Below are 132,570 nucleotides of genomic sequence, written 5' to 3' on the forward strand. Positions count from 1 at the left end.
ACAGCCCCTAATGAGGCTTCCCAAATAAATTAAAGGTGTCCTCTCAAAGGCGCTCCTCTCGTTCGCTACTTAAAGATAATTAATTATTGGTATCAAATCAATGATTCTATCGCTCAGTGCCTCTTGGTTAAGGCGGTGCAGACAGGCGTTAATCCCAAATGGCAGGCTATTTACTTCGTGCACTACTTTTAACGAGGCCCAACAGAGGAGTGCACTATGTATAGGTAACAGGGTGCCATTTGGGACACACAGGGAGACAGTGGCATTTAGATCTGATTAATGAAGTGAACTTCCCTACAGCCTCCGCTGTGTCACCGAAAATCTATCCCATTTCAAAGTGACCTCGGGGTTCGAGGGAACAGTTTATGCACTCAGCATCCAAATGCACGAAACATTAGCCTCAATAGCGGGTAGCTATGATTGTTGTCTTGCTGCAGAAGCAAATGATTTGTAACTTGTTTTCATTAATCAGTTTTTGTTGTGTTTGTAAAGTACGTTGGATTTAAATGTTAAAAAATCTGACATGCCAGATGGAAACAGCTAACGTCATTCAAGTTTCCAAATGTCAACAAAACACGCTAGACAAGATGGGATCGTCTAAAATGAATTATGCGAGAAAAGGCAGTGGAAATTACTTGATGCCTAAATATTTATTAAATAACCATCCTATCAAAGTCAATTTGGAGTCGAGGTGATATGTTGTGTGGTCCTCCCACTACGACTCGGGAAAGAATGCAGTTTATTAGGTTACAGATTAAATAAATGAAACTTCACAGGGTGGTGAAAGTGCAAGGTGATGAGCTTGATGCTCATATTCTGGTGACATATGCTTGGCTGACGTTTTACCAATAATCACTCTGTTGTCTGTAATTATGTAGGCTAACCTACCTGCAGAGTGGGCACATTCACTATATAACACCATTGAGACAAAACCATCAGTGTAGTTGAGCATGTGATGGAAACCCATTTAAGTCGTATTTTCTATTCGGTACTTAGGAATTTAACCGCAAAAGTTATTTGGTTATCTTATCTGCAGTAAGTCAATTTGATGGAAAATGTGCGTATTGTTTTATACCGATTTTAGAATATTTGCATGTAAAAGCTGCTCGCCAATTGGAGTGGAAACCTAGCTCAGGACATAATACGAGGCAAGCTATAATGACACTTATACCAACTCAAATGACTTATCGGTCTATGAAGGGATGATGTTTAAAGTTGATACATATAAAGGCTATTTGTAGGTCTTCTAAGAAGACTTTAGTTAAATAGTACTTAACATGCATTCAACAGGGCCCTGTAGAACAATTTGACCATTTCCACGTCTCATATCGGTATAATATGCACTGGGCATGAATGGTTGAGTACCATCTAGAAAAAATGACTCCCCCATCTTGCACATGTATATTTTTTTCAATTTAAAGTTTTATTAAGTTTTCTTGTTTTTCAATCAACCAACAAAACACATTCCACATTCACAGATGTGACAGGCTTTAAAAAAAGAAAAGGTCAAAAAATAATAATACATTTGAAAAAATAAGAATACAATTAAAATGAATGATAAAGTCAAATAAAAGCATTTATTTTTCTTAATCTATTTGTTTTCCTTGGTGCATATATATATATACCTACATACATACATACATACACACATATATACACACACACACACGCACACGTACTCAAAAACTAAATTAAAATAAAAACCCACAAAAACATATAACACTTGCAGCAGCACTATCAAGGTTCTTATCAGCTATTTCAAGCATTCGCTGAGACGACGGGCCAATAATTAGTTTTTAGGTTTTACAGTACCTTACGCAACATGTATCTGCGCATTTCCCTAGTCACCCCGTTCACTCTGTCCAGTTTGAAATATAGTTGAATAGTGGAGACCAGAGTCTATCAAACTTGGGCTGTCTCTTGTGGAGGTCGTAAGTGAGCTTTTCAAGAGGAAGAAAGTCAACAATCTGGTCAATCCACATTTTAAATGTAGGAGGGGTATTAGAAGCCCACAATAGTATAATACATTTCTTAGCAAAGTATGTAATAGTCATAAGCAAATTTTCTCTGTCAGGATCAAGAACAAAGTCCTCCTGGGCATTAAGAAGATAGATACACGGGGTCATATCAAACTGTACCTCTAGTATTTTCTGTGCAGCAGTATGTACAGATTGCCAGAATCTGGCAATCTCTCTACAGCTCCAAAATACATGCATATAGGTTCCACTTTCAGAGGTACATCTTTTACAGTTAGGAGACATATCTGTTTTCATTCTATGGAGTCTCAAAGGAGTATAATAACATTTGTACAAAAATGTGTAATTAGATTCTTTCATTTTTACACTGGTAGAGGAGCAGTATACCCTGTCGCAAACCTCCGCCCATAACTCATCACTGATAGTCAGACCAAGGTCCTTTTCCCAGATTATTTTCAAAGGAGTAAAGGAGGAGCTTCCTTTCTCAGAAAGGAGTCTATAGATGTAAGATATTTTGCCTTTAATGGATTGTACTGTGACAAGAAGGGTTTCAACTTCATTCAACTGAGTTCTAAACCTCCTCTTGGAGGTAAATGAGGAAATTACATGTCTAATTTGAAGATATTTTAAAAAATGGGATCTTGGCACATCGAATTCACTGCAGAGCTCTTGAAAGGATTTCAGTGTAGTGGTTTTCTGATGAAATAGGTCTGAAAAGGTCCTGATTCCTAGAGTATGCCAAAGATTAAAGTTGGCATCCCTCAGGGCTTTTGGCAAGTCTGGGTTGCCTACTATAGGCGAGTGAGAACATATTTGGGAGGAAATGCCCAGGTATTTCTTACAGTCCCTCCACGCTAGTAGGGTGCTGTAAATCACAAAGGTTTTGGCTATGTTGCCCACTTCACTAAAGTTATTAATGAATATAATTGAGCTTAAGGGCAATGAACCACAGGATTGGGCTTCTATCTGAATCCACGTTGACTCTTGTCTGTTTGTGATCCATGTTAGCATGTTGCGGATTTGGGCAGACCAGTAGTACAATTGAAGGGAGGGAAGGGTAAGACCACCCTTAGATTCAGGTTTCGATAGAGTGGAAAACTTGATCCTAGGTTTTTTATTGCCCCATATAAATTTGGTGATGCTTTGGTTAGTTGTTTTGAAGAAGGAAACTGGGAGATAGCATGGGAGCATCTGAAATAAGTAGTTCAGTCTAGGGAGGACGTTCATACGGATTACATTAATTCTTCCTACTAAGCTAATTGGGAGGGAGATCCAGGTTTGGAGATCGTTCTTGATTCGATCCAGGAGTGGAAGATAATTTTCCTTAAAAAGGCTATTCAGATCTGGTGTTATGACGATCCCGAGGTATTGAAACCCCTGTGTTTTCCATTGGAAAGGACAAAGTGTCTTCATAGAGCTGGTGAGTGTAATATTGAGAGGGCAGACAGTGGATTTGTTCAAATTGATCTTATAACCTGAAAACTTGCCATACTGAGCACTTGTGTCTAAAATGAGAGGGAGGGATTTCTCAGGGTTGGATATGTAGAGCAAGACATCATCCGCGCAAAGCGAAATCTTGTGCTGCAGGCCGCCTGCAGAAACACCCATAATACTTGGATTGCTCCTTATCAGCTCTGCCAGAGGCTCCGCCCCCAACAAGTAGAGCAGCGGGGACAGCGAGCACCCCTGTCTTGTGCCCCGTTCCAGAGGGAATCTGTCAGAGTTCAGTCCATTAGTAGTCACCATGGCATTTGGATGGGAGTATAGTGATTTGATCCATTTAATAAAATTTTGGCCCATATTGAACTTTTCTAAGACGGAAAACAGAAAGCTCCACTCCATCCTGTCAAACGCCTTCTCAGCATCCAGTGAAGCCAGCAGGACAGGGGTCTTCTGTGCGTTTACTTGATCAATAATATCAAAAAGACGGCGAATGTTATCAGAAGAGTATCTGTCTCTAATAAATCCAGTTTGGTCTGCTTTTATTATTTTGGGAAGAAGAGTGTTTAGTCTTTTGGCTAGCAATTTGGTAATTATTTTATAGTCGAAATCCAACAAGCTTATGGGCCGGAAGGACGAGCAGGATAGGGGGTCCTTGTCCTTTTTTAGCAACACTGTAATGCGAGCTGTGTGCATTGAGTCTGGGAGAACTCCGTTTTTGCAAAAATCCTCCAGCATTGGCATGAAGATAGGGCTGAGCTGGGGCCAAAAAGCTTTGTAGAACTCTCTGGGGAATCCATCTGGGCCTGGGGACTTATTAGGTGGCATGGAGGTAATTGCCTCCAGGATCTCCTCAGGAGTGAAGGGGGAGTTGAGATCTTCTTGTGGTTATCTTGTTGTTGATGTCAGGCAAAGCGTTTTCCAGGATTGTCACCTTGCCCCCTATCGCACTGAGCTGAGAGTTAATGGCATCTAATTTAGTGTTTAGTTCTGTACGTTGGGATCTCAACTCAGAAAGGATGTCTTCGACAGAGTGCGAGGTTGGCATTCGTTGTGCCTCGTGGGGGAGCAGGTTCTCTTGCTCCTGGCTAATGGCGCTAGTTTTTTCTGAGGCTAGCTTCTTCTTGGAGGCTTTTTCCGTCGCTAATACTCGAGTCCGGGTAAAAATGTCACCTGTAGTGTCGCCTTTTGTAGCCGCCATGACTTTTTCTTACTAAAGCTAAATGAGTTTGAACTTGGAGTGGAGGTAAGATTAGGAATTGGAAACTACTTGTGCGGAGCTCTTAGTTCATGCGTTGATCTCGTTCAAGGGTCACGTGATCCCCTGTCTTGCACATATTTAATTCATTTTAATCGATAAATATTTGGTTATAGAGGGATAACAAAACACACGTTGTACGAACACAAACTTTAAGGTCACTCACAATTCCACTAAGAACCGGTGTCAGAGATAAGAAAACACTGGTTCTTATGTGGCCCAGTGCAATTTCAGGAAGGATGAACGACACAGGAAAGTTTAGCAATACTTTATTTGTAAAATGTAGGAAGTAGCTCTTAAAAATGGTGGTACAAAAATGTGCAATGTCTCTTAAAATATATATATATTTAAATCAAAAATAGCATTTCCTCCCAAAAAAATGAACTACTGCGTAAAATCCCCAAATAAATATTCAATTTCCAACCGTCAATACTCATCCACATGTCGCCTCTGTCGACTGTTCCTCCACTTTTGGTGAGGCCCTTTCTCCTTTGAATCTCTTTCTCAACTCACATTCGTACTCTGGAAGAAGGCAGTGTAACGTTGGGTTTTCACCAACAAAGAATTCAGCAGGAGAAGTTCCACCCCATTAGTTTTCAATGAGGGCACGCAGAGAAATGTGTTGGGGATTGTGGTGAAACCTTCTAGCGGAGCAGTAGAAAAAGTTGAGCTCTGCTCTATTTTATGCGAAGCGTTGTCAAGAGGCCTCGCCTCTGGTCTAAACCCACTGTAAGTATCCGAGTCAGATAGGTAGCACAGTTTCCCCATATGAATTCCCATTCACTTCTATATCTTTCAGCTCAGTGTTAGCATATATCCGGCATAATCGGCGACACCAACACTATCAACACACGAGTTATCACCCACTCTTCGTTACACTAGTCTGTTGCCCAGATCTTTGCCTACCTGGCCAGCCAATAGCATGGCTCACTCTTGAGGAGGCCCTACTGTTCTGCTTTACTCAGCCTTGCAGCCATGTACTTAACTTAGCTGGTCCATCGTTTGTCTTATTTGCTCATTCATGTTGGTCGTGGAGTAGTGCATGAGAGATTTTAGCATACCACTGTTTTTTTTTTTGGGGGGGGGGCTATATGCCCACTAATAAATCAATACATTCTAATTGGTTGTGTGGTCTGAAATGTGTTCCTGTGTATGGTCTCCTGTTTGTTTGTTTGTGTGTGATCGTGTGTGTGTGTTGGCGAGCATGTGTCACAGTGTGTTAGCATCCAAGGGAGAAAACGTGTTACTTCCGCTTGTCATCCTCCCTTGTCCGCTGTCAGGCGTGAGCAGACAGTGATGCAATGCGTCCCGCTCCCTGTCTCAGAAGCCCTGTCACCTGAAGGAAGTGGCATTAACCACCCTGGACAGCCAGCCACCACTGGTAGTTCTACTACTCACATTAGACTCGACTCTTGTTCTCCCTTCCTCTCTCTCTCTCACCCTCCCTTGCTTTTTCACTATTGCCCCCCCTCCCTCCCCCATCTATCTTTCTCTCCCCATCTATCCCGTTGCTCTCCCTTCTGTCCCACTCCACCCTCCTTCCCCTCTCCATCCCCCTCTCTGGTCCTGTCCAATGGCCCAAAACACACAAGTTTTGAATGGCATAGAGAGAGAGCAAACTGACATAATTTATCATAGTTAACATTAGATTTGCTAATGATGAATAATCTTTATCCAACATAATAAATATGATATGCAACAATAGTGCGTCAGCACATTAAACACATGTAGCACATCTTGCTCCAAATCAAAGGTTACAACACCACATATCCATCAAGATGTGTGCCTCAAGAAAATAAAAAATAAACAGATCCCTGCAATAACATGTGAACAGCAGGCAGCACCCAGTCAAGATAATCCACTGATATGCCATTCACTCCCATGAATGACAAATAGTAGTTTTATTATCTCACATTTACATTCCAGATGTGCCTTGCTTTATTACACACTTTCTCTTCTTCTCCTGCTATCAAAGTGTTGCATCATTAAGCGGGATAATGCCATTTTTACAAAGCTGACAGACTCTTTTGTTTTTGTTTTACAATTCATTTTATGAGCACCAGGGCTGCTGTTGTGGAATCGTGATGAAACCATATGGAGACTGGGCGGCGTAAATGACTTCTTAGGAGTGCAGCGAGATGTGAAGGACGGACTGACAGGAGACGGGAGCGCGGCGAGCACACTAATGAGCTACATGCTTCACACCGAGACACGGGGGAGAGAGAGAACGAGAGGGAGAGAGAGAGGTGGAGGGAGGAGGGAAAGGGGTAGTGAGAGGAGGACAGAAAAAAAGATGGCGAGAAAGGGAGAGAGAAGAGAGGGGGATGAGGATGAGAGTGAGTGGTGGAGAGAAGGGGTGAGAAAGAAAGGGGGAGAGAAGAAGAGAGAGATGGGATGGAACAGTAAAGTTTGTTAGTTGTGTGGGCCTGCCATTTCGCAACATAAGCATCCAACAAAATACCTTTGAGACTTTAAGTGCATTATGTTTTGTCTCTGTAAAGTGTTAATGCTATCTGTATAGTTGGGAACGGGTTGTTAAAAGAGAAGTTATACTATATAGCCATCTCGTGCTAAATATAGGTGAGTGATGAGTAGTCACAGAATCTGGCCGAAAGACTAGTGTAATGAAGAGTGGGTGGTAATGGGTGTGTTGATTGTGTTTGCTCTTAGTGGAATAGTGAGTGACCATAACGTGTGTGTGTGTGGCGTGTGTGTTTGTTATCCATCTGTCACCAAATATTAATCTTTAAAAAATGAATTAGATATGTGCCATACAGGCGGAGTCATTTTTTGATCAATAATACCATTTCTGTTTGAAGCCATCTCCTCTGAGCTGATGAATGTAGCCATTTAAATCTCTCTCTCTCTTCCTGTTTTGCTGGCGATAAGAGTTCATTACTACAAGGACTCTCTTATTCACTCATTAATGTAGAAGTTCTCCATTTCAAGCCAGAGAGCTTGGCTAAGTCGCAAATTGCTTGTCCCCGTAATGCTTTATTAGGATCTGTAAGTGGGCACTCTCTCTTTTAAACTCACTTTCAGTATAACTCAGTCAATCAATCACATTCTCTGTCTCTCGCTCGCTTGTGCCCACGCACGGACACGCATACACACACACGTGCACGCACACACAGACACATGCACGCACAGACACATGCACGCACCTCTTAATCGGTGACTGCTGTAGACCAGGAAAACCACATGGTGCTATCCTTTCCCTCTTTCCTCTGCACATTGTGATATCATCAGAGAGAGAGAAAGCAAGAGAGAGGAAGAGAGGGAAATGCCAAGGGCTTCAGCTAGATTTTGATAGAGTATGGGGGGATTCTAATGTAGTTGGGATTAAATGGCATATTTCTGTCAACAACTTGAGGCATGCTGCTGTAAGTGATGAAACACAAAGCTAAGACAATGGAATAGATTAAGATCAGGGGCCTTTATGTGCACCACCTTGCAATGATCATGACTCACTGGAAATTGAGTCAAGAGTGATGGACATGGATGATGACGAACTGAAAAGGTAGCACTTTTGGAAAACTTTTTTTTGGTTCCAGCTAGAACCTGTTCACCCAATGCAGAACCCTTTCAGAACCCTTTGATGAAACAATCAACACGCGTGATAGTCATCAGAAAAGTTTGTCCGCATGGGTGACAGCGGATGTTCAATTGAAGCGGAAGCTATACCGTTTTATGAGTTGTCACCGCCATGTCAAAATTCCAAATCTTCTATCTCTTCTAGCTCTATGGCAATGATCTGACCCTGTCGGTGTCTAGATTCAACTGGGGAGAGGGTGAGCTGACAAAAGAGAGTGCCAGGTACTGCACACGCTTTGATCCCATAGTGTAGGAGGATGGTGGGATCTCCTCGGACACAAAATGGACTCCCTGCGGTCTCAACTACCCAGCAACCCATTGATATTATGGCTGCCTCTCCTCTCCACCGTGCTACAGCAACACCAGGACTGCTCAGGCTCACTCATTGACTCCGCCACTATACCACAGAGATCAAACACACTCAGTATTTCATGATAGTGGATCTCCTGAAGGAATTGGTGATGACTAATACTGCTGCTCATCATCGTCTCACTGCTCAGCCCAGATAACTTCGACTGACCCGAGGTGCATCAGAAGCAACAACTGATCACAATTATCCAGAACCTGGAAGGAAGATACAATCAAAGTAATGTTTTGATGTTTTTTTGACAGAACATACACGACCAACAACCAAAACATATCAGGGTTTTTAATAGCTTTGGACAACACTGGGGTTTAGATAACTCAACTGACTTGTGTAACAGGGTAGATTCTGTCCATTCCTCACTGGGCTCGAACCAGAAATCTCCTGTTCCTAACAATAACTCAGCACTCTAATCAACGTTACTTGTCATACAGCAAAAGACTTGGCCTTCGCGGAGCAAGGGAAACAACTACTTCTTAGTCTCAGAGCTGGTGATGTCTCCTATTGGACGCTACCACTGCACACACAGCTAACTTACAAGCCATGACACGTTATCTGCTACACTTGAATTTCTCATGATCTCTTTATGCTGCTTAGTGGTTATTTTCTACTCCAACTCCATGTGATATAAAATAATTGCAGATATGGACTTTCAAAGGAGTACTTACACTGAGAACACTTGAAGGTCAAGTGAGAGTGTGGGGAAGCCATTTTAAGTCCTTATTGAAAATAATTTATACAACTTTGGTCTGTGAGGCTTTTCAGAGATAAAATTGTCATGCTAATTCATTTTGATTGCTACATTGGAGTGGCTAAACAAAATGAATCACTGGGCCAGATGCGACCACTGAGGCGTAAAGGGGATATTTCATAGTGAATTAGCCTGATCGACTTGTGGCATGGATCTTTGTGCATTTCTGATCAAATATTCACACATGAGAAATTGCGAACCATATTTTTTTTGTAGCATTAATTTGGATGTTGAATAATTGTCCCATGAGAACTCCGAGAAGGCTGTAATGTTGAATTAACTTTCTCAGTGAAAAGAATATGAAATGATGCTGTAACAAGTATGGATACTCTACAAGTTGGAAGTTTACATACACTTAGGTTGGAGTCATAAAAACTCGTTTTACAACTACTCCACAAATTTCTTGTTAACAAACTATAGTTTTGGCAAGTCAGTTAGGACATCTAATTTGTGCATGACACAAGTCATTTTTCCAACAATTGTTTACAGACAGATTATTTCACTTATAATTCACTGTATCACAATTCCAGTGGGTCAGAAGTGTACATACACTAAGTTGACTGTGCCTTTAAACAGCTTGGAAAATTCCAGAAAACTATGTCATGGCTTTAGAAGCTTCTGATAGGCTAATTGACATCATTTGAGTCAATTGGAGGTGTACCCATGGAAGTATTTCAAGGCCTACCTTCAAACTCAGTGCCTCTTTGCTTGACATCATAGGAAAATCCAAATAAATTAGCCAAGACCTCAGAAAAATAATTGTAGACCTCCAAAAGTCGGGTTCATTCTTGGGAGCAATTTCCAAACGCCTGAAGGTACCATGTTCATCTGTACAAACAATAGTACGCAAGTATAAACACCACGGGACCGCACAGCCGTCATACCGCTCAGGAAGAAGACGCATTCTGTCTCCTAGAGAAGAACGTACTTTGGTGCAAAAAGTGCAAATCAATCCCAGAACAACAGCAAAGGACCTTGTGAAGATGCTGGAGGAAACAGGTACAAAACGATCTATATTCACAGTAAAATGAGTCCTATATCAACATCATCAAGGCTGAAGCCACTGCTCAAAAACCGCCATAAAAAAGCCAGACTATGGTTTGCAACTGCACATGGGGACAAAGATCATACCTTATGAGGAGAAATGTCCTCTGGTCTGATGAAACAAAAATGGAACTGTTTGGCCATAATGACCATCGTTATGTGGCTCACTGGAGAGACGCTATCCGAGGCGGTGCAGCCAACGGGTTTCTCCACGCATCGCGCCTACAGAAACAAACACCTTTCTGGTAAGAAGAGGGGCGGGGGCGTATGCCTTATGGCTAACGAGACATGGTGTGATGAAAGAAAAATACAGGAACTCAAATCCTTCTGTTCAACTGATTTAGAATTCCTCACATTCAAATGTAGACCGCATTATCTACCAAGAGAATTCTCTTCGATTATAATCACAGCCGTATATATCCCCCCCCCATGCAGACACATCGATGGCTCTGAACAAACTTTATTTAACTCTTTGCAAACTGGAAACCATTTATCCGGAGGCTGCATTCATTGTAGCTGGGGATTTTAACAAGGCTAATCTAAAAACAAGACTCCCTAAATTTTATCAGCATATCGATTGCGCAACCAGGGGTGGAAAAACCTTGGATCATTGTTACTCTAACTTCCGCGACGCATATAAGGCCCTGCCCCGCCCCCCTTTCGGAAAAGCTGACCACGACTCCATTTTGTTGATCCCTGCCTACAGACAGAAACTAAAACAAGAGGCTCCCACGCTGAGGTCTGTCCAACGCTGGTCCGACCAAGCTGACTCCACACTCCAAGACTGCTTCCATCACGTGGACTGGGATATGTTTCGTATTGCGTCAGATAACAACATTGACGAATACGCTGATTCGGTGTGCGAGTTCATTAGAACGTGCGTTGAAGATGTCGTTCCCATAGCAACGATTAAAACATTCCCTAACCAGAAACCGTGGATTGATGGCAGCATTCGCGTGAAACTGAAAGCGCGAACCACTGCTTTTAATCAGGGCAAGGTGTCTGGTAACATGACCGAATACAAACAGTGCAGCTATTCCCTCCGCAAGGCTATCAAACAAGCTAAGCGTCAGTACAGAGACAAAGTAGAATCTCAATTCAACGGCTCAGACACAAGAGGCATGTGGCAGGGTCTACAGTCAATCACGGACTACAGGAAGAAATCCAGCCCAGTCACGGACCAGGATGTCTTGCTCCCAGGCAGACTAAATTACTTTTTGCCCGCTTTGAGGACAATACAGTGCCACTGACACGGCCTGCAACGAAAACATGCGGTCTCTCCTTCACTGCAGCCGAGGTGAGTAAGACATTTAAACGTGTTAACCCTCGCAAGGCTGCAGGCCCAGACGGCATCCCCAGCCGCGCCCTCAGAGCATGCGCAGACCAGCTGGCCGGTGTGTTTACGGACATATTCAATCAATCCCTATACCAGTCTGCTGTTCCCACATGCTTCAAGAGGGCCACCATTGTTCCTGTTCCCAAGAAAGCTAAGGTAACTGAGCTAAACGACTACCGCCCCGTAGCACTCACTTCCGTCATCATGAAGTGCTTTGAGAGACTAGTCAAGGACCATATCACCTCCACCCTACCTGACACCCTAGACCCACTCCAATTTGCTTACCGCCCAAATAGGTCCACAGACGATGCAATCTCAACCACTGCACACTGCCCTAACCCATCTGGACAAGAGGAATACCTATGTGAGAATGCTGATCATCGACTACAGCTCGGCATTCAACACCATAGTACCCTCCAAGCTCGTCATCAAGCTCGAGATCCTGGGTCTCGACCCCGCCCTGTGCAACTGGGTACTGGACTTCCTGACGGGCCGCCCCCAGGTGGTGAGGGTAGGCAACAACATCTCCTCCCCGCTGATCCTCAACACTGGGGCCCCACAAGGGTGCGTTCTGAGCCCTCTCCTGTACTCCCTGTTCACCCACGACTGCGTGGCAAACTACCTGCTCTCCAGGACACCTACACCACCCGATGTTACAGGAAGGCCATAAAGATCATCAAGGACATCAACCACCCGAGCCACTGCCTGTTCACCCCACTATCATCCAGAAGGCGAGGTCAGTACAGGTGCATCAAAGCTGGGACCGAGAGACTGAAAAACAGCTTCTATCTCAAGGCCATCAGACTGGTAAACAGCCACCACTAACATTGAGTGGCTGCTGCCAACACACTGACACTGACTCAACTCCAGCCACTTTAATAATGGGAATTGATGGGAAATGATGTAAATATATCACTAGCCACTTTAAACAATGCTACCTTATATAATGTTACTTACCCTACATAATTCATCTCATATGCATACGTATATACTGTACTCTATATCATCGACTGCATCCTTATGTAATACATGTATCACTAGCCACTTTAACTATGCCACTTTGTTTACATACTCATCTCATATGTATATACTGTACTCGATACCATCTACTGTATCTTGCCTATGCTGCTCTGTACCATCACTCATTCATATATCCTTATGTACATATTCTTTATCCCCTTACACTGTGTATAAGACAGTAGTTTAGGAATTGTTAGTTAGATTACTTGTTGGTTATTACTGCATTGTCGGAACTAGAAGCACAAGCATTACGCTACACTCGCATTAACATCTGCTAACCATGTGTATGTGACAAATAAAATTTGATTTGATTTGATATGTTTGGAGGAGAAAGGGGGAGGCTTGCAAGCCGAAAAACACCATCCCAACCGTGAAGCGTGGGGGTGGCAGCATCATGTTGTGGGGGTGCTTTGCTGCAGGAGGGACTGGTGCACTTCACAAAATAGATGGCATCATGATGTGGATATATTGAAGCAACATCTCAAGACATCAGTCAGGAAGTTAAAGCTTGGTCGCAAATGGGTCTTCCAAATGGACAATGACCCCAAGCATACTTCCAAAGTTGTGGCAAAATGGCTTAAGGACAACAAAGTCAAGGTATTGGAGTGGCCATCACAAAGCCCTGACCTCAATCCTATAGAAAATGTGTGGGCAGAACTGAAAAAGCGTGTGCAAGCAAGGAGGCCTACAAACCTGACTCAGTTACACCAGCTCTGTCAGGAGGAATGGGCCAAAATTCACACAACTTATTGTGGGAAGCTTGTGGAAGGCTACCTGAAACGTTTGACACAAGTTAAACAATTTAAAGGCAATGCTACCAAATACTGATTGAGTGTATGTAAACTTCTGACCCATTGGGAATGTGATGAAAGAAAGAAAAGCTGAACTAAATCATTCTCTCTGCTATTATTCTGACATTACACATTCTTAAAATAAAGTGCTGATCCTAACTGACCTAAGACAGGGACTTTTTACTTGGATTAAATGTCAGGAATTGTGAAAAACTGAGTTGAAATGTATTTGGCTAAGGTGTATGTAAACTTCCGACTTCAACTGTGTATTTCTCTCTGACCTCTAGGCCTTCCTCAGGGAGGAAATATTCCAAGGAAAAATACACTGCTCAAAAAAGGGAACACTTAAACAACACAATGTAACTCCAAGTCAATCACACTTCTGTGAAATCAAACTGTCCACTTAGGAAGCAACACTGATTGACAATACATTTCACATGCTGTTGTGCAAATGGAATAGACAACAGGTGGAAATTATAGGCAATTAGCAAGACACCCCCAATAAAGGAGTGGTTCTGCAGGTGGGGACCACAGACCACTTCTCAGTTCCTATGCTTCCTGGCTGATGTTTTGGTCACTTTTGAATGCTGGTGGTGCTTTCACCTTAGTGGTAGCATGAGTCTACAACCCACACAAGTGGCTCGGGTAGTGCAGCTCATCCAAGATGGAACATCAATGCGAGCTGTGGAAAGAAGGTTTGCTGTGTCTGTCAGCGTAGTGTCCAGAGCATGGAGGCGCTACCAGGAGACAGGCCAGTACATCAGGAGACGTGGAGGAGGCCGTATGAGGGCAACAACCCAGCAGCAGGACCGCTATCTCCGCCTTTGTGCAAGGAGGAGCACTGCCAGAGCCCTGCAAAATGACCTCCAGCAGGCCACAAATGTGCATGTGTCTGCTCAAACGGTCAGAAACAGACTCAATGAGGGTGGTATGAGAGCCCGATGTCCACAGGTGGGGGTTGTGCTTACAGCCCAACACCGTGCAGGACGTTTGGCATTTGCCAGAGAACACCAAGATTTGCAAATTCGCCACTGGCGCCCTGTGCTCTTCACAGATGAAAGCGTTGTAGGGAGGTCATACAGGCACGTGGAGGCCACACACACTACTGAGCCTCATTTTGACTTGTTTTAAGGACATTACATCAAAGTTGGATCAGCCTGTAGTGTGGTTTTCCACTTTAATTTTGAGTGTGACTCCAAATCCAGACCTCCATGGGTTGATAAATTTGATTTCCATTGATAATTTTTGTGTGATTTTGTTGACAGCACATTCAACTATGTAAAGAAAAAATGTTTAATAAGAATATTTCATTCATTCAGATCTAGGATGTGTTATTTTAGTGTTCCCTTTATTTTTTGAGCAGTGTATAATCCGGAACTAAAAAGTTTAGCTCTGATTCCTTCAACTAGTCATTTTGCACCTGCTATTTTTTATTTCTTGACAATGTATTGATCTGAATAGTTTTCTCTCTATAAGGTGACAAAAATATATTATTACGAGTTGGAGACATAACATAAATTCATTCAATAGCACAGCCCTTTGTTGCATTATAAAAAATAAATCAAAGTTGAGAAGAAAAAGCATGTTTTTGTCTTGCCAATATAATCATTCTACCACAAGTAGGGGAAAACCCCATTCCAAACCATATTGTCCTGGCCATCTAACACACAACCACCATTAGAACCACTTAGAGACCAACGACTGTGTCATACATCTCCAGACCAATTAGCAGACAGCTCTGTCAAAGTCCTCAATGGTGCATAGGGAGCAGTGTTCTGTTGGATGAGACAAGAACAGCTTTCCAGTGAGCCATCTGGACAGAGCCCACCCTGGGGACAGAGGGCAACGCATTTTGGATATCTCCTTCTACTTCTTTGTCTCTCTCCGTCCGTCCGTCCGTCCCCCCACCGCTCTCTCGCTCTCTCTCTCTTTCTCTGTCCCTCTCTTGCTCTCTTTCTCTGTCCCTCTCTCTGGTAGGCTGCATCACATAACACTTACCATGCGAGACAGAAAAAGCCTAACTGGGAAGCATCTCCCACTCACTGGCAACAAGTCGTTGACAGTATCTGTTTGATGTTACATCCCCCATGTCTATCTTTCTCTATCACTCTCCATCTTTCTGTCACTCTCTCTCCCTCCCGGTCAGTTGTGGGGCTGTTGGGACCCTTAGGGTATTGATATGAGCAGTGGGAGACTTGTGATTCGCAGACAGGCTCCCGCCTCAGTATTCAGTGAGCCTCAACCCCCCCCCCTCCCCTCCACACACTTTCGGCACTCCTGACACCCTCAATCTGTCACAGTTGAGAACCAAGGGACCTGCGCATCAAAATGGGACGGCTTGGACAATGCACGGAGCTGAGAGTTGAGCTAATCGAGATTGGCATGACAAATCTCCTGGAATGCCGACTTTGTTTACTTTTCAGACATTTTACAGTGGAGAATATCTATTTTGTTTGGTTTTGAAGCACTGAAAGAAGGTTTGTCCCACAGGGAAGCATGTGATGTGTTCAATCACCCATATGATGTTAGTGAACAGAAAGAGATAAAGGGAGATGGAAAGGAGAGACAGTGTTTTGGCTCTCCTGGTATTTGTGTTGCATACTACTTACAGCTATCACATAAGCTTACACCAGAAATGAGCTCATATGGACAAGTGAACATCGCAGACTATGTTTAGCCAAAAAGAACAAGAGATCAACCTCAATTACATTCATATTCTTTGCAATTTACTCTCTGAACCTAAGTGTCAACACAGTTAGAGGGTACTTCCTGTCACCTGGTTTTAAGCAGCAGCCTATCACAATAGTTCAGTCGATCTGTGAGAGCGAGATTGACAGATTTCAGATGGATAGACACACAGGGGAACAACCATCATTAACTGACCCAAGAGTTAAATGGTGCCACTCAACCTTTAAAATCCAATACAAAAGTCAATAGTCACACAGTGATTTAGACATCATCACTTCCATACTCCATAACCAGGCCAAATGTCACTGCGGTCCTATGGGCCACAGGGCCAGTATAGGAATGTCCAGCCCAGCCTCACATCCAATTCGCGCATATATGTACAAAATGTATTTCAGCAGATTTCGTGCGTTTTTGTGTGGTTCAATTCGTGCGAAAAGACACAAATTTAACCAGTAGACACACAAGCCTTTGCAACAACCATATACGCGACTATACCTTACCCTAACCTTAACCCTAACCTTAACCATTCTACTAACTATACTTTGGCCGGCCGCGCCCGGACCCCTCCGGCCTACACGCATATGTGTGGAGTGCACCCCCTCCCTTCCCCCCTCCAGTTTCCAGTGTCAGAGATAGAAGTGGATCAACCGACTCAAAACTAGAAACCAAACTCCTAGGTTGCACTATGCTTTCCACATCCGTTGACAAGCGGACCTAGACATCAAGACCACACCACTCGATATGGACACATGGCAACCAACCGAGGACCAAACCTGCATAAGGTGCGCAACTCAAGGGATTTTGCCTGATCCTACATCGAGTTTAAGAGCAAAAATTAAATACATGGAAACCAACCGAGGACCAAACCTGCATAAGGTGCGCAACTCAAGGGATTTTGCCTGATCCTACATCGAGTTTAAGAACAAAAATTAAATATAAACTTTCACTTGTGTAGCCTACTGGTTAAATTTGTGTATTTTCGAACGAATTAAGAAGCACATAAATGTGTCTTTTCTCACGAATTAAGCCAGAAAAACGCACAAAAACGCACAAAATTTGCTGAAATGCATTTTGTACATATATGCACGAATTGATTGTGAGACTGTGTTGGAATGTCTAGTCCTTGACCAAAAAAACCAATTGCAATACAGATTTTCCATTGGGCTTGCTTTTTAGCACCCCTTCGAAGAGGTGGCATTGGAGAGTACTACAGAATGTGTGCATTAAATGTAACGTCTTCTAGATCATTGTTGTTGTTTCGCTTATAATACATTTAATTTCTTATATAATATCTTTATTTTTAACAAGTGTCCTTTTCTTTAGCATAGGTCTATTAGCCGGGTCTCTTTGAAAATCAGGCCGCTTTCAGATAGGAACTTTGTGGTATTACACGAAAGACTCTTCTGTACCTCGCAAGCGTGCAACTTTCACTGGGGATGAGGGGGGTCATTGTCACGTGTGCTCCCTCTCTGGCTTTTAGGTCACCAGGCTGCTTGTTATGGCGCACACCTGTCACCATCGTTACACGCAACAGCGCATTATGACACTCACCTGGACTCCATCACCCTCTTGATTACCTGCCCTTTATGTCACTCCCTTCGGTTTCTTCCCCAGTAGTCACTGTTTCTGTTTCATGTCTGTGCGTTGTTCGTGTTTCTCGTTTTGTATTATGTTTTCATTTATTTATTCAATTATTCAATTTCCCTGAACTTGCTTCCCGACTCCCACCGCACACATTACAGAATGACGCCTCACCAAAGGGAAGCATCATGGAGTGTTTTTTGTTGTTTTTGTTTTGGAGGGTTCCTGTGCAAAACTACCTGGGAGGCCTCAGCCGGTTTGTCGGATTCCCATGCCTCGGTGTGTTCGATGGGTTCCCCTGCCTTAGCTGGCTTGATGGGTTTCCATACCTCAGCGGGATCGATAGGCTCCCATGCCTCAGCTGGCTCAACAGGCTGCCATACCTCAGTGGGTTTGATAGGCTCCCATGCCTCAGCTGACTCGGTAGGCTCCCATGCCTCAGCAGGGTGAACAGGTTCCTGTGCCTTGACCGAGGCATCTGGGGAGGTCTCAGCCGGCTCATCAGGCTCTCACGCCTCAGCCGGTCCGTCATGTTTCTGCGCCTCAGCGGAGGCGACCGGTCTGCTCCGGATCCCCGGGATCTTCCCCGTGGTTGGCGTCCTACAGCCGGACCCGAACGCGCTGGGGAGGGGGTACTGTCACGTATGCTCTCTCTCTCCGGCGCTCTAGGTCACCATGCTCCCACTCCTCAGCTGGATCGACAGGTTTCCCGCTTCCCAGTAGAGGTGACCGCTCCGCTCCTGATCCCCGGGATCGTCATTTTGGCCGATGTCCTGCGGCTGGACTCATGTGTGCTCCCTCTCCGTCCTCTAGGTCACCAGGCTGCTTGTTGAACAGAGGCAGCTGCTGTCAGCGTGTTGCGCTATTTCTTTGAGTTATAAAAGCAAGCAGAAACTGGCTACTCTTCAGTTGACTGATGTAGCTGGCAAGGTAACTGCTGTTTAACTTAAGAAAAAAAACTAAACTACTGTACTGTTTATTCCCAGTGCTGAGCAATAGCAACTGACGTTCGAGGGCGTTCGAGGGCGCCAGGCTGCCCATCATCACCTGTCACCGTCATTACGCGCATTATTGGACTCACCTGGATTCCTTCACTTTGTTGATTGCCCACTCTATATCTGTCTGTTCCTCAGTTTGATCCCTGTGTCAGCATTATTGTCGTTATGTTTCCCTATCCAGATGCTGTCCTTGTTTGATTCATGTAGGTTATTTATTAAATGTTCCCTCCCTGTACTTGTTTCTTGTTTCCAAGCATCTGTCCTTATAGTTAGAGAGAGAGCTGGCCAAAAGTTGGCTAATGTTAGCTTTTATTTTTGCCTCAATCACACTAGACCTGAATCAAATGATGAATCCAGTGGCAAAAGGATGAAGAACAACAATCTGATGTTTTTTTAGTGCAATGTGAGCTTTTATTAGTCTGTATAGCAATGTAGCGTTATTGATCTGTCAATTTCCCTAGCTAATTTCCTACTTTTCACACAAACACAGTAATAAACAGCTAAACAGGCTTCACTGTCATTGTAGAAAAGGCCCATGGAGTTTAATTCATGGCCACTTGCTCAGCTGGGCCAGGGAGGCTTTAATTAGGTCAGGTGGAAATGTCAGACAGATCTCAACTCCATAAAAGGAGGAAATCGCCATCGTCCTATTTCGCTGCTTTCTCTTCCTTAACTCTGTCTATTCCAGAAGTTCTGTGTTTCCATGAATCCACCACAGACTACTCAGTAAATATACCACTTTATGGTTAAAGGAATTCCTGACTCAGTCTCATGCATTCCTCTGTCACCTGACCTGTGACCACCTGTTCACCTTCACTGTCAGTCATCCTACCTGTCCAGCTACCCACACAGATTCCACTAATCTTTCAATGGTCATTCGAGACGGATGATGACTGAACCAAAGAACGGTGAAGAGGAAATGGAGGAGAAGGAAGAATTGTCTCCACTGGAACGAAGAAGAGAGGAGGAGAGAGCAGCTGAGGGAAAGGTCTTGGAACAAAGAAAAGATCCAGGAGCTAAGCCTAAAGCAACAAAGAAGGTTTCATTCTCAACCACCAGCAGCACCAGAAGAACCAGGCAAGCACCTGGTTATCTTAAGGATTATGTGGTCAAGATTCTCACATCAAAGTGCAAGCCCACCAGATCTCAAAGTGGTGATGGATCAACTGTACGTTTCAGCCATCAACCATCCCCTCTGAGCCAAGGACCGGAAACTGCTTTGGGACGGGAAAGAAGTTGACAGGAAGAACCCATGGAGGAGCTTCCTGAGGCAGGCTCCGCTCACCCATTAACAAATGGGTAATCTTCGAGGCACTCTAGACAGAGTGAGAGTTCGACCAGTGGATACCCCTTTGGAAGTGGCTATGGCAGCCACCATTCACTAGCCCTCAGCGATTCCCAGACCGCTGTCCTACGAGAGAGGATGAAACTACTAGCATTGGAGGAAATTGAGCATCAGATTGAGGAAGAACGTCAAGGTGACGAATGATGTCACTTATTGGATGTGCAGACCCGTAGAGCTCTACAGGAACGGGAATTCATTGCCAAGGACCTGGCAGAGCAGCGACGGCACCGTCAAGCAAGAAGGGAATTGGAGGAGGCACAGATGGTCTCATCCTTCCTGGAGAGGAACCAACAGGGAGTTGACCTGACCACCCCTCCACATGGACCTGACCTGTCTGCCTTTCTTTCCCAATCTGCCCCTCTAGTACAGCATGGCACACAGTCCCCGGAGGCTCCGAGGTCAACAGCAAACATGGAGCACGGGTGATAGGCCGCTCCGCCAACACTCTCTATGCCAGTGACACAAGTTAGCATTCCTCCTTCATCAAGACAAAGCATCACTCCTTTGCCTTTCCGCCAATTACCAACCACGGCAAATCATTCTTCTCGTCCAGGGCCTGGGCCAGACCAGTCATCAAACATCAGGTGGGAGGGCTCTCACCCAATTCCGGCTGCCACCAATAGAGGGTCTGGGACAGTAGGGGACAGGCCCAATGAGGCCACAGTGCGCTCATCAGCAGTCCCGGGTTTATCCTTTGCACAACCAGAAGAGGGAGACAACATTATGAAACTGCTAGTAGCCTCAGCCTATGGTATTCCCAGACCCAAACTGCCATACTTTGAGAGTGAGAAGGAGAGTGAATTTGTCCTTTTGGAGATGGCATTAGAGAGCCTACTGGGTATTCACAGTCATCTGTCAGAACGCTACAAGTACCAAGTACCAAGTACTGATGGATCAATTGCTGTTTCCCAGTGTATACAAGCTGGCTCAATCCTTTATGCACTCCGCAACACCATACACTGCAACTCTCCAGGCCCTGAAAGCGAGATATGGTGAGCCACGCCAGCTAGTCCAGAATGAACTAAACAACATCCTGAACACGTCTCCAATTAAAATGGGAGATCATGCTGCCTTCCAAGAGTTCTCCCTGCCTGTCCAATCCATCACCTCGATGCTCCAATCCGTTGAAGGAGAAGACGGGAACGAGCTGAAATGTGGCTCCCACGTGGACAGGCTTCTTAGCAAGCTTCCAGCGTACCTCAGAGACAGTTTCATTGAACATTGTTTGAACAAGAGCATCATGAAAGAGGGCTCGAGAAGCACCTATGCTCTCAGAGACCTAGCCGCATGGTTGCAGGTGAAGGCGAGGGCGAAGAGCATCGTTCACCAGGCCACAATCTCAGCCATAGCTTCCGGGGGAAGGAAGGAGTTTGAATGCCAGGAGGGACAGAAAAAGACAAGAGCCCACTCTAGGACCGAGATGGAGCTGCATAACGGATACCCTGGGGTACAAGCACCGCTCAGCCCTGAGTACTGAAACCCCCACTCTGCGCACCATCTATCGGACCCTGGCCAGTCAATACGATCCCCTTGGGTATATCCTGCCATACACAACCCGGGCCAAAGTCTTAGTCCAGGGCCTGTGGCAGACCAAGAGGGACTGGGATGAACTGATCCAACCGGCTGACCTAGTGAAACGATGGATCTGTTGGGAAACAGAGTTATCGGAGCTCTCTGAAGTCCAAATGCCAAGATATTATGTACCACCCTGTGCTGATCAACTGGTATCATACCTGGAACTGCATGTGTTCTGTGACGCTTCGGAGCGAGCTTATAGGGCGGTTTCCTATCTAAGAGTGGAGGATAAGGCAGGCCACACCCATGTCTCCTTTGTCATGGCCAGGTCCAGGGTCGCACCCAAGAAGCAGTTGTCAATGCCTAGGCTGGAACTCAGTGCTGCCCTTTCCGGAGCCCAGTTGGCCTCTACCTTGCGAGCCGAGCTCACCTTGTCAATTCAAAGGGTCATCTACTGGAGTGATTCGACCACTGTATTGACCTGGCTCAAGTCGGAGTCCTGCAGGTATAAGGTGTTCGTCGGAACTCGCATTGCGCAAATCCAAGACCTAACAGAAGTCCAGGACTGGAGGTATGTTGACAGCGTAAACAATCCTGCTGATGACATTACTCGTGGGAAAACCCTTAAGGAACTGGCTCAACCCCAACGCTGAGGCTTGGGACCACCATTCTTGTCCCAACCAGAGAACGAGTGGCCGACAGCCCCCGGGCGTGCGGCCCCTCCGCAACCAACTGATGCTCATGAGTTAAGGAAGTCTGCCCAATGCTACAGCATCTCAACGGAACCAACAACAGCTCTCCCTGACCTAGCACAATCCCAAACACTGCCGAATCTGATTGCCTCCACAAACCAGACCTCAGATGTGGTGGCTTCCATACCCAAATCCCTCGCGGCAGAGACACTACTCCTCCAGCATGCACAAGCAGTTAGCTTCCCAGAGGAGATAAACGCTCTGAAAGCTGGTAGGGAAGTGGCTAAGGACAGCCGTCTTCTCTCTCTTGCCCCAGAATATGACCAAATCCTCAGTGATCAGAGTCGGAGGGAGGCTGCGCCAAGCAGAAGTCTTGGATCCTGATGCTATCCACCCAATTATCCTTGCCTCCAGACACCCTATTACCAGCTTCCTCATCAAGAGTTATGATGAGAGGCTTCTCCCCCCAGGGCCAGAGAGAGTCTATGGGGAGATGAGGTGGAAGTACTGGATACTTGGAGGACGAGGAGCCATTCGTAAGCACCAATACACCGGCGTGGAATGTCAGAGATGGCAGGCCGGAGCCACTGTGCCCAAAATATGCAGATTTCCCCCCTGCTCATTTGCGCCTCCTCAAACCACCCTTCTGGTCAACAGGAGTAGATTGCTTTGGCCCCTTGACGATCAAACTAGGTCATCGAGTGGAAAAGCTCTGGGGCATTCTATTCAAGTGTTTGACAACTAGATGTGTCCACCTGGACCTACTGGAGAGTTTGGATACTGAAGCCTTCCTCATGGCCATGCAGCGGTTTATCTCCCAATGGGGGAAACCCTACGAGATCCTGGCTGACAGGGGCACAAACTTCAAGGCAGGAGAAGCCAGGTTGGAGGAAGCCTTCCAAGCCATGGAACCCTGCCTCCAGGATCAGCTGATGGGCCAAAATCTCATTCAAATTTAACCCTCCAGGAGCTCCTCATTTTGGAGGAACATGGGAGCGAGAAATCAAATCTGTAAAGACGGCCTTACGAGTCGTCCTGGGGGACCAAACTGTCATTTAAACTGTCTTGCGGACTGTCCTGATAGAGGTGGAAGGGATACTGAACTCCAAACCCTTGGGATATCTCTCTGCAGACATCGCTGACCCCAATCCGGTTACACCGAATATGCTCTTGATGGGACGCAGAGATGCGTCACTTCTTAAAGTCATGTATGCTGATACCGACCTCATTGGCAGACGTCTGTGGCGACACAGCCAGATCTTGGCTGACCATTTCTGGGCCCGATTCATTCGAGATTACTTAATAGCCTACAGCACAGAGGGAAATGGTGGAGAGAAATGGTCAGCCTGGAAACTGGCCAAGTCGTAATGATGGTGGACCCTCAGCTGCCTCGAGCCTCCTGGCCGGTGGGCCGTATCACTAAGACCATGCCTGGAACCGATGGTCGTGTTAGATCAGTGGAGATCCAGGTCAAGAACCGAACATATATCCGGCCAGTCGCCAGACTAATTCCTCTCCCTGAGGTGACAGAGGACGAGGAGCAATGAGCCTTTTTGAGGAGTGTGGAATTTAACACATTTCTGGGGTGGCTGTAGAAAAGGCCCATGGAGTTGGTGGAAGAATCCTTTAATTCATGGCCACTTGCTCAGCTGGGCCAGGGAAGCTTTAATTAGGTCAGGTGGAAATGTCAGACAGATCTCAACTCCATAAAAGGAGGAAATCGCCATCGTCCGATCTCGCTGCTTTCTCTTCCTTAACTCCGTCTAATCCAGAAGTTCTGTGTTTCCATGAATCCACCACAGACTACTCAGTAAATATACTACTTTATGGTTAAAGGAATTCCTGACTCAGTCTCATGCATTCCTCTGTCACCTGACCTGTGACCACCTGTTCACCTTCACTGTCAATCATCCTACCTGTCCAGCTACCCACACAGATTACACTAATCTTTCAGTCATGGTGCACAGTCGGTACACAACACTATGCTCATCATGCCTTAGCAGGATCAGATGGTGACAGGTGTCCCAGCATGGTCAGAGGGAAGACCAGTCTACGGAGCTCAGGTGAATCTTGCGATATATTAGCAATATCAGTGAATGACACAAAGTTCCATCTTGAGTTGATGGGTAGACCTACAGTAGTTTAAGGACAGCAGTTTAAGTTTAAAGCTACAGTCTGGGATCTGGGAATAATGGTCATTTCAATGGTTGAACCATTGATTCTATTCTTGGATAATATAACGTATATCTGTACACCAATGTATTTCTTTGTCATGCCTCATCTTCAAAGGATCAGATGATGACAGGGGTGTCAGAAGGGTCAGGCAGCCAGGGAAGACCAGTCTGTGACGGAGCTGAGGTGAATGTTTGCAGATACAATACTTTATTATCTCTGTGCAGCAAACAATGGACAAGCCAGATGCTTCAAGTATTGAAAACATTTTAAGGCAGTCTGACAGACTTCTAAAGTTGATTTCCAAACTGTATCAATGGTTGAGAGGTTTTTGCCGATGACACAATACATGTCAAACAAAAATGTGAGGAAGACCTGGTAGAAGCTATTGATGATGATTATGATGAGTGGATACAGATGTGTTTGAATGCCCAGTCATGTTCATATAATCTCATACATAAATTACTACAGTTTAAGATCATCCAGAGAACGTAGTATACGCCAGAGAAACTGAATTACATGCACTCAGAAATGTAATTCCCCTGCTGGAGGTATAAAACACAAAAGGGGACATATTTGCATTTGTTATGGTCTTGTGAAGGCTGGCTGAATTATGGCAAAGAGTGTGTTCTTTTATCCCAGCATGTCTACAGATTCTCTCTTCTCCCTATTTTTGTTCGCTTGGAAATGTAGATACTGGAGACTGTTATCAGAAGAAACTGTGTAACCAAGCATTTATAGTGGCTTACAAATGCATTGCCATTAATTGGAAGGTTGGTTATCTTCCTACAATGTCACAATTGATGGCAGAAATGTCAAGTTATGTATCACTAGATTTGATTTATTACACGATTAAAGGTTTACTGTGCAACTTTCATAAGTTCTGGATGCCTTTTATGGAATACAGTATGACAAAAGGAGTCTGTATTTAAAACATTCCCACATCAGGGGAGATACCTATTTAGGTAGTCCCTAGCTGCTGGGCTGCTCAGTCCTGGCTCTGGTGGTCTGCTGTCCTGTGGGTTGACACTCTGGCCTTGGCCTAACACACCTGAAACCAATAATACATGTTTCACTAAGATCCTAAAGCTGAGTGGGGTGTGTCTGGTTGGGGTGCTGCAGGGCCGTGGACCCCTAGGGGCAGGACTGGGTGACCCAGCTAGATTGTGTACAAGTAAAAAGAGCTCTGCAGTACTATTAGGCCTATGATATGAATTATACTGACCAAAAATATAAATGCAACATGCAACAATTTCAAAGATTCTACTGAGTTACAGTTCATAAAAGGAAACAAGTCAATGGAAATCAATTTATTAGGCCCTAATCTATGGATTTCACATGAATAGGCATCCATGGGTCTGGGAGGGCATAGGCCCACTCATTTGGAAGCCAGGCCCAGCCAATCAGAATATGTTTTTCCCCACAAAAGGGCTTTATTACAGACAGAAATACTTCTCAGCACCCCACCCTATGCTGTTTAATCAGCTTCTTGATATGCCACACCTGTCAGGTGGATGGATTATCTTGACAAAGGATAAAATGCGGTGCACAACATTTGAGAGAAATAAGATTTTTGTGCGTGTGGAACATTTCTGGAATCTTTTATTTCAGCTCATGAAACATGGGTCCAACACTTTACATGTTGCATTTATATATTTTTTCGGTGTTTATGGAGGATTTGCTGTTTCTGTGTGTTAATGTATATTTGAGATATATGTGATTTTTTGTGATTTTTTAAAACTTTTGTTTCCAAACCTTTCCCTTGGGAAGGTGTGAAGGAAATTGTGTTTGGAGAGAGTTGAGTTATGTACTAGACTGGTGGGGGTCGGTGTGATTTCCGGCTGAAGTTTTGTATAGAGGATGTCTTAAGACAATGAAAAGTGTTAGTATTTTCTTTAAAGAGTTGTTAATTTGTTAGGCTATTGGTTCAAGGTGCAACAAAATATTGATTATTAATTATTTTTGGTTCTAGTTTAGTCTTATCAGTCACTTAAACATGTTGAATAATTATCTCTTACCTAGCTTGATGACTGTGGGCATTTTTGCTTACTTTATAACATATTGGATTGTGCGGGAAATGAACTTTAGATTGCCAAAAAAAAATCCTCCCCCAGACCCCTCGCCAGTACCCCCCACTTTCTAAAACCCGGAATGTCCCATTACAGGGACAATCCGGGATTCTGAGAAATAAACAACAAAGCCACTTGTTTTGGTCCAAAACGGGATGTACCAATCCAGGATTGCCCCTTTCAGGCCCCCAAACGCAATGAGAATCAGCCAATGGGTTGAATGAGCACATCATGGCACACTGTCAACATCCAAATATTACAGCTTGAATCCCCACTGGGGTGGGGATCCTTATGGCATGAGACCAATTAGGAGACACTTTATGAGGAACTGTGATTGCAGTGGCATGCATACCAACAGAACTGGGATGGCAGAAGCATGCATACCAACAGAACTGGGATGGCAGAAGCATGCATACCAACAGAACTGGGATGGCAGAAGCATGCATACCAACAGAACTGGGATGGCAGAAGCATGCATACCAACAGAACTGGGATGGCAGAAGCATGCATACCGACAGAACTGGGATGGCAGAAGCATGCATACCGACAGAACTGGGATGGCAGAAGCATGCATACCGACAGATCTGGGATGGCAGAAGCATGCATACCGACAGAACTGGGATGGCAGAAGCATGCATACCTACAGAACTGGGATGGCAGAAGCATGCATACCGACAGAACTGGGATGGCAGAAGCATGCATACCGACAGAACTGGGATGGCAGAAGCATGCATACCAACAGAACTGGGATGGCAGAAGCATGCATACCAACAGAACAGGGATGGCAGAAGCATGCACTGGGATGGCAGAAGCATGCATACCAACAGAACTGGGATGGCAGAAGCATGGAACTGGGATGGCAGAAGCATGCATACCAACAGAACTGGGATGGCAGAAGCATGGAACTGGGATGGCAGAAGCATGCATACCAACAGAACTGGGATGGCAGATGCATACCAACAGAACTGGGATGGCATGCATACCAACAGAACTGGGATGGCAGAAGCATGCATACAGAAGCATAACAGAACTGGGATGGCAGAAGCATGCATACCAACAGAACTGGGATGGCAGAAGCATGCATACCAACAGAACTGGGATGGCAGAAGCATGCATACCAGACAGAACTGGGATGGGATGGCAGAAGCATGCATACCAACAGAACTGGGGGATGGCAGAAGCATGCATACCAACAGAACTGGGATGGCAGAAGCATGCATACCAACAGAACTGGGATGGCAGAAGCATGCATACCAACAGAACTGGGATGGCAGAAGCATGCATACCAACAGAACTGGGATGGCAGAAGCATGCATACCAACAGAACTGGGATGGCAGAAGCATGCATACCAACAGAACTGGGAGAAGCATGCATACCGCAGAATGCATGCATACCAACAGAACTGGGATGGCAGAAGCATGCATACTAACAGAACTGGGATGGCAGAAGCATGCATACCAACAGAACTGGGATGGCAGAAGCATGCATACCAACAGAACTGGGATGGCAGAAGCATGCATACCAACAGAACTGGGATGGCAGAAGCATGCATACCAACAGAACTGGGATGGCAGAAGCATGCATACCAACAGAACTGGGATGGCAGAAGCATGCATACCAACAGAACTGGGATGGCAGAAGCATGCATACCAACAGAACTGGGATGGCAGAAGCATGCATACCAGACAGGCAGACTGGGGGATGGCAGAAGCATGCATACCAACAGAACTGGGATGGCAGAAGCATGCATACCAACAGAACTGGGATGGCAGAAGCATGCATACCAACAGAACTGGGATGGCATGGCAGAATGGCAGAAGCATGCATACCAACAGAACTGGGATGGCAGAAGCATGCATACCAACAGAACTGGGATGGCAGAAGCATGCATACCATGCACAGAACTGGGATGGCAGAAGCATGCATACCAACAGAACTGGGATGGCAGAAGCATGCATACCGACAGAACTGGGATGGCAGAAGCATGCATACCAACAGAACTGGGATGGCAGAAGCATGCATACCAACAGAACTGGGATGGCAGAAGCATGCATACTAACAGAACTGGGATGGCAGAAGCATGCATACCAACAGAACTGGGATGGCAGAAGCATGCATACCAACAGAACTGGGATGGCAGAAGCATGCATACCGACAGATCTGGGATGGCAGAAGCATGCATACCTACAGAACTGGGATGGCAGAAGCATGCATACCAACAGAACTGGGATGGCAGAAGCATGCATACCAACAGAACTGGGATGGCAGAAGCATGCATACCAACATACCAACAGAACTGGGATGGCAGAAGCATGCATACCAACAGAACTGGGATGGCAGAAGCATGCATACCAACAGAACTGGGATGGCAGAAGCATGCATACCAACAGAACTGGGATGGCAGAAGCATGCATACCAACAGAACTGGGATGAACATACCAACAGAACTGGGATGGCAGAAGCATGCATACCAACAGAACTGGGATGGCAGAAGCATGCATACCGGATGGGATGGCAGAAGCATGCATACCAACAGAACTGGGATGGCAGAAGCATGCATACTAACAGAACTGGGATGGCAGAAGCATGCATACCAACAGAACTGGGATGGCAGAAGCATGCATACCAACAGAACTGGGATGGCAGAAGCATGCATACCGACAGATCTGGGATGGCAGAAGCATGCATACCAACAGAACTGGGATGGCAGAAGCATGCATACCAACAGAACTGGGATGGCAGAAGCATGCATACCAACAGAACTGGGATGGCAGAAGCATGCATACCAACAGAACTGGGATGGCAGAAGCATGCATACCAACAGAACTGGGATGGCAGAAGCATGCATACCAACAGAACTGGGATGGCAGAAGCATGCATACCAACAGAACTGGGATGGCATGGTGAGTAACTTACAAACAGAAACAGCTCATATGGTTTTAAACTGATGGTGTGAGATTTTAGACTAGTGCTTTTGGTTGAGAACATTTTTGAATACCATTCTTATATCATTAAATTGTGTGTGGTCATGTTTTTGAATCCACACCTAAATACTTTGTGTGTGTCATGCTCAAAAGGACAGCGATGCAGCAGTACACAGGCTAAATCCAGCCCAGCCTCTCCTTGACTCACTAAGTGAGGGGAGTGGAGGATGTTGTGCTCTGCATAAACGCTTGCAGCTAAACAGACTTTATAGAAACCCATAAAAAAATACCATTAAAATTCACAACCCAGGGAGCGTCGCCTGACCCCTTGAGAATGATAAATTAGCCGTGTTGCTTGTGCAAAACGACCATTTTACATCGCTATCTTCTTTCTATTCTTCCCAGTCTCACTGCACACTGAAAAGGCCCCTATACACACTATACTCCAGCATTTTGGATTTGAGGCAATGGCACAGAATGTCACCTTTAATTTGAGGGTATTTTCTATATACCTGTTTCACTGTTTAGAAATTAAAGTACTTTATGTGTATAGCCCCCCCATTTGATTTTTCTTTTCATAAGTAGTTGGACAAATTCACTTATAGTGTATTTTAGTAGACAAAATTAATATATTTGGTCACATATTCCTAGCACACAATGACCACATCAAGCTTCTGACTCTACAAACTTGTTGGATGCATTTGCATTTGTTTTGTGTTTTCGATGATGTTTTGCCCAACAGGAATTGAATGGTGAACAATGTATTGTGCCATTTTGGAGTCACTTTTATTGTAGATAAGAGTAGAAGATGTTTCTGAACATTATGTATAATCATGAATGAACCGTGAGAATGTTAGAGGAATAAATCAAGGCTAACCTCCCCTCTTACTGGTAACGGTGAGAAGTTTGATATCAGACCATTTCTTACCTGAATATGTTACTTCACTTTGATTTGTCTTGCCTTCCAGGTTACCCACTTGGTCATTTTGTAAACATATGTTATGTTCTGGAACCATGACATGCACCCACCTCATTGTTATGTAATTATTAGAGATATACAAATGTGTTTTTTTGCACCCATCATGCGTCATGTCCGCGATGGTCATGTGAAGTGAAATGTGTATATTTGGGGAAGTGAGCACTCAAGTTTGTTTGTTTGACCTGACGAAGATCCGTTTCGGATGGAAACGTCAATAAAGCGGTGAATTGGGAGTTTTAACAGTGTCCGGGTCTTCTTGCTGTATAATGGTCAGACGTTGGCATTTCTTTGGGGGGTATAATCTTTGTTCAGATATGTATGAAAATACCCTCAAATAAAAGGTTACATTGTGTACTGGGCGCCTTACGAGGAAACAATTGATCTTAAATCCCAAATGCTAAAGTATGGAGCCAAATGTTCAAATTGTAGCTTTACTGTCCAAATACACGGAGTGTACAAAACATGACAGACTGACCAGGTAAATCCAGGTGAAAGCTATGATCCCTTATTGATGTCACCCATTAAATCCTCTTCAATCAGTGTAGTTGAAGGGAAGGAGACAGGTTTAAAGAAGGATTTTTAAGCCTTGAGACAATTGAGACATGGATTGTGTATGTGTGCCATTCAGAGGGTGAATGGGCAAGACAAAAGATTTGAATGCCTTTGAACAGGGTACGGTAGTAGGTGCCAGGCGCATCGGTTTGAGTATGTCAAGAACTGCAGCGCCGCTGGGTTTTTCACGCTCAACAGTTTCCCGCGTGTAACACGAATGGGTCAACACCCAAAGGACATCCAGCCAACTTGCAACAACTGTGGGAAGCATTGGAGTCACTTTCGACAGCATGAAGTCCATGCACAGGCCAATTGAGGCCGTTCTGAAGGGAAAGGGGGGTGCAACTCAATATTATGGAGGTGTTCCTAATGTTTTGTACACTCAAGTGTAAATATAGAGCGGATGTATCTATAATCAGGCTGGTTGTATGTTTTGAAGCGAGATTTTCAACTGAAAGGCTCGCTGCTTTCTTCTCATTTCTTCCCAAGTAGAACAGGTTGGTGGTGGACCACATATAAAGTAGCAAACAATTGTAATAAATGCAACGGGTGGACAATAGATGAAAATACTCCAAACTTTTAGAATTCTTATAATCCATCAGATATTGACTGAATCATTGCACATAAAACATTTCACTGGCATGGATAAATAATTAAGCTCAGAGATTTTGGTGGGAAATCAGGTATTACATTTACTTAAAATGCGCTCATACATTTTCTTATTGTATCAGGTATTTTTTTATGTTTTGTGTTAAAATAAAGAAATATATATGTGCCTCATTTGAATAAATACAGTAGGTGTATTTGCATAGGCTATATGAATATATTTACATAAAGGAGGGGAACAGGGCTGCAACCACAAAGACTTCCTCTGGCTACCCTACCTGAACTCACCTGCTCTGTCTACCCTACCTGAACTCACCTGCTCCGTCTACCCTACCTGAACTCACCTGCTCTGTCTACCCTACCTGAACTCACCTGCTCCGTCTACCGTACCTGAACTCACCTGCTCTGTCTACCCTACCTGAACTCACCTGCTCCGTCTACCCAACCTGAACTCACCTGCTCTGTCTACCCTACCTGAACTCACCTGCTCCGTCTACCCTACCTGAACTCACCTGCTCTGTCTACCCTACCTGCACTCACCTGCTCCGTCTACCCTACCTGCACTCACCTGCTCTGTCTACCCTACCTGCACTCACCTGCTCCGTCTACCCTACCTGCACTCACCTGCTCTGTCTACCCTACCTGCACTCACCTGCTCTGTCTAGACCTACCTGAACTCACCTGCTCTGTCTAGACCTACCTGAACTCACCTGCTCTGTCTAGACCTACCTGAACTCACCTGCTCGGTCTAGACCTACCTGAATTTACCTGCTCTGTCTACCCTACCTGAACTCACCTGCTCGGTCTAGACCTACCTGAACTTACCTGCTCTGTCTACCCTACCTGAACTCACCTGCGCTGTCTAGACTTCCTCAATAATTACTGTTATTGTCATGTTCTGTTGCATAATTCAACAAGTGTGTCAATAGCAGGATACCGTTGGGTTAAAAAATCAACACGCTTGGCTATAGATTACACCTATCCAAACATACTTCACATTGTTTGCAAGATCAAACATGATCACTATAATCCGAGTGTTCATTTTAGAAAATTGCTTTCATTTCAGTGCTTCTAATTTGTAAACATTTCAACTGTAGCAAATTCGAACTTTTTTAAATTCCACCAAAAAATGAACAACCGCAAAAAGAAAGTTATTTCTTCTCTTTCTTGCGATGTAAGTGTAGAGACGGTTAATTAAATGCCCGACGAAGCTTTAATGTTCAACGGAAAGACAATTCCATTTAGCCCATTTCAGCTATTACCAGAGTGTGTTTGACAGGTCATTACAAATGTTTCCGCGGTCGTTATGTTCACGGGAAAAAAACAACAGGGACACATGAAGAGTCACGGGAATGAAATCAAAGCAATCAATCCAGCGAGACTGAAGTGACGTGGATGTTGCATCCCTCATAGGAAAAGGAGACACCTCAGAGAAAGTGAAACAAAATACTTTGTTCTCTAACTTTGAATGCTACCATATCTTCTCTTCAAGACTACATAGAATAGGGATCATTAACGAGATTCAGCAGAGGGCCAACTTGTTCTTGAGCAATGGTCAGGGGGCGGGAACATAATTACAAATAATTTGTAGACTGCAAATTGACCGCAAGAAGTCTAAACAGATAGTATTTGACTAAAACAAATTAAATTCAAACCTTGCTTATATTTGTATATGATCCCATACATCTCTCTGTAACGCTCATTAAAATTTTGGGGCCAAATAAAATCACCCGCAGGCCAAATTCAGCCCGTGGGCAAGCCAGTTGGGGAACCCGGTGAAAGAACTTTCATTGTGTCATGCATCTGATGTGGATTCAGAGATTCATCCATGGAATCAGATCAAATCAAGGGGACATTTTATTTGTGATGGTTAAAAAAAAACTAAGACAAAATAGTGAAAGAAAAGGACATGGGTACAGCTGGGAGTAATTAAAGTTAAGTGTAATTAGATGAGAATTGTGGTGCTCTCTTCACACATCAATCAAGCACACACAAATGGACACAGTGAACATGTGCACGCACACCCACACCTGCACTCATAGACATGCACACCCACATACACGCAAGCACACACACACTCATGCACACACATATGCACGCACACCACACACACACTTAAAGGCAATTACATTAGCCCCAGGGATGGAAGGCTCTTTTCATCCCCGTGTCTCTCAAAGGAGCATACAGTATATTAACATACAGTAAGTATATTAACATACAGTAAGTATATTAACATACAGTAAGTATATCTTTCTGGTGAAAAAGAAGAACTCCATTTCAGTGATATACAGTGTCCTTTATGGTCTCATTCTCTCTGTGACACTCACTCTCTCTCGTAATCCCGTAACATAAATGACGTTAGAAATACCCATGGGACATTATACAGTGAATGTATACATTACACCCAACATAAACAGCAGCACTTTGCAAGTAGCATACCTCCATACATCTATTTCCTATAAAAAAAGGCCATTTAAAACATAACTTTGAAATAATCAATCGGTACTACACATTGACTATCATTACTGCTTTTAACTTATGTGACATAGATCTGTCAATATTAATACACTTTTGTATTAAAAACATGTGATTCCTCTGTATGACGCTTTAAAGCTGAAATCCGCACAAGGTGAAACAGCGCCATCTCGACCCGGAGCTTTTCCTATCGTTTTTTTTGGTTTTGTTGGTGAAACGGAGGAGATGAGCATCTAGCATTGTGGTAAAAGAAAATTGCAGCAAATACTCTGCTGTTCTATCGGGCGTGCAGTGATGTCCGAGGGAAAGAACAGTGCTCATTGTTTTGAAGTAACTGTCTCTTTAATATCGCAGACCGACATGGCAGCTCCAACAAGTACGGATTCCAGCTGTAAATCAACGAGCATCCCCTAAAACATGATCATACCAGCTTCAGGAACAGTTCTGTCCAGAAGTACAGTACTGAATGTGTTAAACTTAAAGAACAAGATTGTGTCAACTATTTCCCATTTCACAGTGTATATCAGGAGGCACAGACACCCAGACGCACGCACACACACAACAAAAATAATTAGAACACAGGATAAAGAGCCAGGCAGGTGTAGTCTGTCAGTAAGTGTCTCATAAAGATCTCCTATAGCAGAGTGATGTCACGTGGGCGGTTTCTCCACAGACACTATTAGGGAATCCTTACTTGCAACGGTCCCATCAGTCGTAGGCACCAGATAAACAAAGCTTTGTCAATGTCAAGTTAGATAGTCACTGACAATCCATCCAAAAGTTTCTCCTCCAGAACTGTAAATGTATATCATATATTTGATCCTTCTTTCACTGTAGAGATTGACGACAAGAGAAGAGCATGATACTCACATGGGATTTCCTCCTTTTCTCTCTATATATTTCATCCCAGAACCTCTTGGAACCCCATCCCTCAGATACCCAAGACAGGTGGTGGTGTTTCTTAGAGGATGGAGAAATATGGCTAAAGACGGGCACCCATTGGCATCATATCCTGGTTTCACTAACCTCCCGTGTCCACCAAACCTATCATGGCTCTTCAACAGGACAAAACCGACACCCTTAACCAAACAGACTATTTACGTGAGTGAAAAGACCCTGTGAATGGTTCTCGTATCAATACACATAAAATAACTGTAGACTAGTTTAAACCAAGTTACCAAAAATGCCTTCACATTGTGTTCCATAGGGGTAGGTGGCGAAATGGTTTCCTTACACACGTTTAGACTTCCAGTTCTCTCCTGCTTGCCGTGCTGAAACAACACAGGTTATATACAGTATACAGTAGGATTTGTCATTCAGTTTGTGATATGGTTCCAATAACGATGCTGTGGCGAGTTGCTTTCATGGGCAGGTACGGACTTTTGGACCAATGAGGGAGCAGAGGAGAGTCACTGTCACATAGTAGGGCTCCTCTGATAGATGGTGGGGGAGGGGGTAGTAGTGGTTTGAGCACAAAATTGGCGAATGGACACAAACTGTGCTTGCCTGGTCATTGGCCTCTGTTCCCCTTCTGCCATGACTGGCAATAAACCTGGGATGGGGGTAAGGGGGTTAGAGAGAGAGAGAGAAAGGGGGGTAAAAATGGAGTTGAGTAAACAAGGCACTCACGGTTGTTCACTGTCATTTCAGGATTACTTTGAATCTTGAACGCACTATGGACTTCAGAATAAGAATAATGAAAGCAACTTCACAAGTAAGATGAACATACAAACACTCATATTAATACAAGTGGTGTATAATGAAGGCTAGCACAGTTTATGTAGAACAACTTTGAACAGGTCTCTCTATTAAAATAGACATCACCTCAACGAGAATAACCTGTATAAATATTGGTTAAATCAAATATCTTGTTTTAGTCATCCGTATCTATTTTTGTATGCTAAAATAATTACATAGAGTTCAAACCATATACAGTTGAAGTCGGAAGTTTACATACACTTATGTTGGAGTCATTAAAACTCGTTTTTCAACCACTCCACAAATTTCTTGTAAACAAACTATAGTTTTGGCAAGTCGGTCAGGACATCTACTTTGTGCATGACAAGTAACTTTTCCAACAATTGTTTAAGGACAGATTATTTCACTTACAATTCACTGTATCACAATTCCAGTGGGTCAGAAGTTTACATAGAGTAAGTTGCCTTTAAACAGCTTGGAAAATTCCAGAAAAGGATGTCATGGCTTTAGAATCCATGAAGCCAAAATGGTAGACCTCCACAAGTCTGGTTCATCCTTTGGAGCAATTTCCAAATGCCTGAAGGTACCACGTTCATCTGTACAAACAATAGTACGCAAGTATAAACACCACGGCACCATTTCTTTTGGAGAAATGTCCTCTGGTCTGATGAAACAAAAATAGAACTGTTTGGCCATAATGACCATTGTTATGTTTGGAGGAAAAAGGGGGAGGCTTGCAAGCCAAAGAACACCATCCCAACCATGAAGCACGGGGGTGACAGCATTATGTTGGGGGGGGGGGGGGGGTGCTTTTCTGCAGGAGGGACTGGTGCACTTCACAAAATAGATGACATCATGAGGCAGGAAAATTATGTGGATGTATTGAAGCAACATCTCAAGACATCAGTCAGGAAGTTAAAGCTTGGTCGCAAATTGGTCTTCCAAATGGACAATGAGACCAAGCATACTTCCAAAGTTGTGGCAAAATGGCTTAAGGACCACAAAGTCAAGGCAGAACTGAAAAAGCTTGTGCGAGCAAGGTCTACAAACCTGACCCCTTTACACCAGCTCTGTCAGGAGGAATGGGCCAATTGTGGGAAGCTTGTACAAGGCTACCCAAAACATTTGACCCAAGTTAACCAATTTAAAGGCAATGCTATCAAATACTAATTGAGTGTATGTAAACTTCTGACCCACTGGGAATGTGATTAAAGAAATACAAGCTGAAATAAATCATTCTCTCTATTATTATTCTGACATTTCACATTCTTAAAATAAAGTGGTGATCCTAACTGACCTAAGACAGGGAATTTTTACTAGGATTAAATGTCAGGAATTTAAATATATTTGGCTAAGGTGTATATAAACTTCAGACTTCAATTGTAAATATGCCATAAATGTAAATGTATAATTCCACGTAATAAATGATCTGTCGTGTCTGCACACTCATATGTCTGTCTGTCTGTTTGGATTGTATTTCTGGTATATCTGTCTGTCGTGTCTGCACACTCTGTCTGTCTGTCTGTTTGGATTGTATTTCTGGTATATCTGTATGGTCTGTCTCTCTGTCTGTCGTGTCTGTCTGAGTGCCAATTCACCGTAGCAATGGTAAACTTTTACACCCTAGATTGTCCATATGAATCTTTAATATGAGTCTGCAAAGAATTTCATGAATTTAAAGCCACCCGGAAAATTAATATTTATGATGCCCCCAATCCTCATTCTCTCCCTGTCTCTGGTAATTGTCTGTGATTCATTTTGTTTTCTCTGTGGAGGAAGGTAAATCCATCTTAGAATATAGACTGTGACACATAGGCGTGGAGATTCGGCAATATCACCCACTTTTACGACCATTGTCTTTTTCTAGGCTTGGTATTCACACAACCCTGCACTATGGACAAACAACGTTGTTATTGTTACACATAAGAGGTATTTTCATGGAATAAATTAACAAAATAAGCAATCGGATAAATTGCAGTAGCCAATGTTTACCGTGAAACAAAACAAAGGTTCAGATACATTATGTTTCCCCAGTTCAGGTTTTCTGTGGTGGGGTGCTTGTTTCGGGGTGCTTGTTTGACTTAATACGGCTCTTTAGTTTTCTTTCCTTCTCAGTCCAAAAATAACTAAATCTCTCAACTCCACCTTGTATTTCCCTAGTCCTCTTAAACAACGCAGCCATTTGAAGTAACATCATCCTTTGAAGTAGCCTCTTTGGGCTTTGTTAATTTGTAACCCTCTGCATTAGGTGACTTTGTACCACTATAGCTCCCTTTGATCTTTCTTTTGGTCTTTTTTTTTGTTGCAAGCATCAAAGCCATTTTCTCACAGGAAAATGCAGCCACCAATTGTGTATTTCTATGTAAAAGAGAAAAATGTAAACCATGAGTAGGTGAGAGTTGTCCTTTACTATAAGCACCATGGGAGTTTGACCTTTTGAACTCCGGTGATTAGTTCGTATAGGGAGACGGTAAGTCTCAGATGTGCAATTCTGCTTGTCCCACAGAATAGACAGCTGGAAGTGCATAAAATAAACAACATACACTTTGAGAGGATGGATGGAGCCAGACTCACCTACCCACTTAGTTCTTAACTCCTTACGATGGCTCCTTAGGCAAGGGCTAGAATGAAGATAAAAAGAAAAGAAGAGGTTGAAAGGCAAAGAAACATCAGGACAGACAGCTCTCCTTTATCAAAGTATAAACTATCATGCTTTTCTTTCCAGTAAAATGGCCAGGAGCATACAACATGTCCACTTTGAAGCAAAGACGGCAATACTAAATTATATCTGAGGCTAGATGACAGAAACTTAAGGACTTATCAAATGTTGTACTTTTTCTGACCTTTAAACTATACACTACCAGGAAGTACTAGCAGGTAAGATAGGTCCATATGGGTCTCTGAGCCACGGGTTCCTGAGGAACTTCCTTCCAGTGTCATAATAGAACAATTACAATATACTATGTCCAGTGAAAATCTATACTATAAGTCTATATTATAAATCTGTAGCAAAACAAAAATATTCAAATATATATATATATAAAAATACAATCATACAACTACGAAAAACAATCTATATCTACAAAATGATATCTTTTACTATTAAACAACCTGCAGTAAGCATAACTTTTTCTTTCCATTTTACTCTAGTATTTTTTGTGTGTCTCGTTCATTCCCCAGAGCTATAAAGCACTTGCTGTTGTTTCCTTCCCATTTTCGAAGAAACTCATGACGGCATCTAAACTGGTAGAGGGGGCCTGGGGGGGGTGAGATACTTCTGAGGAGCTAATGGCTAAGCTGAGCATAATCAGGAAGCTAATGGGCTGTGCAGCCAGTCGAAGCCGTGGTGCAGTGGGCAGTGGTAACTGCCCCCTCCCGCAAGGTCCGAGCAAGGTCACCCCCCCATGTCTCTGTGGGGCACCCTGCGGGGTGTGTGCTACGCCAGTTGCCATGGCATTCCCCGGAGCCTCTCTGCTCTGCTGTTCTGAGCTCCTGCAGCAACAACGGGTACAGCTGGTATTCCACTGCCCACCCATCTGTCGGCTGGTTGGTCGGCCATGTCTCTCTGTCTGTCAATGTTCTCCGTCGTGTCTGCCCACCTGCATGTCTGTCTTGTCGGTCTGTTCTGTCCGTCCGTCCATCTGGCGTGTCGGTCGTCTGTTGTGTCTGTCCGGGTGCCCTACCTATGTTATCAGAGAAACACTCCTCAGAGTGGTGCTGATCCATCGCACCTCTCTGGCAATGTCATCTAAATGCTAAATACTTCTACTGCATCTTTGAATCAAAACAAAAAAAGGGGCGAGAGGGGAAAAAAGCTTATAGTATCTATATTGAGCACAAGGTTTCTTGATTTTATTTATTTTTCTTCAGTTGAAGGCTGAATGCCTAGAACATTCTTTACTGGTGGTGTGTGAGAAGAATTCCAAGACCTTGCTATCTATTATAAAAGTACAAGAATCGAGGAGAAAGCAAAGTATTGATATACCTGACTTTGGCACTTTTCCATAATTTGCTGTGAAAGAAGCAACCCCTCCCCCCCCCCTCCCCACCCACCCAAAAGGCGAATCATGATTGCCCTGGTACTTCAACAATAGAGTGGCCTTCTCTTGCTACCGCTCTTAGAAATCGATTGTGGGGATACTAACTCAGGCTAAAGTGCTGAAGTGGCAGTGGTGCTAGCTTGGCACTATTAACTGCTCACCCTAATTAAAAGGCTAGTTGGGCCCAGAAGAGGAGAAGGTGTGGGAGAGACAGTGGACGGCACTACCGCTAGCCAAACAAACAGCTTAGCAATGGCTACTGTTCACAGGACAAGAAACCCATGGACATCACAGACAAAGTCCTCTCCTTAGGCTACAAAGAGATACAAAGAAAGATTGGGAGGGATAGACAAAGATAGAGATACAACAAATGTACTAATGAGTTTTTTTCACTAATTAGCTATGATTTTGTTTTACTTAACCCTGTCCCTGAGCTCCAGGGGCTGTATGTGTCAAGCGTTCAAGAAAGGGCTGATCCATGCAATCTTATTCATTATGATCTAAAAAAGAAAAACGGATCCTAGATCTGTACTCATACACGGAGACACTTTGTGAATATAGGCCATTAGCTGTTCCATGGCTCAGCTGTTGTTGAAAAAGTATACTGATGCTAGCACTCTCTGAGGAGTTGGATCACAGAAATACATTTTTTTTTTTTTTAAATCAGAACCTTAAAAAAACGGCTTCACTGTGCTGCTAACAGCTGTGATTCTTCAACTGTCCCCTACCAGGCTCGACCCAACGATCCTCTGATCACTAACACACGTGACCACCCACTTGACAACTTACAAAATAGTCTGATTCAGCACCATTTGTGACATTTCTAGCTCTGGGGTGATTTTACCTGGTTCAATCTCACTCAGGTACATCTACAAATACTGCTACATAAAATCCAGGATTACTATCCATTTACTCAAGTTAGAATGCTGTTCATCAACTACAGCTCAGCCTTCAACACCATAGTGCCCTCCAAGCTCATCATTAAGCTCTGGCCCTGGGTCTGAACCACTCCCTGTGCAACTGGGTCCTGGACTTCCTGACAGGCCGACCCCAAGTGGTGAAGGTAGTGAACAACACCTCCGCCACGCTGAACCTCAACACGGGGTCCCCACAGGGGTGCGTCCTCAGCGCCCTCCTGTATTCCTCGTTCACCCATGACTGCGCACATCTCCAACTCGACACAATACTGGAAGGCCTGATTACCTAAAACGACGAGACAGCCGACAGCGCCTCAATGTTAACCAAATAAAGGAGCTGATTGAGGACTACAGGAGACAGCAGAGAAAGCACAACCCCATCCACATCAATGGGGCTGTAGTGGAGAGGGTCAAAAGTTTGTGATTAAACAGCTTCACCACTAGCTGTCTCCACCCAGTACTCTGACTTGAACCTCAAAACCTGTTACTTGACGGCTACCACCCAGTACTCTACCCTGCACCTTAGAGACTGCTGCCCAATGTACATTGAGTCATTCAGCACTGGTCACTTTAATAATGTTTACATACTGTTTTACCAACTTTATATGTACACTGAACAAAAATATAAATACAACATCTTAAGTGTTGGTCTCATATTTCATGAGGTGAAATAAAATATCCCAGACATTTTTCATATGCACGAAAAGCTTATTTCTCTCAAATGTTGTGCACAAATTAGTTTACATCCCTGTTAGTGAGCATTTCTCCTTTGCCAAGATAATCCATACACCTGACAGGTGTGGCTGTCATATCAAGAAGATGATTAAACAGCATGATCATTACACAGGCGCATCTTGTGCTGGGGACAATGAAAAGCCACTCTAAAATGGGCAGTTTTGTCACACAAGGTTTGAGGGAGCCTGTAATTGGCATCCTGACTGCAGGAATGTCCACTAGAGCTGTTGCCAGAGAATCAAATGTTAATTTCTCTACCATAAACTGGCCTCCAAAGTCATTTTAGAGTATTTGGCAGTACGTCCAACCGGCCTCACAACCGCAGACCACGTGTATGGCGTCGTGTGGGCGAGCAGTTTGCTGATGTCAACGGCACAGAGTGCCCCATGGTGGCGGTGGGGTTATGGTATGGGCAGGCATAAGCTACGAACAACAAACAATTGCATTTTATCGATGGCAATTTGAATGCACAGAGATCCTCACACTCATTGTCGTACCATTCCTCCGCAGCCATCACCTCCTGTTTCAGCATAATTCACAGCCCCATGTCGCAAGGAACTGTACACAATATCTGCAATCTGAAAATGTCCCACTGGCATGCATATTCACCAGACATGTCACCCATTGAGCATGTTTGGGATGCTCTGGATCGATGTGTACAAAAGCTTGTTTCAGTTCCCACCATTATCCAGCAACTTTACACAGCCATTGAAGAGGAGTGGGACAACATTCCACAATCAACAGCCTGATGCGAAGGATATGTGTCACGCTGCATGAGGCAAATGGTGGTCACACCCGATATTGACTGGTTTTCTGCTCGACACCCCTACCTTAAAAAAAAGTCTGACCAACAGATGCATGCATGTATTGCCAGTCATGTGAAATCCATAGATTTGGGCCTAATTCATTTATTTCAATTGACTGATTTCCTTATATGAACTGTAACTCAGTAAAATCGTAGAAATTGTTGCGTTCATATTTTTGTTCACTATACACTATTCTAGTCATGGCTCATCCTATATAACTAGTGCTATACACACCTTTTCTATTCACATACTGTCCATACACATCATTCACATATATTCAGTGCATTCGGAAAGTATTCAGACCAACATTTTATTACATTACAGCCCTACTCTAAAATTGATAAAATTGTCCCCCCTCCAATCAATCTACACACAATATACACAATAAAGACCAGACGGGGAATCAGTAGTTAAGGATAGACATAATACTTTACTGAGAAACGGTAGTCGTAGGATCACAGTGCACTTGAAAAAAACAAACACTATGTCTCGAAAACTCACTCAGGAAACAACAGCACACGGTAAACAATTCAAGCTTCTACAAAAGGAAAACACCCCTCTTTTAACAGCTAAATCATAATGAGTAAATTGGACACACCGGAGTGTCGTTAATGTCTCTAGGACGGTCTCTGCTGCCCTCTGGTGACAGGTGGAACCATGACAGCTACGAGCTTGGCACACCTGTATTTGGGGAGTTTCTCCCATTCTTCTCTGCAGATCTTCTCAAGCTCTGTCAGGTTGGATGGGGAGCGTCACTGCACAGCTATTTTCAGGTCTCTCCAGAGATGTTCAATTGGGCTCAAGTCCAGGCTCTGGCTGGGCCACTCAAGGACATTCAGAGACTTGTCCCGAAGCCACTCCTGTGTTGTCTTAGCTGTGTAAGTAGGGTTGTTGTCCTGTTGGAAGGTGAATCTTCACCCCAGTCTGAGTGCTCTGGAGCAGGTTTTCATCATCGACCTCTGTACCATGCTCCGTTCATCTTTCCCTCTTTCCTGACTAGTCTCCCAGTCCCTGCTGCTGAAAACATCCCCACAGCTGGTGACAGGTTTCCTCCAGATATGACGCTTGGCATTCAGGCCAAAGAGTTCAATCTTGGTTTCATCAGACCAGAGAATCTTGTTTTTCATGGTCTGAGAGTCTTTAGGTGCCTTTTGGCAAACTCCAAGCGGGCTGTCATGTGCATTTTACTGAGGAGTGACTTCCATCTAGCCACTCTACCAATAAGTCCTGATTCATGGAGTGCTGCAGAGATGTTTGTCCTTCTGGAAGGTTCTCCCATCTCCACAGAGGAACTCCAGAGCTCTGTCAGAGTGACCATCGGGTTCTTGGTAACCTCCCTGACCAAGGTCCTTCTCCCCCGATTGCTCAGTTTGGTTGGGCGGCCAGCTCTAGGAAGAGTCTTGGTGGTTCCAAACTTCTTCCATTTAAGAATGGAGGCCATGGTGTTCTTGGGGACCTTCAATGCTGCAGAATTGTTTTTGTACCCTTCCCCAGATCTGTGCCTCGACCCAATCATGTCTCGGAGCTCTACAGACAAATCCTTCGACCTCATGGCTTGGTTTTTGCACTGTTATGTAGTGTCAACTGTGGGACCTTATAGACAGGTGTGTACCTTTCCAAATCCTGTCCAATCAATTGAATTTGCTACAGGTGGACTCCAATCAAGTTGTAGAAATATCTCAAGGATGATCAATGGAAACAGGATGCACCTGAGCTCAATTTTGAGTCTTATGGCAAAAGGTCTGAATAGTTATGTAAATAAGGTATTTTATACATTTTATTTACACTGTTCATTTATGTAAATACTGGATTCTTGACATAGCTGACTCTAATACAGTGGGGCAAAAAAGTATTTAGTCAGCCACCAATTGTGCAAGTTCTCCCACTTAAAAAGATGAGAGAGGCCTGTAATTTTCATCATAGGTACACTTAAACTATGACAGACAAAATGAGAAAACAAATCCAGAAAATCTCATTGTAGGATTTTTAATGAATTTATTTGCAAATTATGGTGGAAAATAAGTATTTGGTCAATAACAAAAGTTTATCTCAATACTTTGTTATATACCATTTGTTGGCAATGACAGAGGTCAAACATTTTCTGTAAGTCTTCACAAGGTTTCACACTGTTGCTGGTATTTTGGCCCATTCCTCCATGCAGATCTTCTCTAGAGCAGTGATGTTTTGGGGCTGTTGCTGGGCAACACGGACTTTCAACTCCCTCCAAAGATTTTCTATGGGGTTGAGATCTGGAGACTGGCTAGGCCACTCCAGGACCTTGAAATGCTTCTTACGAAGTCACTCCTTCGTTGCCCGGGCGGTGTGTTTGGGATCATTGTCATGCTGAAAGACACAGCCACGTTTCATCTTCAATGCCCTTGCTGATGGAAGGAGGTTTTCACTCAAAATCTTACGATACATGGCCCCATTCATTCTTTCCTTTACACGGATCAGTCGTCCTGGTCCCTTTGCAGAAAAACAGCCCCAAAGCATGATGTTTCCACCCTCATGCTTCACAGTAGGTATGGTGTTCTTTGGATGCAACTCAGCATTCTTTGTCCTCCAAACACAATGAGTTGAGTTTTTACCAAAAAAGTTATATTTTGGTTTCATCTGACCATATGGCATTCTCCCAATCTTCTTCTGGATCATCCAAATGCTCTCTAGCAAACTTCAGATGGGCCTGGACATGTAATGGCTTAAGCAGGAGGACACGTCTGGCACTGCAGGATTTGAGTCCCTGGCGGCGCAGTGTGTTACTGATGGTAGGCTTTGTTACTTTGGTTCCAGCTTTCTGCAGGTGATTCACTAGGTCCCCCCGTGTGGTTCTGGGATTTTTGCTCACCGTTCTTGTGATCATTTTGACCCCACGGGGTGAGATCTTGCGTGGAGCCCCAGATCGAGGGAGATTATCAGTGGTCTTGTATGTCTTCCATTTCCTAATAATTGCTCCCACAGTTGATTTCTTCAAACCAAGCTGCTTACCTATTGCAGATTCAGTCTTCCCAGCTTGGTGCAGGTCTACAATTTTGTTTCTGGTGTCCTTCGACAGCTCTTTGGTCTTGGCCATAGTGGAGTTTGGAGTGTGACTGTTTGAGGTTGTGGACAGGTGTCTTTTATACTGATAACAAGTTCAAACAGGTGCCATTAATACAGGTAACGAGTGGAGGACAGAGGAGCCTCTTAAAGAAGAAGTTACAGGTCTGTGAGAGCCAGAAATCTTGCTTGTTTGTAGGTGACCAAATACTTTTTTCCCACCATAATTTGCAAATAAATTAATTAAAAATCCTACAATGAGATTTTCTGGGTTTTCATCCCTCATTCTGTCTGTCATAGTTGAAGTGTACCTATGATGAAAATTACAGGCCTCTCTCATCTTTTTAAGTGGGAGAACTTGCACAATTGGTGGCTGACTAAATACTTTTTTGCCCCACTGTATATCTACTGCTGAACATATCATTCTTAGTATATCTACTGCTGAACATATCATTCTTAGTATATCTGCTGCTGGACATATCATTCTTAGTATATCTACTGCTGAACATATCATTCTTAGTATATCTACTGCTGAACATATCATTCTTAGTATATCTGCTGCTGAACATATCAGTCTTAGTATATCTGCTGATGAACATATTCTTAGTATATCTACTGCTGAACATATCATTCTTAGTATATCTACTGCTGAACATATCATTCTTAGTATATCTGCTGCTGGACATATCATTCTTAGTATATCTACTGCTGAACATATCATTCTTAATATATCTACTGCTGAACATATCATTCTTAGTATATCTGCTGCTGGACATATCATTCTTAGTATATCTACTGCTGAACATATAATTCTTAGTATACAGTGCCTTGCGAAAGTATTTGGCCCCCTTGAACTTTGCGACCTTTTGCCACATTTCAGGCTTCAAACATAAAGATATAAAACTGTATTTTTTTGTGAAGAATCAACAACAAGTGGGACACAATCATGAAGTGGAACGACATTTATTGCATATTTCAAACTTTTTTAACAAATCAAAAACTGAAAAACTGGGCGTGCAAAATTATTCAGCCCCTTTACTTTCAGTGCAGCAAACTCTCTCCAGAAGTTCAGTGAGGATCTCTGAATGATCCAATGTTGACCTAAATTACTAATGATGATAAATACAATCCACCTGTGTGTAATCAAGTCTCCGTATAAATGCACCTGCACTGTGATAGTCTCAGAGGTCCGTTAAAAGCGCAGAGAGCATCATGAAGAACAAGGAACACACCAGACAGGTCCGAGATACTGTTGTGAAGAAGTTTAAAGCCGGATTTGGATACAAAAAGATTTCCCAAGCTTTAAACATCCCAAGGAGCACTGTGCAAGCGATAATATTGAAATGGAAGGAGTATCAGACCACTGCAAATCTACCAAGACCTGGCCGTCCCTCTAAACTTTCAGCTCATACAAGGAGAAGACTAATCAGAGATGCAGCCAAGAGGCCCATGATCACTCTGGATGAACTGCAGAGATCTACAGCTGAGGTGGGAGACTCTGTCCATAGGACAACAATCAGTCGTATATTGCACAAATCTGGCCTTTATGGAAGAGTGGCAAGAAGAAAGCCATTTCTTAAAGATATCCATAAAAAGTGTCATTTAAAGTTTGCCACAAGCCACCTGGGAGACACACCAAACATGTGGAAGAAGGTGCTCTGGTCAGATGAAACCAAAATTGAACTTTTTGGCAACAATGCAAAACGTTATGTTTGGCGTAAAAGCAACACAGCTCATCACCCTGAATTTACCATCCCCACTGTCAAACATGGTGGTGGCACCATCATGGTTTGGGCCTGCTTTTCTTCAGCAGGGACAGGGAAGATGGTTAAAATTGATGGGAAGATGGATGGAGCCAAATACAGGACCATTCTGGAAGAAAACCTGATGGAGTCTGCAAAAGACCTGAGACTGGGACGGAGATTTGTCTTCCAACAAGACAATGATCCAAAACATAAAGCAAAATCTACAATGGAATGGTTCAAAAATAAACATATCCAGGTGTTAGAATGGCCAAGTCAAAGTCCAGACCTGAATCCAATCGAGAATCTGTGGAAAGAACTGAAAACTGCTGTTCACAAATGCTCTCCATCCAACCTCACTGAGCTCGAGCTGTTTTGCAAGGAGGAATGGGAAAAAATGTCAGTCTCTCGATGTGCAAAACTGATAGAGACATACCCCAAGCGACTTATAGCTGTAATCGCAGCAAAAGGTGGCGCTACAAAGTATTAACTTAAAGGGGCTGAATAATTTTGCACGCCCAATTTTTCAGTTTTTGATTTGTTAAAAAAGTTTGAAATATCCAATAAATGTCGTTCCACTTCATGATTGTGTCCCACTTGTTGTTGATTCTTCACAAAAAAATACAGTTTTATATCTTTATGTTTGAAGCCTGAAATGTGGCAAAAGGTCACAAAGTTCAAGGGGGCCGAATACTTTCGCAAGGCACTGTATCTACTGCTGAACATATCATTCTTAATATATCTGTTGCTGAACATATCATTCTTAGTATATCTGCTGCTGAACATATCATTCTTAGTATATCTACTGCTGAACATATCATTCTTAGTATATCTACTGCTGAACATATCATTCTTAGTATATCTGCTGCTGAACATATCATTCTTAGTATATCTACTGCTGAACATATCATTCTTAGTATATCTGCTGCTGAACATATCATTCTTAGTATATCTGCTGCTGAACACATCATTCTTAATATATCTACTGCTGAACATATCATTCTTAATATATCTGCTGCTTAACATATCATTCTTAGTATATCTACTGCTGAACATATCATTCTTAGTATATCTACTGCTGAACATATCATTCTTAGTATATCTACTGCTGAACATATCATTCTTAGTATATCTACTGCTGGACATATCATTCTTAGTATATCTGCTCTAAATTAATCCGTTGTATATACATATAGATTGCATATGGATTACTGTTGCTATTTGGGTTGTTAATTGGATTCGTTTTGACATTTCTTACTTTCTTTCTTTTAACTTTTTGTATTATGTGTGTATTGTTTTGTATTTCTAGATATTACTACACTGTTGGAGCTAGAAACACAAGCATTTCACTGCCCTGGAGATAACGTCAGCAAATCTGTGTATGTGACCAATACACTTTGATTTGAAGTACCTCTGACAGCATGGTTGCATACTGCGTAGGGGTATACTGCACCAGAGTTGGGGCAGCACTATATTAACACCCGTGGCGACCTGTCATTCAGGGCAGAGCCACAGCTGTTTTGGGCCCCACCTGTTTAGTTCTGAGATAATAAAGCCGCATACAAACATGATCTCTTTCTTGAGTAAGGCAGCTTCAAAATGCAGGTGTTTCAGCCAAGCTCAGTGCTTTCTGTGGTGGAGGGGCAGCCAGCAAAAGCACAGAGCGTAGGCGTTGGTAAACTTTTCTAGTTGTGGTTCGGTCTTCTGCTACTCATGGGGACTTTACGTCACCGCAGAATCTACAGGGAGCGCTAGGCAGTTCAAGCCCCCTTGGGTGCTGCCATAAATGTACAGTATAAGTGCTGGTCCAAGAAGACTCAAGGTCATTGGCCACAGATAAAATGATGTCAAATCACGGTATATCTAGCTTTGATTGGACATCACACTTTCAAAACCGTAGCTAGCAAGCTAGCTAGACAAGCAGTCGACATCATGAATCACGTCGACAATCTACTGGCAAATTTTCAACAATGATTGGTGTGGAAGGAATCAGTGGCTAACTGCATGCATTACAAAGCAATCACTAGTTTGCTTCCCCCTGCCTGCTATTCAGTGGTGTGTGGTCCAAGTCTGGGTTTAAGGGTTTAAAACATCTGTCAGAAAGGGTCTCTTTTCCAAGCTTAAAATGACAAACATTCACACGCAACACCATGGGCCAGAAAAGGTTGAATACAATGGCCATGCTATCAATCTAGCATGACTTCATCCAGAGAATGCCAGACTTTGAAGACACAAGAAGGACCTTCCTGTTCAAGTAAGCACAGCACAACAACGGTGAGTCCCAAAAGGGATATACTCTATGTATACTGTAGCTAAGAAAGTAATACTAAGTGTATATTGTATAGTAAGCTGTTAGTAGCCCATGGGTCTCACCTTAAGATTTTGGTCCCTCTCCCCCTCAGAACATAGCCTACTGTTCTGACTTGGTGGTGCACATGTAGCCTATAGCCTGTTTTTAGGGAGCTTTCATTGTCTGCTTATATGCCCCCGTTATAGAAAACTGTAAGAACATCCCATGTTCTGATTTCTGTCGCTGTCCATTTCAAAAGTCCTGAACAGATAGGCATATCGACTACCTCGCTCAAATGTCTTAATAGAAATTACAGCACGCCTCTTATACGCTCATCGTTCCCTTATGCCATAGTTTGTACATCTCAATTGTTATGTGTATATATAACTCATATAGGTATATATCTCATTAGTATCATTTTAGGCAATGTTGGAATGATGCACTTAATTGGTTTTGCTTACTTTGTGTATTATAAATTAGCTTGTGCTTTTCCACACGAGGAAGGGATACTTGTTGGGTCTGTAACCATGAGGAAGGGATACTATATAATGTTGTTGGGTCTGTAACCATGAGGAAGGGATACTATATAATGTTGTTGGGTCTTTAACCATGAGGAGGGGATACTATATAATGTTGTTGGGTCTGTAACCATGAGGGAGGGATACTATATAATGTTGTTGGGTCTGTAACCATGAGGAAGGGATACTATATAATGTTGTTGGGTCTATAACCATGAGGAAGGGATACTATATAATGTTGTTGGGTCTTTAACCATGAGGAGGGATACTATATAATGTTGTTGGGTCTGTAACCATGAGGAGGGGATACTATATAATGTTGTTGGGTCTTTAACCATGAGGAGGGATACTATATAATGTTGTTGGGTCTATAACCATGAGGAGGGGATACTATATAATGTTGTTGGGTCTATAACCATGAGGAGGGGATACTATATAATGTTGTTGGGTCTGTAACCATGAAGAGGGGATACTATATAATGTTGTTGGGTCTGTGACCATGAGGAGGGGATACTATATAATGTTGTTGGGTCTGTAACCATGAGGGATACTATATAATGTTGTTGGGTCTGTAACACAAGGAAGGGATACTATATAATGTTGTTGGGTCTATAACCATGAGGAAGGGATACTATATAATGTTTTTGGGTCTGTAAGACGAGGAAGGGATACTATATAATGTTATTGAGTCTGTAACCATGAGGAGGGGATACTATATAATGTTGTTGGGTCTGTAACCATGAGGAGGGGATACTATATAATGTTGTTGGGTCTGTAACCATGAGGAGGGATACTATATAATGTTGTTGGGTCTGTAACCATGAGGAAGGGATACTATATAATGTTGTTGGGTCTGTAACCATGAGGAAGGGATACTATATAATGTTGTTGGGTCTGTAACCATGAGGAAGGGATACTATATAATGTTGTTGGGTCTGTAACCATGAGGAGGGGATACTATATAATGTTGTTGGGTCTGTAACCATGAGGGAGGGATACTATATAATGTTGTTGGGTCTGTAACCATGAGGAAGGGATACTATATAATGTTGTTGGGTCTGTAACCATGAGGAAGGGATACTATATAATGTTGTTGGGTCTGTAACCATGAGGAGGGGATACTATATAATGTTGTTGGGTCTGTAACCATGAGGAAGGGATACTATATAATGTTGTTGGGTCTGTAACCATGAGGGAGGGATACTATATAATGTTGTTGGGTCTGTAACCATGAGGAGGGGATACTATATAATGTTGTTGGGTCTGTAACCATGAGGGAGGGATACTATATAATGTTGTTGGGTCTGTAACCATGAGGAAGGGATACTATATAATGTTGTTGGGTCTATAACCATGAGGAGGGGATACTATATAATGTTGTTGGGTCTGTAACCATGAGGAGGGGATACTATATAATGTTGTTTGGTCTGTGACCATGAGGAGGGATACTATATAATGTTGTTGGGTCTGTAACCATGAGGAGGGGATACTATATAATGTTGTTGGGTCTGTAACCATGAGGAGGGGATACTATATAATGTTGTTGGGTCTGTAACCATGAGGAGGGGATACTATGTAATGTTGTTGGGTCTGTAACCATGAGGAGGGATACTATATAATGTTGTTGGGTCTTTAACCACGAGGAGGGATACTATATAATGTGGTTGGGTCTTTAACCACGAGGAGGGATACTATATAATGTGGTTGGGTCAATAACCATGAGGAGGGGATACTATATAATGTTGTTGGGTCTGTAACCATGAGGAGGGGATACTATATAATGTTGTTGGGTCTGTAACCATGAGGAGGGGATACTATATAATGTTGTTGGGTCTGTAACCATGAGGAGGGGATACTATATAATGTTGTTGGGTCTGTAACCATGAGGAGGGGATACTATATAATGTTGTTGGGTCTGTAACCATGAAGAGGGGATACTATATAATGTTGTTGGGTCTGTAACCATGAAGAGGGGATACTATATAATGTTGGGTCTATAACCATGAGGAGGGGATACTATATAATGTTGGGAGGACGGATACTGTAACCATGAAGAGGGGATACTATATAATGTTTTTGGGTCTGTAACCATGAGGAGGGGATACTATATAATGTTGTTTGGTCTGTGACCATGAGGACGGATACTATATAATGTTGTTGGGTCTGTAACCATGAGGAGGGGATACTATATAATGTTGTTGGGTCTGTAACCATGAAGAGGGGATACTATATAATGTTGTTGGGTCTGTAACCATGAAGAGGGGATACTATATAATGTTGGGTCTATAACCATGAGGAGGGGATACTATATAATTTTGTTTGGTCTGTGACCATGAGGACGGATACTATATAATGTTGTTGGGTCTGTAACCATGAGGAGGGGATACTATATAATGTTGTTGGGTCTATAACCATGAGGAGGGGATACTATATAATGTTGTTGGGTCTGTAACCATGAAGAGGGGATACTATATAATGTTGTTGGGTCTGTAAGACGAGGAAGGGATACTATATAATGTTATTGAGTCTGTAACCATGATGAGGGGATACTATATAATGTTGTTGGGTCTGTAACCATGAGGAGGGGATACTATATAATGTTGTTGGGTCTGTAACCATGAGGAGGGATACTATATAATGTTGGTGGGTCTGTAACCATGAGGAAGGGATACTATATAATGTTGTTGGGTCTGTAACCATGAGGAAGGGATACTATATAATGTTGTTGGGTCTGTAACCATGAGGAAGGGATACTATATAATGTTGTTGGGTCTGTAACCATGAGGAGGTGATACTATATAATGTTGTTGGGTCTGTAACCATGAGGGAGGGATACTATATAATGTTGTTGGGTCTGTAACCAAGAGGAGGGGATACTATATAATGTTGTTGGGTCTGTAACCATGAGGGAGGGATACTATATAATGTTGTTGGGTCTGTAACCAAGAGGAAGGGATACTATATAATGTTGTTGGGTCTATAACCATGAGGAAGGGATACTATATAATGTTGTTGGGTCTTTAAGCATGAGGAGGGATACTATATAATGTTGTTGGGTCTGTAACCATGAGGAGGGGATACTATATAATGTTGTTGGGTCTTTAACCATGAGGAGGGATACTATATAATGTTGTTGGGTCTATAACCATGAGGAGGGGATACTGTATAATGTTGTTGGGTCTATAACCATGAGGAGGGGATACTATATAATGTTGTTGGGTCTGTAACCATGAAGAGGGGATACTATATAATGTTGTTGGGTCTGTAAGACGAGGAAGGGATACTATATAATGTTATTGAGTCTGTAACCATGATGAGGGGATACTATATAATGTTGTTGGGTCTGTAACCATGAGGAGGGGATACTATATAATGTTGTTGGGTCTGTAACCATGAGGAGGGATACTATATAATGTTGTTGGGTCTGTAACCATGAGGAAGGGATACTATATAATGTTGTTGGGTCTGTAACCATGAGGAAGGGATACTATATAATGTTGTTGGGTCTGTAACCATGAGGGAGGGATACTATATAATGTTGTTGGGTCTGTAACCAAGAGGAGGGGATACTATATAATGTTGTTGGGTCTGTAACCATGAGGGAGGGATACTATATAATGTTGTTGGGTCTGTAACCACGAGGAAGGGATACTATATAATGTTGTTGGGTCTATAACCATGAGGAAGGGATACTATATAATGTTGTTGGGTATTTAAGCATGAGGAGGGATACTATATAATGTTGTTGGGTCTGTAACCATGAGGAGGGGATACTATATAATGTTGTTGGGTCTATAACCATGAGGAGGGGATACTATATAATGTTGTTGGGTCTATAACCATGAGGAGGGGATACTATATAATGTTGTTGGGTCTGTAACCATGAAGAGGGGATACTATATAATGTTGTTGGGTCTGTGACCATGAGGAGGGGATACTATATAATGTTGTTGGGTCTGTAACCATGAGGGATACTATATAATGTTGTTGGGTCTGTAACCATGAGGAGGGGATACTATATAATGTTGTTGGGTCTGTAACCATGAGGAGGGGATACTATATAATGATGTTGGGTCTGTAACCATGAGGAGGGGATACTATATAATGTTGGGTCTATAACCATGAGGAGGGGAAACTATATAATGTTGTTGGGTCTGTAACCACGAGGAAGGGATACTATATAATGTTGTTGGGTCTGTAACCATGAGGAGGGGATACTATATAATGTTGTTGGGTCTGTAACCATGAGGAGGGGATACTATATAATGTTGTTGGGTCTGTAACCATGAAGAGGGGATACTATATAATGTTGGGTCTATAACCATGAGGAGGGGATACTATATAATGTTGTTGGGTCTGTAACCACGAGGAAGGGATACTATATAATGTTGTTGGGTCTGTAACCATGAGGAAGGGGTAGTATATAATGTTGTTGGGTCTTTAACCATGAGGAGGGGATACTATATAATGTTGTTGGGTCTGTAACCATGAGGAGGGGATACTATATAATGTTGTTGGGTCTTTAACCATGAGGAGGGGATACTATATAAAGTTGTTGGGTCTGTAACCATGAGGAGGGGATACTATATAATGTTGTTGGGTCTTTAACCATGAGGAGGGGATACTATATAATGTTGTTGGGTCTGTAACCATGAGGAGGGGATACTATATAATGTTGTTGGGTCTTTAACCATGAGGAGGGATACTATATAATGTTGTTGGGTCTGTAACCATGAGGAGGGGATACTATATAATGTTGTTGGGTCTTTAACCATGAGGAGGATACTATATAATGTTGTTGGGTCTGTAACCATGAGGAGGGGATACTATATAATGTTGTTGGGTCTGTAACCATGAGGAGGGGATACTATATAATGTTGTTGGGTCTGTAACCATGAGGAGGGGATACTATATAATGTTGGGTCTATAACCATGAGGAGGGGATACTATATAATGTTGTTGGGTCTGTAACCACGAGGAAGGGATACTATATAATGTTGTTGGGTCTGTAACCATGAGGAGGGGATACTATATAATGTTGTTGGGTCTGTAACCATGAGGAGGGGATACTATATAATGTTGTTGGGTCTGTAACCATGAAGAGGGGATACTATATAATGTTGGGTCTATAACCATGAGGAGGGGATACTATATAATGTTGTTGGGTCTGTAACCACGAGGAAGGGATACTATATAATGTTGTTGGGTCTGTAACCATGAGGAAGGGGTAGTATATAATGTTGTTGGGTCTTTAACCATGAGGAGGGGATACTATATAATGTTGTTGGGTCTGTAACCATGAGGAGGGGATACTATATAATGTTGTTGGGTCTTTAACCATGAGGAGGGGATACTATATAAAGTTGTTGGGTCTGTAACCATAGGAGGGGATACTATATAATGTTGTTGGGTCTTTAACCATGAGGAGGGGATAATATAATGTTGTTGGGTCTGTAACCATGAGGAGGGGATACTATATAATGTTGTTGGGTCTTTAACCATGAGGAGGGATACTATATAATGTTGTTGGGTCTGTAACCATGAGGAGGGGATACTATATAATGTTGTTGGGTCTTTAACCATGAGGAGGGATACTATATAATGTTGGGTCTATAACCATGAGGAGGGGATACTATATAATGTTGTTGGGTCTATAACCATGAGGAGGGGATACTATATAATGTTGTTGGGTCTGTAACCATGAAGAGGGATACTATATAATGTTGTTGGGTCTGTAAGACGAGGAAGGGATACTATATAACTGTAACATGAGGAGGGGATACTATATAATGTTGTTGGGTCTGTAACCATGAGGAGGGGATACTATATAATGTTGTTGGGTCTGTAACCATAGGAGGGATACTATATAATGTTGTTGGGTCTGTAACCATGAGGAAGGGATACTATATAATGTTGTTGGGTCTGTAACCATGAGGAAGGGATACTATATAATGTTGTTGGGTCTGTAACCATGAGGAAGGGATACTATATAATGTTGTTGGGTCTGTAACCATGAGGAGGTGATACTATATAATGTTGTTGGGTCTGTAACCATGAGGGAGGGATACTATATAATGTTGTTGGGTCTGTAACCATGAGGAGGGGATACTATATAATGTTGTTGGGTCTGTAACCATGAGGGAGGGATACAATATAATGTTGTTGGGTCTGTAACCATGAGGAAGGGATACTATATAATGTTGTTGGGTCTATAACCATGAGGAAGGGATACTATATAATGTTGTTGGGTCTTTAAGCATGAGGAGGGATACTATATAATGTTGTTGGGTCTGTAACCATGAGGAGGGGATACTATATAATGTTGTTGGGTCTTTAACCATGAGGAGGGATACTATATAATGTTGTTGGGTCTATAACCATGAGGAGGGGATACTATATAATGTTGTTGGGTCTGTGACCATGAGGAGGGGATACTATATAATAAACCATGTTGTTGGGTCTGTAACCATGAGGAGGGATACTATATAATGTTGTTGGGTCTGTAACCATGAGGAGGGGATACTATATAATGTTGTTGGGTCTGTAACCATGAGGAGGGGATACTATATAATGTTGGGTCTATAACCATGAGGAGGGGATACTATATAATGTTGTTGGGTCTGTAACCACGAGGAAGGGATACTATATAATGTTGTTGGGTCTGTAACCATGAGGAGGGGATACTATATAATGTTGTTGGGTCTGTAACCATGAGGAGGGGATACTATATAATGTTGTTGGGTCTGTAACCATGAAGAGGGGATACTATATAATGTTGTTGGGTCTGTAACCATGAGGAAGGGATACTATATAATGTTGTTGGGTCTGTAACCATGAGGAAGGGATACTATATAATGTTGTTGGGTCTGTAACCATGAGGAAGGGATACTATATAATGTTGTTGGGTCTGTAACCATGAGGAGGTGATACTATATAATGTTGTTGGGTCTGTAACCATGGGGGATACTATATAATGTTGTTGGGTCTGTAACCATGAGGAGGGGATACTATATAATGTTGTTGGGTCTGTAACCATGAGGGAGGGATACAATATAATGTTGTTGGGTCTGTAACCATGAGGAAGGGATACTATATAATGTTGTTGGGTCTATAACCATGAGGAAGGGATACTATATAATGTTGTTGGGTCTTTAAGCATGAGGAGGGATACTATATAATGTTGTTGGGTCTGTAACCATGAGGAGGGGATACTATATAATGTTGTTGGGTCTTTAACCATGAGGAGGGATACTATATAATGTTGTTGGGTCTATAACCATGAGGAGGGGATACTATATAATGTTGTTGGGTCTATAACCATGAGGAGGGGATACTATATAATGTTGTTGGGTCTGTGACCATGAGGAGGGGATACTATATAATGTTGTTGGGTCTGTAACCATGAGGGATACTATATAATGTTGTTGGGTCTGTAACCATGAGGAGGGGATACTATATAATGTTGTTGGGTCTGTAACCATGAGGAGGGGATACTATATAATGTTGTTGGGTCTGTAACCATGAGGAGGGGATACTATATAATGTTGGGTCTATAACCATGAGGAGGGGATACTATATAATGTTGTTGGGTCTGTAACCACGAGGAAGGGATACTATATAATGTTGTTGGGTCTGTAACCATGAGGAGGGGATACTATATAATGTTGTTGGGTCTGTAACCATGAGGAGGGGATACTATATAATGTTGTTGGGTCTGTAACCATGAAGAGGGGATACTATATAATGTTGGGTCTATAACCATGAGGAGGGGATACTATATAATGTTGTTGGGTCTGTAACCACGAGGAAGGGATACTATATAATGTTGTTGGGTCTGTAACCATGAGGAAGGGGTAGTATATAATGTTGTTGGGTCTTTAACCATGAGGAGGGGATACTATATAATGTTGTTGGGTCTGTAACCATGAGGAGGGGATACTATATAATGTTGTTGGGTCTTTAACCATGAGGAGGGGATACTATATAAAGTTGTTGGGTCTGTAACCATGAGGAGGGGATACTATATAATGTTGTTGGGTCTTTAACCATGAGGAGGGATACTATATAATGTTGTTGGGTCTGTAACCATGAGGAGGGGATACTATATAATGTTGTTGGGTCTTTAACCATGAGGAGGGATACTATATAATGTTGTTGGGTCTGTAACCATGAGGAGGGGATACTATATAATGTTGTTGGGTCTTTAACCATGAGGAGGGATACTATATAATGTTGTTGGGTCTGTAACCATGAGGAGGGGATACTATATAATGTTGTTGGGTCTGTAACCATGAGGAGGGGATACTATATAATGTTGTTGGGTCTGTAACCATGAGGAGGGGATACTATATAATGTTGGGTCTATAACCATGAGGAGGGGATACTATATAATGTTGTTGGGTCTGTAACCACGAGGAAGGGATACTATATAATGTTGTTGGGTCTGTAACCATGAGGAGGGGATACTATATAATGTTGTTGGGTCTGTAACCATGAGGAGGGGATACTATATAATGTTGTTGGGTCTGTAACCATGAAGAGGGGATACTATATAATGTTGGGTCTATAACCATGAGGAGGGGATACTATATAATGTTGTTGGGTCTGTAACCACGAGGAAGGGATACTATATAATGTTGTTGGGTCTGTAACCATGAGGAAGGGGAGTATATAATGTTGTTGGGTCTTTAACCATGAGGAGGGGATACTATATAATGTTGTTGGGTCTGTAACCATGAGGAGGGGATACTATATAATGTTGTTGGGTCTTTAACCATGAGGAGGGGATACTATATAAAGTTGTTGGGTCTGTAACCATGAGGAGGGGATACTATATAATGTTGTTGGGTCTTTAACCATGAGGAGGGGATACTATATAATGTTGTTGGGTCTGTAACCATGAGGAGGGGATACTATATAATGTTGTTGGGTCTTTAACCATGAGGAGGGATACTATATAATGTTGTTGGGTCTGTAACCATGAGGAGGGGATACTATATAATGTTGTTGGGTCTTTAACCATGAGGAGGGATACTATATAATGTTGTTGGGTCTATAACCATGAGGAGGGGATACTATATAATGTTGTTGGGTCTATAACCATGAGGAGGGGATACTATATAATGTTGTTGGGTCTGTAACCATGAAGAGGGGATACTATATAATGTTGTTGGGTCTGTAAGACGAGGAAGGGATACTATATAATGTTATTGAGTCTGTAACCATGAGGAGGGGATACTATATAATGTTGTTGGGTCTGTAACCATGAGGAGGGGATACTATATAATGTTGTTGGGTCTGTAACCATGAGGAGGGATACTATATAATGTTGTTGGGTCTGTAACCATGAGGAAGGGATACTATATAATGTTGTTGGGTCTGTAACCATGAGGAAGGGATACTATATAATGTTGTTGGGTCTGTAACCATGAGGAAGGGATACTATATAATGTTGTTGGGTCTGTAACCATGAGGAGGTGATACTATATAATGTTGTTGGGTCTGTAACCATGAGGGAGGGATACTATATAATGTTGTTGGGTCTGTAACCATGAGGAGGGGATACTATATAATGTTGTTGGGTCTGTAACCATGAGGGAGGGATACAATATAATGTTGTTGGGTCTGTAACCATGAGGAAGGGATACTATATAATGTTGTTGGGTCTATAACCATGAGGAAGGGATACTATATAATGTTGTTGGGTCTTTAAGCATGAGGAGGGATACTATATAATGTTGTTGGGTCTGTAACCATGAGGAGGGGATACTATATAATGTTGTTGGGTCTTTAACCATGAGGAGGGATACTATATAATGTTGTTGGGTCTATAACCATGAGGAGGGGATACTATATAATGTTGTTGGGTCTATAACCATGAGGAGGGGATACTATATAATGTTGTTGGGTCTGTAACCATGAAGAGGGGATACTATATAATGTTGTTGGGTCTGTAAGACGAGGAAGGGATACTATATAATGTTATTGAGTCTGTAACCATGAGGAGGGGATACTATATAATGTTGTTGGGTCTGTAACCATGAGGAGGGGATACTATATAATGTTGTTGGGTCTGTAACCATGAGGAGGGATACTATATAATGTTGTTGGGTCTGTAACCATGAGGAAGGGATACTATATAATGTTGTTGGGTCTGTAACCATGAGGAAGGGATACTATATAATGTTGTTGGGTCTGTAACCATGAGGAAGGGATACTATATCATGTTGTTGGGTCTGTAACCATGAGGAGGTGATACTATATAATGTTGTTGGGTCTGTAACCATGAGGGAGGGATACTATATAATGTTGTTGGGTCTGTAACCATGAGGAGGGGATACTATATAATGTTGTTGGGTCTGTAACCATGAGGGAGGGATACAATATAATGTTGTTGGGTCTTTAACCATGAGGAGGGGATACTATATAATGTTGTTGGGTCTTTAACCATGAGGAGGGATACTATATAATGTTGTTGGGTCTGTAACCATGAGGAGGGGATACTATATAATGTTGTTGGGTCTTTAACCATGAGGAGGGATACTATATAATGTTGTTGGGTCTATAACCATGAGGAGGGATACTATATAATGTTGTTGGGTCTATAACCATGAGGAGGGATACTATATAATGTTGTTGGGTCTGTAACCATGAAGAGGGGATACTATATAATGTTGTTGGGTCTGTAAGACGAGGAAGGGATACTATATAATGTTATTGAGTCTGTAACCATGAGGAGGGGATACTATATAATGTTGTTGGGTCTGTAACCATGAGGAGGGGATACTATATAATGTTGTTGGGTCTGTAACCATGAGGAGGGATACTATATAATGTTGTTGGGTCTGTAACCATGAGGAAGGGATACTATATAATGTTGTTGGGTCTGTAACCATGAGGAAGGGATACTATATAATGTTGTTGGGTCTGTAACCATGAGGAAGGGATACTATATAATGTTGTTGGGTCTGTAACCATGAGGAGGTGATACTATATAATGTTGTTGGGTCTGTAACCATGAGGAGGGATACTATATAATGTTGTTGGGTCTGTAACCATGAGGAGGGGATACTATATAATGTTGTTGGGTCTGTAACCATGAGGGAGGGATACAATATAATGTTGTTGGGTCTGTAACCATGAGGAAGGGATACTATATAATGTTGTTGGGTCTATAACCATGAGGAAGGGATACCATATAATGTTGTTGGGTCTTTAAGCATGAGGAGGGATACTATATAATGTTGTTGGGTCTGTAACCATGAGGAGGGGATACTATATAATGTTGTTGGGTCTTTAACCATGAGGAGGGATACTATATAATGGTTGGGTCTATAACCATGAGGAGGGATACTATATAATGTTGTTGGGTCTATAACCATGAGGAGGGGATACTATATAATGTTGTTGGGTCTGTAACCATGAAGAGGGGATACTATATAATGTTGTTGGGTCTGTAAGACGAGGAAGGGATACTATATAATGTTATTGAGTCTGTAACCATGAGGAGGGGATACTATATAATGTTGTAACCATGAGGAGGGGATACTATATAATGTTGTTGGGTCTGTAACCATGAGGAGGGATACTATATAATGGTTGAACCATAGGAAGGGATACTATATAATGTTGTTGGGTCTGTAACCATGAGGAAGGGATACTATATAATGTTGTTGGGTCTGTAACCATGAGGAAGGGATACTATATAATGTTGTTGGGTCTGTAACCATGAGGGAGGGATACTATATAATGTTGTTGGGTCTGTAACCATGAGGAGGGGATACTATATAATGTTGTTGGGTCTGTAACCATGAGGGAGGGATACAATATAATGTTGTTGGGTCTGTAACCATGAGGAAGGGATACTATATAATGTTGTTGGGTCTATAACCATGAGGAAGGGATACTATATAATGTTGTTGGGTCTTTAAGCATGAGGAGGGATACTATATAATGTTGTTGGGTCTGTAACCATGAGGAGGGGATACTATATAATGTTGTTGGGTCTTTAACCATGAGGAGGGATACTATATAATGTTGTTGGGTCTATAACCATGAGGAGGGGATACTATATAATGTTGTTGGGTCTATAACCATGAGGAGGGGATACTATATAATGTTGTTGGGTCTGTAACCATGAGGAGGGGATACTATATAATGTTGTTGGGTCTGTAACCATGAAGAGGGGATACTATATAATGTTGTTGGGTCTGTGACCATGAGGAGGGGATACTATATAATGTTGTTGGGTCTGTAACCATGAGGGATACTATATAATGTTGTTGGGTCTGTAAGACGAGGAAGGGATACTATATAATGTTGTTGGGTCTGTAAGACGAGGAAGGGATACTATATAATGTTATTGAGTCTGTAACCATGACGAGGGGATACTATATAATGTTGTTGGGTCTGTGACCATGAGGAGGGGATACTATATAATGTTGTTGGGTCTGTAACACAAGGAAGGGATACTATATAATGTTGTTGGGTCTATAACCATGAGGAAGGGTTACTATATAATGTTGTTGGGTCTGTAAGACGAGGAAGGGATACTATATAATGTTATTGAGTCTGTAACCATGACGAGGGGATACTATATAATGTTGTTGGGTCTGTAACCATGAGGAGGGGATACTATATAATGTTGTTGGGTCTCTAACCATGAGGAAGGGATACTATATAATGTTGTTGGGTCTGTAACCATGAGGAGGGATACTATATAATGTTGTTGGGTCTGTAACCATGAGGAGGGGATACTATATAATGTTGTTGGGTCTGTAAGACGAGGAAGGGATACTATATAATGTTGTTGGGTCTGTAACCACGAGGAAGGGATACTATATAATGTTGTTGGGTCTGTAACCATGAGGAGGGGATACTATATAATGTTGTTGGGTCTGTAACCATGAGGAGGGATACTATATAATGTTGTTGGGTCTGTAACCATGAGGAGGGGATACTATATAATGTTGTTTGGTCTGTGACCATGAGGACGGATACTATATAATGTTGTTGGGTCTGTAACCATGAAGAGGGGATACTATATAATGTTGGGTCTGTAACCATGAGGAAGGGGTAGTATATAATGTTGTTGGGTCTTTAACCATGAGGAGGGGATACTATATAATGTTGTTGGGTCTGTAACCATGAGGAGGGGATACTATATAATGTTGTTGGGTCTTTAACCATGAGGAGGGGATACTATATAATGTTGTTGGGTCTGTAACCATGAGGAGGGATACTATATAATGTTGTTGGGTCTGTAACCATGAGGAGGGATACTATATAATGTTGTTGGGTCTGTAACCATGAGGAGGGGATACTATATAATGTTGTTGGGTCTTTAACCATGAGGAGGGGATACTATATAATGTTGTTGGGTCTGTAACCATGAGGAGGGGATACTATATAATGTTGTTGGGTCTTTAACCATGAGGAGGGGATACTATATAATGTTGTTGGGTCTGTAACACAAGGAAGGGATACTATATAATGTTGTTGGGTCTATAACCATGAGGAAGGGTTACTATATAATGTTGTTGGGTCTGTAAGACGAGGAAGGGATACTATATAATGTTATTGAGTCTGTAACCATGACGAGGGGATACTATATAATGTTGTTGGGTCTGTAACCATGAGGAGGGGATACTATATAATGTTGTTGGGTCTCTAACCATGAGGAAGGGATACTATATAATGTTGTTGGGTCTGTAACCATGAGGAGGGATACTATATAATGTTGTTGGGTCTGTAACCATGAGGAGGGGATACTATATAATGTTGTTGGGTCTGTAAGACGAGGAAGGGATACTATATAATGTTGTTGGGTCTGTAACCACGAGGAAGGGATAGTATATAATGTTGTTGGGTCTGTAACCATGAGGAGGGGATACTATATAATGTTGTTGGGTCTGTAACCATGAGGAGGGATACTATATAATGTTGTTGGGTCTGTAACCATGAGGAGGGGATACTATATAATGTTGTTTGGTCTGTGACCATGAGGACGGATACTATATAATGTTGTTGGGTCTGTAACCATGAAGAGGGGATACTATATAATGTTGGGTCTATAACCATGAGGAGGGGATACTATATAATGTTGTTGGGTCTTTAACCATGAGGAGGGATACTATATAATGTTGTTGGGTCTGTAACCATGAGGAAGGGGTAGTATATAATGTTGTTGGGTCTTTAACCATGAGGAGGGGATACTATATAATGTTGTTGGGTCTGTAACCATGAGGAGGGGATACTATATAATGTTGTTGGGTCTTTAACCATGAGGAGGGGATACTATATAATGTTGTTGGGTCTGTAACCATGAGGAGGGATACTATATAATGTTGTTGGGTCTGTAACCATGAGGAGGGATACTATATAATGTTGTTGGGTCTGTAACCATGAGGAGGGGATACTATATAATGTTGTTGGGTCTTTAACCATGAGGAGGGGATACTATATAATGTTGTTGGGTCTGTAACCATGAGGAGGGATACTATATAATGTTGTTGGGTCTTTAACCATGAGGAGGGGATACTATATAATGTTGTTGGGTCTGTAACCATGAGGAGGGGATACTATATAATGTTGTTGGGTCTTTAACCATGAGGAGGGATACTATATAATGTTGTTGGGTCTGTAACCATGAGGAGGGGATACTATATAATGTTGTTGGGTCTTTAACCATGAGGAGGGATACTATATAATGTTGTTGGGTCTATAACCATGAGGAGGGGATACTATATAATGTTGTTGGGTCTATAACCATGAGGAGGGGATACTATATAATGTTGTTGGGTCTGTAACCATGAAGAGGGGATACTATATAATGTTGTTGGGTCTGTGACCATGAGGAGGGGATACTATATAATGTTGTTGGGTCTGTAACCATGAGGAGGGGATACTATATAATGTTGTTGGGTCTGTAACACAAGGAAGGGATACTATATAATGTTGTTGGGTCTATAACCATGAGGAAGGGATACTATATAATGTTGTTGGGTCTGTAAGACGAGGAAGGGATACTATATAATGTTATTGAGTCTGTAACCATGACGAGGGGATACTATATAATGTTGTTGGGTCTGTAACCATGAGGAGGGGATACTATATAATGTTGTTGGGTCTCTAACCATGAGGAAGGGATACTATATAATGTTGTTGGGTCTGTAACCATGAGGAGGGATACTATATAATGTTGTTGGGTCTGTAACCATGAGGAGGGGATACTATATAATGTTGTTGGGTCTGTAACCATGAGGAAGGGATACTATATAATGTTGTTGGGTCTGTAACCATGAGGAGGGGATACTATATAATGTTGTTGGGTCTTTAACCATGAGGAGGGGATACTATATAATGTTGTTGGGTCTGTAACCATGAGGAGGGGATACTATATAATGTTGTTGTGTCTGTAACCATGAGGAGGGATACTATATAATGTTGTTGGGTCTGTAACCATGAGGAGGGGATACTATATAATGTTGTTGGGTCTGTAACCATGAGGAGGGGATACTATATAATGTTGTTGGGTCTGTAACCATGAGGATACTATATAATGTTGTTGGGTCTGTAACACAAGGAAGGGATACTATATAATGTTGTTGGGTCTATAACCATGAGGAAGGGATACTATATAATGTTGTTGGGTCTGTAAGACGAGGAAGGGATACTATATAATGTTATTGAGTCTGTAACCATGAGGAGGGGATACTATATAATGTTGTTGGGTGTGTAACCATGAGGAGGGGATACTATATAATGTTGTTGGGTCTGTAACCATGAGGAAGGGATACTATATAATGTTGTTGGGTCTGTAACCATGAGGAGGGATACTATATAATGTTGTTGGGTCTGTAACCATGAGGAGGGGATACTATATAATGTTGTTGGGTCTGTAACCATGAGGAAGGGATACTATATAATGTTGTTGGGTCTGTAACCATGAGGAGGGGATACTATATAATGTTGTTGGGTATTTAACCATGAGGAGGGGATACTATATAATGTTGTTGGGTCTGTAACCATGAGGAGGATACTATATAATGTTGTTGGGTCTGTAACCATGAGGAGGGATACTATATAATGTTGTTGGGTCTGTAACCATGAGGAGGGGATACTATATAATGTTGTTGGGTCTTTAACCATGAGGAGGGGATACTATATAATGTTGTTGGGTCTGTAACCATGAGGAGGGATACTATATAATGTTGTTGGGTCTTTAACCATGAGGAGGGGATACTATATAATGCTGTTGGGTCTGTAACCATGAGGAGGGGATACTATATAATGTTGTTGGGTCTTTAACCATGAGGAGGGATACTATATAATGTTGTTGGGTCTGGAACCATGAGGAGGGGATACTATATAATGTTGTTGGGTCTTTAACCATGAGGAGGGATACTATATAATGTTGTTGGGTCTATAACCATGAGGAGGGGATACTATATAATGTTGTTGGGTCTATAACCATGAGGAGGGGATACTATATAATGTTGTTGGGTCTGTAACCATGAAGAGGGGATACTATATAATGTTGTTGGGTCTGTGACCATGAGGAGGGGATACTATATAATGTTGTTGGGTCTGTAACCATGAGGAGGGATACTATATAATGTTGTTGGGTCTGTAACACAAGGAAGGGATACTATATAATGTTGTTGGGTCTATAACCATGAGGAAGGGATACTATATAATGTTGTTGGGTCTGTAAGACGAGGAAGGGATACTATATAATGTTGTTGTGTCTGTAACCATGAGGAGGGATACTATATAATGTTGTTGGGTCTGTAACCATGAGGAGGGGATACTATATAATGTTGTTGGGTCTGTAACCATGAGGAGGGGATACTATATAATGTTGTTGGGTCTGTAACCATGAGGGATACTATATAATGTTGTTGGGTCTGGGAAGGGATACTATATAATGTTGTTGGGTCTATAACCATGAGGAAGGGATACTATATAATGTTGTTGGGTCTGTAAGACGAGGAAGGGATACTATATAATGTTATTGAGTCTGTAACCATGAGGAGGGGATACTATATAATGTTGTTGGGTGTGTAACCATGAGGAGGGGATACTATATAATGTTGTTGGGTCTGTAACCATGAGGAAGGGATACTATATAATGTTGTTGGGTCTGTAACCATGAGGAGGGATACTATATAATGTTGTTGGGTCTGTAACCAAGAGGAGGGGATACTATATAATGTTGTTGGGTCTGTAACCATGAGGAAGGGATACTATATAATGTTGTTGGGTCTGTAACCATGAGGAGGGGATACTATATAATGTTGTTGGGTCTTTAACCATGAGGAGGGGATACTATATAATGTTGTTGGGTCTCTAACCATGAGGAAGGGATACTATATAATGTTGTTGGGTCTGTAACCATGAGGAGGGATACTATATAATGTTGTTGGGTCTGTAACCATGAGGAGGGGATACTATATAATGTTGTTGGGTCTGTAACCATGAGGAAGGGATACTATATAATGTTGTTGGGTCTGTAACCATGAGGAGGGGATACTATATAATGTTGTTGGGTCTTTAACCATGAGGAGGGGATACTATATAATGTTGTTGGGTCTGTAACCATGAGGAGGGGATACTATATAATGTTGTTGTGTCTGTAACCATGAGGAGGGATACTATATAATGTTGTTGGGTCTGTAACCATGAGGAGGGGATACTATATAATGTTGTTGGGTCTGTAACCATGAGGAGGGGATACTATATAATGTTGTTGGGTCTGTAACCATGAGGGATACTATATAATGTTGTTGGGTCTGTAACACAAGGAAGGGATACTATATAATGTTGTTGGGTCTATAACCATGAGGAAGGGATACTATATAATGTTGTTGGGTCTGTAAGACGAGGAAGGGATACTATATAATGTTATTGAGTCTGTAACCATGAGGAGGGGATACTATATAATGTTGTTGGGTGTGTAACCATGAGGAGGGGATACTATATAATGTTGTTGGGTCTGTAACCATGAGGAAGGGATACTATATAATGTTGTTGGGTCTGTAACCATGAGGAGGGATACTATATAATGTTGTTGGGTCTGTAACCATGAGGAGGGGATACTATATAATGTTGTTGGGTCTGTAACCATGAGGAAGGGATACTATATAATGTTGTTGGGTCTGTAACCATGAGGAGGGGATACTATATAATGTTGTTGGGTATTTAACCATGAGGAGGGGATACTATATAATGTTGTTGGGTCTGTAACCATGAGGAGGGATACTATATAATGTTGTTGGGTCTGTAACCATGAGGAGGGATACTATATAATGTTGTTGGGTCTGTAACCATGAGGAGGGGATACTATATAATGTTGTTGGGTCTTTAACCATGAGGAGGGGATACTATATAATGTTGTTGGGTCTGTAACCATGAGGAGGGATACTATATAATGTTGTTGGGTCTTTAACCATGAGGAGGGGATACTATATAATGCTGTTGGGTCTGTAACCATGAGGAGGGGATACTATATAATGTTGTTGGGTCTTTAACCATGAGGAGGGATACTATATAATGTTGTTGGGTCTGGAACCATGAGGAGGGGATACTATATAATGTTGTTGGGTCTTTAACCATGAGGAGGATACTATATAATGTTGTTGGGTCTATAACCATGAGGAGGGGATACTATATAATGTTGTTGGGTCTATAACCATGAGGAGGGGATACTATATAATGTTGTTGGGTCTGTAACCATGAAGAGGGATACTATATAATGTTGTTGGGTCTGTGACCATGAGGAGGGGATACTATATAATGTTGTTGGGTCTGTAACCATGAGGAGGGGATACTATATAATGTTGTTGGGTCTGTAACACAAGGAAGGGATACTATATAATGTTGTTGGGTCTATAACCATGAGGAAGGGATACTATATAATGTTGTTGGGTCTGTAAGACGAGGAAGGGATACTATATAATGTTGTTGTGTCTGTAACCATGAGGAGGGATACTATATAATGTTGTTGGGTCTGTAACCATGAGGAGGGGATACTATATAATGTTGTTGGGTCTGTAACCATGAGGAGGGGATACTATATAATGTTGTTGGGTCTGTAACCATGAGGGATACTATATAATGTTGTTGGGTCTGTAACACAAGGAAGGGATACTATATAATGTTGTTGGGTCTATAACCATGAGGAAGGGATACTATATAATGTTGTTGGGTCTGTAAGACGAGGAAGGGATACTATATAATGTTATTGAGTCTGTAACCATGAGGAGGGGATACTATATAATGTTGTTGGGTGTGTAACCATGAGGAGGGGATACTATATAATGTTGTTGGGTCTGTAACCATGAGGAAGGGATACTATATAATGTTGTTGGGTCTGTAACCATGAGGAGGGATACTATATAATGTTGTTGGGTCTGTAACCAAGAGGAGGGGATACTATATAATGTTGTTGGGTCTGTAACCATGAGGAAGGGATACTATATAATGTTGTTGGGTCTGTAACCATGAGGAGGGGATACTATATAATGTTGTTGGGTCTTTAACCATGAGGAGGGGATACTATATAATGTTGTTGGGTCTGTAACCATGAGGAGGGGATACTATATAATGTTGTTGGGTCTGTAAGCATTAGGAGGGGATACTATATAATGTTGTTGTGTCTGTAACCATGAGGAGGGATACTATATAATGTTGTTGGGTCTGTAACCATGAGGAGGGGATACTATATAATGTTGTTGGGTCTTTAACCATGAGGAGGGATACTATATAATGTTGTTGGGTCTGTAACCATGAGGAGGGATACTATATAATGTTGTTGGGTCTTTAACCATGAGGAGGGATACTATATAATGTTGTTGGGTCTATAACCATGAGGAGGGGATACTATATAATGTTGTTGGGTCTATAACCATGAGGAGGGGATACTATATAATGTTGTTGGGTCTGTAACCATGAAGAGGGGATACTATATAATGTTGTTGGGTCTGTGACCATGAGGAGGGGATACTATATAATGTTGTTGGGTCTGTAACCATGAGGAGGGGATACTATATAATGTTGTTGGGTCTGTAACACAAGGAAGGGATACTATATAATGTTGTTGGGTCTATAACCATGAGGAAGGGATACTATATAATGTTGTTGGGTCTGTAAGACGAGGAAGGGATACTATATAATGTTATTGAGTCTGTAACCATGAGGAGGGGATACTATATAATGTTGTTGGGTCTCTAACCATGAGGAAGGGATACTATATAATGTTGTTGGGTCTGTAACCATGAGGAGGGATACTATATAATGTTGTTGGGTCTGTAACCATGAGGAGGGGATACTATATACTGTTGTTGGGTCTTTAACCATGAGGAGGGGATACTATATAATGTTGTTGGGTCTGTAACTATGAGGAGGGGATACTATATAATGTTGTTGTGTCTGTAACCATGAGGAGGGATACTATATAATGTTGTTGGGTCTGTAACCATGAGGAGGGGATACTATATAATGTTGTTGGGTCTGTAACCATGAGGAGGATACTATATAATGTTGTTGGGTCTGTAACCATGAGGGATACTATATAATGTTGTTGGGTCTGTAACACAAGGAAGGGATACTATATAATGTTGTTGGGTCTATAACCATGAGGAAGGGATACTATATAATGTTGTTGGGTCTGTAAGACGAGGAAGGGATACTATATAATGTTATTGAGTCTGTAACCATGAGGAGGGGATACTATATAATGTTGTTGGGTGTGTAACCATGAGGAGGGGATACTATATAATGTTGTTGGGTCTGTAACCATGAGGAAGGGATACTATATAATGTTGTTGGGTCTGTAACCATGAGGAGGGATACTATATAATGTTGTTGGGTCTGTAACCATGAGGAGGGGATACTATATAATGTTGTTGGGTCTGTAACCATGAGGAAGGGATACTATATAATGTTGTTGGGTCTGTAACCATGAGGAGGGGATACTATATAATGTTGTTGGGTCTGTAAGCATTAGGAGGGGATACTATATAATGTTGTTGTGTCTGTAACCATGAGGAGGGATACTATATAATGTTGTTGGGTCTGTAAGCATTAGGAGGGGATACTATATAATGTTGTTGTGTCTGTAACCATGAGGAGGGATACTATATAATGTTGTTGGGTCTGTAACCATGAGGAGGGGATACTATATAATGTTGTTGGGTCTGTAACCATGAGGGATACTATATAATGTTGTTGGGTCTGTAACACAAGGAAGGGATACTATATAATGTTGTTGGGTCTATAACCAAGAGGAAGGGATACTATATAATGTTGTTGGGTCTGTAAGACGAGGAAGGGATACTATATAATGTTATTGAGTCTGTAACCATGAGGAGGTGATACTATATAATGTTGTTGGGTCTGTAACCATGAGGAAGGGATACTATATAATGTTATTGAGTCTGTAACCATGAGGAGGTGATACTATATAATGTTGTTGGGTCTGTAACCATGAGGAGGGGATACTATATAATGTTGTTGGGTCTGTAACCATGAGGAGGGATACTATATAATGTTGTTGGGTCTGTAACCATGAGGAGGGGATACTATATAATGTTGTTGGGTCTGTAACCATGAGGAAGGGATACTATATAATGTTGTTGGGTCTATAACCATGAGGAGGGGATACTATATAATGTTGTTGGGTCTTTAACCATGAGGAGGGGATACTATATAATGTTGTTGGGTCTTTAACCATGAGGAGGGGATACTATATAATGTTGTTGGGTCTGTAACCATGAGGAGGGGATACTATATAATGTTGTTGGGTCTGTAACCATGAGGAGGGGATACTATATAATGTTGTTGTGTCTGTAACCATGAGGAGGGATACTATATAATGTTGTTGGGTCTGTAACCATGAGGAGGTGATACTATATAATGTTGTTGGGTCTGTAACCATGAGGGATACTATATAATGTTGTTGGGTCTGTAACCATGAGGAAGGGATACTATATAATGTTGTTGGGTCTGTAACCATGAGGAGGGATAATATATAATGTTGTTGGGTCTGTAACCATGAGGAGGGGATACTATATAATGTTGTTGGGTCTGTAACCATGAGGAGGGGATACTATATAATGTTGTTGGGTCTGTAACCATGAAGAGGGGATACTATATAATGTTGTTGGGTCTGTGACCATGAGGAGGGGATACTATATAATGTTGTTGGGTCTGTAACCATGAGGGATACTATATAATGTTGTTGGGTCTGTAAGACGAGGAAGGGATACTATATAATGTTGTTGGGTCTGTAACCACGAGGAAGGGATACTATATAATGTTGTTGGGTCTGTAACCATGAGGAGGGGATACTATATAATGTTGTTGGGTCTGTAAGACGAGGAAGGGATACTATATAATGTTGTTGGGTCTGTAACCACGAGGAAGGGATACTATATAATGTTGTTGGGTCTGTAACCATGAGGAGGGGATACTATATAATGTTGTTGGGTCTGTAACCATGAGGAGGGATACTATATAATGTTGTTGGGTCTGTAACCATGAGGAGGGGATACTATATAATGTTGTTTGGTCTGTGACCATGAGGACGGATACTATATAATGTTGTTGGGTCTGTAACCATGAGGAGGGGATACTATATAATGTTGTTGGGTCTGTAACCATGAGGGATACTATATAATGTTGTTGGGTCTGTAACACAAGGAAGGGATACTATATAATGTTGTTGGGTCTATAACCATGAGGAAGGGATACTATATAATGTTGTTGGGTCTGTAAGACGAGGAAGGGATACTATATAATGTTATTGAGTCTGTAACCATGAGGAGGTGATACTATATAATGTTGTTGGGTCTGTAACCATGAGGAAGGGATACTATATAATGTTATTGAGTCTGTAACCATGAGGAGGTGATACTATATAATGTTGTTGGGTCTGTAACCATGAGGAGGGGATACTATATAATGTTGTTGGGTCTGTAACCATGAGGAGGGATACTATATAATGTTGTTGGGTCTGTAACCATGAGGAGGGGATACTATATAATGTTGTTGGGTCTTTAACCATGAGGAGGGGATACTATATAATGTTGTTGGGTCTGTAACCATGAGGAGGGGATACTATATAATGTTGTTGGGTCTGTAACCATGAGGGAGGGATACTATATAATGTCGTTGGGTCTGTAACCATGAGGAAGGGATACTATATAATGTTGTTGGGTCTGTAACCATGAGGAAGGGATACTATATAATGTTGTTGGGTCTGTAACCATGAGGAGGTGATACTATATAATGTTGTTGGGTCTGTAACCATGAGGGAGGGATACTATATAATGTTGTTGGGTCTGTAACCATGAGGAGGGGATACTATATCATGTTGTTGGGTCTGTAACCATGAGGGAGGGATACTATATAATGTTGTTGGGTCTTTAACCATGAGGAGGGGATACTATATAATGTTGTTGGGTCTGTAACCATGAGGAGGGGATACTATATAATGTTGTTGGGTCTGTAACCATGAGGGAGGGATACTATATAATGTTGTTGGGTCTGTAACCATGAGGAAGGGATACTATATAATGTTGTTGGGTCTGTAACCATGAGGAAGGGATACTATATAATGTTGTTGGGTCTGTAACCATGAGGAGGTGATACTATATAATGTTGTTGGGTCTGTAACCATGAGGGAGGGATACTATATAATGTTGTTGGGTCTGTAACCATGAGGAGGGGATACTATATCATGTTGTTGGGTCTGTAACCATGAGGGAGGGATACTATATAATGTTGTTGGGTCTGTAACCATGAGGAAGGGATACTATATAATGTTGTTGGGTCTGTAACCATGAGGAAGGGATACTATATAATGTTGTTGGGTCTGTAACCATGAGGAGGTGATACTATATAATGTTGTTGGGTCTGTAACCACGAGGAAGGGATACTATATAATGTTGTTGGGTCTGTAACCATGAGGAGGGGATACTATATAATGTTGTTGGGTCTGTAACCATGAGGAGGGATACTATATAATGTTGTTGGGTCTGTAACCATGAGGAGGGGATACTATATAATGTTGTTTGGTCTGTGACCATGAGGACGGATACTATATAATGTTGTTGGGTCTGTAACCATGAGGAAGGGATACTATATAATGTTGTTGGGTCTGTAACCATGAGGAGGGATACTATATAATGTTGTTAGGTCTGTAACCATGAGGAGGATACTATATAATGTTGTTGGGTCTGTAACCATGAGGAGGGGATACTATATAATGTTGTTGGGTCTGTAACCATGAGGAGGGGATACTATATAATGTTGTTGGGTCTGTAACCATGAGGGATACTATATAATGTTGTTGGGTCTGTAACACAAGGAAGGGATACTATATAATGTTGTTGGGTCTATAACCATGAGGAAGGGATACTATATAATGTTGTTGGGTCTGTAAGACGAGGAAGGGATACTATATAATGTTATTGAGTCTGTAACCATGAGGAGGTGATACTATATAATGTTGTTGGGTCTGTAACCATGAGGAAGGGATACTATATAATGTTATTGAGTCTGTAACCATGAGGAGGGGATACTATATAATGTTGTTGGGTCTGTAACCATGAGGAAGGGATACTATATAATGTTGTTGGGTCTGTAACCATGAGGAGGGGATACTATATAATGTTGTTGGGTATTTAACCATGAGGAGGGGATACTATATAATGTTGTTGGGTCTGTAACCATGAGGAGGGATACTATATAATGTTGTTGGGTCTGTAACCATGAGGAGGGATACTATATAATGTTGTTGGGTCTGTAACCATGAGGAGGGGATACTATATAATGTTGTTGGGTCTTTAACCATGAGGAGGGGATACTATATAATGTTGTTGGGTCTGTAACCATGAGGAGGGATACTATATAATGTTGTTGGGTCTTTAACCATGAGGAGGGGATACTATATAATGCTGTTGGGTCTGTAACCATGAGGAGGGGATACTATATAATGTTGTTGGGTCTTTAACCATGAGGAGGATACTATATAATGTTGTTGGGTCTGGAACCATGAGGAGGGGATACTATATAATGTTGTTGGGTCTTTAACCATGAGGAGGGATACTATATAATGTTGTTGGGTCTATAACCATGAGGAGGGGATACTATATAATGTTGTTGGGTCTATAACCATGAGGAGGGGATACTATATAATGTTGTTGGGTCTGTAACCATGAAGAGGGGATACTATATAATGTTGTTGGGTCTGTGACCATGAGGAGGGGATACTATATAATGTTGTTGGGTCTGTAACCATGAGGAGGGGATACTATATAATGTTGTTGGGTCTGTAACACAAGGAAGGATACTATATAATGTTGTTGGGTCTATAACCATGAGGAAGGGATACTATATAATGTTGTTGGGTCTGTAAGACGAGGAAGGGATACTATATAATGTTGTTGTGTCTGTAACCATGAGGAGGGATACTATATAATGTTGTTGGGTCTGTAACCATGAGGAGGGGATACTATATAATGTTGTTGGGTCTGTAACCATGAGGAGGGGATACTATATAATGTTGTTGGGTCTGTAACCATGAGGGATACTATATAATGTTGTTGGGTCTGTAACACAAGGAAGGGATACTATATAATGTTGTTGGGTCTATAACCATGAGGAAGGGATACTATATAATGTTGTTGGGTCTGTAAGACGAGGAAGGGATACTATATAATGTTATTGAGTCTGTAACCATGAGGAGGGATACTATATAATGTTGTTGGGTGTGTAACCATGAGGAGGGGATACTATATAATGTTGTTGGGTCTGTAACCATGAGGAAGGGATACTATATAATGTTGTTGGGTCTGTAACCATGAGGAGGGATACTATATAATGTTGTTGGGTCTGTAACCAAGAGGAGGGGATACTATATAATGTTGTTGGGTCTGTAACCATGAGGAAGGGATACTATATAATGTTGTTGGGTCTGTAACCATGAGGAGGGGATACTATATAATGTTGTTGGGTCTTTAACCATGAGGAGGGGATACTATATAATGTTGTTGGGTCTGTAACCATGAGGAGGGGATACTATATAATGTTGTTGGGTCTGTAAGCATTAGGAGGGGATACTATATAATGTTGTTGTGTCTGTAACCATGAGGAGGGATACTATATAATGTTGTTGGGTCTGTAACCATGAGGAGGGGATACTATATAATGTTGTTGGGTCTTTAACCATGAGGAGGGATACTATATAATGTTGTTGGGTCTGTAACCATGAGGAGGGGATACTATATAATGTTGTTGGGTCTTTAACCATGAGGAGGGATACTATATAATGTTGTTGGGTCTATAACCATGAGGAGGGGATACTATATAATGTTGTTGGGTCTATAACCATGAGGAGGGGATACTATATAATGTTGTTGGGTCTGTAACCATGAAGAGGGGATACTATATAATGTTGTTGGGTCTGTGACCATGAGGAGGGGATACTATATAATGTTGTTGGGTCTGTAACCATGAGGAGGGGATACTATATAATGTTGTTGGGTCTGTAACACAAGGAAGGGATACTATATAATGTTGTTGGGTCTATAACCATGAGGAAGGGATACTATATAATGTTGTTGGGTCTGTAAGACGAGGAAGGGATACTATATAATGTTATTGAGTCTGTAACCATGAGGAGGGGATACTATATAATGTTGTTGGGTCTCTAACCATGAGGAAGGGATACTATATAATGTTGTTGGGTCTGTAACCATGAGGAGGGATACTATATAATGTTGTTGGGTCTGTAACCATGAGGAGGGGATACTATATACTGTTGTTGGGTCTTTAACCATGAGGAGGGGATACTATATAATGTTGTTGGGTCTGTAACTATGAGGAGGGGATACTATATAATGTTGTTGTGTCTGTAACCATGAGGAGGGATACTATATAATGTTGTTGGGTCTGTAACCATGAGGAGGGGATACTATATAATGTTGTTGGGTCTGTAACCATGAGGAGGGGATACTATATAATGTTGTTGGGTCTGTAACCATGAGGGATACTATATAATGTTGTTGGGTCTGTAACACAAGGAAGGGATACTATATAATGTTGTTGGGTCTATAACCATGAGGAAGGGATACTATATAATGTTGTTGGGTCTGTAAGACGAGGAAGGGATACTATATAATGTTATTGAGTCTGTAACCATGAGGAGGGGATACTATATAATGTTGTTGGGTGTGTAACCATGAGGAGGGGATACTATATAATGTTGTTGGGTCTGTAACCATGAGGAAGGGATACTATATAATGTTGTTGGGTCTGTAACCATGAGGAGGGATACTATATAATGTTGTTGGGTCTGTAACCATGAGGAGGGGATACTATATAATGTTGTTGGGTCTGTAACCATGAGGAAGGGATACTATATAATGTTGTTGGGTCTGTAAGCATTAGGAGGGGATACTATATAATGTTGTTGTGTCTGTAACCATGAGGAGGGATACTATATAATGTTGTTGGGTCTGTAAGCATTAGGAGGGGATACTATATAATGTTGTTGTGTCTGTAACCATGAGGAGGGATACTATATAATGTTGTTGGGTCTGTAACCATGAGGAGGGGATACTATATAATGTTGTTGGGTCTGTAACCATGAGGGATACTATATAATGTTGTTGGGTCTGTAACACAAGGAAGGGATACTATATAATGTTGTTGGGTCTATAACCAAGAGGAAGGGATACTATATAATGTTGTTGGGTCTGTAAGACGAGGAAGGGATACTATATAATGTTATTGAGTCTGTAACCATGAGGAGGTGATACTATATAATGTTGTTGGGTCTGTAACCATGAGGAAGGGATACTATATAATGTTATTGAGTCTGTAACCATGAGGAGGTGATACTATATAATGTTGTTGGGTCTGTAACCATGAGGAGGGGATACTATATAATGTTGTTGGGTCTGTAACCATGAGGAGGGATACTATATAATGTTGTTGGGTCTGTAACCATGAGGAGGGGATACTATATAATGTTGTTGGGTCTGTAACCATGAGGAAGGGATACTATATAATGTTGTTGGGTCTATAACCATGAGGAGGATACTATATAATGTTGTTGGGTCTTTAACCATGAGGAGGGGATACTATATAATGTTGTTGGGTCTTTAACCATGAGGAGGGGATACTATATAATGTTGTTGGGTCTGTAACCATGAGGAGGGGATACTATATAATGTTGTTGGGTCTGTAACCATGAGGAGGGGATACTATATAATGTTGTTGTGTCTGTAACCATGAGGAGGGATACTATATAATGTTGTTGGGTCTGTAACCATGAGGAGGTGATACTATATAATGTTGTTGGGTCTGTAACCATGAGGGATACTATATAATGTTGTTGGGTCTGTAACCATGAGGAAGGGATACTATATAATGTTGTTGGGTCTGTAACCATGAGGAGGGATAATATATAATGTTGTTGGGTCTGTAACCATGAGGAGGGGATACTATATAATGTTGTTGGGTCTGTAACCATGAGGAGGGGATACTATATAATGTTGTTGGGTCTGTAACCATGAAGAGGGGATACTATATAATGTTGTTGGGTCTGTGACCATGAGGAGGATACTATATAATGTTGTTGGGTCTGTAACCATGAGGGATACTATATAATGTTGTTGGGTCTGTAAGACGAGGAAGGGATACTATATAATGTTGTTGGGTCTGTAACCACGAGGAAGGGATACTATATAATGTTGTTGGGTCTGTAACCATGAGGAGGGGATACTATATAATGTTGTTGGGTCTGTAAGACGAGGAAGGGATACTATATAATGTTGTTGGGTCTGTAACCACGAGGAAGGGATACTATATAATGTTGTTGGGTCTGTAACCATGAGGAGGGATACTATATAATGTTGTTGGGTCTGTAACCATGAGGAGGGATACTATATAATGTTGTTGGGTCTGTAACCATGAGGAGGGGATACTATATAATGTTGTTTGGTCTGTGACCATGAGGACGGATACTATATAATGTTGTTGGGTCTGTAACCATGAGGAGGGGATACTATATAATGTTGTTGGGTCTGTAACCATGAGGGATACTATATAATGTTGTTGGGTCTGTAACACAAGGAAGGGATACTATATAATGTTGTTGGGTCTATAACCATGAGGAAGGGATACTATATAATGTTGTTGGGTCTGTAAGACGAGGAAGGGATACTATATAATGTTATTGAGTCTGTAACCATGAGGAGGTGATACTATATAATGTTGTTGGGTCTGTAACCATGAGGAAGGGATACTATATAATGTTATTGAGTCTGTAACCATGAGGAGGTGATACTATATAATGTTGTTGGGTCTGTAACCATGAGGAGGGATACTATATAATGTTGTTGGGTCTGTAACCATGAGGAGGGGATACTATATAATGTTGTTGGGTCTGTAACCATGAGGAGGGGATACTATATAATGTTGTTGGGTCTGTAACCATGAGGGAGGGATACTATATAATGTCGTTGGGTCTGTAACCATGAGGAAGGGATACTATATAATGTTGTTGGGTCTGTAACCATGAGGAAGGGATACTATATAATGTTGTTGGGTCTGTAACCATGAGGAGGTGATACTATATAATGTTGTTGGGTCTGTAACCATGAGGGAGGGATACTATATAATGTTGTTGGGTCTGTAACCATGAGGAGGGGATACTATATCATGTTGTTGGGTCTGTAACCATGAGGGAGGGATACTATATAATGTTGTTGGGTCTTTAACCATGAGGAGGGGATACTATATAATGTTGTTGGGTCTGTAACCATGAGGAGGGGATACTATATAATGTTGTTGGGTCTGTAACCATGAGGGAGGGATACTATATAATGTTGTTGGGTCTGTAACCATGAGGAAGGGATACTATATAATGTTGTTGGGTCTGTAACCATGAGGAAGGGATACTATATAATGTTGTTGGGTCTGTAACCATGAGGAGGTGATACTATATAATGTTGTTGGGTCTGTAACCATGAGGGAGGGATACTATATAATGTTGTTGGGTCTGTAACCATGAGGAGGGGATACTATATCATGTTGTTGGGTCTGTAACCATGAGGGAGGGATACTATATAATGTTGTTGGGTCTGTAACCATGAGGAAGGGATACTATATAATGTTGTTGGGTCTGTAACCATGAGGAAGGGATACTATATAATGTTGTTGGGTCTGTAACCATGAGGAGGTGATACTATATAATGTTGTTGGGTCTGTAACCACGAGGAAGGGATACTATATAATGTTGTTGGGTCTGTAACCATGAGGAGGGGATACTATATAATGTTGTTGGGTCTGTAACCATGAGGAGGGATACTATATAATGTTGTTGGGTCTGTAACCATGAGGAGGGGATACTATATAATGTTGTTTGGTCTGTGACCATGAGGACGGATACTATATAATGTTGTTGGGTCTGTAACCATGAGGAAGGGATACTATATAATGTTGTTGGGTCTGTAACCATGAGGAGGGATACTATATAATGTTGTTAGGTCTGTAACCATGAGGAGGGGATACTATATAATGTTGTTGGGTCTGTAACCATGAGGAGGGGATACTATATAATGTTGTTGGGTCTGTAACCATGAGGAGGGGATACTATATAATGTTGTTGGGTCTGTAACCATGAGGGATACTATATAATGTTGTTGGGTCTGTAACACAAGGAAGGGATACTATATAATGTTGTTGGGTCTATAACCATGAGGAAGGGATACTATATAATGTTGTTGGGTCTGTAAGACGAGGAAGGGATACTATATAATGTTATTGAGTCTGTAACCATGAGGAGGTGATACTATATAATGTTGTTGGGTCTGTAACCATGAGGAAGGGATACTATATAATGTTATTGAGTCTGTAACCATGAGGAGGTGATACTATATAATGTTGTTGGGTCTGTAACCATGAGGAGGGGATACTATATAATGTTGTTGGGTCTGTAACCATGAGGAGGGATACTATATAATGTTGTTGGGTCTGTAACCATGAGGAGGGGATACTATATAATGTTGTTGGGTCTTTAACCATGAGGAGGGGATACTATATAATGTTGTTGGGTCTGTAACCATGAGGAGGGATACTATATAATGTTGTTGGGTCTGTAACCATGAGGGAGGGATACTATATAATGTCGTTGGGTCTGTAACCATGAGGAAGGGATACTATATAATGTTGTTGGGTCTGTAACCATGAGGAAGGGATACTATATAATGTTGTTGGGTCTGTAACCATGAGGAGGTGATACTATATAATGTTGTTGGGTCTGTAACCATGAGGGAGGGATACTATATAATGTTGTTGGGTCTGTAACCATGAGGAGGGGATACTATATCATGTTGTTGGGTCTGTAACCATGAGGGAGGGATACTATATAATGTTGTTGGGTCTTTAACCATGAGGAGGGGATACTATATAATGTTGTTGGGTCTGTAACCATGAGGAGGGGATACTATATAATGTTGTTGGGTCTGTAACCATGAGGAAGGGATACTATATAATGTTGTTGGGTCTGTAACCATGAGGAAGGGATACTATATAATGTTGTTGGGTCTGTAACCATGAGGAGGTGATACTATATAATGTTGTTGGGTCTGTAACCATGAGGAGGGATACTATATAATGTTGTTGGGTCTGTAACCATGAGGAGGGGATACTATATCATGTTGTTGGGTCTGTAACCATGAGGGAGGGATACTATATAATGTTGTTGGGTCTGTAACCATGAGGAAGGGATACTATATAATGTTGTTGGGTCTGTAACCATGAGGAAGGGATACTATATAATGTTGTTGGGTCTGTAACCATGAGGAGGTGATACTATATAATGTTGTTGGGTCTGTAACCATGAGGGAGGGATACTATATAATGTTGTTGGGTCTGTAACCATGAGGAGGGATACTATATAATGTTGTTGGGTCTCTAACCATGAGGAGGGATACTATATAATGTTTTTGGGTCTGTAACCATGAGGAGGGATACTATATAATGTTGTTGGGTCTGTAACCATGAGGAAGGGATACTATATAATGTTATTGGGTCTGTAACCATGAGGAGAGATACTATATAATGTTTTTGGGTCTGTAACCATGAGGAGGGATACTATATAATGTTGTTGGGTCTGTAACCATGAGGAGGGGATACTATATAATGTTTTTGGGTCTGTAACCATGAGGAGGGATACTATATAATGTTGTTGGGTCTGTAACCATGAGGAAGGGATACTATATAATGTTATTGGGTCTGTAACCATGAGGAGGGATACTATATAATGTGGTTGGGTCTGTAACCATGTTTTCCAGTGACAGTCTCTTCCCATTCCAATTATTATTATTTTTTAAACAAAAAGTACAGTAATAGAACCATGTAATTCCAGTTGATATTGCAAGGGTTGTTTTGTTTGTGTTGGTATATTGTCTATAAAAGTGGATCCACATGATTGTATTTTCCTTAGTTTTTAGACCACATAGGCCTAATAAAATACTTGAAATTGTAGTCTAACCACATCTCTCTCTCTCTCTCGCTCGCTCGGTGTGTGTGGTGACTTAAAGAAGAGTAACGTTAAATTCCGCAAGATATTGAGCCCTTATCTGAACTAACATCTATCTGAATTTCTGTCGGTGTCCATTTTGAAAGTGCTGAATGAATAGGCCTACCTCGTTGCAGATCGTTTGCGTGCACTTGCTTATACTTACAGCTAAGTGTTAATGACACAACAAACAAACATTATGAATTTATTGAACATAAAACAAAATAATGTTTGTGTATGGTACAAAAAGTCATAACTCATGTCGGCATTCGGCATTATTCTTATCGAGTTCCACAAATCCACAAGGAGTCAGTAGAAACCATATTTATTTCAGCATGTCAGCCATATCAGCTATGTTTTCTTTTTAAATGGCAGTAAATGAGGCTGAATGATCTATTATGCTGCCAGACAAGGCTCTGCTGATTTCCAGGTATAGCAGTGGTAAGGATTCACTCCACGGTGCTGAAAATAAATCCTTGCTGTTGGAACAGCTTTATGTAGGCCCTAACAGTTTATGGGTACCGTTTGTCACCGTTATAGTGTTGTTAGTGTTGTGTCGTGGCTTTGCTGGCATGCATACATTTTTTGGTTCAGTTTGTCCCACCAAGATGTACAGTACATGCTAAAATCGCCACTGATTAACACTAGCGGTAGTTCAGACGAGGACACCATTCTCACCCTCACAGTTCCCCCAGCCATTGTAGACACTGCAGGCACTTTGCCATCACAGCGATGACTAAAAAACCCTATTCCTTCACAAACCCCCCCTCCTCCCGCATCAAAAGTGGACTGCACTGCACAGTGATGTGCTAGCGTCCCAGGGTGGCCTTCAGCGGGTTGGATTATTCATTTAAAGACTCATCCAGCTCTGAGCAACTAACAACCAGTACAGATACTATTATTCAGCCCCCAAATACACAACATGCCAGAGAGCATGCTATCAGACCAAGTCATGGAAAACACACGTCCACACGCACATTTGATCTCAAATCCAAAATGCTGGAATATATCAATTAAACGTTTTAGCTTCACTGTCCAAATAAATACATAGGGGAGTGTATGCAGAGCGATCAGTGTTGGAAAACAATTCTCAATTGAGTAAAAGTAAAGATACGTTAATAGAAAATGACACAAGTAAAAGTCACCCAGTAAAATACTACTTGATTAAAAGTATTTGGTTTTAAATATACTTAAGTATCAAAAGTAAAAGTATAATTCGTTACAAATTCCTTATATTAAGCAAACCAGATGGCACAATTTTCTTGTTTTTAACTTATGGATAGCCAGGGGCACACTCCAACACTCAGACGCCATTCACAAATAAAGCATTTGTGTTTACTGAGTCCGGCAGATCAGAGACAGTAGAGATGACCACGGATGTTCTCTTGATAGGTGTGTGAATTTGACCATTTTCCTGTCCTGCTAAGCATTCAAAATGTAACGAGTACGTATGGGTGTCAGGGAAAATGTATGGAGTAAAAAGAACGTTATTTTCTTTAGGAATGTAGTGAAGTAAAAGTTGTCAAAAATATAAATAGTAAAGGGGTGTAAAGTAAAGATACACAAAAAAAAGACTTAAGTAGTACTTCAAAGTATTTTCTATTTAAGTACTTCACACCACTGATAGCAATGGAGACTGAATATGTATCGTCATAGCCTAGAATGATCATTTCACTGGACATACTATTGGGGGTACCAACTGTGACTAAATTATGTGTAGTCAAATCAAATTTTATTTGTCACATGCGCCAAATACAACCGTGAAATGCTTTCTAACGAGCCCTTAACCATCAACACAGTAAAAAAAAGGGGGTTCAGGAAATATTGACTAAATAAACTAAAGTAAAAAAATAAAAGAGTAACAATAAAATAACAATAACGAGGCTATATACAGGGGGTACCGGTACCGAGTCAATGTGCAGGGGTACAGGTTAGTCAAGTTAATTGAGGTAATATGTACATGTAGATAGGGGTAAAGTGACTATGCATCGATAATAAACAGCGAGTAGCAGCAGTGTAAAAAAAGGTATGGGGGGGGGTCAAAGCTAATAGTCTGTCTAGTCATTTGATAATCTGTTTTTTGGTCCAAGACTTGGCGCTCTGGTACCACTTGCCATGCAGTAGCAGAGAGAACAGTCTATGACAATTTGGCTGGGGTCTTTGCCAATTTTTAGGGCCTTCCTCTGACACTGCCTGATATAGAGGTCCTGGATGGCAGGAAGCTTGGCCCCAGTGATGTACTTGGCCGAATGCCATACCCTCTGTAGCGCCTGGCGGTCGGAGGCCGAGCAGTTATCATACCAGGCGGTGATGTAACCAGTCATGCGCTCGATGGTGCAGCTGTAAAACCGTTTGAGGATCTAAGGACCCATGCCACATCTCCTTTGTCTTGGTCACGTTGAGGGAGAGGTTGTTGTCCTGGCACCACACTGCCAGGTCTCTGATGTCCTCCCTATAGGCTGTCTCATCGTTGTGTCATCAGCAAACTTAATGATGGTGTTGGAGTTGTGCTTGGCGATGCAGTCATGGGTGAACAGGGAGTACAGGAGGGGACTAAGCACGCACCCCTGAGGGGCCCCCATGTTGAGAATCAGCGTGACAGATGTGTTGTTGCCTACCCTTACTACCTGGGGGCGGCCCTTCAGGAAGTCCAGGATCCAGTTGCAGAAGAAGGTGTTTAGTCCCAGGGTCCTTAGCTTATTGATGAGCTTTGAGGGCACTATGGTGTTGAACGCTGAGCTTTAGTCAATGAATAGCATTCGCACATAGGTGTTCATTTTGTCCAGGTGGGAAAGGGCAGTGTGGAGTGCAATAGAGATTGTGTCGTCTATTGATCTGTTGGGATGGTAAGCGAATTGGAGTGGGTCTAGGGTTTCTGGGATGATGGTGTTGATGTGAGTCAAGACCAGCCTTTCAAAGCTCTTCATGGCTACAGACGTGAGTGCTACGGGTCAGTAGTCATTTAGGCAGGTTACTTTGGTGTTCTTGGGCACAGGGACTATGGTGGTCTGTTTGAAACATGTAGGTATTACACACTTGGTCAAGGAGTTTGAAAATGTCAGTGAAGACACTTGCCAGTTGGTTCTCGCATGCTCTGAGTACACATCCTGGTAATCCGTCTGGCCCTGCAGCCTTGTGAATGTTGACCTGTTTAAAGGTTTTACACACATCGGCTATGGAGAGCGTGATCAAACAGTCGTACGGAATAGCTGGCACTCTCATGCATGCTTCAGTGTTGCTTGCCTCAAAGCGTGCATAAGTAATTTAGCTTGTCTGGAAGGCTCGTGCCACTGGGCAGCTCGCGGCTGGGCTTCCCTTTGTAGTCTGTAATAGTTTGCAGGCCCAGCCACAACCGACGAGTGTCGGATCTGGTGTAGTAGAAGTAAAGGTGGTCTAGAGTTTTTTTCCCCTCTGGTTGCACATGTGACATGCTGGCAGAAATTAGGTAAAAGGGATTTAAATTTCCCTGCATTAAAGTCCCTGGCCACTAGGAGCACCGCCTCCGGATGAGCATTTTCTTGTTTGCTTTTGGCGGCATTGAGTGCGGTCTTAATGCCAGCATTGGTTTGTGGTGGTAAATAGACAGCTACGAAAAATATAGATGAAAATTCTCTTGCTAAGTAGTGTGGTCTACAGCTTATCATACTCTACCTCAGGCGAGCGTAACATCAAGACTTCCTAAATATTAGATTTCCCTCACCAGCTGTTATTGACAAAGATACACAGATCGCCACACCTTGTCTTACCGGAGGCAGCTGTTCTGTCTTGCTGATGCACGGAAAACCCAGCCAACTATATACAGTGCCTTGCGAAAGTATTCGGCCCCTTTGAACTTTGCGACCTTTCGCCACATTTCAGGCTTCAAACATTTTTTGTGAAGAATCAACAACAAGTGGGACACAATCATGAAGTGGAACGACATTTATTGGATATTTCAAACTTTTTTAACAAATCAAAAACTGAAAAATTGGGCGTGCAAAATTATTCAGCCCCTTTACTTTCAGTGCAGCAAACTCTCTCCAGAAGTTCAGTGAGGATCTCTGAATGATCCAATGTTGACCTAAATGACTAATGATGATAAATACAATCCACCTGTGTGTAATCAAGTCTCAGTATAAATGCACCTGCACTGTGATAGTCTCAGAGGTCCGTCAAAAGCGCAGAGAGCATCATGAAGAACAAGGAACATACCAGGCAGGTCCGAGATACTGTTGTGAAGAAGTTTAAAGCCGGATTTGGATACAAAAAGATTTCCCAAGCTTTAAACATCCCAAGGAGCACTGTGCAAGCGATAATATTGAAATGGAAGGACCACTGCAAATCTACCAAGACCTGGCCGGAGATTTGTCTTCCAACAAGACAATGATCCAAAACATAAAGCAAAATCTACAATGGAATGGTTCAAAAATAAACATATCCAGGTGTTAGAATGGCCAAGTCAAAGTCCAGACCTGAATCCAATCGAGAATCTGTGGAAAGAACTGAAAACTGCTGTTCACAAATGCTCTCCATCCAACCTCACTGAGCTCGAGCTGTTTTGCAAGGAGGAATGGGAAAAAATTTCAGTCTCTCGATGTGCAAAACTGATAGAGACATACCCCAAGCGACTTACAGCTGTAATCGCAGCAAAAGGTGGCGCTACAAAGTATTAACTTAAGGGGGCTGAATAATTTTGCACGCCCAATTTTTCAGTTGTTGATTTGTTAAAAAAAGTTTGAAATATCCAATAAATGTCGTTCCACTTCATGATTGTGTCCCATTTGTTGTTGATTCTTCACAAAAAAATACAGTGTTATATCTTTATGTTTGAAGCCTGAAATGTGGCAAAAGGTCGCAAAGTTCAAGGGGGCCGAATACTTTCGCAAGGCACTGTATATCCATGTCATCGTTCAGCCACGACTTGGTGAAATATAAGACATTACAGTTTAATGTCCTGTTTGTAGGATAGTCTTGAACGGAGCGCATCCAGTTTTTCTCCAATGATTGCACATTGGCCAATAAGACGGATGGTAGAGGCGGGTTACCCACTCGCCGACAAATGATTACGTTCCCTCTATCGGCATCTCTTCTTCATGCGAATGACAGGGATTTGGACCTTCAAGTCCGACTTGTTAAAGCAAAAATCTTTGTCCAGTTCGAGGTGAGCAATCCTTTCCTACTCAACACAATCCAGACCATTGCAGATAGAAATGAACAAACCCCATTTTCGAGAGCATCCATAGACATTCTACCTAGATGTTACGCCTCAACAGTACACAATATATCCCAGGTCTGCTACTTTTACAGCCGACAGTCTGCAGAGGAAAACGGAGCTGATTAAAACAAAAATGACAGTTCAAAGAGTAGGCAATGACAGAAGTTGAAATGGGAAATGGACGGAAAGTGCTTTAAGTGACAAGGGAAAAGAGTGTGTTCAGAGAGGGTCTCTGACAGGAACAAGAGGGGTAAACATACGCCGAGGAGAAAAGAAAAGGAACAAATGTATGAATTTATAGAGTGTGGCAGCACCAGAGAAGTCACTTTATTTATTCTTACAGGGGGCTGTGCCCAGGGACACATCAGTTACTGTGGATGAAGTCATGAAATCCACAGCACTGGCTCTTAAAATGGAGCCAAAACTTAAAAGGCCATTGTAATGTCAATGAGAAGAGGGAACAATAGCGGAATCATATTGAAATGATTTCAACAGTCATTCGTTCATTCTTTGTAATCTTTCTTTCTACATTTGTTTCTTCCATCTATCCATACTTTCACTTCTATTTCTCTTTCCTGTTTCCACACACTATTCCTCTCCTCTCCGTGTGCTGATTCAAGCATATATTTACAGATAATGATTAGTTACTCCGTATACAACTGGAGAGGAAATCGATACATTTACAATCAACGTACTAGAGTATCAACAACAGCCTGTATGAAATCCAAAGGGAAATCCTGGGGCTTTTGCCTTTGAGCTCGTCTGAAGTCTGTCGGCTCCAATTCTGAGCAGGGGATATCCAAGCAACTTCGGGCATTAAGAAACGAGGCATAATGGTTTACGTAGTCACCGCCATTAAACCATGTTTTACCAAATGGTTCGACGTATTTTAGTTGGTCAGATTAATCAGATTAATCAAAGTCCAAGATTCAACCGCAACACTTTTTAATGCATAGGCTTGTCAAAATATGGCTAGTTTCCTGGACCCGAAGGAAGTCTACCGGCTTTACGAAAAAACAAGCTCAATGGATAATCTTCATTGAGAGTGCTTATTAGTTCAGGTTCCGGGAAATGGGTCCTTAGTGTCGACAAGCATTTAGTGCTGGCTAACAACATGAGGCAGAGGGAATGGTTGGCCGAAGAACAAAAATGTGTTAAATGTGATGCAAGTCTCTATGACCCATTGGGTCCTCCTGTGTGTGCTGTTTGTAGAGTGCTAGCAATTTCATCCAAAATGCATGACTGCAACTTCCTCTACCCCTTACGACATCCCAAAACACATTTCCACCAGCATCTATTCTTATATTCTCCCTTAAATGAAACAACACTACTTACAGTAATAATAAAAGTCTAAAATAAAATATGTATAGTTAGCATTATTCTAATTAGTGTCCTCAAATATTATACAATACACACAAAGAGCTTGTCCAATAATAACATGTCCAATGGCTACATTTAGAAAGGGTTGCAGGTGCAGGGGGGAGTGTATGTGACAGCCGACACGCCCACCTGCCACACACACACACTTTGCTTGGCTGCACGCCCAACTGTAGCCTGTGTCACTCCTGCTCTCTGCCTAGCTCTCTCGTCCCTCTCCATCCTAGTCTGTTCAGCCCTCGTTACGTGTATTTCTCATTTGCATCCATCTTGAGCATTCTTCCTTCGTATTGTGGTCTGTCAGTCAGTGGCTATGCTCTTCATCCAAGGCATCATCATCAATACACAATAATATTACATTCACAAATCGAGTCCTTCAACAGCTAATGGACAAAACATACTGTATGTATAATCTGTATTTTCAGCCAATGACAAACAGCAAACTGTCAAACCCAGATGATGTAGCGATGAGATTGAAATGTGTAGCAGCTGCCTGCACCTCCCAGACAGACAATAATACACACACTGAAACCTAGCGGACATGATGCAGTCACTGGATGACCTTTCACCCTACGTACCTGACAATGAGGACAGCACTGGATCTCTCCATGTACACAGGCATGCAAGCAGGCAGGCAGGTAGGCAGGCAGACAGGCAGGCAGGCAGGCAGGCAGGCAGGCAGGCATGCAAGCAGGCAGGCAGGTAGGCAGGCACACACACAAACTCTCTCACTTGGTGTATCATACTTACTAGACATTTACAAAGGATGTTGACAGCACAATTTAAAAGCTTATAAATGCCCCCTCTCTCAATCCCTGTTCCAAAGCTAATGGCAGTTGTATGTTTCAATATGATTCCATACATGACTCTGTGAGGCTACATCTTACCGTGACTGTCTTGATACGGCCACTGCCTTTGGTACAGGTCCAGCCAGAGCGGTTGAAGAGGAGGCCACACACCTCCCCCTCCATGCAGGGCGCCATCTCACACCACTGTCTGCCCCTCACGATGCGCGCTGAGGGGACAAAGAGAAAGAGAGAGAGAAAGAGAGAAGGGGGGGGAGAAAGAGAGTTAGAACCTAGGTTGAATTAGCTACTGTCATCAACCTTTTAAAGTCACACTTTATTTCAAGTGCATTTGAACACAAATGGCTTGATGGGTAGTGACACTGTCAAACGTGCTATACAGATATACAGTTCACTGTATATTAGCTCACTATGCTAATCGGTAGATGCTAGTGCTTTGTCACGGACTATGTTTCAACAACCAATGACAAGCCATACCAAAATGGTCTTCAATGAGAGAGAGAAAGAGAGTGAAACATTTTCAGAGCCCTTGACTTTTTCCACATTTTGTTAAGCTACAGCCTTATTCTAAAATGTATGACATTTTCCTCATCAATCTGCACACAATACCTCATAATGAAAAGCAAAAACAGTTCACATTTTTTGGCAAATTTATAACAAATAAAAAAGTTGAAGTATTCAGACCCTTTACTCAGTACTTTGTTGAAGCACCTGTGGCAGCGATTTGAGCCTTGAGTCTTCTTGGGTATGACACTACAAGCTTGGCACACCTGTATTTGGAGAGTTTGTTCCATTATTCTCTGCAGATCCTCTCAAGCTCTGTCAGGTTGGATGGGGAGCGTCGCTGCACATCTATTTTCAGATCTCTCAGAGATGTTTGATCGGGTTCAAGTCAGGGCTCTGACTGGGCCACTCAAGGACATTCAGAGACTTGTCCCCAAGCCACTCCTGCGTTGTCTTAGCTGTGTGCTTAGGGTCGTTGTCCTGTTGGAAGGTGAACCTTCCCTCCAGTCTGAGGTCCTGAGCAGGTTTTCATCAATGATCTCTCTGTACTTTGTGCAGTTCATCTTTCGCTTGATCCTGACTAGTCTCCCAGTCCCTGCCGCTGAAAAACATCCCCCCCCAGCATAATGCTACCACCACCATGCTTCAGGATGCCAGGTTTCCTCCAGACGTGATGCTTGGCATTCAGGCCAAAGAGTTCAATCTTGATTTCATCAGACGAGAGAATCTTGTTTCTCATGGTCTGAGAGTCTTTAGGTGCCTTTTGGCAAACTTCAAGTGGGCTGTCATATGCGTTTACCGATGAGTGGCTTACGTCTGGTCATTATACCATAATGGCCTGATTGGTGGAATGCTGCAGAAATGGTTGTCCTTCTGGAAGAGTCTCCCATCTCCATAGAGGAGCTCAGAGTGACCATCGGGTTCTTGGTTCCTCCCTGAACAAGGCCCTTCTCCCCCGATTGCTCAGTTTGGCCAGGCGGCCAGCTCTGGGAAGAGTCTTGGTGGTTCTAAACTTCTTCCATTTAAGAATGATGGAGGCCACTCTTTTCTTGGGGATCTTAAATGTTGCATAAATGGTTTGGTACCCTTCCCCAGATCTGTGCCTCGACATAATCCTGTCTCGGAGCTCTATGGATAATTCCTTTCAACCTCATGGCTTGGTTTTTGCTCTGACATGCAGTGTCAACTGTGGGACCTTATATAGACAGGTGTGTGCCTTTCCAAATCATGTCCAATCAATTGAATTTACCATAAGTGGACTCCAATCAAGTTGTAGAAACATCTCAAGGAGGATCAATGGGAACAGGATGCACCCGAGCTCAATTTCGAGTCTCATTAAAATTGAAATTCCAATTAGGATCTGGCTCAAAATATTCCAATAATGAATTTACCAAATGGTACAAACAACAAATCGATGTTTGTTCCAACAAAATCAAAATAACGTATGTAAGAGCAGAATTGGGCCAATACTCCCTTCCCTATTCAAAAAAAAAAATAGCCATACAATTTGACATCTAAGAACAAGCGACCCCAAAACATTTCATCACACAGCCCTACAATGTCAAGAGATGAAACAAGAGAAGAGGCTGATTGGAAAGACACCACAAAAAAAATATTATAATATAATATTTATTTCCCAAAATGATCATTCATTGCAAAGAATTTGTATCTATAAAAGCCTACTTAAATTCATTCTACTTATTATTATTCTCATTACTATTGCTGTTGTAGTTACGCTTAACGTTAATAACAAAGCCACTACTACTAGGTCGTTGTTATATTTGTACTTAGACAATTTAACTTGCCATGTCAATTAAGTTTATTGAATTGAGAGAGAGATTTATTTTTGCTTTTGTACTTGAACTATTTGCACATAATATGACATTTGAAATGTCTTTATTCTTTGGGAACGTTTGTGAGTGTAATATTTACTGTTCTTTTTTCATTGTTTGTTTCACATTTGTTTATTATCTACTTCACTTGCTCCGGCAATGTTAAAATATGCCAATAAAGCCCTTAAATTGAATTGATTTTAATTTTGAGAGCGAGGGGGAGGGAGGGAGCGAGATAGAGAGAAGGCGAGAGAGAGAGAGCGAGGGAGCGAATGTGAGAGAGAGAGAAATAGCTTCTTCACAATCAGTGGCTCTTGATTAGATTCTTTGAAAGTCATCTGTCTAGACACTAGAAGGTGTCACCATGATGACGGTCACTCTTTTGTGTTCTCTATATAATCTGTCCGGACGACATTGAATTAGCATTAGGCTTTGTTGACGCTGATCAACACTGATTGTTCCTCACTGTGTGTGTGTGTGTGTGTGTGTGTGTGTGTGTGTGTTCAAGCTCTCTCAAAGGTTATCGGTCCTCTCAGGACCTGGCATGAGCTGTCGTCCCTTTCTGGCCCCTCAGGGTTTACGGTGGTTGGGGGGCGAATTGAAAGAGAGTGAGAGACAGAGGGGCTGCAGTGGCAAATGTCCACAATGAGAGTAAAGGAGTTTGTGTCCCTCCTATTGTGACATTGTGACGCTAAAGGATAACCCCTTGTTGAGGTTTTCAATAATTGCTTGTATCATGTTGTTCCTTCGAGTCGGATATCGCAGCCCTGTATAGGTCTGTCTTTCCATGGGACTATGTATGCACGTGCACAGAAACGTGCACGCGCGCACGCACGCACACACAGTAAGAGGACACTGCAAAAAAGGATCTCTGGCTGCCTGAACACCAACTGTTTTTTAATATCATATTATGAATGGGAACGGGTCAAAAAAGCTTTAAGGAGAAAAACATTTCAAATTCCCTTTCAATTCCTCCGTGATTCCTTCAACAGCTGCAAAAGTCTAGCTATCCTGCCCCTGACACTGCAATTTCCCTCTGCGAATTGGATCGTCAGCGCCATCAGCCGTAACAAAGCATAGATTGATCAGTCATTCGTAAACATAGTTGTGAGTATATCATGTAACAGCTAAACCCAATTGCTGAGGGGCTAAAGAAATAAAGCTGAGTTTGCAAAGTTGGCTGATTTGTGCGGAGAGACCAACAGAGCACTAAAGCACAGCCTGGCTAAAAGACAGACTGAAACAGCTGGGTTGTGTCCAATAAGGGAGAAAACTTTTTGAAACACAGTGAAACGGGTAGGCACTACCTGAACTCGTCTAAATAGGAAACATTCATTTCTTTTCCAGTTGCAAAACGTTTCAGAACGCTGTGCCCTACAGAACACGGCCCATAGGGCACTACAGAGTGGAAAGCTGTGACTGACACCTGGGTGGCCTTCCTGTCATTCTCTCTGTTTTCACGGCCCCCCCAACCCCCAGACAGGCTGGATCCTGGCCCAGGGTTATCAGCTTCTGAAGGTCCTATGGGCCAGCTCTCTCCTGCAACTGTTCCTGCCTTAAGAACTCATGTGGCCATCTGTCCCCTAGCAGATCCTGCCAGCCAGGACCACTGAGAGAGAGAGAGAGAGAGAGAGAGAGAGAGAGAGAGAGAGAGAGAGAGAGAGCGGGGAGAGAGAGAGAGAGTGGAGAGGGAGGGAGGGGGCAGGAGAGAGAGACTGGTATGGATTGTATAGGAGAGAGAGAGAGAGAGAGAGAAAGAGAGAGAGAGAGAGAGAGAGAGAGAGAGAGGGCAGGAGAGAGAGAGAGACTGGTCTGGATTATATAGGAGAAATGGAGAGAGAGAGAGAGTGTGTTGTAGAAATATATAGAAAGAGAAACTGACACAAATTCGTCTGCAGACCTGACCCCATATAACCGTCAAATATGCCAGCGTTCCATCATCTCCAAATCGTCTATATTTCCAACACCATACCAACCACATCCTGAAAATAACATTTTACAGGCAAAGTTCCCCAACCCCGCCTCGACACAAATCAACTAGTCTTCACTACATCTCTGTGACGACAGAAAGCGTTCCCGTTCTCCATAGTGGCAGCCAGTGTGCAACCGGTCTGTATTTAATGGACTGGCTATTAACGTCAGCGAGAGCTGTGATGGGCAGCCAGTAATAATCCATTTGCTGCCGCTGTAATCATAGTTCTCTTTTAGTTAAGCAGCGTTGCTGGAGCGTTATGTGGAGCTGTCTGAAGAGACAGTATTACAAAGACAGCGTGGTACCAGACAGGCACACGTTATGCCAGATACGGCCTGTTGTGTGGTTGACCGTGTGGTTGTCGTGTGGTTGACCTCTAGGTTGCATGAAGATGATCATAGAGAGATACCTGCTAGGCTTGCAAAAATTCCCCACATTTCCAGAAATACCAACTGGAAGATTCCTACAATTAGGAGGGAATAAGCAGGAATTCCTAGACTCCACCAACCAGGATTATTGTTAAATCTGCGGACGTTACCTGAATTTTTCCAGCCTAGAGACAGCTTAAGTAAACTACGGTTGTTCACACTCACCGTCAACGCAGGCAGGCCTGGCTCGCGTGGTGCCAGCGATCTGGCCTCTCCTGCAGGCACAGCGGGCAGTCTGGCGGTCGATGGTCCGCCTGGGCACGCTGCTGTCTCTGTTGAGCGTCACGATCTCACACGTGCCCACCGCCAACTGGCCTGCAGAGACAACAAGGTGAGAGTCTCAAATGGCACCCTATTGTGTAGTGCACTACTTTTGACCAGAGTCTGCACTATACAGGGAATAAGGGGCCATTTCAGACGTGGTCTACTTGACATTACGATCATTCAGCAGAAGCTCTCATCCAGACCTGGATTCAGATAGTATTTGCTTTCATTCCAATACTTCAGCTGCACTTGATTGAGCTTGCCTGGCGCATTAGAATCAATGGAATAGTCCCCTGCTCATCTGGAATTCCAGGCCGGCTCAATCAACTTTAGATCATAGGTGGTTCTTTACATATTTCCCAGAAAATAAATACTAAGATGAACAAGGTTGCTCCATGAAGGTGAAATTTTATCTCTACTTCCTGGCTTGAGGCACTATATTTCACCTCATCCCCCACAATGCAATTCCAACAGGAACAACACTGTTGGTATCTGGTCAATAACCTCACACACAGCTGAGTCAGACAGACTCTCCCGTACAGCCTTCCCTGCTGAGCGTCCGATACAACGATTAGTGAACAATGCAAATGTAGCAGAAGAGTTTGAACATCAAGCTGCCTTGTTAAAGTCAATTATGGTACATACTAGGAAAGATCCCTGCACGGCCTTCCACAATTATAGTCCGTTTTGAACTGCTGTTGTTTAGGTTTGGGAGGAACATCCACAAAGCCCAGAGAGTAAGTCATCTCTTGCAGTGTATTCTGCTTCTACCTGGTAGTACTATAGTTGATATCAGTCTGATGAAGACTGATGAGGACCCAGGTGGTTCCCTTAAGATCCTATCTCCCAATCCATTCACTCCCATGGCCACTTAAAGCAGTAGCCTTCCACTTCCATCCCTCATAACGCGCTCCACACTTATCTCTACCAGTCAACCACTGAATTTAGATAGGAGCATTACAACACAATCAGATTCAAGTGAGGATTCGCACAGGCTATGTGTAATTTAATTTCATACACTGACACACAGGCACGCATTCACACAAATACACACACACAGGCTTACTCACACACACACACACACACACACACACACACAACAACAACCACCCCCACATCCAGCACATCCCCGTCCCTCCCCCACACTCTGGGGAGTTAATGGCTGTGCCATCAGATATTAGTGCTGAGCGATTAACCAACATTTCGGTTATTTTTAGGTTTTTAAACAACTAATTGACTGACGTCAGTTCAATTATTTTAGTTCCATGTAGTTTTTTTCTTTCTTTTGTGAGCTGGATGCACAGTTTTTGTAGAGATAAATCATAGCCAATATTCAACATAGCTTAGTGTAGAAAACGTGGTAATTAACTACAATGACCATAATCCATTGTGCGCGTGCCTACTTGTCCAGTCTGTGTGGAGCAGAGGTAAGGTATTGCTACCTTAAAATACATGATCTAAGTGATTGATAGTTGGCATTCTGCAGTCATAAAAGTATACCATATTTACTTTGAAGAACTACAAATATAGTGATTTTGTCAGACAGCATAGGGCAGCAGCTCTATAGAGATGAGATGATGACTTGGAATGAAATAATAAAGTCATCAAATAAAACAAATATTTTATTAAAGTTAAGTAATAAAATAATCAAACCGACCTCAAAAAGCACAAATTGTTCTGTACTAATATGCTGGACATACACAGGGCTCTGGTCCTCGTGTTTCAACAGCTACCAGATAAATGGGACCATGTGCAATAAGCCTAGAGGATAGGGAGGGAGAGGAGGGAGAGAGAGATGGAGACAGTACGGAGCATTACAGGCTTCTTAATGTGCCCTAAGCCACTGCAGCCCATTCCATCACGCCAAGCAGGAGTTCATTCAAATGACAGGGGGTTTCTGTCACTTGGTGATGTGAAGGCGCATGGCCTCGTCTCTATTTCAGATGATGAAATGCACATACTGTGGGGGCACAGAGTGAGGTATGGCGGCAGGGGGTCGCCCACGCTCTGGTTTCCATCACACGACACCTACATATGTAGGATCTTAATTTGATTACACTTTTGTTGATCATTTTTTTAAAGGCTTCTATAGTTTTTAATTCCCACTTTAAAACGTCAGCCTGGATTCTCCCTAAAAAATGTATCAACCCCAACAAAAAATGATAATTCACATAATAATTTACATTTCATGTTGCTGCAGGATTATTTTCCTGCAGTAGAAAACCAGCTCAAATTAAGATCCTACATCTGTACAGGCGCTGGCACAAATGACCTTCACTGACACACACACACACACACGCACACACATACACACACAGAAAAAGAGATGCATGGATCCACACAAACCCACACACACACACACACTGACATATAGTGATGCATGGATAAATACACACATACACACACACACACACTGACATATAGTGATGCATGGATAAATACACACATACACACACACACACACACACAAGTATGCACACACAAACCGCAAAGCAAATGTATAGTGAGCAGTGTTATTTTGACTCTGCACTGCTTGTGTGTTTGTGTATGATATACTGTATATACAGTGGGGGTCTGAAATTATTGACACCCTTGATAAAGATGAGCAATTATGACTGTAGAAAATAAAACATTTAAATACTTAGCTATATTGTATGCCGCCCAAAAATGGGAAATTAAGTTATTTTATATTAATACAATTGCTCAGAGAAAGAGATTTGGTTTAAGTAATCATTGTTTTCTCTCAAAAAGGTAGAGGTCAAAATGATTGACACCCCTAAAGATTCTTATAAATAAAGTAGTCAATTTAGTATTTGTTCCCATGTTCCTAGCATGCAATAACTACATCATGCCTGTGACTCTACAAACGTACTGGATGTATTTGCAGTTAGTTTTGGTTGTGTTTCTGATTATTTTGTGCCCAATAGAATTGAATGGTTAAATCATGTATCGTGTTATTTTGGAGTCAATTTTACTGTAAATAAGAATAGATCTGTTTCTACACCATGATTGTGAATACTTTGGAATGAATCGCGAATAACGATGAGTGAGAAAGATACGGAGGGTCAAAGATCATACCCCCAAGACATGCTCACCTCTCACCATTACAATAACGTGAGGTTAGCATGTCTTGAGGGTTTGATCATTGACCCTTCTGTAACTTTCTCACTCATCATTATTCATGACTCATTCAGGATGATCCGTAATCAATTATGATCCCAACCTTTTTGAGAGAAAAAAGATAACTTGTTCAACAAAATCTCTTTCTTTGAGCAACTGTGTTAGTATAAAATCATTTCTCCCAAATGTTTTTGCATATAATATAGCTCAGAATTTGAATAACAATGCACATGCCCCGCCCACCCGAGGATCTGTCTCCTTCGGCTATTTATTTCCTGTGTTTGAGGGATGCAGAATCCACTTGTCACTTTAATCTCGCTTGATTGATTGCTTTCATTTTACTCCTGCGACTCTTTCCTACTCTTGTTTGTGCCTGTTTTTTCCCCCCGTTAACCTTACGACCACGGAAAAGTTTGTAATGACCTGACAAACACACCCCGGTAATGGCTGAAATGGGTTCAATGGAACACATTGTCTTTCCGTTGCATTTATAAGAATGCTAAAGCTTGGTCTGGGATTTAATTTGCTACAGTTGAAATGTTTACAAATTATATGCGCTGAAATGAAAGCAACTTTCAAAAATGAACACTCGGATTATAGTGATCATGTTTGATCTCGCAAACAATGTGAAGTATGTTTGGATAGGTGTAATCTAGAGCCAAGCGTGTTGATTTTTTAATCCAACGGTATCCTGCTATTGACACACTTGTTGAATTATGCAACAGAACATGACAATAACAGTAATTATTGAGGAAGTCTAGACAGCGCAGGTGAGTTCAGGTAGGGTAGACAGAGCAGGTAAGTTCAGGTAGGCCTGGACAGAGCAGGTGAATTCAGGTAGGTCTAGACAGTGCAGGTGAGTTCAGTTAGGCCTGGACAGAGCAGCAGAGTTCAGGTAGGTCTAGACAGAGCAGCTGAGTTCAGGTAGGGTAGCCAGAGCAGGTGAGTTCAGGTAGGGTGGACAGAGCAGGTGAGTTCAGGTAGGTCTAGACAGAGCAGCTGAGTTCAGGTAGGGTAGCCAGAGCAGGTGAGTTTAGGTAGGGTAGACAGAGCAGGTGAGTGCAGGTAGGGTAGACAGAGCAGGTGAGTGCAGGTAGGGTAGACAGAGCAGATGAGTGCATGTAGGGTAGACAGTGCAGGTAGGGTAGACAGAGCAGATGAGTTCATGTAGGGTAGACAGAGCAGGTGAGTTCAGGTAGGTCTAGACAGAGCCGGTGAGTTCAGGTAGGTCTAGACAGAGCAGGTGAGTGCAGGTAGGGTAGACGGAGCAGGTGAGTTCAGGTAGGTCTAGACAGAGCAGGTGAGTTCAGGTAGGTCTAGACAGAGCAGGTGAGTGCAGGTAGGGTAGCCAGAGCAGGTGAGAGCAGGTAGGGTAGACAGAGCAGGTGAGAGCAGGTAGGGTAGACAGAGCAGGTGAGTGCAGGTAGGGTAGACAGAGCAGGTGAGTTCAGGTAGGGTAGACAGAGCAGGAGCGTTCAGGTAGGGTAGACAGAGCAGGAGAGTTCAGGTAGGGTAGACAGAGCAGGTGAGTTCAGGTAGGGTAGACGGAGCAGGTGAGTTCAGGTAGGGTAGACAGAGCAGGTGAGTTCAGGTAGGGTAGACAGAGCAGGTGAGAGCAGGTAGGGTAGACAGAGCAGGTGAGTGCAGGTAGGGTAGACAGAGCAGGTGAGTGCAGGTAGGGTAGACAGAGCAGGTGAGTGCAGGTAGGGTAGACAGAGCAGGTGAGTGCAGGTAGGGTAGACAGAGCAGGTGAGTGCAGGTAGGGTAGACAGAGCAGGTGAGTGCAGGTACGTCTATCCCTTTCCACCTCTTTATGTAAATATACAAATACACCCAGTGTATTTGTGCAAATTAGGCACATATCACTTTCTTTATTTTAACACAAAATATAAAATAAATACCTGATACCATTAGAAAATGTATGCGTGCATTCTAAGAAAATAAACATGCAAATTTGACAATACATTTAATTACTGTATTCCCTACAGTAGATTAACACATATTTTAAAGTACACCAGCTGGTGTGTGTATGTGAGTGTGTGTGTGACCGCGTTCTTGTGACCGTGTGTGTGTGTCTGTGACTGTACTGTTCAACCTACTGTCATCCACTATGAGTTCCTGGTATAAACAAGTAGGCCAGAGGAGCGCTACAACATATTAATGCACTTTTAGTCATGATGACATGGCTGGCTGCAGTTCAAACTACCACTATGTAACTTCATCTGCATGTGTGACAATATCTTGGTCTCATACCTTGTACGTTGAGATCATGTGATTCAGCAATCGAAAGCACACACCCACAACCAGCTGCCCCACTGTATACATACCCACACTTCAAAGAGGACCGTGAAGCCGAGTCACTTGATTTCCAAATGACTTTGGGATGATTTGTGAATAGAAATAAGAGTAAGCTCATAACCTACCCATAATCCTCAACAGTATGTAGGGGCCAATCATTGTCTTTGGTTTTTGGTCATCAATGCTTTTAACATAAAAGTAATCCAAGCCCAGATTGTGGATTTAAATCTCTCCTGGGTCATACTTTTCTTTAGGAAGGAGGCATTTTTGTGCTTTTTTGTAATTTGGGTAAACTATACCTTTAAAATGCAGGAGGGAGGTCCTTTCATCAAATAGAGTCGATCAAAAAGACTGGGGCTGATGACAGGAAACAGACTAGGACAATAACGTTTCACCCACACTCTCCCTGACATCAACCATTTTAACCTCCCAATGCGTACCACAGATAAAATACCTCATCGCTCAACCCAGAGGAAGGCAAACAGCTGATGCTATTCAGGGACCTGTGAAATATGGGCCTTGGCGTACAGCAACATTGATTTTGCAGTAAAAACCCTTTTCATTTTTCCATAAACATCCCCATAGTTTTATGACTTCATTACCTATCAAAACAGGAGTAGTGGTTTACTCACAATTTATGGAGCAAAACCGTCCCCCCTGTAATTTGAACCACTGAACAGAACTTCTGGAGGAGACTGAAATCTTTCCAATCAATTTCACAAAGCCTTCTCCACTGAGCTTCAAATGGACAAATACAATGGACTTAGTAGGCTAAAGCACAACATGCTGTTGTAACCCCACAGCTAAAGTCAGTGGCGGTTCTAGCTTGTATGGCTCCCTGGGCGAAACCCCCCCTTCAGCCCCCACACCAACAAACAAACAAAAAACTCATTTTTAGTCAGACATTTGGAACAACACAAATAAATAATCATAACATTTAAAACTATATAAATATAAAAATATGTACACAAATAAGACCCGTAAAAATCAAAAAGAAGTAACGAAGACAAATAGAAACACATTTGTGTTGATTTGGCACTAGAGCATCATTACATTACCCCCCCCCCCCCCCCCCAAAAAAAAAACTGTCAAGCAAGTATCAAGACTAAACCAATTCACTTTGGTGATGTGCAGACTGGTTTTATGTTTTTCTTAATGATTTTGCACAAACCAGAAAAAAATGCAACAATATGTCTGTGAAACTATATATTCACAGTATTATGAATGAATTGTGGTTTATTTGGTAGCATTTCGTAGTGTGACTGATTTGACTAATTGCATTCGTACTGTACAAAGTTAGAGGTGCGCTATTTGATAGACTCCCCCACTACCCCTGCCTCAGGCATCCAGTGGGGAGACCTGAGGTCAACCCCGCCCACCTCCCCATCTCGTACTTCTGAGTGGGAGACCTTCCCAGGCAGTAGCCTGCCTAGCTCACAAACTAGAATCAGGGCGCCCACTCCGACAGGGTTAATTGACCCACAGTCCCACACGGTGACATGATATCATTGACGTGATGTGCCGATGAGCGATAGAAAACCGATGTGCAAATGTCACCATTCCCCCAAAAATTGTGCGGGCGCCCAGTCCCGCCCCCGGTACAATGTCGCCCTGGGCGGCTGCACATGTCACCTATACCTAAATCCGCCACTGGCTAAAGTGACAAACTTACCTTTCCATCATCAACATATTTGATGCAGATACAGTCCAAGAAACACACACCTCCACCTCAAAAAATCTCAGAGAACATCTCTCTCTCTCTCTCTTCTGACCCATATACACAACAAAGGTGGTGAGGTTGACAAAGCGAAGAGGGAGGGGGAGCTGCTGGTCCACTGAACAACTGGTGGAATTGGCTATGGTGAGGGAAATCCAGACATTTCCAAATTTAGTGTTGAATAAACTGGCGAGCATGGAGAGGAGCTTGACAGGCCATCCATCTGTGTGGGGCCGGGGCCCAATGGCATGAGAAGGCCAGGCTACTGTACTTTGATTTCCTGTCGCTGTGACAGATGGTGCCGCTATGGAGGGGAGGCGATGCAGCCAGTCATGGCAGGATTCACGACCGCCCCTGCCCCAAGACCTCTCTTTGTTAGGCTACCAGGGGCCACCCAGGGAGGTGGAGATCGGACCTAGGAGCACTGAGTGAGTATCTGTGCATGGTCAGGTGTGATTGCGATATGTGCACCGTCCTACAATAGGGAAGCAGAGGTATACATGTATTTGACTTGAGCGATGGGAAACTTGAGAAGACTTCAAATGCTGGAGGAGCGCCCAAATCAAATCGACCCCTATACTTACCCCTATGAAGGTGTGGAGATTTGAGAGGACTGGACAGGTGTAAGCGATATGGATATCATTTCCATCTAGGCAATCAGAGGGTAAGGTGAAGCTACAACCATATCATACCATATCTATCCCTCTGAAATCTCCACAAGTCCATAGCGGGTAGGGACAAGTGGTTGGTTTAGGATCGACACAAAGAGAAGTCTAAACAATGTATTCAGATAATCAACATGTCTGCCAAAGGACATCCTGATCTTTGTGACTGTGAATCTTTCTTGGGTTGGTGGAGAATAACAACCTAGTAATTTATCCCAAAAGCGAACTACTGTACACAGAGAGAAGGTCAAAGTGCAGGTTTAATCAGTATCTCGAGGGCAGGCCATAGTATTCCACAGTTCAGGGGTTTATACTGCGGTGTATAAATGATCTGTGAAGAATTGATGTAGTTCATATGAAGGTGTTATGTAGGCCCATGCTATACAAAGCCCTTAGACATACCCTGGGGGCTTTTTCGGTAGCTTCAATTATTTACTGAATGGGAGTGGGTTGTGAAAAAATGAAACTACATGGATTGCTTCATTTCTACACCTCCATAACAAGGTTATTCGTGAATAATGTTAATTAATATTAATCATTATTATTGTAATAGACTCAAAGACAGCAAGCATCCTTTTGTCAATCATTGGTTTGAGAGAGGAAGAGCTGAGGAAAACATAGACATTTGCCTTGTGAACCAGAGAAGAAAATGAGCATGGTAGTAATAAATGAATAACCATTTTCTAAGCTCTGGTGTCCTTCTCTGTTAGACAAGACTACAGAGTTCCAAATTGGTTTAGTTCAGGGCAGTAGCCTATGTAGCAGAGGGAAACGTGTTTTTGCTTTCCATTCTGTGGATGAGTGAATGTGTAATTGCACTACTAGTGCATACATAATTCAACAGGGTAGATTTCTACTGTCATTGCATGGCAAGGAATTAATATAAAACGGTATGAAATCATAAGGCACATGATGAAGAATAATAGACTTGGGCTAATGGTAAAATAAATAGGCTTCATCACAGCCAGGGATCCTCCACAGGCAGGGATCCTCCATAGCCAGGGATCCTCCACAGCCAGGGATCCTCCACAGGCAGGGATCCTCCACAGCCAGGGATCCTCCACAGCCAGGGATCCTCCACAGGCAGGGATCCTCCACAGCCAGGGATCCTCCACAGCCAGGGATCCTCCACAGCCAGGGATCCTCCACAGCCAGGGATCCTCCACAGCCAGGGATCTTCCACAGGCAGGGATCCTCCACAGCCAGGGATCCTCCACAGCCAGGGATCCTCCACAGCCAGGGATCCTCCACAGGCAGGGATCCTCCACAGCCAGGGATCCTCCACAGCCAGGGATCCTCCACAGCCAGGGATCCTCCACAGCCAGGGATCTTCCACAGAATACATGACAGGAGCATTGCTTCCAGCATTCATCTTTTGAGTAGCCTAACAACAAATAATCCCCTAACACACTCGACAACTGGTGGCTGCCAGCAGGCCCTGGGGTGGTTTTATTTTCCCAAGTGTTCTAAGCAATTTTTGAAAATTATTATTATTATTAAATATTTGTTTTCATTGTTGGACATAAAAGACTGTGAAAACACCAATAAATCAGCCGAGTGGTTTACATTTTGAAAATCTGTTTCCAAGTACAGTATTACCACGAATAATAGAGAGACGTGTGATCTTATATTAAAATGTAAGCAAGGTTTGAAATTATTATGTTTTAGTCAAATATTATATCTGTTGGGGCTTCTTCCGTTAAATTTGCAGTTTACAAATTATTTGTAATTATGTTCAGCCCCAGACCATCTGCTCAAGAAAAAAATCGTCCCGAGGCTGAATCTAGTGGATGATCCCTGGTCTAGAATACCAACCCAAGAGAGGGTCATTTTTATGTAAAAAGCAATAAAACAAAGCAAAACAACAACATTGTGTAACAACAAGTATACACTGAGATCAAGCAGTATCAAGACGATGAATGATCCATGTGTAGCTGTCCTGTCTCCTTGCATTAGAAATTCCAGTAAGTAGAGTAGCCTAACCGTGGCATTGCATCATGTAGATGCACTTACCCTCTCTCAGGAGATGGGAGTAGATGACCCACAAGAGCAACAGACAGCAGAGCGACGCTCCTCCACCTGCTGAGACCTTCTTCATTCCCTTTCCCGACTGCATCCTTTCTCCCGCGTCTCGTCGTATCCCTCGTTTTTCCCACTTTTAAGGTGGTGTTCAAATGGGTGAAGACTTATTCCTATGGTGTTTCGATAGCCCGCCGTTGACATCTATTTTCCGCGGTAAATTAGTGGAGGACAATTCAATAGAGTAGCCTATGATTGACACGATCCCTTATTAGCAAATTCCCTTCTTATATTTTTCTGTGACTGTCAATGATTTGCAGTGAGTGCAACGCCGATCGAAGCTTCATAGCAGCCCAAGTTGAATCTAAATGAGATGTCCATTTGGCAAGTTTCAAACGACATTCAGGAGTCAGGAGAGGATTCTCACGAAACATCACCATATGATATGAAGTTAATACACTTCATAATCCCCGGTGGAAGTTCCAGGTTTATTCCATATACCGTATGGTTTATCCATTCACGGATTGCAGATCGAAAGACTCACGGTTCAAGCAGCCTACTACTGCAAGACGCGGAGGCGAACGCCAAGACCTCCGCAAGCATCGTCAGCTTCTTTGCGCTTGAGCGCGAATTTCCTACGACGACGCACGAGCTCATATTCTTCAGTTTCTTTAGTTGAAAGGCCAAGAAAAATAGAAGTTCGGCTCCTGCAAAACAAAACAGGATATAGTCTAGTTATGCACGGTGGCTGTGCAATCGACTGCAATAAACATCAACATAAAATCCTAAAGGTCACAAATACACCGTGTTGGGAGTAGTGGACTACATTTATCCAAGTTCAACTAGTAGCCTAGGCCTAATTTAACTACATTTTTGCAGTAGCTTGGTGGTAGTTTAAAGGAAGTCAAAAACTTTCTGTGTTGCATATTTCCACACTATGAGGTTGGAATAATAGTCTACTGTGAAATTGTGAAAATTATGATAATGCCCTTTTAGTGTTAAAGCTGTTTGAAAAGGCCACCTGAAATGTCAGCCTGTTTTGGTGGGATGGAGTTTTGGACTGCCTTTAGTTATTAGACCAATAAGAATGAGCAGGGGTGCAATTTACACTGGGGACGGGGGGCATGTCCCCCCCACATTCTGAAATTGCATTTTTGTCCCCCCAGTTTTACAATTCGAATGTGATTCATAACAAGGCAACAATGTGCTTTGGGACCATGCGGATGCCTCCGAGCGATCGGTTAGGCTGTTTGGAGTGTTAATCCATCTGGATAAAAAGATGTATAATAATGATGTCCCCCCCACTTCTAAAACCAAAGTTTCCCATGGGAAAGAGAGTTCCAAACCTCTCTGCCAATAACAGCTGGTTATCTCTGCCACTCAGACCACCCCCAGACAGTCCTAGCAAAATACTTGCTTGAGAAATTGCTTTTTGCCAAGAAGCTATTTTTGCTAATTTTTTGGACCATTTGAATAGAAAACAATCACAATAAGGTACTTCATTTTTACCCATTAATTATTTGATATTGAAATAAGAATGGGTGCATTGAATCTTTAACTAAATTCATATCTTGGTAGTGTTTTCAGTAGTTAATTACTTTTCTGCAGTGGTAACTACTGGAACTACACACTACTTTTTTTGCAAAAATATTTCCTTTCTTTTTCCGGCATTTCCTTTCTTCTTCCGGCATTTCCGGCATTTCCTTTCTTTTTCCGGCATTTCCTTTCTTTTTCCGGCATTTCCTTTCTTTTTCTTTTTCCGGCATTTCTTTTCTTTTTCCGGCATTTCTTTTCTTTTTCCGGCATTTCCTTTCTTTTTCCGGCATTTCCTTTCTTTTTCCGGCATTTCCTTTCTTTTTCTTTTTCCGGCATTTCCTTTCTTTTTCCGGCATTTCCTTTCTTTTTCTTTTTCCGGCATTTCCTTTCTTTTTCTTTTTCCGGCATTTCCTTTCTTTTTCTTTTTCCGGCATTTCCTTTCTTTTTCCGGCATCATTTAGTAGACTAAATTACACATTTTGTCAATATCTGACTCCAGAGTGAACTGTTCTTGCAATTTGTAGTCTATGACATTTCAGAGATAGGTTTCACATAGTTTGGATGTAGTGAATTACTTCAAAGTAACTTTAGTTCAGTAAACTATATTTTTCTCAAGGACAGCTTTAGTGTAGCTTAACATCTTCCATTGTGAAATCATTGGTAGCTTGGTTAACTCATTTCAGAGGACTGTAGCTTCCCCAACACTGCAAATAAAGTCTGCTTAAACAAAAGTGCTGTTTTGTCAGATTTCTTTTGTATTAGGCTATACTCACAAAAGTGCAATGTCCAAGGCTATATGCTATTGCATTTGTCAGTTATTCTAATTATTTGGCCAAGATTGAAGATTAGAAATGGGCTATCGGTATGTCAATCTCTGTCGAAGTCTTGTCACCTGAATGAGCTAGATTTTATCTCATGCATTTTCGCTATGATCCAGTAACAGCAGCTCTACAAATGTCTGTAGTCTATTGTGATTTATTCATATTGCCAAGTCCACCGAATTCAACTCTCGGTCATCCACCGACTATATCGCTAAATAAATAGGCAATGTCTAACCTGTTTTGACGGGACAGCGAGAAAAGAATAGATCCCAAGAGAATCACTTCCCCTCCAAGGAGTCAATTCGTACAGGCTAGGCAGCATTTAGGCTACACGTCAGCTAGGATTTCCATCGGAAAGCGTGTACACGAGTAGCCTTGAGTTAGAATGTTCCCCTCCCATCTATCTGACTTGCTCTCTCTCAGCAGTTAACATTACACTCACAAAAGTTTCATATTATGTGCAAATAGTTAAAGTTAAAGTACAAAAGGGAAAATAAATAAACATAAATATGGGTTGTATTTACAATGGTGTTTGTTCTTCACTGGTTGCCCTTTTCTTGTGGCAACAAATCACAAATGTTGCTGCTGTGATTGCACACTGTGGTATTTCACCTAGTAGATATGGGAGTTTATCAAAGTTGGGTTTGTTTTTTAATTCTTTGTGGGTCTGTGTAGTCTGAGGGACATATGTGTCTCTAATACTGTCATACATTGGGCAGGAGGTTAGGAAGTGCAGCTCAGTTTCCACCTCATTTTGTAGATAGTGTGCGCATAGCTTGTCTTCTCTTGAGAGCCAGGTCTGCCTACAGCGGCCTTTTTCAATTGTAAGGCTATGCTCACTAAGTCTGTACATAGTCAACGCTTTCCTTAAGTTTGGGTCAGTCACAGTGGTCAGGTATTCTGCCACTGTTTACTCTCTGTTTAGGGCCAAATAGCATTCTAGTTTGTTCATTTCTTTTGTTAATTCTTTCTAATGTGTCAAGTAATTATCTTGTTGTTTTCTCATGATTTGGATGGGTCTTATTGTGTTGCTGTCCTGGTGCTCTGTGGGGTCTGTTTGTGTTTGTGAACAGAGCCCCAGGATCAGCTTGTTTAGGGGACTCTTCTCCAGGTTCATCTCTCTGTAGGTGATGGCTTTGTTATGGAAGGATTGGGAATCACTTCCTTTCAGGTGGTTGTAGAATTTAGCAGCTCTTTTCTGGATTTGGATAATTAGCGGGTATCGGCCTAATTCTGCTCTGCATGCATTATTTTTGTTTTATGTTGTTTACCTAGGATATTTTTGCAGAATTCTGCATGCAGAGTCTAAATTTGGTGTTTGTCCCATTTTGTGAATTCTTAGTTGGTGAGCGGACCCCAGACCACACTACCATAAAGGGCAATGGGTTCTATAACCGATTCAAGGCCCTTCTTGCCAGAAGTAACCTGTGGTGCTGATGCTTAGGCTGCGGTGTGTATAGTTTTTTGTGTGGTCTAGGGCAACGGTGTCTAGATGGAATTTGCATTTGTGGTCCTGGCAACTGGACCTTTTTTGCAACACTCTCTCTCAGCACACAGAGGGACGCACACTCAACACATGCACCCACAGACACACGCCAAATGTCTTCCCTAATTCCTTTGTGAGAACAGGCGATGAATCACATTCTTTGGATAAAATTGTCTAATTAAGACAATATTTTTTTATGCCAAAACTCCATTGCCCAGAGGAGCAGGGAGATAAAGAAAGAAAAAATTATATTGGCCATGTTGGGAATTTTCCTATTCAGACATAAGGTGTATGAGAGATGAGATGGGACAACAGTACAATGCATTGGGCATTGCTTCTCGAACCTCTCCTTCGGGGACCACAGCTGTTCCATGTATTTGATCTATTCCAGAGCTAGCACACCTGATTCAACTTGTCAAATAATCATCAAGCCCTTGATGAATGAATCAGGCGTGCTAGATCAGGGATAGAATACAATTTTGAAACATCTGAGTGCCCCGAGATCTGAGAACCACTGAGGTAGAGCACATGGAAGAACACAATGTCTCTGAAGACAGTGGGCCTGAATTTTTATCCCTCCACAGTGGAGTCAGTAGATCAACAATGTGGTCATAGCAACATCTCTAGATTACTGATTATATTGTTTTGGAACATTCTGAACAGAATGTACAGAAATAGCCTTTGTGTGTGTATGTGGTGTGGTGTGTGTGTGTGGTGTGGTGTGGTGTGGTGTGTGTGTGTGTGTGTGTGTGTGTGTGTGTGTGTGTGTGTGTGTGTGTGTGTGTGGTGTGGTGTGTGTGTTACCCGGTCAGATTTAGAGCTCTGCAGATGCCACTCTATCTTCTAAATGACCACCATTAAAACTCCCTGGCTGTTGAGTACCAGACCTATAATTCAGTCCTCCGCTATACGACCAGTCAGTCAGTCTGGTCTGTATTAGCAGATGGAAAGGTGGTCTCAGTTCAGATATATTCATCCACTCTTACAGGGATGGATCTTAGGATGAACTATACTGTGACAACCGTAAGGTAAATGACACTTGGTTTGTTCAAAGAACCCGTTTTAATGGATCCTCAAAGAACATCTTGGGGTTAATTTTTGAACTAACCCCCGTCCACTGTTAACAATAACACAGTATTTTAGTTCTCATTATGATTTTAGTGTTAAAGCAGAATAAAAATCAAATATGAGGTCAACTCCCAGCATAGCCCCATGTCCAATGGGTACATCTGGCGTGTTGATGTTAATGTGTTGATGTTCTCCTTTATCCAAAGCCAGGATGATTTTACACTGTATGGTGATTGAACAGGTTTCCTGTTAAATTCATCAGAGGTGTAGGGAGGGTGAAGTCTGAATCCAAGAAATAATCATTATACAGATGATTAACAAAACATGCACACAACAGTATTTCTACCTTGGTTTTTGTGGTGAATGTGAATGAAAAAAACTTTTGGTAATGTTTTTCATACACACACCTTGTCCATAATGTAGAGGCCTATGGGATATTCATTGAAGAGGTAAGGGATCTGCACAACATACCTTTGTATGCCTCCTTGTCTGTATACCTGCAGATACAGACACAAAAGAGACCAGTTTAGTCATCTGCACCCGATACAGCTACCATAGCCTTCAACATATTCTTATAGCCTACATATTCTTATAGCCTACATATTCTACCTTTTGATTGATATCCATTGAATTGTGTCTATTTTTTGTTTTAGAAAGATTTGCACAAATATGAAAAGATAAATAGTATCATCATAAAACAATATCAAGTTAGTTCATACAAGGGACAAACCTTCCCTTAAATTGAGGAGCTCTTAACATTTTTCAGTTAAGTGCCAGCACCTGCTGTCCTTTCAAATTCAAATACAAATGTTTAATTTGGGCAGTTAGTTGGTGGGGTTCTTGCAGGAACCTAAGGAGGTTTCCTCGATGAACCCCACATCCTATGGGGTTCTTGGAAGAACCTTTTGGGGGACAGTTTCAGTCCCAAGAACCCTAAGGTTATTCAAAGAACTTTGATAATCTTAGAAGAACCCTTGTTGAACCCCCAATTTTTAGAGTGTTATCTTGTGTACCAGACTCATGAGGCCGTTGAAAGACACTAAAATAAGACAGAGATGGATTGTTATTGATAAAATATGCCCAAACCCACATGCAGACCAATCGTCTTATGCCTGTACCACCCACTGCCATTGTGTCCTTGAGCAAGGCACTAAAATGAATATTTCAGCAGGGCACTAAACTCAATATTTCAATAGCGTGAAAGCTCTCATGCTCTAATGCTCTTGTTCATACAACAACCCTACATAGCCCAGTCTCTTCTTTGGTTACACCACCAGCACTCTGCTCAACCTCACAACAACTCCAACACCCATGAGCCACACCAATTCTTAGTTGGCAATTACTATGAATAGTTTCCTTCTGCTCTTTTCTTCTATGGGCAAGGCAGCAAACGGACTGACACAGAATGGCCCTCTTTCTGCTCCGCTGGAGTGAGAACCGTGTTGACAATCTCTCTGCAAAGGGACGGGAACATCTGTCCTTCTGAGATGCAGCGGACCTTGAAAGGAAAACAAAACAAAATTCGCAAGCAGCAAGAAGGCCCTTCCACAATTACAAAGCGGACACACGTGCCCCTCATAACAAAGTGGGGTTCTAAGGAGTTTAGTTCTCTTTGAACTGGGTTTTATTTCTGCGGCTCGCCTCAAGAATAATTGTGGACAGAATTGTCACTGGGTAGCTGCTGGGTAGCTCGCAGAGTCCATAGCCTAGGAGGCATGTTGGACTAAGCAGTCTGGTGAGGAAAAATGTACTCTAATTTGCACTTTTAGTTTTCTAGGTTAGGGGTTAGGGTTAAGTTTAGGATTTTGGCTAAAGGTTAAGGTTACAGGAAGGGTTATCTAAAAGGGTAGGGGAAGGGTTACCTAACATGTTAAGTAGTTACAAAGTGTTAAAAAGTAGTAAGTAGTTGAAAAGTTGATAATTAGCTAAAATAGTTAAGTTGTTCGTGATGAAAGTTAGGGTTAGCTAAAAATGTTAAGGTTACAGGAAGGGTTATCTAAAAGGGTTAGGGGAAGGGTTAGCTAAAAGGGTTAGGGGAAGGGTTAGCTAAAAGGGTTAGGGGAAGGGTTAGCTAAAAGGATTAGGGTTAGGGGAAGGGTTAGCTAAAAGGATTAGGGTTAGGGGAAGGGTTAGCTAAAAGGGTTAGGGTTAGCTAAAAGGGTTAGGGTTAGGGGAAGGGTTAGCTAAAATGATTAGGGTTAGGGGAAGGGTTAGCTAAAAGGGTTAGGGGAAGGGTTAGCTAAAATGATTAGGGTTAGGGGAAGGGTTAGCTAAAAGGGTTAGGGGAAGGGTTAGCTAAAAGGGTTAGGGGAAGGGTTAGCTAAAAGGGTTAGGGTTAGGGGAAGGGTTAGCTGTTAGGGTTAGGGGAAGGGTTAGCTAACAGGGTTAGGGGAAGGGTTAGCTAAAAGGATTAGGGTTAGGGGAAGGGTTAGCTAAAAGGATTGGGGTTAGGGGAAGGGTTAGCTAAAAAGGTTAAGGTTACAGGAAGGGTTATCTAAAAGGGTTAGGGGAAGGGTTAGCTAAAAGGATTAGGGTTAGGGGAAGGGTTAGCTAAAAGGATTAGGGTTAGGGGAAGGGTTAGCTAAAAGGGTTGGGGTTAGGGGAAGGGTTAGCTAACATGCTAAGTAGTTGCTAAGTAGTTGCAAAGTAGCAAGTAGTTGAAAAGTTGCTAATTAGCTAAAAAACATGAAGTTGTCTGTGATGAGATTCAAACTCGCAACCTTTTTGCTTTAAGTAATCATCTGTGTTATGTAACCATACGTAACATATTATACTAATTTGAGTATCCCAGATTTACATTTACTGTGTTAAGTTTAGTCTGAGACCAGGCTGGATGAAATGGTCCCTTAGAGAAGGATCCTTAAAGGAAGTTTTGATAGGCCTACAACAATGCATAAATATACAAAAGATCCCAGTCCTAGTTGCTATCTAGCAGTCAGAAATCCTAAGTTTGTTAGGATATGCAATCATTTATTTATATGAAAAACATTAGCTAGCACATACCTAGCGTTTCTGTCTGTAACCTTGGCCTTGGTTGTTCAACTTCAGCCCATAGTGAATAAGCAGTAACTGTCAAGTTCCTTACTTGACATATTGTGATAATGCAACGTATCAATGGGACAGAGTCAGTTGTCGAATATTCATTGCTTCTGATTTACTTCCTTCATTGGTAGTCTCAAATTGAGTGGCACAATTGTCGAATGGTTGCAATAAGAAAGTGTTTTTTTCAATGATGAAAGGTGAATGTGAAAGTCAAGGGCATAACTTTGATTTGAAATAGGGGGGGACAACAGAGGGTAAAACATGAGTGTCCGTGGGGACAGGACTATGTAGGGGGAGGGTAGGGTCAAATAGTGTCCGTGGAATTATACAGTACCTCTCAATACAGGATTGGCCAACCCTCTTACTGGAAAGCTTTTGCTCTAGCTTGCAGGCCAGGATCTTCACTGCCTGAATGGAGGACACATACATGTACATCATACTGACACGGTCCATCTCATCCTCTCCATGTCTCCTTCCCTTTATCTTCACTGATCTGAAGACACACGCTAGGTTAAAGCAATATGAAGGATGTTTACTGACTACTGGGCATTTGCTTTCACCTGTTCAGTTCTTTAATGTCAGTGCAGATGGAGGAAAGCACACAAAGAGAGGAATTGTTGAGTTCTCTCTTCAAATTGGCAATAGCAAACATGAATCCACTGTTGATCTTCTTCATCATTGTGAGACGGGAACTTGAGTAGCCTTGAAGTGTTTGTTTTTGATTAGCAGTGTTTAATGGTCTCTACACATTCAATTATCAGCCTCTTTGGCAGTCGATAGTCATTCGCTCATTAATGGCCCAGAACTGATTACCAAGGAGAGGAGGAGTGAAATGTGATTAATTTAAAACCACTAATTGATTAAATCCACTTAGAGGAAGGTGGGAATTTCAAACCTGAGCAAGTTTGCAGTTGAATGCCACCCCCTTTGTCTTTGTAATAAAGAATGGCTACTGTGTGTGTTAGCATTGGTGCCTTCTTGTGACAGGTCTCTGTTGTAAAAGGGATGTTGAATATCAAAGGGGTACCAGTACTTGATACAGGATAGCTAAGAATACCACTGAATATTTGGTTCACAGTACAGAAATACTAACCCGCATGCATGCCAGCCTGATCAATTTGCTTTAAACTCTCAGGCTGGTTAAAAGGCTAGAACAATGCACAGCAGATAAGTTCAAAGGATAATTCCTCAGCTGTACATTTGCTTACACTCTCCAATCAAGTGTAATTGTTCCATGTGTTCTGTATCTATGTAGTGTATGTAGACTATGTGTAAATTCCTCTTCTACATTCTGTCTGTATATTCTGTCTATTGCTGGCAGCACCATTTCACCAAGTCAAAATGCTGGGTATATGTAGATGTCGGCCTACCTGGCGAATAAAGGGGATTCTGATTCTGACTCAATTCAATAGTATCTATACTTTACAAGTGGCTGTGGTTAAAAGTGCTCCAATTATACATGCCTATATGTGGAGCCAGATGCATACAGCCGCGGAGGTAGCTGCAACAGTCATTTATTTATTCTACATTCATCTGTCTCAGTCCGATAACTGCTGAAATACTGCTCTACTAGAGCCCTATTTGGAGGCACAGCATTAGTGCAAAGTAGAGCTCTCGTGTGCAGGCTCATACAGGCAGATCTACCTATCCTACTGTCTTTTTTCAGACCCCTTGGCACAAACATTCCCACCAGAAGTAATTGGAGAGGTGTGTATGTGTGTGTGTGTGTGTGTGTGTGTGTGTGTGTGTGTGTGTGTGTGTGTGGTGTGTGGGCATGTGTGCGTGCGTGCTTGTGTATTTTCGATTCACGGTTGCATTCTAAGGATAAGTCAATGAGTAAGACTCACTGCCCAACCATGCGCAATCTGAGCAAAGGTAATTGGCTTGGCTGTCGCTCCACATCAGCAACATCAACTAAGCTGGCAGGAGTCTTATCGGCTGTAGTCTCCACATGCTTCAAAACAACATGCCCCTCTACCGCTGCACCATCTAGCGTCCTGACCAGCTGGATCAAGGCCTGGAAACTGCTTCATTCACAACCACAAGGTTCTCCAGCGGGTGGTGAAGACGACGCAGTAATTCACTGGAGCGGTGGTCCCACAGCCAGGCTGAAGATGGGCTGTTGATATTACACATGATTTTAAGACCATCCAAACACCTCAGCTCATGTACTGAATAAATAGTAACAAATCACACTGAATTGCTAGATGGTAGGTTTCCATCCATACATTCTCAGATAAAAAAAGAAGCAGATTGGCTAAGGTCTTTGAGAACATTTTTCGCATTCTCAGAGGACTGGAGAAGTTGCCCGTGTATACAGTATGAGAGGTTACATTGGAGTGCAGACTGAGATCCTTTTGAAAGAACCAGGCAATGCTCGCAATGCTATTAGTGCTTCCTAAGACACCATGACAAAGTGGTGCCATGCAATCCTATTCATCTTGCAGCTCTGGCCTGGAGCCGCTCACACTTCCCTTACAGACAGGCTGTGTCCCAAATGGCACCCTATTCCCTATATGGTGCACTGCTTTTGACCAGAGCTCAATGGGCCCTGGTCAAAAGTAGGGCAGTACACAGGGAATAGGGTGCTATTTAGAACACACCCAGAGGGAAATGAGAATAGGGCAGGAAATAGTACGCTATTGAATCAGTGGAGGGATGAGACTTATCCTGGTGCAGTTCGGGCCACCGTTTTCAATGTGTAATGTTACTGTGAAAACATATTGTGACTCAAACACAGGACTCCATATTGAGTGTTCAGTAAAAGGGAGTTGTAGACACTCTGCTGTTTCCTTCCTTGTGCGAACCACACCAATCTACTGCCATCTCATTTCAGAGAATGGACCCAAATTATCTTCGTCAAAGCTGCAGGAAGGAGTTGGAGTTCAGTTGTCAAACTATCGCCTGTTAAAGTGACTTCTCCATGTCTCTCCCAACACATCTTTGAAATCGCTTGTTGATAGTTGCTCTGAAACGGTAACCTCTCTTTATGCTATGAGTGTAGATAGAGGGATAGTGTTTGAGTGTGTGAGTGAGTGTGTGAGGGAGTGTGTATGTGCGTGTGAGAGAGAAAGAGAAGATGGAGAGAGAAAGGAAGCAAAACAGACAGAGGCAAACGAAGCTCACGGGATGGAGATGAAAAGGGAAAGTGAAAACTCATAAGATGTAATCAAGCGTGCGCCCATTGTGCAGAATTTACAGCTGTAATTTGGTATTCCAGGGCTCCTGTCTGGATGGAGAGGCACGGCACATTCTCATTTGCCAGAAATGTCTCTGCTTGGTGGGCTTTCTGCCTCTCTCCAACAGCTCAAGGCACGGACACAGAGTAGAACAGTTACAAACCCGGCACAGTTCAAAAGAAACCTGTGACAGAGCACAGAGACCACATACTGTGGAAATACTATAACACCTCGCGACAGAAGGCACAATGCCAACGGGATTATTGCTCTGCAGGAAGAAGAGCTGAAAAATACTGTGAACCGGGACAGAAAAAGACAACCTTATTTCCATATTTTCATAAGGAGAGCTAAATAGACCAACCAAATAAAAAATGACAAAATTAGTGACCGCCAACAATGTCAATCTAAGGTTTAAATTGAGTTCTGGGCCCGTATTCAGAAAGTGTCTCAGAGTAAGAGTGCTGATCTAGGACCAGGTGTCCCCTTGTCCATTCATTGTAATCTTAAAACAAAACTGATTCTAGATCCACACTCCTACTCTGAGACACTATCAATACTGTCCCTGACCACTTTGAGAGCTCACCACCTCTAATAGCAGAGTAGGGTTTTGTGAATGTGTGTTGCAGGATCAGCAACAAGACACACATACAGTGCCTTGCGAAAGTATTCGGCCCCCTTGTACTTTGCGACCTTTTGCCACATTTCAGGCTTCAAACATAAAGATATAAAACTGTATTTTTTTGTGAAGAATCAACAACAAGTGGGACACAATCATGAAGTGGAACGACATTTATTGGATATTTCAAACTTTTTTAACAAATCAACAACTGAAAAATTGGGCGTGCAAAATTATTCAGCCCCCTTAAGTTAATACTTTGTAGCGCCACTTTTGCTGCGATTACAGCTGTAAGTCGCTTGGGGTATGTCTCTATCAGTTTTGCACATCGAGAGACTGACATTTTTTCCCATTCCTCCTTGCAAAACAGCTCGAGCTCAGTGAGGTTGGATGGAGAGCATTTGTGAACAGCAGTTTTCAGTTCTTTCCACAGCTTCTCGATTGGATTCAGGTCTGGACTTTGACTTGGCCATTCTAACACCTGGATATGTTTATTTTTGAACCATTCCATTGTAGATTTTGCTTTATGTTTTGGATCATTGTCTTGTTGGAAGACAAATCTCCGTCCCAGTCTCAGGTCTTTTGCAGACTCCATCAGGTTTTCTTCCAGAATGGTCCTGTATTTGGCTCCATCCATCTTCCCATCAATTTTAACCATCTTCCCTGTCCCTGCTGAAGAAAAGCAGGCCCAAACCATGATGCTGCCACCACCATGTTTGACAGTGGGGATGGTGTGTTCAGGGTGATGAGCTGTGTTGCTTTTACGCCAAACATAACGTTTTGCATTGTTGCCAAAAAGTTCAATTTTGGTTTCATCTGACCAGAGCACCTTCTTCCACATGTTTGGTGTGTCTCCCAGGTGGCTTGTGGCAAACTTTAAATTACACTTTTTATGGATATCTTTAAGAAATGGCTTTCTTCTTGTCACTCTTCCATAAAGGCCAGATTTGTGCAATATACGACTGATTGTTGTCCTATGGACAGAGTCTCCCACCTCAGCTGCAGATCTCTGCAGTTCATCCAGAGTGATCATGGGCCTCTTGGCTGCATCTCTGATTAGTCTTCTCCTTGTATGAGCTGAAAGTTTAGAGGGGCGGCCAGGTCTTGGTAGATTTGCAGTGGTCTGATACTCCTTCCATTTCAATATTATCGCTTGCACAGTGCTCCTTGGGATGTTTAAAGCTTGGGAAATCTTTTTGTGTCCAAATCCGGCTTTAAACTTCTTCACAACAGTATCTCGGACCTGCCTGGTATGTTCCTTGTTCTTCATGATGCTCTCTGCGCTTTTAACGGACCTCTGAGACTATCACAGTGCAGGTGCATTTATACGGAGACTTGATTACACACAGGTGGATTGTATTTATCATCATTAGTCATTTAGGTCAACATTGGATCATTCAGAGATCCTCACTGAACTTCTGGAGAGAGTTTGCTGCACTGAAAGTAAAGGGGCTGAATAATTTTGCATGCCCAATTTTTCCGTTTTTGATTTGTTAAAAAAGTTTGAAATATCCAATAAATGTCGTTCCACTTCATGATTGTGTCCCACTTGTTGTTGATTCTTCACAAAAAAATACAGTTTTATATCTTTATGTTTGAAGCCTGAAATGTGGCAAAAGGTCGCAAAGTTCAAGGGGGCCGAATACTTTCGCAAGGCACTGTATTTGTTCCGGTCAACTCCTCTCAAGGCAATTAAACGCTCAGTAAAAAATACATCTGTGCCTAGTGTGAGTTCACTAGCTGTTCACCCATTGTATGGTTACCTTGACGAACAGCCTGTAGTTTGATTAGAAACCTGCTTGCTCCATTGTGCTGGGTGGTACTGAGGGGGAAGTCAGGGGGATTGGGCACTCACTCGTCACTTGTTCTTAACCAGACATGGCTCCATGATGCTTTCTGACTGAGAGACTGATGGCCATTTGCTTCAAAATCTACAGAAACAAGCCATAAGACAAGTTAATGGGTGCTCAATTTTGATCGAAAGGAATGAGCATGTGGTGCTTGTACTGTCTGTGTGTGTGTGTGTGTCTTAAAGCCAAAATCTCCAAACTAACATAGATGGATGGAATGAGCAACTATTAATCGTTGATTAAATTATGTGTGTAGTTAGACATGTGTGTATCTTATAGACAGAAGATCGGCAGCCAAACGACAAGCAGCAGTAGATCGGTATTTCCTCTGTGGCTGTAAATAGCTGTGCTGCTGTATTGTGCTGTGCTGTGGTCGCCGGGGGAACGCAGGCTGTTGTTGTGGGGCCAGCAGCACCAGCACTATTGAGTAAATGTCATAATGCTCCTATGATGTCTTCATATGGAGGAGAGTCACTGCTGGGTGCCCGCTGTTTCGCTGTGTAATGAAATATGTCGGCCGTGATGTATGGTTGTGAGAGAAGCCCAGATTGAAAATTGAATCACACTAACTTAATTTGTGGTCGGGGCAATCAAATTACCTGTTTTGGCTGCAGTGCTGACGATGAATTCATCTTTGTGACCAAACTGTCACGCCAGGGTAAGGGGGCGGAGGGGACAGAGTATGTAGGGGCGATAGAACAATTTGCTGTTGGTGCTGAGTTGTAGATGTATGCTTGTGGCCACCATAAAGCACATAGTACTGTGAAATATGTTTTACATAGTGTAAAGGCCATACTACATACAGACTTCGTAACACCTACATAGACAGGCTCTACAAAAAACACAGATCAGCCTTTCAGAAACATTTATAAAACGCCAACGTCAGCTTATGTCGAGAGCCACTGACTGACATAGGGTATAAAGTGACATATGAACCTACGGTTGCTGACACAGGCCTGGGTATTTCCTACTGTGTGGTCATGGTGTAATGGCTTTCCCAGAAAGCACCTTGGATATTTTGGAACTGGGAGTCTTTCTTGAAATATATTTATTGGTGTGGTGAGTTACAAAATGGTCGAGGCAATTGGTTGGTTAGAAGCGGGGCTTTAGAACTTCTGTGACACAGTCATTCAAAGGGTACGCTGGGAACGGAGTTGACGTCTTATTTCTATCCCTTACTTAACGCGCCGTGACCCAACAGACACGGCATTCCGATAGAGTAAATACATCCGATAAAATAAGTAATTACATCATTATTGTGTTCTATTCACTGAGGTATACAGAATCAATGAATTGTGAAATTTGGTCACGGTTCAACCAATTATTCCAATTGTGACCAAATGTCTGACAGACCATTGAAATGATAGCAATGTGTGCACACACTTCACACCCACAGTCATTTCACACTCTCCAACACACACAGACACACTCTTCACACAGTTCTCTCGCTCTCTCACAAGCACACATGTACAGTACATGCCGTTGAATCGCGGTACCTGAATAGCGAGAGAATCTCAGAGCAACGCAGCCAAAAAACAAACAAAAAAAGAGCCGAGCTACACGACCAAGCTTACGTAATGGAGAAACAAACACATCAACACCCAGGATCACACTTCTTTGAACAGAAGTGCCGATGATCACAAACGACGCGGACAGAGGAACGTTCATCGTTATCGTCATTACAGATCGCCGCGTCTCTTTGTCCAACCAATGTGTCATCTGTTACATGAAGCAGATCACTGCCTTAAGCCCAATGTCAAGCTCGTCAGCAGAGGACATTTGCTCGAATGGTTAAGACGTCGTTGGGTTCCCGAGCAGGAGACCCAGGTTCACATCCCACCAGTAACATAAGAACATAATGAGACAACGTTCCTCTACTTCATTCTGTAATAACACACAACCAAGAGCCTTCGCCGATGGCGTCACACAGTGAAGGCCACCTTACCAGACACACCTCTCTCTGGTTCTCACCACTTCTAACACACCAGACAACTACTGTCATCGCTCTGTGCAGAAAGTGCAGTGCATTTAGAATCTTAAGGGAAAACAAGCCCCTATAAATAACCTTGTTTACCCCTTTGTGTTGTGCCTGTGTCCTGCTGTGAACAACACACTGTTTTGCTTTGGTGGAGAGTCGCGTTCTATAAGAGTAAGCTGAGAGACAGAGGAAAGCAATTTGAGAAAGAGACGACGGAAGAAGAGGGGGAGAAGAAAGGCAAAAAAGATGGCGAGATTGGAGGTGAGTTGAATCAAAGGGACTGCTGCTCGTGTGAGAAGGGCTGATGTGCACGTTGGTGTCATCCCCCTCAGTGGCCGGTTGTCACGGTAATGATGCGGAAGTAAGATATAGTCACTTTATCACCACACTCAGGGTCTAACATGGCCTGGGCCTTTGTCTCTCCTGCTCCCTCTGTCTTCGGTTCCAAACTCGCTGTAAGTGACAAATTGATCCTTGGAGACATGCCTTTTTGTCCCTGCTTGCACTGCTGAACAATGAGAGAAAGGAGAAAAAGACGTGGAAGTACAATATCTGGGAGCCTGGATGTGGATAATGTAGTAACTGCCTGATCGCAGGGTTATAACGGTTCCACTACCCTATTGTCCTGGGCAAAAGCCGACTACTCACACTCCAATTAATTTTCGCACAAAAAGATGGAATTTATTTTTACTTGAGCACCTCGTGTTATATCAAGGCCTAACCCTGCTCTCGTCCGTATACACTCGTACTAATATCGAACGAAAAACTGAGGGCACACAGCTGAGCTGTGACCCATCAAATAACCCCAAACATCACAGATATCCTACTCTTTCATCTAAATTGGCTTCCTCCACATCCCATCTCCTCTAAAACAAAAGGAGTTATTGTGAGCGCATCTGGCTGACCTTTTCCTGACATCCTCCGCAATGGAGCCTGAGGACAAAGAAACCAGGAGAGCGACAAGAGAAACAAAACTGGAGAGAACCTACCAGGAAGAGGAAGAAAGGAGGATGAGTGTTTTGCCTCCCAACACCCCTGGCTGTCAGACACGGTTATGATTATGAGACACAGGCAGGGGTCAGTGCGCCAGCGTGGGTATTACAATAATATACCACTACACCAGGGCTATGATAAGAATACAACTCTGACTCAGATCTGAATGTACTGTACTGTGTATGGGTCTATGTTGTATGAATGGATAGGGCATGTTCTGTAGATGAGTAGCAAGTGCAGCATAAATCCATCCAAGCACAAGTCAGACTCATCACAGCTGAATTATTGAGTCACTGCCATTGGATGACTCATGCTAATTCAACAGTGGCTGCCTTTGCTTGTCTCCTTGTTTCCTGGCCTCCTTTCTTTAGTGGCCATGGAGCTGTAGTAAGTGTTACAGAGAGTTGGAAAGCTCATTTAAAGCCATCAGCTTACGTATGTGAGGGAAAGATTGATAGAGATATTTATTTGGTACAAGTAGTCTTGTAGCTACTGTAACATCATTTCATCAGGCCTCGCTGTAAAGACCATCCAATCATTTGATTGCAGAGTGTTGCATTGCATAACACCGTAGTAACCACTTATTGTTAAACCAAGACTTTTGAAGAATCCAAAGCAACATAATGACTAAGGTAGCTGTAGTGCCACTCGAAAACTTGATGTCTTTGAAGTGTTTCAACATTATTCTCTCACTCGCTTTTCTCCTTCCCTTCTCTCACAGTATTCTATCATCAAACCGTTCTCCTCCTCCCCTCCAACTCTTCATTCCATCCCTCACCCCCCTCTCTCTCACACACACCCTAATCGTTGACTTTTGAGAAAAAATCTATTCCTGTGTTTTCACCACTGTGTCTGATTGATGACGCGCAGACATCATCTCACACTCTGGTGCCTTTTATAGGCCCACTGTTGATCGCCATTCAGCTGCTTTTTATGACAAATAATAACAGGAGACATAATGGCTGGCCCATGTGGTAAATCAAAGCTCAGAGAAAGTGGTGGTCTGGTCAATGAAGACAAGCTGGGGACGGTCGAGAGTAGCGTTGCAAAGGGAGGGTATATTACTGGTAACTTTTGAAGTTCACCAGTAAACTACCAGAATATTGGTAACTTTCAAGGATTTCATGGAATTCTATCACATGACAGCTAGTGGCCTTTTTGGGTACATCAGATTATCACAGGTGCCTGTAATTATCATCAAATAAGATGATTTAAAAATTTTAAAAATGTATTACAAAGCTGTTAAACATTATCCTAAGTATAAACCATCAACTCAGTCAATATCATTGCCGTTTAATATGAGGGTTTCAGGATGACATATCCTTTATATTTATTTTTACTATGTCAATGTCTTTGTAAATGTTTTGGCACCAAACTGGTGGCAGTTGTGAAAAAAGTAAGTAGTTGGAGGAGTTGCAGAGTTAAATGAAAATAATGCCATTGTTGATTAGATGCGTTTTAACATTAATTAGGCTATTTAAGCAATAAGGCCCGAGGGGGTGTGATATATGGCCAATATACCACGGCTAAGGGCTGTTCTTACGACGCATCGCGGAGCGCTAGGACACAGCCATTAGCCGCGGTATATTGGCCATATATCACAAACCCCGGAGGTGCCTTATTGCTATTATAAACTGGTTACCAACATAATTAGAACAGTAAAAATAAATGTTTTGTCATACCCGTGGTATACGGTCAGCTTTCAGCCAATCAGCATTCAGGGCTCGAACCACCCAGTTTATAATTTCTCTTGAACCATATGGTATATCCACTAGAAACACGTGGACAATATGGACACAGATATATATATATAAAAAATACTATATATGAATACATTGTTAAAAGTAATTCAAGTATAATTTACCAAGGTTACCATAGATTACCATAGTTTTTGCAACCCTAGCAAAGAGTCAATGTGTTAGACCCATCTAACGATGCAGTGCATGTTTTGCTGTGTCTGGACAATTCAAACACAAAACGTACTAGCTATCATCTGTATTTAAATCAGATGGGTCAGAAAATATTACTTTTCAGAATCACCTTTATTCGCTAAAAACATTTGCATGTCTATGTGGACTTGTGTCTCTATTCTGTTTGCATATTGTCTATTGCTGGCAGCACCTTCTCACTAAGGAACATTCTGGGTATGTGTAAATATACTTGGTAAATAAAGGTGATTCTGATGTACAGGAATTTGACTTGGTGAAATTGTGCTGCCACAATAAACAGAAAATACCGACAGATGATGAACAGGATACACAGACAACATGTAGAAAACAAAACATTCACCTTAGATCAGAAGTACCAACGTTCTGTGTGAAAAGTCACAAAACAGCCAAAGACCTAGGTTATGGCTGGGAATATATAGAGTGTAAGTAACTAGGAAAAAGGAAATGATAAAACTCCCCACGCCTGACGTCCCTCCAACTCACATTAGCAACCAGGGTAAAAGGGCATGTCAAGATTGCCTCCTTAGGGAGCTGCTCTCCACATGGCTAAACTTCTGTCAAGTTCATCGATACTGGCTTGCTTCTATACCAGAGTGCACAAAAACAGCCTGCTACTTGCCTGATAGCCTTGCTTAGGCCACGGACAGATACTGAACTCCCCAATGCGTCAAAACCACCCCTCTGCCTTCACAGTCAACCACTTAAAAGAGAAAAGAAGAGGGGAAAGGAAACCCACAGGAAGCAACTGTAAAGTGAGAGTTGTTAAGAGAACAGCAAGGAGGAGATCGTTGGATCGTGGCCATATCAGCCAGCCCACTTTTTGATTTAAGCAGCATGGGGCAGGGGTAAATCTATATAGCATTTCCTTGATTCCGCATATCCTCTATCCTTGCCACCTTCTCAAAACGCATTGGAGGAGAAGATCCAAAAGGCACTCCCCTCTGACCTTCTCTTCCAATGAGCTTAGAGAAGGAAGTGAGGAGAGAGGACGCAAGGAATGAAGGAAATACAATTGAGATGCATCCTTGATGTAATGTTCCCACTCATATCATGTGACAACTCTTTAAAGCATGTGCTTGGGGAAAATGCAGTTTAACAAAGGTTACTTCATAGGGCATTACAAGGGAGAATATAGGTAAGCTGCTTGGGAGAGAATTAGTTATGGCACAAAATAGAGGATTATATACAAAGGTATTAATATTATACACTGAGTGTACAAAACACTAGAAACATCTTCCAAATATTGAGTTGCTCCCCTTTTGCCCTCAGAACAACCTAAATTCGTCAGGGCATGGACTACTCAAATTGTCGAAAGCGTTCCACACTGACACAGTTGTGTCAAGTTGGCTGGATGCCCTTTGGGTGGTGGACCATTCTTGATACACAGGCGAAACTGTTGAGCGTGGAAAACCCAGCAGCGCTGCAGTTCTTGACATACTCAAACCAGTGCGCCTGGCAAAGGCACTTCAAAGGCACTTAAATCCTTTGTCTTGCCCATTCACCCTCTGAATGGCACACATACACAATGCATGTCTCAGTTGTCTCAAGACTTAACCTGTCTCCTCCCCTTCATCTACACTGAATGAAGTGGACTTAATTAACAAGTGAAATCAATAAGGGATCATAGCCTTCACCAGGATTCACCTGGTGAAATGTCATGTTCCTCCTGTTTTGCACACTCAGTGTATATACAATATATTATACACACAACATAATACTTAGGCCCACAAGAGGATTCAGAGAAGGCAGGATATACGAGTCGTTTATAGTGGAGATGAAAGAAAAAATACTTGATGGGAGGAATGCTATCTTATAAGTGCTTGGAGTATATAATATATATTACTATATTATAGCCCAGAGGGAGTCCATAGGCCTGACCCTCTTTCTCCACCATCACTCCTCGGGGAACTCTCAATTCTGTTTTAATATTAAATTAAATTAAATCGTATTGGTCACATACACATGGTTAGCAGATGTTAATGCGAGTGTAGTGAAATGTTTATGCTCTAGTTCCAACAGTGCAGTAATATCTAACAAATAATCAAACAATTCCTAAAAAGCACCTAATACACACAAATCTAAAGGGGTGAATGAGAATATGTACATATAAATATATGGATGAGTGATGGCTGCGCGGCATAGGCAAGATGCAGTAGATGGTATAAAATACAGTATATACAGTTGAAGTCAGAAGTTTACATACACTTAGATTGGAGTCATTAAAACTCGTTGTATTTCAAGGCCTACCTTAAAACTGCCTCTTGCTTGACATCATAGGAAAATCAAAAGAAATCAGCCAAGACCTCAGAAAAATAATTGTAGACCTCCACAAGTCTGGTTCATCCTTGGGAGCAATTTCCAAACACCTGAATGTACCACGTTCATCTGTACAAACAATAGTACGCAAGTATAAACACCATGGGACCACGCAGCCGTCATACCGCTCAGAAAGGAGACGCGTTGTCTCCTAGAGATGAACGTACTCTGGTGTGAAAAATGCAAATCCCAGAAGAACATCAAAGGACCTTGTGAAGATGCTGGAGGAACAGGTAGAAAAGCATCTATATCCAATCTTAATGGTTGTACAGTCGTCTCAAATAAAACTGTGAAGGACCTCGGCGTTACTCTGGATCCTGATCTCTCTTTTGAAGAACATATCAAGACTGTTTCAAGGACAGCTTTTTTCCATCTACGTAACATTGCAAAAATCAGAAACTTTCTGTCTAAAAATGATGCAGAAAAATTAATCCATGCTTTTATCACTTCTAGGTTAGACTACTGCAATGCTCTACTTTCCGGCTACCCGGATAAAGCACTAAATAAACTTCAGTTAGTGCTAAATACGGCTGCTAGAATCCTGACTAGAACCCAAAAATGTGATCATATTACTCCAGTGCTAGCCTCCCTACACTGACTTCCTGTCAAGGCAAGGGCTGATTTCAAGGTTTTACTGCTAACCTACAAAGCATTACATGGGCTTGCTCCTACCTATCTCTCTGATTTGGTCCTGCCGTACATACCTACACGTAGGCTACGGTCACAAGACGCAGGCCTCCTAATTGTCCCTAGAATTTCTAAGCAAACAGCTGGAGGCAGGGCTTTCTCCTATAGAGCTCAATTTTTATGGAATGGTCTGCCTACCCATGTGAGAGACGCAAACTCGGTCTCAACCTTTAAGTCTTTACTGAAGACTCATCTCTTCAGTGGGTCATAGGATTGAGTGTAGTCTGGCCCAGGAGTGTGAAGGTGAACGGAAAGGCTCTGGAGCAACGAACCGCCCTTGCTGTCTCTGCCTGGCCGGTTCCCCTCTTTCCACTGGGATTCCCTGCCTCTAACCCTATTACAGGGGCTGAGTCACTGGCTTACTAGGGCTCTTTCATTACCGTCCCTAGGAGGGGAGCGTCACTTGAGTGAGTTGAGTCACTGATGTGATCTTCCTGTCTGGGTTGGCGCCCCCCCCCCCCCCCCCTTGGGTTGTGCCGTGGCGGAGATCTTTGTGGGCTATACTCGGCCTTGTCTCAGGATGGTAAGTTGGTGGTTGAAGATATCCCTCTAGTGGTGTGGGGGCTGTGCTTTGGCAAAGTGGGTGGGGTTATATCCTTCCTGTTTGGCCCTGTCCGGGGGTGTCATTGGATGGGGCCACAGTGTCTCCTGACCCCTCCTGCCTCAGCCTCCAGTATTTATGCTGCAGTAGTTTATGTGTCGGGGCTAGGGTCAGTTTGTTATATCTGGAGTACTTCTCCTGTCCTATCCGGTGTCATGTGTGAATTTAAGTATGCTCTCTCTAATTCTCTCTTTCTTTCTCTCTCTCGGAGGACCTGCGCCCTAGGACCATGCCTCAGGACTACCTGACATGATGACTCCTTGCTGTCCCCAGTCCACCTGGCCATGCTGCTGCTCCAGTTTCAATTGTTCTGCCTGTGATTATTATTATTTTACCATGCTGGTCATTTATGAACATTTGAACATCTTGGCCATGTTCTGTTATAATCTCCACCCGGCACAGCCAGAAGAGGACTGGCCACCCCACACAGCCTGGTTCCTCTCTAGGTTTCTTCCTAGGTTTTGGCCTTTCTAGGGAGTTTTTCCTAGCCACCATGCTTCTACACCTGCATTGCTTGCTGTTTGGGGTTTTAGGCTGGGTTTCTGTACAGCACTTGAGATATCAGCTGATGTAGTCCTATACCGACATAGCCTGAAAGGCCGCTCAGCAAGGAAGAAGCCACTGCTCCAAAACTGCCATAAAAAGCCAGACTACAGTTTGCAACTGCACATGGGGACAAATATTGTACTTTTTTGAGAAATGTCCTCTGGTCTGGTGAAACAAAAATGGAACTGTTTGGTCATAATGACCATCGTTATGTTTGGAGGAGAAAGGGGGAGGTTTGCAGGTCGAAGAACTCCATCCCAACCGTGAAGCACGGGGGTGGCAGCATCATGTTGTGGGGGTGCTTTGCTGCAGGGGGCCTGGTGCGCTTCACAAAATAGATGGCATCATGAGGAAGGAAAATTATGTGGAAATATATAGAAGCAACATCTCGGAATATAAGTCAGGAAGTTTGGTCGCAAATGGGTCTTCCAAATGGACAATGACGCCAAGCATACTTCCAAAGTTGTGGAAAAATGGCTTAAGGACAACAGAGTCAAGGTATTGGAGTGAACAGCACAAAGCCCTGACCTCAATCCGATAGAAAATTTGTGGGTAGATCTGAAAAAGTGTGTACAAACAGGGAGGCCTACAAACCTGACTCAGTTACAGCAGCTCTGTCAGGAGGAATGGGCCAAAATTCACCCAATTTATTATGGGAAGCTTGTGGAAGGCAACCCGAAAAATTTGACCCAAGTTAAACAATTTAAAGGCAATGCTACCAAATACTAATTGAGTGTATGTAAACTTCTGATCAACTGGGAATGTGATGAAAGAAATAAAAGCTTAAATAAATCTTTCTCTCTACTATTATTCTGACATTTCACATTCTTAAAATAAAGTGGTGATCCTAAGTGACCTAAGACAGGGAGTTTCTACTAGGATTAAATGTCAGGAATTGTGAAAAACTGAGTTTAAATATATTTGGCTAAGGTGTATGTGAACTTCGGGCTTCAACTGGACATGTGATATGAGTAATGTAAAATATGTAGACATTATTAAAGTGGCATTATTTAGAGTGGCATTGTTTAAAGTGACTAGTAATCCATTTATTAAACTGTCCAGAGACTGGGTCTCAATGTGGGCAGCAGCTTCTCTGAGTAAGTGATTGCTGTTTAGCAGTCTGATGGCCTTGAGATTAAGAAACATCTTCTATCTCTCGGTCCCCGCTTTGATACACCTGTACTGACCTCGCCTTCTGGATGATAGCGGTGTGAACAGGTAGTGGCTTGGGTGGTTGTTGTCCTTGATGATCTTTTTGGCCTTACTGTGACATCGGGTGCTGTAGGTGTCATGGAGGGCAGGTAGTTTCCCCCAGTGATGTGTTGAGCAGACCTCACCACTCTCTGGAGAGCCTTGCGGTTGAGGGCGGTGCAGTTGCCGTACCAGGCTCTCGATTGTGCATCTGTAAAAGTTCGTCAGGGTTTCGGGTGACAAGCCAAATTTCTTCAGCCTCCTGAGACTGAAGAGGCGCTGTTGCACCTTCTTCACCACACTGCCTGTGTGGGTGGACCATTTCAATTTGTCAGTGATGTGTACGCCCAGGAACTTAAATCGTTCTACCTTCTACACTGCTGACCCTTCGGTGTGGATGGGGGGGGGGGGGGTCCCTCTGCTGTTTCCTGAAGTCCACGATCATCTCCTTTGTTTTGTTGTCGTTGAGTGAGAGGTTGTTTTCCTGACACCACACTTCAAGAGCCCTCACCTTCTCCCTGTAGGCTGTTTCGTCGTTGTTGGTGATCAAACCCACTATTGTTGTGTCGTCTGCAAACTTGATGATTGATTGGAGCGTGCATAGCCATGCAGTCATGGGTGAACAGGGAGTACAGGAGAGGGCTGAGTACACACCCTTGTGGGGCCCCAGTGTTGAGGGTCAGTGAAGGGGAGATGTTGTTTTGTACCTTCACCACCTGGGGGTGGCCCATCAGAAAGTCCAGGACCCAGTTGCACAGGGAGGGGTTGAGACCCAGGGCATCCAGCTTGATGATGAGCTTGGAGGGTACTATGGTGTTGAATGCTGAGCTGTTGTCAATGAACAGCATTCTTACATACAGTGGGGCAAAAAAGTATTTAGTCAGCCACCAATTGTGCAAGTTCTCCCACTTAAAAAGATGAATGAGGCCTGTAATTTTCATCATAGGTACACTTCAACTATGACAGACAAAATTAGAAGAACAAAATCCAGAAATCACATTGTAGGATTTTTTAATTTTTTTATTTGCAAATGATGGTGGAAAATAAGTATCTGGTCACCTACAAACAAGCAAAATGTATGGCTCTCACAGACCTGTAACTTCTTCTTTAAGAGGCTCCTCTGTCCTCCACTCGTTACCTGTATTAATGGCACCTGTTTTAACTTGTTATCAGTATAAAAGAGACCTGTCCACAACCTCAAACAGTCACACTCCAAACTCCACTATGGCCAAGACCAAAGAGCTGTCAAAGGACACCAGAAACAAAATTGTAGACCTGCACCAGGCTGGGAAGACTGAATCTGCAATAGGTAAGCAGCTTCAAATCAACTGTGGGAGCAATTATTAGGAAATGGAAGACATACAAAACCACTGATAATCTCCCTCGATCTGGGGCTCCACGCAAGATCTCACCCCGTGGGGTCAAGATGATCACAAGAACGGTGAGCGAAAATCCCAGAACCACTGGCTAGGCCACTCCAGGACCTTGAAATGCTTCTTACAATGCCACTCCTTCGTTGCCCGGGCGGTGTGTTTGGGATCATTTTCATGCTGAAAGACCCAGCCACGTTTCATCTTCAATGCCCTTGCTGATGGAAGGAGGTTTTCACTCAAAATCTCACGATACATGGTCCCGTTCATTCTTTCCTTTACAAGGATCAGTCGTCCTGGTCCCTTTGCAGAAAAACAGCCCCAAAGCATGATGTTTCCACCCCCATGCTTCACAGTAGGTATGGTGTTCTTTGGATGCATCTCAGCATCCAGAGTTGAGTTTTTACCAAAAAGTTATATTTTGGTTTCATCTGACCATATGACATTCTTCCAATCTTCTTCTGGATCATCCAAATGCTCTCTAGCAAACTTCAGACCGGCCTGGACATGTACTGGCTTAAGCAGGGGGACACGTCTGGCACTGCAGGATTTGAGTCCCTGGCGGCGTAGTGTGTTACTGGTGGTAGGATTTGTTACTTTGGTCCCAGCTCTCTGCAGGTCATTCACTAGGTCCCCCTGTGTGGTTCTGGGATTTTTGCTCACCGTTCTTTTGATCATTTTGACCCCACGGGGTGAGATCTTGCGTGGAGCCCCAGATCGAGGGAGATTATCAGTGGTCTTGTATGTCTTCCATTTCCTAATAATTGCTCCCACAGTTGATTTCTTCAAACCAAGCTGCTTACCTATTGCAGATTCAGTCTTCCCAGCCTGGTGCAGGTCTACAATTTTGTTTCTGGTGTCCTTTGACAGCTCTTTGGTCTTGGCCATAGTGGAGTTTGGAGTGTGACTGTTTGAGGTTGTGGACAGGTGTCTTTTATACTGATAACAAGTTCAAACAGGAGCCATTAATACAGGTAGCGAGTGGAGGACAGAGGAGCCTCTTAAAGAGGCTGTGAGAGCCAGAAATCTTGCCTGTTTGTAGATGACCAAATACTTATTTCCACCATAATTAGCAAATAAATTCATTAAAAATCCTACAATGTGATTTTCTGGATTTATTTTCTTATTTTGTCTGTCATAGTTGAAGTGTACCTATGATGAAAATTACAGGCCTCGCTCATATTTTTAAGTGGGAGAACTTGCACAATCGGTGGCTGACTAAATTCTTTTTTGCCCCACTGTATCTGGTAAAACCGTTTTTATTCTATGTGCTATGCATTTGGCCAAGATTTTCACATCACACCATTGAAGTGTAAGAGGCCTCCAGTTTTATAAATGGACTGAATCTTTATACTTACCACCTGTTTAAGTAGCAATGAAATCAGACCTTCTTGTTGAGTACCTGAAAGTCTACCATTTTTATAGGAGTAATTAAAACATGCTAATAATGGATCTCTGAGTACATAAAAAAATATATACCTCTAGTGGTATACCATCAAGCCCTGGTGTTTTTGCAGACAAAAAATATTTTATTGCCTCAAAAATGTCCTCTTCTGTAAGTTGGCCATCACATAGGTTTTTCTGTGAATTTGTTAATTTGACTTTATTATTATTAGGAAAGAAATCCTTACAGTTAACATCATTCAGTAGAAATGGAGGTGACTGAAAAGAAAACCAAAATATAATTTGGTGAATCATGGATGAGTCTATTGTTTGTAACAAGTTTCTGTAAATTATTTTTGGTAGCATTTCTATGTTGAAGATTCCAGAAAATGTTTCTGCATTTTTCACAATTTTCCACCTAACTCGCTTTATTTTACCTCCATTTCTTCTTGTTTTTCGTTTAACTTATTTTGTGGCTCTATAGTACATTTTCCATTACCATCTACCTGGCTGTTACTTCCTCTATTTCCTTTATTAGTCTAATCTCTTTTGACCTAAACTGCTTTTGTTTTAACGATGAGTATTGTATTGAATGGCCTCTAAAAGTACATTTAAAATGGCCCCATACAATAAGGGGATGTGCTGTACGTATGTTGTAAAACAAAAGTCAATTATGAGTTATTTTGTCTTAGTTAAGAACACATTTTCATCCAATAGGCTTTGATAAAATGTCCAATATCCCCGTCCACGTGGAAATTCTGTAAGTTATATGGAGGCCAATTAAATGGTGGTCCGATCGCATTCTGTCACTGATTAATGTACTTGTTTTTACTTTTGATGCCAGCAAGAATGAGACTAGTAAGTAATCAAGACGGCTAGCTTGATTAAGCCTCCTCCATGTAGATCTCACTAGGTCAGGGGTTTTCAGTCTCCATATATCCACTAGTTCTAATGTATCCATGATCATTGTGATCTCCTTAACGTCATCAGGATCAGACCCTTTTTTTCAATTTAAATGTTTTTGCCTAAAATGACATACCCAAATCTAACTACCTGTAACTCAGGCCCTAAAGCGATGATATGCATATTCTTGGTACAATTTGAAAGGAAACACTTTGAAGTTTGTGGAAATGTGAAAGGAATGTAGGAGAATAACACAATAGATCTGGTATGCATAGGCCATCATAGGTCTATGGAGATCTTCACGATTGCTGTA

At 42.4% G+C, this 132,570-nt stretch overlaps 1 protein-coding gene across 1 annotated transcript; it reads right to left on the reverse strand.

Moving 5' to 3' along the window:
- Window positions 1-33,622: 33,622 nt before the first annotated feature.
- tafa5l (TAFA chemokine like family member 5, like) lies at window positions 33,623-105,311 on the reverse strand. Its single transcript, XM_029665531.2, has 5 exons — window positions 104,737-105,311; window positions 94,825-94,974; window positions 90,005-90,132; window positions 38,444-38,490; window positions 33,623-35,723 (listed from the first exon to the last, which is right to left on the reverse strand). The coding sequence occupies exons 1-4, from the start codon at window positions 104,837-104,839 to the stop codon at window positions 38,467-38,469; spliced, it is 405 nt and encodes a 134-aa protein (XP_029521391.1). The 5' UTR covers window positions 104,840-105,311; the 3' UTR covers window positions 33,623-35,723; window positions 38,444-38,466.
- Between the last annotated feature and the right edge of the window lie 27,259 nt (window positions 105,312-132,570).

This window comes from Oncorhynchus nerka, linkage group LG7 (assembly GCF_034236695.1).
Source record: "Oncorhynchus nerka isolate Pitt River linkage group LG7, Oner_Uvic_2.0, whole genome shotgun sequence".
NCBI classification, from domain to species: domain Eukaryota; kingdom Metazoa; phylum Chordata; class Actinopteri; order Salmoniformes; family Salmonidae; genus Oncorhynchus; species Oncorhynchus nerka.

What these genes read in the sequence shown, in the direction of transcription:
- tafa5l (XM_029665531.2), bottom strand. Translation starts at nt 104,839, where the DNA reads ATGCAGTCGGGAAAGGGAATGAAGAAGGTCTCAGCAGGTGGAGGAGCG. An exon ending in CAGGCCTGCCTGCGTTGACG is followed by an intron (nt 90,133 to 94,824) that starts GTGAGTGTGAAC and finishes TTGTCCCCTCAG; the next exon opens with CGCGCATCGTGAGGGGCAGA. An exon ending in GCCGTATCAAGACAGTCACG is followed by an intron (nt 38,491 to 90,004) that starts GTAAGATGTAGC and finishes TCTTCATTCTAG; the next exon opens with CCCTTGCCTAAGGAGCCATC.